General features: G+C 41.6%; 1 protein-coding gene across 6 annotated transcripts; it reads left to right on the top strand.

Annotated features, from left to right (window-relative positions):
- Positions 1–14,880: 14,880 nt before the first annotated feature.
- Neto1 (neuropilin and tolloid like 1) lies at positions 14,881–113,253 on the top strand. Of its 6 annotated transcripts, XM_070028963.1 has the most exons (11): positions 14,883–15,081; positions 17,076–17,129; positions 17,412–17,549; positions 23,829–24,077; positions 84,872–84,913; positions 85,015–85,142; positions 93,166–93,394; positions 105,906–106,019; positions 109,774–110,332; positions 111,404–111,476; positions 112,296–113,253. In XM_070028963.1, exons 1-10 carry the CDS (start codon positions 15,054–15,056, stop codon positions 111,462–111,464), a joined length of 1,602 nt encoding a protein of 533 aa, XP_069885064.1. In that variant the 5' UTR covers positions 14,883–15,053; the 3' UTR covers positions 111,465–111,476; positions 112,296–113,253. The 6 variants fall into 6 exon arrangements, with proteins under 6 accessions (XP_069885066.1, XP_069885068.1, XP_069885067.1 ...); XM_070028965.1 differs by lacking the exons at positions 111,404–111,476; positions 112,296–113,253 and having other exon boundaries at positions 14,881–15,081; positions 109,884–109,987; XM_070028964.1 differs by lacking the exons at positions 14,883–15,081; positions 17,076–17,129; positions 17,412–17,549; positions 84,872–84,913; positions 85,015–85,142 and having other exon boundaries at positions 23,935–24,077.
- Positions 113,254–144,179: the final 30,926 nt, after the last annotated feature.

Below are 144,179 nucleotides of genomic sequence, written 5' to 3' on the forward strand. Positions count from 1 at the left end.
AGCATTATTTACAAAAGCTCTGGGACTTCTAAAATAAATATTGTGTTTGAAGAACGATACGCTTTGCCGCATATTCTGATAACATTTATTATTGTTTTATGCCTATATTGTTTCCATAGTTACAGCTTGAAGTCTGCCTCTGTCTCTTATTTTCAATACACTAAAGGATAAATTCGTAATATACTGACAGTATAATTCTTGCTGAATAGACACTCATATGATGACAATTTTATTTTGCTACCAAACTACCTAAACACAAGCATGTGAGCATGATTTTTTATATCAGGTATGAGCAACAAAGCTTTGGTGTGTTTTTATATAAGAACAAATGAAAGGAGAAATTAGAGTTTTGCTTACAATAAGTATATAATTTTACTTTTGTTTATGTCCTCATAAGGCATCCAACTCTTTATCTAAAACCAATGCTTGAAACTAAGATACACGTACAGTCTCTTACATCATGGAGTCATTATGTTTGAGACGCTTTTCACAAAATCTCTTCGGACATTGGCTCTCTTTCTCCTCTCTCCTACAGCTCAAATCTCTGGCTGTAGTATAAACAGCCTCTAATACAGGGTCCTGGCTAATTCCATCCTCATTGTGATCCAGTGTCTGTCTTTCCTTTCCATGTGGATGGTGTGGGGATGCTGGGGTTAGCTGGCTTTCTCTCCCACCGGGGCAACAAAATGAAAAGCAGAAGTGGAGAGGACCTAAGCTTCCTGTGTGAAGAGTCCTCGTGATTTTTAAAACCATGATCCTAGCACACTGTAGATGATGCTTACTAAGAATTTCTGTAAGTCCCAAGGAAAGCGTATCGATAGCAAACAAAGGTGAGGCTGTATGTGTATCCAAAAGACAGCAGCTAGGAACTTTTCCATTGAACCCTTGGCTCCTATTATACAGGAGCGATTTTGGAATCCAATGGAAGTATTTTCAGCATTGTTGTTTTGTTGAATAATGCAACTGGCCCACTCTTCACTGCCTTCCACCTATGCCTGCCAGAAACCAACTCACAAATTCAGAGGCTAATTACTTAAATACACTGTCATCTGTTGCTTTGAAACTTCTTGTAAACAGACTCAACATGATGGTTATTTTGTGAGGGAAAATATGGTCTGTACATGCCGCTTTCCTTATCCCGGGGTGAAAAGATCTCTTCTTCAATTTTAAAACCAAACTCTATCATCAATTTCCCTTGGAAATTCTACTTCATTACAATGCTCAGGTCAGAAAATCTTCCAGATCAAAACTTGGTTCAGTTTTTCAATTAACTTCATTTAATTAGGGATTATATAATATGGAGTGGAGCTGCTTATGCAGCGCATTCCTCATCGAAGAGATTGTAGCATGGTCAAAATAAAGAGAAGACTAGGAAAAGCAATGGGTAGGCACAGAATGAAGTCTTCCTCTGGCTGGCTCTTAGCAGGAGAAAAGCTCCACATCCTCACTCAGTGTACTGGTGAGGCTCTGGGGACTGCAGGCTTGGGGTTTAGGGCAAGGCTCAGGACACAGAGCAGCGTGGAGTTCTGCATGCATGTCCATCCATCACCAGCCTGGTCTTGGCTTGAAAAGCGAAGACTGAAAACAAAGCAAAGCAGTATTGAACTCAAACCACTTGGCATATTTTGTTTCTGTCTTCAGAAAGCTCGAAACAAGATTTTGTAATATTCAGTAACATGGTAACAAGCCTTCACCCCAATGTTGGGAAGAAAAGAAGACAGGTACAGAAGCAGGATCATGAGATGGCAGAGGGCTGCCGTGGTTTTCTCCATAGGGGGTCCAAGGCCATCCACAGATGTTGGCAGTGGAGATAAAAAAGCACCGCTCCTGGGACCGATTGCTTCTGGCTGTGCAAATCACCTTGAGAAAAAAAAAACACATAGAAATGGCAGGCCAAAGACATTGCACACTCCCAGCCAGAGATTCACATTCACATACTGGCATTAGAACACGCTGAATGCTCATAAAAATCTTGAATGCTATCAGCAAGGAGCATAGAGGTAAGGACAGAACAACACATTTGAACCCGAAGACCTCAGGCCAGCGTTGCTCTCACTGAGATCATGCGGTGAATGAACGGAGGCTTTTGACAGGCAAGTGGAAAATGCCACACACTCAGGCTCATGGCCAGACCCAGGTCAAAGTGTGGACAAGAAATGTGGACAGTGGCAAGCTGAATTTCCATTTCTTTGATTTAGCAAAAGTCAAAGACATCCTGAGCTTTCTAATCTGAAAATGGGAGGCCATAGGCTCACTACTGTGAATAGTACAATAATTGATAGGTTAATAAATATAAAATAATATTAAACTAAATTATATACATATATATATAAATGATGAAGCAGGAAAGATACATGCCCTGAAAGATAGGTATATCTTAAGTCACCTAGCAAGAAAAAAACCGGTTTTGAGAAATCAAGACTAATATTCAACATATCTATGAGAAGAAAAGGAGATCCTATTGACTGAAGGGAAAGAGGCAAAGGAGGAAAAAAAAAGATTGTTTTCTACTAGAAAGTATTCAGGATTACTTAATTTTTAACCATGAGCCTTCATTGTTTTAGGTAAAATTAAATGTATTTTTAAAAGATTATCTTGACATGGCTCTGTTAGTGCCAGGTCAACTCTAGAATCACAAGCTCTCTCAAGCTAAGAGTTATTTGGGGAGACATGAAGTTTTCAATAACTATCTCAAATTATTTGTTTACCCTTTGTTTTATAGAAGAAAATATTGACACAAATGATCTGGAAATGAAAGAGCCACTTTCCTGCTTAACTTCCACTTGTGATGAGCTCTTCTTAACATGGATGCAAATTTTGTGCAGTAGTCCAATTGCTGATGTCATGACCCGGCATTGTGTTTCTGAGGAAATAGAACAGACACAGGAAACATAGCCGACAAACAGACGATGTGGAGCTTCGTTGTTTATGCAGTGCAGGCATGGCTTCAAAAGCCTGCAAAATGAAACAAATATGCAGACCTATCATTCATCTTCTCACCAGATATTAGAAAGTGTCCAACAGTGACAGAAAACAAACATAAAGAAGATCAAAATTAATCTTTCTGCACCTCTTCTTACTCTCTTTGTTTTTGCAGTTTAATGTGTCTTCAATGGACAAAACTAGCAACTTCCAATGTGTGTATAGGAATGCATTATATCACAAAAATGAGCATGCGGCTCGGGAGGGAATATGGAAGGTGGGAGCAGAGGGCAGGCTTGGCAGACTGTCACCCTCCTAACCAGCTTCTCATGAGGGAGTGAATGCATGAAAGACCTCAAGTCTGTTTTAGTCCCGACACAGGCTCCCACTCCTTCTCCTCCACCTGTCTGCCTCCAGGCAGAAAGTCCCCGCAGTGCACCTGCTACAAGGAGTCTATTCCTAACTATCATTTTGCTATTTGATCATTCTTGGACATATTCTTTTAACAAGAGAAGGGATGGGAGATGCTGATGCTTTGGCATTATTTGCTGCAATTAATGCATTTGATACGGTATTTTTCTAAAACATAATCCATCTTGCTACCGGCATGATGGTTCTTCTTCAAGGTTTCCATATTCCTGGTGTTATCATTACTGAATGTTGACTTTTTAAAATACAAGTAAGCATAAACATGACTTTTTAAGCTATAAATGAATTTTGTGTTATGCAGAGAAATAAAACTTGACTTGAACAATAATACAATGCATAATTCTTACTGGAAAGTCTAAGAGTACTGTTTAACTGTATATTAGATTACCCAATAGTCAGTCTTTCCATACTGTCTAGATTGAATTTAGCTTGGCCTTGTATGTCCATAGTAGATATACAACCATATTTGCATACATCCTGAAGAAATATGTCCATGTAAACATTTATATGAGAACACTGTGTTATGTTTTCTGTAGACTTGCCTTTGGACTATTATCATGTTTTAAATTTATTTTTGTTTTTTATTTAGCTTCTAAAAATATATTATTGTGTTTAAGTAGTTGCACAAAAGAGTTAGCATTCAACAAAGCAGTGAATAAATACAGTGCTCAGTTTTTTAAATTTCTAGGTAATATATTGAATTTTTTGCTATTAATGAAGCAGTTTGTGCATACAATGATTTGTGTCACCTCTTGAATATTTTGACCCCACTGACCCACCCCTTGCCTTATTTTCCTAATTCTGTGGTGTAGCTCAGTGGCAAAGCACTTGCCTAGCAAGTGCAATGTCCCCCCAAAAGAGGCAGTAACAATAAATTCTTGACTGTATTCTCCCCCTTTCTACCTACTATTTGTCTTCTCTGCTTCCCTCGGCCCACCTCCCTCTCACAGATACCTCCAGGTGTGTACTTTGATGGGCTTTGACATAGTCTTTCTAAAGAATTGTACTATTGCGCTCTCCATAGAGTCTGCTACACTTCAGTTAATTCGTTTGTAACCTCTGGTGTACCACTTATAGATTTATAGTTACAGATTTTACTTATAGATCTATATATAGACTTACTTATAGATTTATAGATGCATTCTAGCTATTATGAATGAGGGAAACCATGCAACCTTTGTTTCTCTGGGTCTGGCTTACCTGAAATGGGCTCCAACATTTTATGGCTTCATGTATGTCTTTCAAAGCAATTTTTACCAATTAATTACACTTAGAGAAGACCATTTATCTATGCAAATACACATATATAGTAGAATTGCGCTGACATTATTCTAAAGTGTGTTTTGGCTAAATCAGTGTTCCAAAGTTAGCTCTTATTCCCCAAATATGTTTAAAGGACAGTTCTAGTAACAGCCCATTGAGAGACATCATCTGTCATTCCTTCCCATGGGTGCTCGGTTCACAAGTCCATTACATCATGAGCCATCACTACACACTACACACCCACCACTGAGCTAATTAACCAGGGGATGACATTGCAGGGAGCCCCCTTGGCTCCCACAGCAGCACACCTGCTTTCCACCAGCTCCTTTGTCACTTCTCTGTGCCCACCGGAAAACAGATAAATGCACAGATTTAATCAGATTGTCATTTTTATGCATCAATGCAGGTAAATTACTGAGAAGCCACAGGTTCTAATATTTACTTGTATTTAACACAAATGAGCATATAATTCACAAAAGGTATATTGTCTTCATTTCTGTTTAAGTATGGCTGAAAAGCTCAGACAGCAAAAGAAAAAGATGAGACTATATGAAATTAAAACCATCCACCACAAAAGAAGTAATCAGCTGGCTGAAGAGCTAATAAGAGACAATAGCTTCCAGCTGTTCATCTGATAAGGGATTAATACCCAGAATGTATTCAGACTTTCTAGTATCCATAGCCAACTAACAAAAGTAGGCAAAGAACTTGAAAAGACATCTCTTAAAGGAGGATGTGCAAATGGCCAGAAGATTTATGAGCAGGCTTTCAACTTCACTAATTGCCACTGCAGAGATCACTTAGTCAACATGGATATGGATACAGCTGTGAAGAATCTGGAGCCTCTGGTGTTGGAGATGTACTATACCCCCTCTGCTGTAGAAAATAGTGTGGACATTGATTTAAAATACTATAAAGAAAATTATCACAGGGCTTAGGAGTTCACTGTTGACTGTCTCCCATACAATCAAGAAGAAGGTAGAGAGACAATTGCCTTCCATGTTCAGCATTGCTGACAACATCAACTATCTAAAAAATGACCACAAACAAGAGGAAGAATGAGGAAATGATATAAACATTCAACGGAGTAGTAAACAATCTTAAACAGGAACAATACGTCCATATGTCATTAATGGATTTGGAGACATGCTAAGGACATGCTGGGACTGCCCAGAAGAATGTACTACATGGGAAATCTCCAGTAGTCAAGTTCACAGAAGTGGAAGGGACATTATGGTTGCCAGAAACAGAGGTGTTGTGGTGGGGGGGGGAGGTGAGAGGAGGAGACAATGGGTTTCTGCTCAATGGGTGTACAATTTCAGTTGTGCAAAGTTAATTTCTAGAGATTTGCTGTACAACACTATACTTAGGAGTACTTTGTTGCACATTTAAAATTTGTTAATGGGGGCTGGGAAGGTGGCTCAGTGGTAGAGCGCTTGCCTTGCATGCCTGAGGCCCTGGGTTCGATTCCTCAGCACCACATAAGCAAAAAGAAAAAAGCCGGAAGTGGCGTTGTGGCTCAAGTGGTAGAGCACTAGCCTTGAGCTGAAGAGCTGAGGGAGAGCACCCAGGCCCAGAGTTCAGGCCCCACGACAGGACCCCCCAAAAAATTGTTAATGGAATTGACTTAATGATACCTGTTATTTTACCACAGTATATGAATAATCCATTCAATTGATTCAAACCCAGCCAAATTAACTTGGGGTATAGGAGTAGAAATGCAACATAGTTCAACAGTCAGCTGAAAGTAACTGCTGTCTATTTTTAAGTTCTCACAATCTTACTAGGATGCAACTTACAGCTTGAGCTACAAGTTATGATACTCACTGCACAGATTGACTGAACAAGTTTCTGTAAGACAAATATACTTTAATAATGTTCCCTTGCAAATGACAGTAAATCAATGCAAACAAACTTTTGAAAAATTGGGCTTAGTGATTCATAGATATGAAAACTCTTAATAGTACTTTTGGTACAAGTTGATCTAGAAATCAAGTAATATAGAATAAATTACTTCAGTATCTCAAAAAGACTTTGTGTCCATTATTTTTTTAATGTCCAGCAGAGAGACCTCTAGAACCTCTGACAGATCTGTGTTAAATTTACACAACTCCAATCATCCAATCTTGCATCCTGGCTTCATGTTTTGTTTTCATCATAGAGATCTTAATATTGGTAACAGTTGATCTCATTTTGACTTGCGTTTTCCTATTAACTAGTTGTGGAAAGCATGCTGACATGTAGATGTGGCCATTTGTATGTATTATTTGGAGAGCTAACAATTCAAGTAATTTGCCCATTTTGAGTGAGTTATTATTAATTTCTTCTTTCTTCATCATCAACGGTAATAATTCATTGTTTTTGTCAGCTGTTTATAGTTATTAGACATCAACACCTGTCTAGATATATAAACTTTTTCACTCAATTGTCTTTTTGCTACCCCAGAGTGAAAGTATTTTCTTTTATATTGTTTATTTGTTTGGTGTGGCTATATTTGTTCTGCTGTCTATGCATTACATATCAGATATAAGGTATTATGATCAAGAGCAAAGTTAAGAATCTTTTCCACTTTGTTTTCTTCTAGGAGTTCTATAGTTTTAGAACCTTCATTTAGAATTTTAATATTTTTGATATTTTTGAGTTAACTTTGCATATTTTTTAAGATATGGAACTGATTTCATTCTTTAGCATATGTGTCCACCTGGAAAACAGATAAACACACAGATTTGATCGATTGTCAATTTTATGTATCAAAGCAGGCAAATTGCTTAGAAGCCACATGTTCTAATAAATAATGCTAATATTTAACACAAATGAGCACATAATTCACAAAAGGTATATTGTCTTTATTTCTGTTTAAGTATGGCTTAAAAGCTCAGCAAAAGAAAACAAAAAAAGAGACTCTCTGAAATTAAAGCCTGCTTCAACCAATTTTTCTTTTCCCTTGGCCAGAGATTGATTTAGACAGGCACATGTGATTCAGTGATTGCCAAGAAGAGAGGCGGGGCTACCCGCTTCCTCACGGGGGCCCACAGACCCATAGGGCAAAGAGGAAGTCTTTTGAAGCATGAGGCCAGGCTCTCTGGCAGGCACACGATCGAATGGGTTTCTTTCTCCTGTGACTACATACCTGTTTCATCACATCCACTGATACGGGTTTTTTTTTTCTCTATCCAGAACTCAAAGTCAGAATAACTTTTCAGACCTAAGTTAGCTAAGCATTTGCTCTACAAATGAACCTGAGGTACTCACAAAAGCTACCCCGGAGCAGGAAAACACAGCTGGAGCTTCTGGAATCAGAATGGTATACAATGGACAGAATCTGGTTTCTGAGGAGATATCATTACTAATGCAAACGTATATACTTTGGAGACTTTTCAGCTAAAAGTTAATAGATTTTCAGCAGTCACAGTCAACACAAAAAGTACATGTTGAATTGAAACCACTTCGCACAGTGACATATAGGTCATAAAAATAAATCTGTTTATTCAGCTTTCTACTTTTGTCATTTATAAGGGAACCAACATACCAGAATGTTTCCTTTAAAACTAGAGAGTGCACTAGCATTTTTTGTTGCCAAGAATTGTATCCTTCACTTGGGCTATATCATTCAGCCCTTCTGATCACTTGAAATGTCTTTGTTTTATTTTATCAGCCTTAATTAATTGGCCACATATATACATACATATATATGCATATATATGCACATGTGAAGATATACATATTAAATAGTGTGGGTCTTGGGGCTTGAAGTCAGCCCAGTGGTGAGCACTGTCCTTCAGCTTTTTCAGTCAAGGCTATGCTTCATCATTTGAGCCACATCTCCAATTCTGGCTTTTTGCCAATTAATTGCAGATAAGAATCTCATTGACTTGTCTGTCTGGTGTGGCTTTGAACCCCAGTGCTCAGATATCTGCCTTTTGAGTAGCTAGGATTACAGGCTTGAACAGCTAGAGCTAAGCTAAACCTAAATATCTGAAGAAGGAAAAACAACTATCAGAGACTTTGTTCAACTTTGAATGTTATAGAAATACGTAATCACATAATGTGTTTTCTGTAAGGAAGCCTGAACTGAGTTCTCTACTTGGCTCTTTGGAATTAATTGCAATTCATTTGTTTTATTCCAATGTGAATTATGATCAGAAAATGATAAGATCTCCATGTTCTATGTTTTATTTTACTGAGACAATTTCTAAGTGTGTTTTTTTTGCATATGTGGATATTCTAGCTTTCTTTACCAAATAAAATTTTCCTCAACCAAGAACAGTCAAACTCAATTTTGTGTTACATTTTTCTCTGATGTCCTATCAAGTCTTCTTGTGGAAGATTATTTGAGACAATTGCTGACATATTCATATCCCAGAGAGTAATAAAAAATCTGGAAGTGCTCTCTGCAGTTAAGTGTGTATGCCAGTATATAAATTGAGTTCCTTGCAGTAAAATAGATGCTTGGTTAGAGTGAGAATTATAATTTTAGGGAGAATCAATATACTTCATAATTTCTTAGTTTTGCAGTGGACAGCATAAAAACGATTAGTGTTGAGTAATTTCAGGGAGAAGACAAGAGCTGAATGAGTTGCTGTGCTTCTGTTAAAGTAAGGTCTGTTCTTAAGATATGTCAACAATGACCAGAATAAGCACGAGCCCAGTGTACAACGGTGGACTTTAAGAAAACACACATCATATTTCAATAATGCTTTAACAAAAACCCATGTCTTCTCTGTTTCCTCATTTCCCCACATTCTGCTCACAGTGACAGACTTTAATTTTATATTCAGTATTCCAGAAGAGCAGATTTTCTTTCCAAGCATCTCCATCCATATGTATGTAGTTATGAGTCCTTAGTTGTGTGCCTAAAATAAAAGAATATGAGTCAAAGGTATATACTGAGAATACATTATAAAAAATACTTATTGCTAAGGGTAACAAAAACTGTGTTCCATAATGAGAGTTTTCTATGGAGAGAAAAATCATTTTGAAAGGATGGATTAGGATATACTTAAAAGTAATTTCTAGACAAATAAAAATAAGATATTGCATCTTAACTCCTTGTCTTGTTATCATTTATGCATCTCTTGATCTCTTAATCTATCATTTATCTGTTTACCTATTGTAATCTATCATTTGTCATCTATCATCTACCTATCATTTATCAACTGGCATCAGATTTTCATTCTTTCATTTATTGAAAGTTTTTTCCCCCTATTTTTACTAGATCAGATTTTTAGGAAAGTTTTCAAAGTAATTTTTTCAAAGTAGAGTTTGGTGTTGGTATTATTATTGAATGTATATGTCACAATTAATCCACTTTATAAAAGTAATACATGTTAATAAAAGTGAAAACATAACAAAAAAGAGTTGGGACTCTTTTCCACATTAGTGTAAGGGTTCAGATGGATTCAACATACCAACCATCTAACTTTACAAAGAAAATCTCCTCTGAATATGACCTGAAAGTGCCCCAACTCTCTTCACTTGATTGGGGGAGGGGCTGGTAGGGTGGTGGAGGCTGTCCTCAAACCCAGAATCCTCCTGCATTCACCGGCATGAATCAATATGTCCAACTTCCTACCTTCTTATTTCTTAACTTACTCTTTGTTCTAATAACCAGAGGTATCATAAACATTCTTGATTTCCATACCCTTAGTCTTGTCTGTATTTTTATCTTATTGGGGAAGGGGGAAGAACAAAAATGGTGGGACAAAGGATGAACCAATTCAACAGTGAAACCTACTAGACACTCTGTTGGGAATGAGCTATACTGGGTGTGGGGCCGGATCTGCAGGGAAAAACTGGAAGAGAATGAGAGAAATGTACTCACTACCTGACTCATGTAACTGTAACCCCTCTGTATATCACCACAAAAAAAGAATTTAAAATCTAAAAAAATAAAGTACAATTTAGTTGAGACAAAGGACAAAGGGCAAACCAATACAACAGCAATACTTACAAGACAATATGTTGGAAATGATCTGTTCAACTTGAGGAGGTGGGCAGAGAAAAAGAGGGAGAAAAATGAGGGAGGGGGTACAATTTCGACAAATGTAACCACTCTGTACATCACCTTGACAATAAAAGTAAATTAAAAAATAAATTCAATTTAGTTCTTCGCCTCTCTTCATTAATTCTAGAGCAATGTCTAAACTGAAGACTTCAGTTTGCTTAGAAGAGTTTTAAGATTAGGACTCTGTTAATCTTAAAATTAATCTATCTGTTAAATTAACAGTTTGATTAACTGGACCTCAGTATCTGTCATCAAAAAGTATAAAAACAACCTAGGCATTGCATATCAAAAAATACTGGCTAAAATTCATTGAATTAGGAAGTGCTATGAAAATGAATGCTCACTTGAAGCTGATGTTTGGCTAGCTAACTCAGTGTATTAATTCTTCACAATTGTGAGATGACCTGTTTAGTTTAAATGTAAAATTTCAAAAATGTTAACCTATTTCATATTGACTTCTTCTGTTAGGATATATTTACAAGTGGCTGATAAAAATTATTTCATCAGTATTAAGTTTGATCTCTGATTATTTGATTATTGCAGATGATGTTCAAGAACACCATTTGCAAGTGAATTGTTTCTTAACAAATGTTTGATAAAATAATGCTCTGACTGGACTATTGAGGAGTTAATAAAAAGGAAAAGTCAATCATGTACATCTCATCACTACATTAAGATGTTAGCTACTTCACTAACAATAAATATATAGACAATGTATGGAATGTGTTAGCAGTAGTTTTCATTATTTTGTAACAACATCTCTTTTAGTAATAGTCAAACTTTACTGTTGTCAGAACTGCAGATGAAATTAATGGAGAAGCCATAATGGACCTAGAGCTGTATTGTATTGTGTAGAAAATTCCATGCACCTCAACAGCCACATGCATTAGAATTGGAAGAGCAAGAGCTGTCTTACACCAACCAGTTCAGTGAGGGTTTTGTCAAATATTTCTTCCTTCTCGGTATCATGAAGGTAAGGGCTTAACAAACACCGATACTTACTTGGGTCCAAAAACCTGGAATTGTGCGTCATTTTCCATTGAATCACTGTTTTAATTCTAATCATGGGAAACTATTGCACAGCCAACTTGCCTCGAGCAGCCTAGGTGACTCCTACACAAGATCAGCTTATCAGCTGTCCCTTCCAAATTACCCACATCTTGTTATTTGGCCATTTGCGTTCCAATCATCTTGGAGAAGTTGAACGTTTTCAATTTCTTTCTTTGTGTCTCAGAAAGGAGCAATTTTTGTTCCCCTCTTGGTGAGGTACTTACCAGTGCTGAAGCAGTAGGGGGTTCAAGTGTTAGTGTGCACCGGTGTGTGTGTGTGTGTGTGTGTGTGTGTGTGTGTGCAAAGGGAGTGGAATCTCCAAGGAAGAGATGACACCCGCACCCTAAGGGGACCACGGGAAGAGCAATGGCCGCAGGAACCGCCCCGGCTGGGTCTCAGAGGAGCACCCCTCCAGGGAAGGTGGGGTTCAGGAAGTGAACGTTCAGGGTGTGCAAAGAATCCCAGAGATGTCCCCTGGCAAGAGAATTTGACTGTGAACAAAGACACAGACCAAGGTTGGCATTCTTTCTCCTGGAGGTTTTCCTTCCTCAGTTTCCCCTCCCGCACCTCCTGAGACCAGGACCACCGGTCTAGAACAGTTTGTGATGGCCACTTCTTTGGCTGGGGTTCCCAACTCCTGTCTGTGTCTTGGGCAAGAAGAGCTCGTGAAAAGAGGCGGGAAGGACGGAGGGATGGACCCGGGGCTGGAAGGGCGGACAGACAGCTGTCCTGGCGCTGCGTTCCCGATATGGACTCATGCAGGACACCTCTCCAAAACGTCCTCGTTTCCTTGAATAATCGTACTCGTGTCAAGATGGCTCCCGTGGGATGTGACAAATTAATGACCACCACTCATCGGACGGTTCTTCCAGTCGACCATCATCCCTAGTCTTGGGCCATCAGTCAAATGCCCCCCAGCGGCTCCCCTTGGGAGGCGGCCTGGGCCCGCTCCACACTGCTGGGGTTCTCAGAACTCAGATCTGCACCCCGCACGTCCCACTCCGGGACTCCCTGAACCCCGCGCGCCCCCCGCGCGTGCCCCACCCGGGGCCCGGCCACCCCCACGCGCTCCCCACTCCGGGACCCCGCGCGCTCCCCACTCCGGGGCCCGGCGGCCCCCCCTGCGCCCCCCACTCCGGGCCCGGGCGCCCAGCGCGGTCGGTCACGGGGCGCTGCCGAGCGCCGTGGCTAGGACACGCGTGGGCGGACGCGCCCCGTTTCCGCAGATGTCCGCTGGGGACTGGGAGTGGCTTTCTGGTCTTCTGGCTGCGCTGACAGCACAGCTGGGCCGAGATGGCGGGTGGAGTGTGCGCGCAGTGACACACGCACGCACACACTCGCACACTTGGTCACTTTCATTCCTCTGTTACGGACTTCCTCGCTGAGCAGATGCGGCACCAGACTCCGGGCGGCCGCTGCTCCTGCGCCCAGGGCGTCTTGGGGTGATGATGAGATCTTTACCTCCCTATTCCCCCCCCACCTCCCGCTCACCCAGGAGCCAGGCTGGGGGGCCGGGGCGAGGCCGGGCCCTGCCCTCCCCCTGCCTGGGCTGCAGGCTCACGGAGGGGCCCTGGGACCCCGCCCCAGCGCCTTTCCGGGGTTGCATCTGCTGCCCGCCTTGCCCTGGTCTGACCTTTGGGCGCGAGCCTGTCTCCCTCCCGGACTTTCGGGTCCCCCACTCCTCACCGCCTGCTCCCGGGAGCGCGGTGGGGCTGGGCGGCTGGAGGCTCCGGGTCCTGGGCGCAGCGCGGGATGCGGGCCCCGGGCCGCCTGTGCGCGAGAGGCCCCGCGGACGCGCGTGGGGGCGCGGCCACTGACCACAGCGAGAGGCTGGGGGTGTGCACAGTTGGGCACCGAGGGGGAGCGGCTCCCCCACCCGACGCCCCCTTCCCGCGGCGTGGCTCCAGCTTCAGGCTCGTCCCAGCCCTTCTTTCCCCTCGGCGGCCGGCGGTGCTCCGGGCCCCACGCGCGGGGTGGGGCGGCGCGGGACGGGGAGCGGCGCTCGGCCTCCAGGCGCTTTCCTTCCCACACTTGGAGACCTGGGAGCGGTGTAATTGGAGAGCGCGCGAGCCCGGGGCCCCATGCGCCCAGCCCAGCCGCGCGGTGCGCGCGACCCCCGGACAGGGAAACTTTTCAGCCGGTGCCATCCTCTCCGCCCCGTGCGCCAGCAGCCGGGTCCCAGCGAAGCCCTCTCGGTGGACCGGGGGGCTGCCCTCCCCCTCCCTGGCATCCCGCAGACGTAGGGCTGCGGGGGGGGGGGGACCACCATGGGGGAGCTTCAAAAGTAAACAAACCACGCGGGCTGGGGAGCGGACGCGGCGGGTCCCGCTCCAGAGAGGCGCGCGGGCGGAGGGGGTGCGGGCCGTCCTCCCCCCCCCCCCCGGTGCTCCCCACTCCCCGCCCCGAGCCCCGGCTCTGGGGTTGGCCAAGCGGCGGACCTCCCTCCCGCCCGCCCCTGCTCCGGGTTGGCGAAGCTGCTGATCCATTCCCCCCCCTCCCCGCCCCTGCTCCGGCTCGGGAGCGCCCCCCTCCCCGCCTCTGCTCAGGCTCGGGAGCCCACCCCACCCCACCCCCCCCCCCCGTCCCCGGCGCCGCGCCGTCCTTGCCGCCGCCCCATTCCACCGCGCACCAGCGCTAGGGCGCGGGCCGCGCGCCGCCTGCGTCCACCCGGCTTTGGAGGGGGGTCCCGGGCGAGGCCAGCGGCGCCCGCGGGGGGTGACCCCGCCGCCCCCTCCCCGCTCCTCCCCGCCCGCCCTCCTCCATCCCCCGCCCGGACGCCCACCCACCCCGCCGCGCGGAGGCGGCGCGCGGAGCCCGCGAGCCCATGACGGACCCCGCGGTGCCGCCTGCCGAGCCTGCGCGCCCTCGCCCAGGGCTGGCGCCGGGAGGGCGGCTGCGAGCGGCCGCGCGCGGTCGATGAGCCCGGGGACTGGGCGAGCCCGGCCGCCTCCCCCGCCGCCGCCCGGCCGCCCCGTCGCTGCCGTCGGTGGGGCCCGGCCGCCCCCACCCCGCCTCGCCTCGCGCCGCCCCGGCTGCCCCGGCCCCGGGCGCCCGAGCTCGGCCCGCGCCCGCCGCGGGGATGCGGGCAGGAGGCCGCCCGGGCCAGCGCAGCGCGCCGCGGCGTGGACGCCGGCTTCGCGGCGCTGAGGCCCCGCGCCAGCCCGTGGCGTGGACGCCGGCTTCGCGGCGCTGAGGCCCCGCGCTCCCGGGCGGAGCAGCGGCGCGGCGGGGCCGGCCGCGGCGTGCGGGCTCGGGGCTGCCCGCGCCCACCCCGGCTCGCGGATTGCCACGCCTCGGGACCCCCTCGTCTTCCCCCGCGCCACCGACGCACCCCGACTCTAGATGGAATTCGTGCAGCCCGGAGTCTCTGGTGTAACGCACAGACATGGTCTATGGACGCCGTGTGCTTCTCAGTGAGTGTTTCCCGCCCGGCCGCGGGTTCGCGCCCGGCCCGGCGCCGCGGGACCCCCGACCCCGACCCTGCAGCGCCCGCCCCGCAGGCCGGGGAGAACTTTCCGTCCTGCCGCAGCCCGCGGGAGCCGGGCGCCGCGGGGACCCGGAGTCCGCGGGGCGGGGTGCGGCGGGGAGTGGGGGGTTCCCACTTGGGCGAACCCCGAGTCCAGGGTGGGGGACACGAGGACCCCGAGGGCGGGGTCTTCCGGTTCCGTGGGAGTTTGGGGCGCCCCTGAACCCGGGGCTGCCCTTCGCACTCCTGTCTGCCCTGGGGCCGGCGGGCCGAGGGGGCAGCCGCGGGGGGCGGGCGGGCGGAGCCGCCTGGCCAGCCCCGAGGTGCGTGCGTGGCCCCCCAGCTCCTGTGGGGCTCGGTGGGAGCCCAGGGGCAGAGGCCAGGGGGAGCCAGGGCGCGCTGGGGTGTCGGCGGCCACGTGCACGCGTGAGTGTGTGTGAGTGCATGTGTGAGTGTGCATGTGCGAATGAGTGTGTGAGTGAGTGTGCATGTGCGAGTGTGAGTGCATGTGTGAGTGTGAGTGTGCAAGTCGGAGTGATGTGTGTGTGCATGTGTGTGTGTGAGTGTGCATGTGTGAGTGTGCCTGTGTGTGCATGTGTGAGTGTGCATGTGTGAGTGTGCCTGTGTGTGAGCGTGCATGTGTGAGTGTGCATGTGAGTGTGCGTGCGCGTGGGGGGGTAGGATGGCAGGCTGCGATGTTTCCCCTTGTTCTTGTTGTTAGTTAGACGCATAACCACGGCAGCAGCGAGCTGTCTGCCTGTCTGTCTGCCTGCCTGCCTGCCTGCCTGCCTGCCTGCCTGCCTGCCTGCCTGCCTGTCGTCTGTCTGTCTGTCTGTCTGTCTGTCTGTCTGTCTGTCTGTCTGTCTGTCTGTCTGTCTGTCTGTCTGTCTGTCTGTCTGTCTGTCTGGCAGGCAGGCAGGCAGAGGCAGGGAGTGGATGGGATCATCTCTCCCAGTCCCAGTCCGGAGCAGCCTAGGTTGCACCTGCCACCCCGGCGGGCGTCTGGCCCTCGGAAACCATGCTAGACTGTGTCCTGCCCTCTTCTCACATCTGTGTGACCTGCCACAGGGGAGAGTCTTCTTTTTTATGTAATTGAGCAGCACAGTAAACAACAGAACAGGGGGAAGTGCAGGAGTGTTGTAGTTTCAGGCTGTCTGATCACGTTGAGGAAATGAAAGCCCAGGAGTAAAGCAGGCTTTCGGAGCCCAGTGGCCTTTCAGGTTTCTTGGGAAACCACCGACTGGCACTAAGGGTTCGGTGGGTGCTTCTAGAAATCACTTTTCCCAAACCGTCGCCCACTTCCGGATAATCCTGAATAGCAAAACCAGCGTTAAGGTTAGAAAGGGCAAAATTCACAGCCTAGAAAGTTCTCCGGTTGGGGTCTGCTTCCTGGTTGTAAGCAATGTTCTCAGGCTGCTTACCACCCACAGCACCATCATTGGTCCTCTCCCCTCCCCTCCCCCACCGGTAGGCATCTGCTGACATGCTTATGTGGAAAAAATGCAGCCACATGTCAATGTGTTCAGATCTGTCCTGGGGGTCTTTCTCATGGTGTACTCCCTGTTTTGCTCTTTTGTTTCCTCCCCCACTCCCCCCCCCTCTTTCTTGGGAGATCTGGCCAAAGCCATTGCCAAAAGTAGTTAAATACCAGTGAGCATCTTGAAGTCTGGCTGTGGAGTGTTTGGCACTAGCAGAGGACAATGAATGTGGTCTCCATCCGGAGTTTGGGTCTCATCCACTCGGGATGGTGCTTCCTTAAGGGGCACTCAGATTCCCCTTTGGACATTTTGAATTCGTTTGTGCAAGTTCTGAGTCAACAATGACCAAAATAAGCTGCTTTGGTATCATTTTATGTCTGAATTTGGTTGTGCTCATAGTGATGTAGGAGTTGGTCGTTTGGATGTGTATTGCTTCTCTCTAATCTTTCTGTTTCTGTTTCAGTTGTAGCAAGTTTAATCATCCTTCATCTGTCTGGAGCAACGAAGAAAGGAACAGGTGTGTTTCTCTGGAAAAAAAATATAATGTTGGTGGAAGACCTGCAATTACTTTGGCATTTCCTTATATCCATAGTCCTTATTTCCTTATTTCCCATACTCCTAACATGATGTCCACATATTCTGGAATATAGAGAATATAATTCATTGGTTTTGATCAGGAGAGCATTGCAAAATTAATTTACTAATGGATGTTAGAAGAATGTCCTCCCTACTTTTAGTACTATAGAAAATTGGCTTGTGGTTCCTTTTCAATTTTGTTGTGTTTTGTTTGGCTTCACAGAAAAGCAAACCACCTCAGAAACTCAGAAGTCAGTGCAGTGTGGAACATGGACAAAGCATGCAGAGGGAGGAGTCTTCACCTCTCCCAACTACCCTAGCAAGTACCCCCCTGACCGGGAGTGCGTGTACATCATAGAAGGTACGGAGAGCGGAGAGGCTGGGCCAATGCCTGGCCACCTCTGGGCTTTGGATGGGCAGTGAACACAGGGACAATATAAAAATTAGTTTGGGAGACAGTGGACATTACTATGACTGTGTGAAGTAAATGACTATAAAATCTCAGATCAGGGCAATTACTGAAATTATTAGTAATGCGTTGTGAACCAACAAATTCTGGGAAATACAAACAAGCCAACAATTTAAGGGCTTCTTTTTTCATGGCTGATTTAGTTGAATGATAGTTCTACAGTCATAGCATAGATGTGTACTTATTATACTATTGCCAACTGGATATTGGTATAAGAAACCCTTATTTAAATGCATTTAACAGTAATCACCATAACCTTTCCACTTATTCTTGCCTTTGATGGTTCAAAACAGCAAAAACACATGAATGTCCAAGTTGGATCTGTAATATGTTTTCTCAATATTATTCGGAAAGAAAATGCCTTGTTTTGGTTGAAGTGACCTTATTGCATTTGAAAGTCATTGCCAGGGTCCTAATTTATGATGCTTTCTTTCATCATTTTTTTTCTCTGCAACTTGAAGGATAAATAGTGCTGGAAAAGAGATCCCCTCTCTTTGAACATTTGCCATTTCTACTAACCTTGAGAAATGGCTCTGTTAAATATAGCTTTTAAAAATATATGAACATTTGTTCTAGTGACAGAACTGCTCAATATTTTAAGTGTTCGTGCCAGATAACCTAGAACTCTTGTTTCTCTCTTAGTGCACACATACTTTTGCAGACAAAGCTACCTTTCTAGAAGAATCTATGTTTGTACCTATGTTTGCAAGCCCAGAACACCAACACCAGTCAGGTCTCTCATAGAGAAAGGCTCTGCTTGTCTGGTTTTGTGAATCTCCATTTCAGAACAATTCTTTTTCTCATCATAATTTTTGAATCAAGAATCCTTCTCTTCCTCTTACCACACTTAAAGAAGAACATTTAGCAAAGATAAGCCAACTACATAAGCTGCTGTTTGAAAGGATAAAGCAAACAAGTCCCTGGAGCTCTGACAGTTTATATTGATAGAAAAGAAAATTGAAATGTGTCATTTCTAGGCTGAAATCAGTTTTTCTTTTTTTAATCAAGTGAGTAGCAAGTAGCTGACATTTATACATAACAAATAGGATATATTGTAAATTTTGGAAGAATCTAAATATGTTGAGACATTAGATCACAGCAAATGGATTTTTTTTGTTTTATTAATTAGGAAACTGAGGCAGAGTGACCAGTCATCTTATGTTCATAATATCAATCATATTTCAAAACATGATTAAGCAAATGTGGTACATATATATAATAGAGTTTTACTCTCATCTATTGGAAGAAAAATAGATCATTTGCATGGAAATCGTGGAAGCTAGATCTAAAATACAAGCCTGCCTTAGGACATACATAGAGTTATGTGATATATACAAAAATAGATTGACTGAAAGGTGGTATATGTAAGGGAGAAGTCCAGTGGTGTAACTCCTCTTGCCAGCTAATGAACCCTTTAATGAAATGTATGCCAGGAAGTTGAAGTATGTTGGAAGGAGGAAGGGTGAACAAATACGGTCATTGTATTCAACGTACTCTGTAAAACTGAGAGAGTTGTCTTAAAATTCTGAATTGTTCAAAATATAAAATTGTTTATTCAGTTCTTGATTTCAAAGATTAACTCAGAACAAAATTTTGAATGTAGATTATCTTTTTGCATGAATTACTTCAGGGGCATTTGAAAGTATTGATGAACGTTGATGGTTGCAGTTTGCGTATGTCCTCATGATCATGCATATATTCTCATTCACTTGTGCTTAGGTCTAGGATTAAGATAAATGATTGTGAGGAAATAAATAGCACCTCCCCGTTAACCCGTTGCTAAATTCTTTTTAAAAAACCCCATTTACTTGTGTAACAAATACTGAATAACTGTTCTTCTAGGTACAGAGTAGAAGTCCTGGAGCAGTGCTTAAAATATGGCCTGGAAACTCAGGTCCTTTCAGTAAATAATAGAAAGAGAACCCAGATTGGCAAAGGATGGCTGGGATAGGAAGACGAAAGAGAAGACCATGAGGGAGGGATGCTAGCTCTCCTGTTTTGCCTAGGGATAACTGACAGTTATTTATTTTGATTAGGAATACTGAAAGAAAAGAACATAAGCTATAGAAAAAAAAGCCAAGCAAAAAATAGCAACACCCTGAACTAAAGTAAGTGGCTCTGGCCATGGAGCCATTGAAAGAAGTGGAAAGCATTTAAGAAAGTGCATTTTAAGTGACTGGAGGTGAGAGGAGAGACTAGAACAATCTCATGGCAGTTCCAGAAAAGGAGAAAGGTGCTTGGTAAGATGCCTGGCAGACAGATGAGAAGTGACGATGGGGAAAGAGCCTCAGAGAAAAGACAATGTGTTGTTCAATTTGGGCATTATTGGAGATGTCTCCCGGAGAGACAGTGGTAAATCTGTCCTGGCCATGGAGACGGATAGGGCAGAAATGGAGAGGAGGCTATTGAGATGTTGAACTGTGTTTCAGCTCATGAACGTATAGATGCAAGGGTCTATACCTGGAATTGGCACTTAGTTGATCTTAAGTAGACCTTCAGGAGTCATTAGATCTGTTTTTCTTTTTTTCTTGGAAGTGGGTGTTGAATTCAGGACCTCCAGGTTGCTGGCAGGCACTCCACTATTGAACCAAGTCTCCAGCCCTATTTTGCATGGATCAAGAGTCTTACTCTTTATCTGGACTCATGCTTGGACCACAATTCTCCTACTTTAAACTCCCTCCCACAGCTGAGCTGATGGGTGCCTGCTACCAGGCACAGTTTCTTCCATTGAGATGAAATCTTGTGAAAGTTTTTAAGCAGTCTCGCCTCAAACTACAATCCTTCCTACCCCAGCTTTCTGTCTAGACAGTACTATAATCCATCATAATCCATCACCACCAGCTAGAGAACCATTAGGTCTTAATTGTACCACACTGACAAGCCTATGCCAACATATAGGATGTGGGCTAGATTTCTAGAAAGTAATAGGGAGGGACGGGCCACAGAGAAAAGCCACAGACTAGAACCAGAAGCCTGGGAGTTGGGTGGAAGAATGGGGTCAAGGATGTGCCGGCATCTGATGGAGATGGAGTTTAGAGAAGCGAGAGCTGCTCAAGTGTCCACTGTCACAGCAAGGAAAAATAAGGTAAAAATTGGAAGTAGGTGGTGGGGTGAGGCAGTTGAAAGGCGGTTGGCACGGAGATGAGCAGTGTCGCTAAGCAGACAGTGGGCCGCATGCCCTGTGGAGTCTGTGGGGCCAAAGTGGACAGGACGATCTTTCTATCCTTTGCCTTTTTCTTTCTTGCAGTGTTCAGTGTACATGTTTATCTTTAAAAAGAATGGCTTGCTTAGTAGGAGAAAAAGAAGGTAAACTGCAAGTAGAAGAGAGGGAGAAAGAGAGAACGAGGGAGAAAGAGAGGGAGAGGGAGAGAGAGGGAAGTGGTCAACTCGCTGGAGTTCAGGCAGGTTGTGGTAAAGAAGATAACGAAGGGGAGGATTCTTTTATGGATTTCAGGAGGGCCTAAAACTCCCGTGACTTGGGGAAATAAGCCGTAGGTATACACCCTCTCTCTGTAAAAGTGCTCAGGGTGCACAGTGGGGACAAAGGTTTTCAAAGAGACAGAGCTCTAAAGGGAACCTAAGTTGTAGATGAAAGTCAGCGTTGGGGAAACTTCGAAGGAAGGAGGGCAGCTTGAAGCGGGGAGAAGGGGAGGCTCAGATGTCAGAATCAGGACGCTTCCATCTCTGCCACAACTGCCTGATGTTTTATCTACAAGAAGCACATGGAATAGTTAGTTTGAAAAAGTTAATTACTACTCCCTGAAATTCAGCTAGTAGAATTTTCAGAGATGGGTATATGTGTAACACATGTAAACCTAAGTAACAAATGGAAAGGAAAAATAAATGGTCTGCACAGAATGTGACATACCAAAAGTTCAAATGATGATAGGGTCCTAGAATAGGCAAAGAGAGGTTGATGTGCAGAAGTTGGGCTGAAACTGAGTGGTGGGGGATGTGGAAGAGAGGCTAATGGAATCCATGCCGGACAGCCAGGCGTCTTCTGCTCAGGGAAGCTGCAGGGCACAGACACATTGAGGACAGACAGATTTCTAAGTGATGTAGCAGTGGGCTGACTGATCTCCTTGCTTTTCCCTTCCAGACAGATCCATTATCTATACCTGAAAGCGATTCCACGTTCTGAAATAATCTTTCCTGTTTTGTCATAAACATATCATTTTGGCCTAACATAGAGGAGATAACCAAGCAAACACACTGTGTTGGAATAATGCATACAGATGGTTTATTTAGTAATTGATACATACATAGGACTAATTCCTTAACCATTTGCCCTTTGTCTTCTAGACTAATACACTAGGGAAGAAAATGTGATTTTTCGAGGTAAATTTTTGGAATATTTTAAAATTTGCAGATAAGTTAATGGTAAACCCTACAAATTTGTCATCATCTACTATATCAGCCAACCTTTGTGGCACACATTAATTTCAAATAAACTGGGGCTGGGAAGGTGGCTCAGTGATAGAGTGCTTGCCTTACATGCATGAGGCCCCGAGTTTGATTCCTCAGCACCCCATAAGCAAAAAGAAAAAAGCTAGAAGTGGTGCTGTGGCTCAAGTGGTAGAGCGCTAGCCTTGAGCTGAAGAGCTGAGGGACAGTGCCCAGGCCCAGAGTTCAGGCCCCATGACCGTACCCCCCAAAAAATAAAAATTCAAATAAACTGACCTAATCTTCCTTAGAAAGACCTATCAATGTCCCTTTTCAATGTCTAATGAGCATATTTTTACAGAGTAAGATAATTCATAGAATAATCTTTGAATTTTACTTGTACACTTGATGAGCAATAGGATTAAATTTTATTCCAAGACTCTCCAACTTAGAAGCCTCTGTACACTTTAGAAATCCATGCATGTAAAGCCTTAGCTTTGAGTTTATTAAGGGTGATAATCAGTATGTATTTAGGAAGCAGCGGGGCATAGACAGCCTTTGAGAGAAGATGCTGAGCACATAAGCAGCAGGCTGTGCTGTGGTCATCTTAACTATCAATTTTCTGGAAGGGATTGTGCTCTGAAGAGAGGGCCAAGTAGCCTGGAAGCTCTCTGAGGGCTCCTCGTGACAGGGGGTCACTGGGTTGATAAATTTGTACTGAGGTACGATGTTATGGGCGTTTTGGAGTATTGTGGCTGAATATAACAAGATTTGGACTGCCTTTGGAAATGGTGACAGAAGATCATGCACACCCATACTCAGAGTAGATCAAATGTTTTTAGCTCAGAAGGCTTCTCCAATGATATCTTAGCTTTAAAAGGGGTTTTGAAGATACATTGATTCATCATCCTCTCAAAAAGCTTTCTGAAATCCTCAGCAACAAGGCCCATGTTAAGGGCACTGTCCCTGAGCTTCTTTTGCTCAAGGCTAGCGCTCTACCACTTGAACCACAGCACCATTTTTTCCATTTATTGGTACTGAGGAATCGAACCAAGGGCTTCATGCATGCCAGGCAAGCACTCTACCACTGAGTCACCTTCCCAGCCCCGGGAGGAGGTTACTTTAGACAAGACCTTCCTGGATAAAGATGAGCTAAATTGAAGGTACATAGATATTCAAGGAAGCAAGCAAGAGTGGGCATGCCAGCATGGCGGGTGGTCTTAGAGAACACAGCTTGCATCTTTGATGTCTGTGGTATTAGGACCCTCTAGGCTCTTGTATGTCAGGTGCACCCATCACTGGCCAGCAGCTAATAGAGAAATGCTGATGTTCCCATTAGATTGATGTGATCAGATTGGTCATCTGGACAAATTACTCAAGATACCTTTGCATGGATACATACATCTAATCATGACACCTGACTTCAACTCCATGAATGGCTGTGTGCTTCCATTCTGAATAGTTCTCTAGTGCTTTGTGAATACAGTAAAAGAGAACAGTTTCTCTCCACTTTATAATCTGGTATCAATCAGTTCTGTGTTAGATATCAAAACAGTTGTTTTTTAAATCGCAGTAATGTTTTGTGCAATACCACCAGCTTTAAGGATCACCTAACCAGAAGATTTTTTTAATGGTAATATCCCATAGAGTAGTATCATTTCCTTTCTTTGCATCTCCATGTAAACTGACTGCACAGTATGATAAAAAGTACACACATAAAACTTGAAATAGAACCCACCTCAAGATTTAAGAAATGGCCTTCCAGAGACCATCTTTCTCTTTTTACAGCCGCCCCAAGGCAGTGCATTGAACTTTACTTTGATGAAAAATACTCTATTGAGCCATCCTGGGAATGTAAATTTGATCACATTGAAGTTCGGGATGGACCCTTTGGCTTTTCTCCAATAATTGGACGATTCTGTGGACAGCAAAACCCACCTGTCATCAAATCGAGTGGAAGATTCCTGTGGGTTAAATTTTTTGCTGATGGAGAGCTGGAGTCTATGGGATTCTCAGCTAGATACAATTTCACACCTGGTAAGTAGGAGCTGGTTTTCTTTAATTTTTTTCTACCTATCTCTCCTTCTCCCACAGTTTTCTATCTTTGTAATACCAAATCTTTTGTTAAGACATGACAAATTTTCAAGGTATTTTCCAGTTCTATTTAAAGTCACATCTACAGTGTTCTTATCCTTTTTAAATTCTAAAAAGGAAAAGAAATTTTCTTTAAAACATAGCCTGTTTTGAAGTCTAAAATGGTCAACCACACTACAGTTAATTTAGTTGAGTTCTATTATGCTGAATGTATAATTTGAAAACAGACTAATTTCACATGGGGTTTCAAAAAATTTTAGAGTCAGTTGTATTATAAAGGGTATAAAGAAGATTTTTTGAGAACGTGAATAAAAATTTCATTTGCTCTAAAAATGATCATTCTGTATGACTTCTATGACCTCTGTGACCTTCTATAAAGTAGTCTAATTTCTTTTTACAAATGCAAATTCCTTAGAGTTTTGATGAAAAGCAAACCAAGGCCTGTGACAGCCCTCTATTCAGTCGTAAGCCTGGCAGACATTAGGTGCAATTATAAATTTATGAAAATTATGTCAATTTTCCTTTTAATATGCTAATATTAAAAGGGGAGTGTGATGTTGACTGGCTCACTTTATTCATAGTTATCCTTCTTTCCAATAAAAATGCACCATCACATTTTGTTAAAAGCAAGAGCTTTTCTACTCCGTGGCTGAGTTTTGATGAAGTCTGTTTTTAGTTTAGTTTTTTTTTAATGGAAAGTTGATCAAATCACTTTTAGCACTTCATTCATCTATGCTCACCTGCTTATTTAGTTTGTATTTACTGTCTTGCTTAGGTGATAGTAAGCAACAGGATGCTGTAATTCATGTAAAACTTGATGACTTTCCTGTCACATTACAGAAGAGGACTTTGTTAAAAATGAGTAATGTAATATTCATAATGCCTTTCATCATCATATCCTATGTATGTTCTATAAGTGAGGTATAAACAGCATCATTTTAATTAACCCTATGCACTAGCCATATTTTATAATGTCACTGAGGAATTATGGCTCTGCTTGAATGGATCATTCATCAGAAACTTGCAGATTTCATGTACCACAGTCAACAATTTGTTAAGTACCAAAAAGATATGAGGGAGCAAGCATAGTGGCTCATTTCTATAGTCTCCACTTCCAAGGAGGCGAAGATTGGAAGAACTGAAGTTCTGCCATCCTAGGCAAAAAAAAAAAAAAAATGGTAAGACTCCATATCAATCAGTGCCTGATGTGGAAGTCGTGCCCGTGTAGTGAGAAGGAGCAGGGTCCGGGTCAGCCCACACAGAAATGAGAGAGCTCATCCCCAAAATAACTAACACAAAAATGCCTTCCTAGCAAGAGTTCAAAACCAAAACATGAGAATATTTACATTACTTCTGTCAAAATAGTCATGCTGAAATTGTAAATGGTAATGTTTGTGCCACGGACTAATAATTTTTTAAATACAAACTGAACCTATAAACAGTGATGCATGGCATGGAGTAGGTAAGTGGTATTTTATTTCTGGGTCTGGTGATAATGAACCATAATGTCAACTATGGTGTCCTGAGGAATGTTGGATCAAGCAAGCACATCTTGTCCATATTAGCCATGTTATCCATGCGTTGCGCTCCTGTGGACAGATCATAAACAGCCATGTTCACTCTGTCATCATCAGCTTTCAGTAGCTGTTTTGAGGCCCGGAGATTGTGGCTCTGTGCTTTGGATGGCTATGTTTCATGGCTAGCAGAGGTTTCTATTGCTTGGACCAATGGGGGAACCTTGAGGAGATGACACCAAGAAATTAGATTGAAAGAAGAATGGGACAGAGATTCTGTCCTGACTCAGAGTAGAGGAAAGTCCACATGGGAGCCTGTACTTGGCTTAGAAGGGGCAACAGGATCCTAAGACATCTTCCCAGGATGGCTCAAAATGACAATAGATGGCTGAAGGCAGTTGCCTGAGTTGCAGAACGATCTCTAGCTTGTTCCACAAAGCGACAGTGTGGGAAAGCGTTAGCTGCTGAGACAATGTGGCCAGGGTTTTGTGAGTGTTTAGACTGCATTTCAGAACTGAAGCCTGTGAGCTCTAGTTGCCGTGTTACTTCCATGTTTACTCAGTAAAATGATTCACATGGTGATCTGGGAAGCAAAGGTGGGGAGACATCTTCAAGTCCTGTTCATGATTCAAGGTAGACATGTTGCTGACATGACCATGGCATCCACACTACACCCACACAGCCGTCCCACACTGCAGATGAAGCTCAGCCTAGCAGCACAAAGCTGGGCTCTGAGACAGCAGTGGTAGACATGGCTGGGAGCACATCTGTCTTCCAGGCCTGGCCTTTCTACTTCCTTGCATGTGGTAAACCTTGTGAAGAAGCTGCAGCATTCCACCCTTCACAAGTTTTAAACTCAAAACTGTTGACTTGCAGAGTTCTTTGAAGGGCAGATCAACCAAGGCATATTCTTGAGTTTGAATTATTGAATCCTTACAAGATCTCCATTGTCAGTTACCTATTTTTTAAAAGTGAATGTGATTGCCAGGCGCCGGAGGCTCATGCCTGTAATCCTAGCTACTCAGGAGGCTGATATCTGTGGATCATGGTTCAAAGCCAGCTTGGGCAGAAAAGTCCATGAGACTCTTTATCTCCAATAAACCACTAGAAAACTGGAAGTGGAGCTGTGGCTCAAGTGGTAGTGTGCTCAACTTGAGCTGAAGAGCTGAGGGATAACTCCAAAGCCCAGAGTACAAGCCCCACGACCGACCAAAAAAAAACAAAAACAAAAACAACAACAATGTGATCACCTGTTCTTTAAGTACAAGGAGGCTTTGGTGTGGTAATTGGGGACAAGCAAGTATCCTAGATATTTCTTCCAAGTTAACCTGATTCCTTGGGGTCAGTTTGAAAAATGAATATTTGTAGCCCATCATTTTCTTTTCCTCAGATCATTTTAAGTGAGCCCAGATTTCCAGGCAGTGGTTATAGTTATTTCTGATGGCAGATATAAAATATGTCAAAGAAGAAATAGCAGCAGGAAGACCAGGTGGTTTTTATTATTTTTATGAGTTTACCACAATCTGGAGTCTGTATTAAAACTTATAGCCTGAGAAACTTCAAGTCAGCATACTGAGTTGGAAATATACCTCTCTTAGGAACAAATCTCATTCACAAAGCTAATGAGATGAAGACACAGGTGCACATGTATTTATCTACCATGTGTATGTATGTGTATGTGCGACATGTACACAGAAATGCATATTCATGCCTGCATAAATACATATATTCACATGTATAAATTTCTAGTAAACATTCCTTGAATCACATAGCCCAGTTTTCCCTACTTACTAGCCTAGCCATATTCCAACCAGAGGATTGAATCATGAGAATGCACTCCACATTTTGCAACTTAAGTTACAGAACATAGATGTTTAGCAGGCTCTAATGAAGGCACCCAGTGATTTATCATGATCAATATTGATCAGTTTTTTCAGTGGTGCTTTAGCTCCCAAACTCCCATATTTTTTCCCCATTTCTATTCTCCAGTCTCCAGGCTTCTGCGCTCATCTTGTACCGACAAGATAATATGTGTTAAATTTAGTATCTACTCAGCTGTTTGTAAATAACTGATTGACTTGAATTTCTCTTCTGCTGAGCTTGAAAACAATAGCCCTTTGAACCCTGGCTCCTACTGCTCCCCATATCTGTACTTCTGAGTTCCCAGGGATGCCAGGCTCTCTGCCACCAGTGGTCATGCATGGACAGGGACGGTAGGTAGGCCATGGATGCAGTCTTAAAGGGTAGATTTCTGTGTCTCTTGATAGCTTTTGATGCTTCTTTACTTCCGAGTTCACCAAGCTATTTGGGGATTGTATGTTATTTCCCAGATTTGTTGTGTGGGAATGGATTACCTTGCAGTAAAGTCTAGTATGCATGAGGATTGGGAGACTGGGGAAAGAATCGGCTAGTTCAGATCCTCCAGTCTCTAAAAAACAAGCATACAGCTTAAATACTAAAGGCCAAAGGCCCTGACAGGGGGGTTCCAGGCTGCTGAATGTAGCCAGATTCTCTCTTGTTCTGGGTTCTAATGACACCTTCACCACGTGCTCTCAGTCCTAGCAAGAGAAATAACTGCTGAATTCAGGTGACAAAATGGAAAATTTTAATAATGCATATCAAACTCAACAAATCAATACATATAACATTGGAAAGTACTTATTGTCATAGCCCCATATTATTTAACATTTCCCTTAAAATTATTTAAACAAAACTGATTACCAAAAAGAAATTTAACTGAAAATATTTTGTAAGGCTCTGGGTAATCCTGGAGAAATGGACTCTAAGCTCATAGCGTTGGTGATTCATAGGCAAGAGCGTCTGATGAAGATATCAGGTGCTCAGAGGGAGAAAAGAATAGAAATTGACACGTTTCTCAGTAATGCTCAACTTCTGCAAAAAGATACTGTATTTTTGGTGTTACTTGTATAATTGAATTATTCACAATAAAATGGAAATGGAAAATACAGTAGTTGGTTATTATAAATTAATTTTAAAGGTAGAACTTTTTTGTATTTCACATTGAAAAATTCAGCCTAAGAAAGCCTTTCTAGCAGAGACTAGCACATCTCCAGAGCCAGCTGCCTTCTTGCTATAATTTCCATTACCACTAGAAAACAGAAACCAAGGAGGAAACCATAACAACACCTGCCATATCTCCCAGCCCAGGGCAGTACACAGGTTCTTTTCAATCACCTCTAAGACAAACATCTAGGATGCTGTACTTCTGGGGAAATGTAATATCTTCTTCTTTCCTATTTTGCTAGCCTCTTACTTCACTGTATAGAAGAGACTTTTCTATTTATAGACATAGAATGGGACATTTATGGAATCTTCCACTTTGGGTGGTATTTTCCCTTTCTGCACTACTTTTCTGAAATGAAGTCACACACACATCCAACCACAGAAATGCAACTTAAGGACTATGACTCAAAGTACCAGATAGGTTAGTTTGAGTTAGCCATGGGCATTGAAGTGAGTGGAGTTGTTAAATATATTGAAATTATTGTGGTACTTTGTACTTAAATAGCACCTTTCATCTGAGGAGCTCAAAAGTCTTCTAAGGACATTCTGCCCAACTCCTAGCCTCCTCTCACACTGCATGCCGATTGACTTCAAAGAGAGTGAAAGAGTGCTCTGTAATGCAAGGGTTTCAGCTAAGTATTTATAAAGGAATATTTCTATGCATACTAGATGAGATATTTTACTTAGGTAAAATATCATCATAGGTAGAATGCAATTTTAATGATTTTCCTCTTTGCAGCAGAAATATGAATGCATATGTACTCCAGTATTTTTGAGTCTCTAAAGTTTCACAACTAGGTATTAAAGTTATGGTTTCTGTTCTAGTAAGAAAGAAAAAAAAAACTCTCCTCTATTTTTTAATGCCTAAAGGTTAGTTTACATTTTTCTCTACAAGATGAAAGAATAAGGTTAAAAGAAAGACTTTGATTTGTTTTTCAAGAAGAAAAGAAGATGAAATATATTTAGGTTCATATGTGCTGTCTTTCTATTATATTTACACTGTCAAACCAAAATATTCTCATCTCAGTATAGGCTTATCAAATGGAAAATGTAAGAAGTAAAAGCCACATTTCCTTTTAAAGCCATATTTTTCATGAAATGAAACTAAAAAAATTCAGAGCAGTAACTAAACTATAAATGTGTCATCGTTACCAAAAGCATGCATGTGTGAAGGATTTCTCCTGTTCCTTACTATCACTCACTTAGCCCAGGACTTGGTGGATCTGATCTCTGTAACAGTGGGTTCCGGCAGAGAGGGAAGGTCTAAAATCAGAGACAAAACTCTGTGGTCTAGGTGGGTGTCTAGGAGAGACACTGAGGGGTGGGGGGAGCATTTCCAGGATTAGCTCCCATCTGTGCAGAGCATTTTGAAGGCAATAACAGAAGACTGGAAGATTACTGAGAGGTCTCCTGTGCCATAAGAATGTTTTCCCCATCTTGTTCTTGGAGAGGTGGAGCAATGTGATATGTCTAGGCATGTTTGTGGTGGTTTAGAGTAATTGCTAGGCTGAATTTCTGAATATGATCCATTCTCTTTTTTTGCCGCTGGTCCTGGGGTTTGAACTCGGTCTGGGTGCTGTTCCTGACTCTCTGTGCTCAAGGCTAGCACTTTGCCACTTGAGCCACGGCGACACTTCTGGCTTTTTCTGTGTATGTGGTACTGAGAAATGGAGCCTATGCTTTATGCATGCTAGGCCAACACTCTATGGCTGAGCCACCTTCCCCGCCTCCCTGAGTACCCAGACCCATTTCTGTGATAGTGGCACGTTCTCTTTAGATGAGTACCATGCTTCACGCAGCCCCCCAAGCCAGAGGTTTTAAGAATAGATGTTGCCAGAATTCAGAAATTCCATACGGACATCAGGCTGCTGCTGGATGTTGAGCGTACTGCCTCCTGCAGCTCCTTTAGCCACTTTACATTAAGAAAGTCCATGAAGCCATCACACTGTGTCACCCACGCCTCACCAACTGGCTGAATGAATCCCCAGTTGACCACTTCTGCATCTTCAATTCGCAGTGTTCAGAGAGACAAACACTTAGCCCCTTCCGTCTCCTCACAGGTCCTGCCTCCTCAGCCCACCTTGCCTCAAGGATGTGATGCATTGCGTGCTTGTCTCAACTATCTGTTGTTGCCGACAGCTTCTGCCCTGCATAGTGTGCTCCTAATAGTGGAAACTTGGAGCTTAAACACTCAAGGAGAGAGCTGTAGTCTTTTTTCTTCTTTCTACAGCAACCATTTTCTTTGCTGGCCGAAATGCTGGCCTCTTCGGCCTTCTCTTGTGATGTCAGTTGTGTTCAGGAAACTTCACCCAGTGGCCAGTGCTCTGCCTCCAGTGGGGCACCTGAAGAAGGGAGAGAGGGCTTCTGGCAGGCTAGATGTGGAAACATGATTGCTTACTAAGTTACCGTAGCATATCTGATGGGCTGACAGGTGGAGGACATGATTCAAACAGTTGTTTGTACACCAAAACCCATCATTTGATAATGACTGACCTCAACTCTTCGCTCAAGTTGTTCTTAAGAGAAATTGCATGATTTGGGCAAGAAGAATACCCCAGAGCTATGACCAAAATAAAATAGAGAAATAATGCATGTTCTACAGCTCCGTTTTTAATTCTTATATTACTGGGACTATCTAGTTACACTATTTCTTGGAATTACCTTCTTCCAGCAACCTATCTCTGATTAATATTTAAATTCCCATTTCCTATTCAAGGAATATACGTTTTTTAAAAAAAGTGTTGAGTATATTTTACATAAAAATTTGTCAAATATTGTTATTCTTTTAAACATTTGTTTTGCCATATGAATACTTAAAGCTAATTTTTTAATTTGGTTGTGCATAAAATAAGGCACCTTGAGGGTTATTTGTCATGACCAAACATGTTTTCCTGTTTTGAATGTCAGCGTCACTACCTCAGTAGAATTCATAGTGTTGTTTTTAATGTGAGTCCAAGGAATAGCTTGATTTCCACCAGGCTGTGTTGGCCGCTTACATTTGCTCAGTGGTTAATTTCTGGATCCATTGTGTAGTTCACTCAGTAGAAATCTACTATGCCAAGACTCCAGCTTCCTCTTGGCAAGTTCACTTTCTTGTAGAAGAGAAGTCATGGATGGGAATCTGATGATTCAATAATGTGCTTCTGCTTCGAGCTGTTTGTGTCTTAAACCTGGAAAGTGTATGTCCTGTCTCTGAGTACACTAAGTTACATAGCAGTGGGAAGCACCTAGCAGATCATATTAAGTATGCTGATCCTTAATGTAACAATATAAAGATTATCCTAACTTTAATAGAGGGTGCTTATCCTGGACTGTCTGGAGGGCTCCATGAGTGACAAGAGTCTTTCAGGTAGAACAAGGAGGTGGTAGATTCAAGGAGGTGTGATGTGATGTAAGAAGAATCCAGCAGACTTTAAAAGATGGATGAAGCAGCAAGAAGAGAGTCAATGTGGGAAGTTTCTAGAAACTGAGTAAAACAAGGGGTTGATTCCCCTTTGGATCTTCAAAAATAGGAGCACAAATAGCTCTTTCAACTTAAATCAAGGACATTTATTCGAAAATTTTGATATCCAGAACCAGAAGGTATACATTTATGTTGTTTAGAGTCACTACACTTATGGTCCTTTACTATTGGAGCAATATGAAACAAATGAATTAGTGGATGTTGCTATAAAAATACCTTAGGAATGCGGGAGTAGTTTTGGAATTGGGCAGTGTGAATGCTGGGTGAATTATGAGACACAGATTAGAAAAGTAAAGCTTCTATGGGCTTAAAGAGACTGATAAAAGAAACATGAATATTAATTATTGTGAATAGAAACTTTATAAGAAGAGAAGATTGTGGTGGCAAAGATATTTATGCTTTCAACGGGAATTAAAATCAGAGCAAATCGACTGTTGGTAGAAATAATGAAAGCTACACTTCTGATGATGAAGACTAAGTAAGAAATGAAGAATATGAATTTGCATACTGAAAATAAAAAAGAACTTGTCCTATTGTTACTGTAGTTCTAGTCTAAAGTCATGTGAATAATATAGCTTTTAACTAATCAACTTAGATATTGAATTGTAAGAAATTCATCATCAATTAAAAGCTAGAGGATGTTTGGAATTGGACAAGCATATCCTACAAGGGAAAAAATAAGTTCAACAGTATTTTGCTAGTTTCCTAGAAAAGCCAACAGATCAGAGTATTCAGTCTCTTGAAAGGTTCTTTGAAATGATTTAATACATCATAAATGTCTTTTGTCATCTGAGGACATGCCAAAAATCAGAATTGTCATGTCTATGAAGCATCTTTGAAGCACCTCCGCTTTCATTATTTCTACCAACAGTCCAGTGGTTGTGATTTAGGGCCCTTTAAAAGCATAAATACTTTGGCTACCACCATCCTCTCTTCTTGAAAGTCCCTATCCACGGTCATTAATACCCATACTCTTTTATTAGTCTATTTAAGGCAATATAAACTTTATTTGTCATGTATGTGTCTCATAATTTTCTCAGCATTCACACTGCCCAACTCCAAAACAGTTTCCACATTCTTATGGTATTTTTATAGAAACTTTTTGGCTACTGAAGTGTATCTGATGGTGTCAATGGGAGACACCTGTGGTTCTTGAACTAACAGCATCAAAACAAGAATAAAATGAAAGAAAATGGCCAAACCCCCAATTATGGAAAAGCAGAATTATGTGCTGTGTAACTATGCAGATGCAGACATGCGTAGCTTTCATGGAAAAGGAAGGGTAAAAGACTGAGCTCTAAGTCCAGAGGGCAGGGTCAGAAGTACAGAGAACAGAGCTAAGAAGCAGATTCATTTCCCAGGCATTCACATCCAGTAGAGCTCATCAGGGAGGTATCAAAATTTGAGAATGGTGGGATTCTCTTTGTAATTTTTAGTTTTCCCTTTTTAAAGCAACAATAATCTATGCATGTTAAGTCTATTCCTTCTGTTCCATTTTACTTTTTGGACCACATAACACATTTCTTGAGATTTATAGGTGCAGAAATAGAGTGCAGGTGTGTCTCAGTGAATCCTATCCAAAAGCTCACCTTTGCCTGATTTAGCTAGTGTAGTTGCTATGAACTGTAGTTGCTGAACTGAAAGAATTTAGAATGAGTCAGTGCTTGAATGCAGCTCAATTCTGGAGTTTCTTGGATAGGTGATTACATTTTACATGTGGTTTGGATTTGATCTTGGTGAGTCAGATATCTGACAGTAGTAGGGAGATTAATGACTTTCCAGAATCTCTACATGTGTTTCATGGAGAAGGGAAGGGAAGCTGTTGTCAGTGGGATGTTGTTGATCAAATGACGTGTGAAAATGGAGGTTATGTTGGTTTTTGTGGGAGGGCATAGCATGATCACAAGGTTCAATGTAGAATCGAGAGGCCAAAAAGTTACTATGGAATGACCCAGCGTGAGAAAAATCCACATCCTTGCTGTCTTGGAAGACAAAAGCCTGTGTGCCAAGGAGTGTGTGGAGTCTTGAAACTGGAAAAAGCAAGGGATGCATTCTCCAGAAAGTAGGACCCTTGTTTCAGCATCTGGATGTGGGGTATTTACAAGGACTTCGACCCTCTAGCACCAAACAAACAACATTTTTGTATTATTTGAAGTCCCCAGATGTACTGATCTGTTGCAGAAAACAGAAAACGAACGTAACACCCAACTACTAATTAAAGTGAGTGTTAGAATCAGAATTAAAATGTTAAAATAAGAATTAAAATATTGTAGGAAACAAAGTAAACATGTTATAAAAATTTACTCATGAGGTGGAGAACATAATTCAAACATTAAAAATACCATTTTTTAACCAATGTAGTGTGAACACCCTTTTAGCTGTATTTTTTCCTTTTTCTAAATCTTAATTTATTTTTATTTTTTAATTTAATTTAATTTTGTCGTAAGGGTGATGTCAGAGGGATTACAGTTATATCAGTTAGGTAACGAATACATTTCTTGTCAAACATTGTTACCCCTCCCTTGTTTTTGCTCACTTCCCTTCCCCCTTCCCCCCAAGTTGTAAAGTTAATTTCCAACATAGTGTCTTGTGAGTATTGCTGTTTCATTGGTTCACTCTCTGTCATTTGTATCACCATTTTGTGATTTCCCTTTCCTTCCCCAAATCTGATAAACATATATATATATATATATATATATATATATATATATATATATATTACACAGGGTACCAAAATCAAATACAAGATAAACCATAAGGAAAAAAATAAAAGAATAAAAGAAATAACATCACACAGCACATTTAAAAACAAAAACAGAAACAAAGAAACCAACTCCCCTCCTCGTTTCCATATCTTGGAATTCGTTTTAATTATCATCATATTATATGGTCATATGAAAATAGCCATTGAGCTTTTGTGCTCCTCTGCTAGGACTATGCTAGACATATACTAATTATTACAAATGAGGGAAACCATGGAGCCTCTGTTTTTTTGGATCTGGCTTACTTCCTTGATACGATTTTTTTCCCCAAGTATTTCCATTTCCTAACAAATGGGGCGGTGTCATTCTTTCTGATGGAGGCATAGAATTTCCATTGTGTATATATACCACATTTTCTTGATCCATTCATCTACTGAGAGGGCCTTTGGGTTGGTTCCATATCTTAGCTATGGTAAAAAAAAAATGCTGCAATGAATATGGCTGTGTTGGTAGCTTTAGTATGGCCTTGTGTGTGGTTATTTGGGTGAATGCCCAGGAGTGGGATTGCAGGGTCATAGGGAATCTGCATGTTTAGCATTTTGGGTAACCTTCTTAATGCTTTCCAGAGTGGTTTTAGTTTATATTCCCACCAACAGTGAAGTAGAGTTCCCTTTGGGCCACATCTCTGGCACCATCTGTTTTTATTTATTTTCTTGATAATGACCATTCTAACTGGGGTGAGGTGGAATCTCAGTGTGGTTTTGATTTGCATTTCTTTTATGTCCAGCGGATGTTGAACATTTATTCATGTGTTTATTGGCCATTCTTATTTCCTCTGCAGAGAATTTTTAGCTCGCTTCTTAATGGGATAGTTGTTTCTTTGAGGATTTGTGTTTTTTGAGGGGGGTTGATTTTTTGAGCTCTAGATGTATTTTTTATATGAGGTCCTTGTTTGTTGTGTAGCTAGTGAAGATCTTCAAATCGGTGGGCTTTCTGTTTATCTTGCTAGCTATGTCCTTTTCCATGCAAAAGCTCTGCAGTTTAATGTGATTCCATTTTTCCATCCTTCCTTTGTTGTGTTTCTGGATCTTTATTTAGGAAGTTTGACCTGTACCAAGAAGCCCTAGAATATCCCCTATCCCTTCCTGTAATATTTTCAGGGTATCTGCTCTTACCCCGAGGTCTTTGATCCATTTGGAATTGATTCTGGTGCAATGTGATATGTAAGATTTTAACTTCAGTTTTCTACATGTGCATTTAGCTGTAATTTTCTACCCATAATTTAATAGTATCTTCATATTATTTGATTTTATAATTTTGTAATATATCTATCATTTTTATATCATCTGATTACAAGTCAGTTCTACTGTTATCCATAAACATGGCAGAACCCCCCACCAAATTACATGCAGTTTCTTCCAAAGATGTGCATGGGATGGTGGCATTTGTGTTTGTGGCAAACAATTGCTATTTGTAGAACTTGGCTCTGCCTCCTCATGGCTGGTCTTCCTGATGCACTTGCTTCAAAAGAGCTGTGTTGTCTGTTCTTGCATTCTCCGCTGGCTCTCTTCCCACCAGTCCCCAGCTATGCTGACTTCCTTGAAATTCTGCTTCAGTAGGTCCTTATAGCACTCTCCTTTCCTGGCTGCTTTCACACACATCATTCCAACTGGCCTGCCCGAGCAATTGCAGAGCAGTTATAATACAGTACGACTTCACCAGCATAGGCCCACAAAAGAACCATAGTTGGTTTTCGAAGCTATGTATGAGTCATAGCTATGTCACTTCTGTTCTGTGCCAACTGATCAGAAGACACATCATTGAGTTCTTCTGTTCCCTGGGAATTTTACTTTAGAAATCTGCTTTCAAAACTCCAATGAGTTTTATGTAAGTGGTTCCAAGAGAAACGCAGGGACCTATGGAAATTATAACAGGGAAATTATGGAAATCAGTACTATGTGGCAGTCTCCCCAGACCTTCTGATGTAGTCTGAGGGGGGAGGGTGTTTCCCCCCTAGCAGATTTGGAATCCGTGTGGAATGGAGCCGGAGACCTCGCCGGCGGTGGCTGTGCAGGGAAGGTAGCAGGTGACACGTGTGTAAGAGAGCTGCCCTGAGCATGAGCAGGAATCAGCCTTGCAGAGGTTTGCTGTTGTGAATAATCAGGCAGCTCCTGGGAACATTATTACTAGCATATATTTTGCATCACATGTGGCTTTTAATCATCATTTTCTACTAGTAATTGCATCTTAATTTTAAGGGAGAAGAAAACGATTATTTTACAAGACAGTACAATCATGGTTTGTTTTGGTTGACAGCTTTAACAATGTGAGAGTCATTTCTGTTCTGCCCATGTCCTGCTTTCACACCTCTTTACAACTCTGTGCATCTTTACAGCCTCTGACCTACCCATGATCTAAGCTTTGACTTTATATCCTGTCCTTTGACTCCGCCAGCTACCTTTGATGTTTCTAGTGTGCCCTCATGCTCGCTATAAGATGTATGTCTTCGTATGTATTTACATCTAACTTATATTTGAACTGTTTATGAGCCCTCAGTATGGGATTAGATGCACAAGTAGGGCATTTCGTTTCCTATTCTAAATGCCAGCGTTGGCATTTATATTTATTGTGATAGACTTTTTTCCTGTCTAGTTAGATTGGAAATAGTTTCTTTTTTTTTTTTGGAAAGCAACTCATATCCTTTTCTAGATCACAGAGCAATACACCACAAAGCCCAAGTTTCTGTTAAGGTAAAATGGTTATAGAAATGCAACTGGGAAAGCTGATTTCAGTGTCTGTAGATATTCTTTCAGACCCAATACTTGGCATGTTCTCACTGTGACATGTGTCACCACATCAAAAGATACTGATGACAATAATAAACTATTACTCTGTTAGTGTAATAACTTAAAATTATTAAGGTGTATGACCACAGTATGATTTTGAGGCTTTTTCTTGAAACCACACTGAATGATGCTTATTTTCTAAAAGACATTGGGCTTGTGATGGATCATTGCTGTGGTCCATTGTATAGGGCTTTAGTGTCTCATCTCCACGTAAATTCATAGTTTATTCGTATGCCTTGGTCCCATGAAATGTAAAGAAACATGAACTATACATTCTAGCTCAGATGCTTTCTGGTTTGGGATGACTTGGGCAGCAATCTCTCATGCTGTCAGATCTCCATGCTTCTCATGAGAGGAGCACCTCACAGGCATCATTACTGATTTTTGCTACCTAACACTATAGCTAGATTTTGGTATTACTTCACACGTGGTCACGTGAGATCATATCTAAGCCTCCGGTACATTAATTCATGGATTTATTCAACTAGGAAAGAAGGTGCTGGTGCTGGATAAAGTGTGTTGAAAGGAATGATGTGTAGTTGAATGAGTCCATATGGATATGTGTGGTACACTCATCAGATAAGGTAGAATGAGCAAGACAGCAGACCTAGAAAGGATTGCCAGCAAGACAAAATGACTTGGTAGTCGAGAAACTTCGCAAGTAGTTGTGTGACGTGAAAAAGGAGAAGTTCGGATGGAAGTAAAAATAGGATTCAGGTGATTCTAAGCTCTGTAAGGAAGACCAGCGGGGCCTGCATAATTTCAGAAGTAGGAAACACACTAATATTTTAGATGGAATAGTTGTATTTGAGACTACAGGAATGTGATTTATCAGAACATGAGGGGTGAATTGAATGTATGAGAATAAGGTCACAGGAAACAAAAATTCAGCACCAAATAAACCCAGTGAGGCATGATTAAAATTACAAGACAAAGAAGTACTGGCAAGAGACATTGAGAAATGGATTCACAATAGTGTTAGTGGCACTGGAAATATTGCCACAGCAAATTTGGCATCAGTAAAAATTTAGTGATAAATTGACTATGCACATTGACAAAAGAGATGCCAAAATGACTCTTGGTTGGGTGATTAGGTTATATCCAGACTTACTTGTTGTGGAATGAAAGGTGAGAAGGTGTTACTTTTACTTCTAGAGATGCTGCAAGAGACTCACCAGTGAGATATCTCTGTGCAAGTGTTTGGATTCACAGCTGAAGCAACGAGGAGTGTCCAGTGAGAAAGGGAATTTATTAATCCCACTGATAATGATGCCCACTTCTTAAACTAGAACGTTGCAGGAGTTACAGCCAATCATCATGCCTCTGCTAGGTCCCCAGAAAAATCTGTATTAGGGGATTTTACGTTTGGTTCAGTCTTCTTTACCTCATTATTTGCACACAGTTTTGGCTGGTAACCAATTGGCACTTCTTTTGGGGGTTCTCACAATGAATTTGTTTTTCAGATTAAGGGAAGAGCTTTTCTTCTGTCTGATGCTTGAAGTATTCTTGAAATTAGAGAGACTTTGTTACTTGATAAGGGGAACAACTTTCACTAGATTGCCTATAAAGCACCAGCAATAACAACAGAACAACCACAGAAAAACTCCACAGAGCAGCCATACAACACACACACACACACACACACACACACACACACACACACACACACACACACACACACACTCATACATACAAACATATGCTTACTTAGAAAGTTCTAGCAGCAGTAAGGGTGGACATGAAATGCAATGCATATAAAAACAGCATGTTAGGGAATATACTGTTTACTGGTTTTATTTTTATTTTCTGTGTAACTTTGTCATGTGTCCTTTCAGAAATTACCTCTTTTATTTCTACCTGTTGTTGAGTATACCACAGCCACTACTATCAGGATCATTTTTCAGATGACATACAAGTTTTGGAGTGATATATTTTTTCTGGGTTTAAAGAATGCTTTCTTTGTTTCTTGATACCTTTAGGATTTGTACCATTAACAATTGTGAGTTATGACTCTGCAAATAACAACTCTTGCTACTGGCTCAAATTTAAATGGCTGGGCTAAGAACAAGTGACATATTTTGGAAAATATTCTGATACATACCTTATACATATTCATAAAATACCTTCTTTCCTATCAAAGGTATTTTTTTTTCATTAGGCCAAACAGCCCTTTCATGTTTTATGATAAAACTGTCCTGAGAAAGAATGTGATAAATGTAGTCATTCAAAATTAATTCAAATGAAATATGGCATAATTAGGCAAAGATACCTGCTTTCTAAAAGCCCCATTATAAGACATTCATCTCAATAAAATGACGAATGATTGAATTCTTATTATATTGCAGGTATAGGTCTTAGCACTTAGCATGCATTATCTTATACCTGTGAGGTATTGTACTGTTTCCATCTCAGACTGGGATTTAGTAAAAAGAAAACAAAACAGAAGACTTAAAATGTTTGAATAATTTACACAAGTTCATCACCCTACCAAACCTGAGGCTTGATCACAGGAAATTACAACTTCTGATATTTGTCCTATACTCTGTAATATTGGTTGCTGGTATATCATCTCCAAGACGCTGGTATTTCTCATGTTTTGTGATTCTGTTCGGGAAATTTGTGATGTTTCCAGTAAGCTTAGTCTTTATCTTTTCTTTATGTGGTAATATTTTCCCTACTGGGATCAAAAAGTTTAATTTATCATTTATCATTGACATCCTCAGGTATGTCATCAATATTAAGAATACAATCGCATATACTTTTGGTTTTATTCATGTTTCATCTCATGTTGGTAGCATACGTATTTGCCAAGTTATCGTTTGCCACAGGAGAGTTACTAATTCAGTCACTGTTTTCATCTGGAGAGATACATGAAATGATAACGACTCCAGCCTTCTGCATTCCCAGTATTTCCATCCGCAGTCACTACTGCACATTTCTGTTGTATTCAAATACAAACTTTGAGACTATACACACTCCTGGAAAACTGGCAGGTACAATGAAAGTACTGTGACGCGTTGTCTGTCAGCCTTATCTTTGTGTTGAATTCCAGACGAAGCCAGACATATTTTCTCCTGGCTATGGTTGCTTGGGCATAATGCTCAAATGTCACAACTCCACAACTCTCAGGCTGACCGGTAGTGGCCTTGGTGATCCCATGAGATGCAGTAAATCTCAGGCTCCAAAGACCAGGCTGAAACTTGGATTGGTTGCAGGAATACAGATGTGTGAAGCAAGGATTACACAGGTACAGGTCACTCAGGATACTGTGCAGCTATTCATTAGAATGAAACCACCTTCTTAACCTCTGTGTTCCTCATCTTAACAATATGTAGGCCAATAGTGCAATGATTAATTAGGTACAGTGATAGCTGTATCATGTTGGAGAGGATTTTTTTGGACCTCCTCTTTCACCTTGGGCCTGTGTACAGCCTGTGTCTCAGAAGATATTTCTACCCACGACATAAAAATGCAAGTATGGCAAGGTCACTGTACAAATTATGCTAATGGCAGTCTCCAATGATAATGCTTATCTCTAATGACAGAGCTATCATTTGGGTTAGGTAATTATTTTATAGGTCCAAAACAGTTTTTTAAGAAGCACTTTAAGCCTTCCTCTCCATCTCCTGACAACGAAAGCAACAAGCTAGAAGAGTCCTTGTCACTGAATTCTGAGTTTGTAGGCTTTGCTCAACCACTCATGTTCCCTGCTCCTTAGGCTCCTTTGGGAATTGCTTGGTGAAGGTTTGGCACTGTGTCATTTGGGAGGAAAGTCCTAGAAAGGGAGCTGTGAACATCATCAGCTCAAGAAGCAGCTTTGGCTCTACCCAGTATCTCCTCTGATTTCCTTTACTGTACCGTCAAGACTTCACATAGCCTCCATCATCATTGGAACCCGTGAATTAACCCTGGTCCCACTGGGAAGTTCAACTTAAAGTTAGCTGCAATCCACTACCTTATTTCTGTATTGAAGAACTTGCCTTCCAGGGAGCTCTTTCCTTCTCTTTATTTTTCTCTCACTTAGACCTTGCTATCGGGACTGTCTTGGATTTCCTGTGAGGTTGGAGGATACCTAATTGGTGGAAATTCTCTTGGGCCACTAAGGGACTATCCCAAATCATCATAAATCATTATCAGCCATTTCCCATTTATTACCTATGTTAATCGAAGAATCTTGAAATATGAAGCCCTGGACTTGAACTCAAAGATGCGGTAGGAGGGAGCTTGCTGGTCATCATTAGCATTCTTACAAACACTTCCAGCTTTCAAACAAACACTTGCCAACCCTTGCCAAACACCTGCAATAGAAAGTTCATAGACTAAGCAGAGTGCTTCATAGATGCTTGGGTTTCTGGGAGAATGGAAGGCAAACTAAACCAAGCTAAAAGTGGGACAGGAGAATTGTGACCAGCCCATTCTTATCTTCAGTCTTTGCATTTTCAGATTCCCATCTGCCATGCTGCCTTGCCATCCGTCCTCCGTGGTCAGGGCAGTCAGCTGTGCAGTCTCAGTCTGCAGAGATGCACCGTGGGCTAGAGTCCTCGGTAGACAGGGTGTGGTCCCAGCAGAGGAAGATACATGTACTCACCTCAACTAGAGCAAACCACAGCTGAAGTCATACTTCTCAGGACTAAGAACCATGCTGGTTTCAAAGGATTGAAACATGGAGGGTATACTGTTAGGCAAGGGACGAACCATTCAGAGGTGCAAACAATTGGAAAGGTGAGAGACAGTTGCAAAGCTTTTACCCCACACTCTATGCAGCTGCATCAATGAGGTGTTAATGGAGTACGGACACTGTGTCCGATACTGGAAGGAGTATGCACAAAGTGCTCTTCAGGAGGAAGAGAGGAATAGATCAACCGTGACAAGATACAGCAGGGCACAGCTGAATTTAAAACCAAAATATGTTCGGACATTTGAACCATGTGGAAAAGTCAGCCTGTTCTTCTATTTTTTCCTGTTCCTCCCCACCCCCCATTTCTTTCAGGTGGATAACATCAATCTATTTACAATCTGTACCTTAGGGAGAATTTGTACCTTTGTAGTGACAAGAACTAAAATAATTAGGCCTTTTCAAGGCATCTGCAGCATTCGACTGAAAAAAGAGAAAGTCCTCTCCCCTTCCTGGTGCTTGTGTAACAGCACCGTCCCCTGGGCCCTGGCTGAGAACCTAGCCATGTGACCGTGGAAAAGTCCTTTACCCTCTGGGGCTTCTGTTTGTAGAAGAGCTGTGTGGAACCCAAGGTCATCAGACATCATTGTGGCTCCAGCTTTGTAAAATGGTGGAATCATTAAAAAAAAAAAAAAACACCTCATACAAACACTATAAACACTTTTTTGCTGTGCCCTGTTTTATGCATGAGTCATTTAAAGTCAGGGCACTGGAATGCTTAGGCCCACCCCCACCTGCAGATCTTGTAATAGGTGGGGCCAGCATTCAGATCCCCTCCCAGTGATGTGCCAATTCTACCATGTAAAGGTCTTTTACTCAAATGGGCAGACCACAGATTTGGACTCTATTGCCGGTAGTCAGATCATCTCTGTTCTTAATAGGAGCTCTACTGTAAGAAAATATCCACTGGGCATTCTAGTTCCTCTCCTTTGACATTCTAGTTTGAACTTTCTAAAGGCGATGGGGTTGTGAATTCTTAATAGGACATGGTAACCACAGGCAAGAATCTATTTATGTGTCTACCCTTTAATCTTCTTCAATTCCCCCAAACAACCCTGAGCATTTACGTATTGGTACAGGTATTACAGATGCAACTTTCCACATTGCTTTGAAATTTCAGAGGAGACTGTGCAGTTTGTAAAAGATGGAATAAGAGTAGTCACAAAACTGTAATGACAACTCTTAGATCCACACAACCCTGAAGTGTTGTCCACCCTTGGTGCTTCGTGTTTCATTCTCAACTTCCCAGACTTCATTAAAGGATAGTTAAAATTCAGAACACCTTTGAGTTAGTGAACCTTTTCCTGGCCAGGACTCCGCTGGGAACAAGTTTGGAGATTGTCTGCTCCTGCATAGTGGTATTAGAAATTGCCAGCATTGAGTTGCTCTGTAGCTGGGCACTGGCGGCTCATGCTTGAAACCCTAGCTACTCAGGAGGCTGAGATCCGAGGATCGAGGTTCAAAGCCAACTAGGGCAGGACAGTCCGTGAGACTCTTATCTCCAATAAACTACCCAGAAAAAGCCAAAAGTGTTGTGGCTGAAGTGGTAGAGCGCTAGCCTTTTGCACAGAGGCTTAGGGACAGTGCCCAGGCCCAGAGTTCAAGCCCCAGGACTGACCAAAAAAAAAAAAAGAAAAGAAAAGAAAAACAAATAGATGGGTGAGGGAGAAGGACTCCGAGCATTTATTGCCTCTGTGTGAGAAGCATTATGCAAATGCTTGCTATCAGCAGTTGTGCATCAAAACTTCCAGAGGGAACTGCATGTGCAATCCAGTAAAACCCCACACATTTTCCCCTTAAGAAACTCATTTAATGTAATTGTAAAGGTGATATCCAGAGATATTACAGCTAACATGGGTAAGGGAGTGCATTTCTTGATCCCCTCACTCACCTCCCATTTCCCTCCCCACCCCCCCAGCTAAATTTAGGGTTTGGTATCTTCACAGGAAGGAAGAACAATACTCTGACTCAGTTTTTACTTTGCTGACTAATGCAATGGTTATTTATTCTTAAATCTAGACTATTTTTATTAACTTGAATAGTTGTACAAAGGGTTTCATTTGTGCTGCTTCATATATGCCTGTGCTGTACTGGAGTCCAGACCATCCCCTGACTCCCCATTGTCCCCCCTCTACATTTTTATTGTTTTTTAAAAAATTATTCTTATGTAGTTATACAAAAGCAATTTAATTCAGCCTGTCCAAACATTTGGGAGTACAGTGCTTCTTGAACTATTGGTCATTCTCCACCACCATTTATCTTACTGAACACCCTATGAACATCTAGTTCCTTTGATATACCCACATACTAGATTGATGGTATACAGACTTGAATTCATGAAGGTAATACCATTTCCTCAACACCCCAAACTGGAAATATCAAAGCCCAACTAGCTCCCTGTGTTGTGTTAGGTACTGATCATTACAGCCTGGTCTGTCTAGAAATTCAAGTTCAAATTACACGAGACATACTTGACTTTTTGTTTTGTTTTGTTTTTCCAACTGAGTTCCATCAGTCACTAAGTCCTAGAGAATCTGCTTCCTGATCTTGTATACATTACCTATTCTCCATTCTTTTCCTTTTAAATTACCTATGTTAGTTATGGAGTGGGATTTCAGTATTCCATTTTTCTCTATTCATAGTGGCACGCCATTTGGTCTAGCTGCATATATCTCAATTGTCCAAATACCACTGCCGCTGCTTTCATTTAAATACATGTCTCCCCATTTATGCAAGAGCGTAACTGCATTAGACGGAGTGAAGCTGTCATTGTGGCTATCTTAAATGTACAAGATGACCTCTTAGACATTTTCCAATAGCACACAAAGTGTTCTCTGCACACATGGTCTTCCTTCTCCAAAGTCCTTCAAGCACAAACCTTCCATTCATGCAAAACTATCTGCAGTTTAAATCTTCTGTGGCATAAAGTATTTCTTAACTTATTCATGTCTATTCACTAACGCAATACATGTTGTTGCAGTATACATCGGTCTTAATTACGATGCACTGGGAACTCAGTGGTAACCAACAGAAACTGAAATGTCGAGTTAGATGCATCGCATAGGACAGAGTATTTCCATCATGAATTACGCCCAGTTATAGTTGAAGAAGAGAATGCTACGGGGGGGGGGGGGGGGAGTGGTGGTGGTGGTGGAATTAGAACAAAAGGAGAGAGGCTAGTTAATAAGATAAAGGCACGTGTTTTCTGAATAGCAGACTTGAGTTGGCTTGGCAGGTTGACAGAAGTTGAGCATCAAGAGGGGTGATGGGTGGGTCGTGGGTGGATAGAGAGGGAGTGGCATTGTGGGACTGAGAGACAGCCGGGAACCTCCAAGGTGAAACACCTTGGGTTGGGGATGGGGGGAGAGGGTGGCACGTTTAGGGTCCAGAGGAAGGCAGGCACAGCTACTCATGGGCAGTGCTTAAACAGGAATAGCAAACGGTGCTCCGCATTAGAAATCTTTGCTTATTTTTGACGTGTTCTCCCCCAACTCCCCCTCCCTAAGTTGTTCCCTTCCTGCTGGCCTTTCCCTCCCTGTCCTTAGAGCTCTCGTGGTGACATGCTCATTTCTCCCTTGTTGATCTCACGTTGCACTGTAATTATCGGTGGATGTATTTTTCTGCTGCTGAGCTGTGAGATTTCTAAGGAAGTGAGTCATATTTGTGTTCCACACATTACCCGGAGTGTCAGCCTATGGAAGGATGCATTACCTCCTTCTCCCCCCTTATTTATCAGCTCTTGTTGTTTTTACTTGCGGGTCTCATTTCCTCCTCAAATTCAAAAATGTAATTTCCTTGCCAGGAAATTGCGGGTTCCTGCTTCATTTCATGTATGGGGTGGTGGGAACCCAACCCAATCACCCATCATCCTTCCTTCTTGAGCCAACTCCCGGGCCTCTTCGTGCTTCCTAAGTGTGTCTTGAGTCTCCGCCTTTCTCTTCTCTGCCAGCAATCTGCCCCCATTTGGGCCCTTCCCCCTGCCTCATTGCTGCCTTTTCTAACTTGTGTCCCTATTTGAGACTTGCTCCTCCCATATCACCCAGACATCCTCTAGAGCTCACATACTGGTTTACTGAAACTTCCTCATTGCCCATCTGTGCCTCCAGAGTAAATATGAATGCACTGGTAGGATGAGAGTCCATGTCACGATCTCCCTGCTTTCTCACCATCTTGGGTTTGGAGGTGGCTGGGCCTGGAACTTAGACTCAAGGCATCCTTGATCCTTATTCAGCATGACAATCTGTCTGATTGGGCATCATTTCTTCATTCAATGAGAAAGTTGTACATGATGAAATCCTAGAATGATGATAATGCACATACTTGTCTGTAGCTCTAACATCATCCTGATATGAGCAGACACAACCGTTGTGGGACTGATGTTATTGTCATTATGGCAATATCGTTCATAAAGTGATTAATATTCAGAACAGTAGACTAAATTTTTTATGTCTTTCAGTTGACTAAATTTTAACAGCATGATATGACTTAGAATGACGTAGCATTTTGGCACAAACACGTTTTGTTGACTCTCTCTATTTTAATGAGATGTTATTTCTTCCCTTTACTAAACCTTGTGTTCTGATTTCAGAGCCCCCTCCTATTTCATGACATATATTACTGTGGGTGTAGTTAAAACTTATTAACAGCAATAATAAATATTCCCAAATATGTACACATATATGTATTTAATTAAAGTATCCTATGCACAAAACATTTAGAAGTTCTAAACATCATAGTATTTGTTTAAACTCTCTGCCAAAACAACAATACAAGTGATAGAACTTTTTCAAAATAATAACTATTGAAATGGAGATACATGGATAAAAAAATTCAAATGTTAGAAATGATATCGTGGGCCCGTTTAGTGTCCGGTAAGAGGGCTGTAGAGGTTGTCGTGCAGACATGTTTACAGTGGAGGGCCTGGGCTGTGGGTGAGGAATACAGTGATGCTTTCTGTACTGAAGCTGAAGCATCTATTTCTGTCCAGGGACATTGTGAGCCCTTGATTTTTCCCAGTTTTATTTTGAAATGGAGACCATTTTAGGAAGCACCCAAACAAGCCATTAATCTTGCAGTTTTTAAAAGCCAGAAGATGGGTGTGTGGCAGACATCTCATGCCATACATTCGTCCTCACCCCTGCCTAGTGCTCAGCCCAGCCAGAGTCCCTGAGGCGGTAGAGACAGAGCAGCAGCAGTGAAATTGGCTTTGCTTGGGCGCAGGAGGTTGTAAGAGTCAGAACTGTGTTGGGATCAGGCGCCGATGGTGACACTGACAGTAAAAGGATTCACTCATCACATCAGTTTTTCTTGAGAACTAAAGTTGTGCAAGCACGCTCCTAAGTAGTGATGAAGGAAACAGAGCCTGAAGGTTCCTAGCACACTTAAACAAGTCATCCAAGTAACACTTGAATGCCACAGTGGAAGAAATAGAGCCCCATAGGAGAATATTACAGATGAAACCAGCATTGTAGAGGTCAGAAGGCCTCCTTCATAAAATCAGATGAGGGAGGGAGGAACTTCTGAGAATGCTGAAGGGGTGCGCTCATCGAGATGGATTGTGGTGGCAAGCTGCTTTGTTCCATTGCATCTCCTTTTTACTACTTCAAGATGATGAAAAGTGAAAACAACTAATATGCAGATGCCAGCATGTCAAATCTAAGTGGAACTGTGCAAAACGGCCACAGCTCCAGCAGCGTGACTGAAAAAACAATAAATGCGTATTTTGTATAGCTGTTTGGGTATGAATATACCTGTATTCACCGGTGTCAAAGTTTATTGGTAACAACCAATGTAGATTGTTTGTTGATGTATGTAGTCTTTAAGTTCCCAAAAGCAGGAGTTGTGTAGTGCTGTCTGAAAATTCCATTCATGTCTGCATCCATTTGTTAGTGGGGAAAGCATGAGGAGATGTGCTTCAAGAGTGTTTGGAAGATCTCAAGGATTTGTAAAACTATCATATGATAGTGTTACACGTGTTACACGTGGTTATGGGTAAGCGATCTCTGATGGCGTCTAGCTAACTGTGTTTATGTGGATGTGGTCAGAGTTGGTTAGTGTGGGTGTGGCATGAACAGGCGCACATCCCTATCCTCATAACTGCTGACCTAAAGATTTAGACACACCAAAATGTGACACATGGCTCACGATGGAGTATCGCTCCTCGGGAAGTCTGGTCAAAAATTCATCTCTTGCTGGGTATATTCCTCGCTACTCCGGAAGCTGAGATCTGAGGATCACAGTTCGAAGCCAGCCCAGGTAGAAAAGTCCCTATGAAACTATTATCTCCAGTTAACTACTCAAAGTCCAAAGTGTACTGTGGCTCAGTTGCTAGAGGTCTTGAAGCACAAGCAGCTCAGAGACAGCCCCCAGGCCGAATTCAAGCCCCACACTGACCAAAAAACATCCATCCCTCTACTTCATGTGCACTTCAGGTCTCCCACCTGTGAGAGGAAGGGAAGGGGGAGGGGGTAAGGGGGAGGGGCAAGGGGAGAGGTGGAAGGGGAGGACCATAGACACAACTTTCCAAGGCACTGAGACAATTTAGAACACAGTGCATGTGGCCACACTGGCCTGCTTGTCCCACGGACTGCTTGTTAGTATTCTTTGGATTCAAAGCATGTTTATGGTTGTCTAGAGTCTTTAAACCAGAAGCATAGTTAGACACCCCCTCCCCCAGGTCAGGATAGATCATTCCAGTAGGCATTTTTCGTCATTAGTTATTCAGTGAAATGAACAGCTTGCGGTGTGTCCCTACTTCTGAGTTTGTTTGTTGGAATTGATTGGTACAGCCCTCAAGAGGACAGCGGTCCACTAGAAGGGAAACGCCGAGGCCGCAGCTCGCTGTGCTTGGCAAGGAGCCCTCTGCCACATTTGCCACAGATTGGTTTCAAAGTCCTTGTTATAGACCTTGCATGGCCCCTGCCTGGTGCCTGTTGGGAAGCAATCCTGCTTCTCTTTCAGAGTATTTCGTTTTCAAATGTTGTACTTGTGATGATTGGCCCTCCCTCCCGTCCATCCGTCCTTCCTCCCGTCCATCCGTCCTTCCTTCTGTCCTTCCTTCCTTCCTTCCTTCCTTCCTTCCTTCCTTCCTTCCTTCCTTCCTTCCTTCCTTCCTTCCTTTGTTCCTTCCTTTCTCTTTCCCGCTTAGTTCCCCTCTTGATTCATCTTCTTCCTCTTCCTCTTCCTCTTCACCACCACCACCACCTACCTCCTCCTCCTCCTCCTCCTTTTCCTCCTCCTCCTCCTCTTTCTTCTTCATCTTTTGTATTCTTTGTCTTATACCTCTTCCTCCTCTTTTTTTTTTTCTTGTCAGTCATGGGGCTTGAACTCTGGGCCTGGATGCTATCCCTCATCTCTTCAGCTCAAGGCTGGCGCCCTACCACTTGAGCCACAGTGCCACTTCTGGTTTTCTGGTGGTTCATTGGAGAAAAGAGTCTCACGGACTTTCTTGCTGGGGCTGGCTTTGAACTGAGATCCTCAGATCTTAGCCTCCTGAGTAGCTAGAGTTACAGGCGTGAGCCACTGGTGTGTGGCTTCCACCTCTTTCTTCTTCCTTTTACTCCTCCTTCTTTCATTTTTTGGTACTCCTCTATAGATGATTGTGTCAAATTCATCAGTAGTTGTTACTATATATTATTTCATGTTGTTATTACAGTTTTCCACTGATGCTTACATTCCCTTAATGTGTTTTACACAGTCACTGTCATTATTAGTGTTTTGTAATTAATACATACTTGATGATTATAGATTTATTTTGAGAGAAAAATGAAGCAGAATAAACACTTTAAAAAAACAAGTTGATAGTAATCGTTTCTGTTGAAGAGGTTCAAATACCGCTGTGCTCTGTGTAATGACATTCAGGCTGGCCATGGAAGAGGCACGCTCGCTGGTACTGCAGCTCCCCGAGTCTGCACAGGTACATCCACAGCCCCTGAGTCTGTACAGGTACATCTCACAGCCCCCAGAGTCTGCACAGGTACATCTCACAGCCCCTGAGTCTGCACAGGTACATCCACAGCCCCTGAGTCTGCACAGGTACATCTCACAGCCCCCCTGAGTCTGCACAGGTACATCTCACAGCCCCCGAGTCTGCACAGGTACATCCACAGCCCCCCTGAGTCTGCACAGGTACATCCATAGCCCCCCGAGTCTGCACAGGTACATCCACAGCCCCTGAGTCTGCACAGGTATATCTCACAGCCCCCCGAGTCTGCACAGGTACATCCACAGCCCCCGAGTCTGCACAGGTACATCCACAGCCCCCCGAGTCTGCACAGGTACCTCCACAGCCCCTGAGTCTGCACAGGTACATCTCACAGCCCCCAGAGTCTGCACAGGTACATCCCACAGCCCCCCCCGAGTCTGCACAGGTACATTCACAGCCCCCGAGTCTGCACAGGTACATCCCACAGCCCCCTGAGTCTGCACAGGTACATCTCACAGCCCCCCGAGTCTGCACAGGTACATCCACAGCCCCCAAGTCTGCACAGGTACATCCACAGCCCCTGAGTCTGCACAGGTACATCTCACAGCCCCCGAGTCTGCACAGGTACATCCACAGCCCCCCGAGTCTGCACAGGTACCTCCACAGCCCCTGAGTCTGCACAGGTACATCTCACAGCCCCCAGAGTCTGCACAGGTACATCCACAGCCCCCGAGTCTGCACAGGTACATCCACAGCCCCTGAGTCTGCACAGGTACATCTCACAGCCCCCGAGTCTGCACAGGTACATCCACAGCCCCCCGAGTCTGCACAGGTACCTCCACAGCCCCTGAGTCTGCACAGGTACATCTCACAGCCCCCAGAGTCTGCACAGGTACATCCCACAGCCCCCCCCCGAGTCTGCACAGGTACATCCACAGCCCCCGAGTCTGCACAGGTACATCCCACAGCCCCCCGAGTCTGCACAGGTACATCTCACAGCCCCCCGAGTCTGCACAGGTACATCCACAGCCCCCGAGTCTGCACAGGTACATCCACAGCCCCCGAGTCTGCATAGGTACATCCACAGCCCCTGAGTCTGCACAGGTACATCTCACAGCCCCCCGAGTCTGCACAGGTACATCCACAGCCCCCGAGTCTGCACAGGTACATCCACAGCCCCCGAGTCTGCACAGGTACATCTCACAGCCCCCGAGTCTGCATAGGTACATCCCACAGCCCCCTGAGTCTGCACAGGTACATCCCACAGCCCCTGAGTCTGTACAGGTACATCCCACAGCCCCCTGAGTCTGCACAGGTACATCCCAGAGCCCCACAGAGACCAATGTCCCTATGATGCCTTTCTAAGACTTTCCTTGTTGTTAAGTGACATGACTATTTTCAAGAACATTTCTTTTTTTTATTGTGAAAATACAGAGGGGTTACAATTACATGAGCAAGATAATGAGTACATTTCTTATCAAGCATTGTAGCCTCCTCCTTTGTTTCCCCTTCCCACCCTCCCCCGACCCCCACCCAATCCTCCCCACCCCCCCCCCCGCAACAAAGTTGTAAAGTTTGTTTTTGACATAACGACTTGTACATCTCATTGTTGCAATGAGTCCACCTGTATCCCTATTTAAATGATTTGTTTTTTCCCTTCCCCTCCACAAATTATACCGACATGAAATACAGTGAAAGCAGGGGTTATACTGTGGGGGAAGGACATACAAAGCAACAAAGAAATAATCTTATAAATGTGTTGGAAACAATCGCATGAAAGAAAAAAAAAACATTTGAATACATTTTCAACACACCAGCATTTTCAATCACATATCAAAAAAACCCAACATATCTTCTGCTAGGAAAAAATATAGCAACATTAAAGACAGCTTTTTTGTTGACTACTGTGCCTAGGACAATCTGTATATAAACCCCAACCCTATAAGGTTTCATGTGAAAAAGTGAAGTAGAATGAGCCATACATACTTCAACCTGTTACTGACAGTCTATACACAATGGTGGCAGACATGATCACTGGAGAGCCTGGTCACACTCCAGCTCCTTGGGTGAGGCCAGGGAGCCGGAAGAGGCTCATCACAGGCCTCAGAAGCATTGAGCACCAAATGTCACCCAGGAACTCGGGGGACATCGCTGTATAAGGACTGCAGAGTGTGGGTTAATAAAATTCTGAAGAAGACCGCTGAGCTCTTCCTTAACTCTTTGGCTATGGGATTTAGCTCGGCTCTTCTTGAATGCTAAATATAAGTAAATAAAATCTGGATGGTGTATACTGCCCCCAAATAAATGTGTTCCTGTAACTTATAGCTGGGATGAAATCTACTTTCATTACACATCTGAGACTTACTAACTTTTGTCAACAATGATGCTATTTTCCCTCCAAAAGATATTTTGAGTCACCTTTAAATGTACAGAGTGCTGTGAGAGAATGGCTTACAAATTTTAGAGGCTGATTGTTACTAAGATGTATAGTGTATTTTGTACTTTGTCAAACGCTAAGAGTTAGGAAATGGAAGAGCTACCAGAGATTTAAAAGATACAGTCCAGTTTATCTCGTACTTATTCATCTCCTCACGTGCCAGGTACTGGATAAGTAAATCTCCACGAGTTCATATCCTACTTGGGGATATACAAAGAACACTATGATATATGTCATAATGAAGGAAAGCCTGTTATTTGCAGAGGTAATAGCCCTTTAACTAAGACTAGATTAGGTAGTTGAGGAACGCTTTCAAGAGTTAGTACAAAGCTGGTCTTAAGACCTCAGTGGGACAGAAGCAAGGCAGGTTCCAGACCACAAAGCTCAGAGGCAGAAGTAATGCTGCTTGCTTTCTCATTGGAGAAATTCGGGAGTGATTTACTGGGCTGAAATTAAGGCTGTCTGCAAAGCCATGAAGACTTTTATGTGTCTGGGAATGTTATCCAGGTAATCCAAGATGAGTGTCAAGGCCTGGGATGCTGCTAAATTGAATTTGATCTTGAAATAAAGACAAAGATTTTATGTTTGAAAATGATTGCTTTTGAAACATACACGTACCTGTGGATCATGAGAAGGAGGGTAAATTGGGACAAGATGGACTGACTGATCAGTTGGAAAGCACTCAGGGGGTTAATACAAGTACCATCAGCCGCATTGGTTATAATCAGTGGCACAGAGCTCTGGGTTATCTAGATGTTGAAATCTGTAGCATCAACTGTGATTGTGTATGTGGAGAAGAGACAGTGAATTACGCTGGAAAGTCTTTGATTTGAAGTACCTCGGTGTCTTTTATTACCTGACAGATCACTGGGTAATTCTAAGAAGAAATAGATCACTTGAATTAATTGTCCCAACTCCACATGATGAGCAGAACTTTGAATGATATGATAAGATAGATCTGGTCTGTGGAATGAAGGGTGTTAGTCACTCACGGAGGTGGTGGTAGCAATCATGGGTGTGGATCCTCAGCAAAGAAATATCAAGAAAGATAAAGACGGAACATTTGAGTAGGCGTGTTGGCAAGGGAAGAGGCTGCTGTTTAAAGAACCAAAAAAGAAAACCAACTACCCACTAAAATGGATGGGTAGCTGCCCAAAATAAGATTAAAGCATTGGGTGAGGGGGACTAGCCACTTTGGGAAGAGATAGATTTAAGTCAGATTAGTATATAATATGCAGAGTGGAACCAATTAAATTCATCCATTAGATTATCACCTAACTGGTGTCCATATGATTTTGCAATTGGAAAGAACAATCGATGAGTGATCAGGTACAGTTTTCCTCTTTTGGGAATAGAATTCAAAATGTAAAGGACAAAAGAATGAATGAGAAACCACCAGGTGCATCCTGAGTATTCAGGTAGAAGATTCTTTGCAGGACCTTGTTTGTGATAGGATTCTTGAGGAAAAAAAGGAAAAGAACAAAATATAGGTGGTGAGCTGGCAGAGGCACTGTAGACAACCATGTTGGGGCTTGTGAACGTGACCGGATATCATTTGTGCATACATGACTTGGTCCTTGCACAGATTGCCCTTTAGACAGGTCTTTTTCTGCCTTCCCTGTTCCTGGTTACAACCATTCCCTCTCCACCCCATGCTTACCAAGCAAAAGCTAATCGTGTATAATCTGTCATGCAGCTGCCCTTTGAGGAATCAAAGCCACCCCTTAACCCTTATGATCTTGTTATTTTTGCCACATTGTACCTCATGCTGGGCTTCCTTGTTAGGTGTCCCAGTTTCTCCGAATGCACAACAAAGGTGACGCTACAACAGTACTCAGAAAACACAGGTGGTGCTAATGGTGCGGAAACCCACGGCTCCCCGCCAGGCTCCCAGGCCAAATGGGATGCTGTCCCTGGTGCTGAGCGCACACACACAGGTACCACAGCCCCTTTGCAGGCCCAGCAGCGGGACCCCACTCCCAGGCCCTCACTGATAGATGGGCTCCTGCCTTACCTTGAGACTGATGGCTGCAGCCTCACCTCCGTGATTCCCTCCAGTTCTTGAACTTAGAGCGTTATTCAATGATAGGTAGTTCTGGTGGGGGGAGGGGCATTTGTAATATTTTAGCCACATACGTAGACCTGTGAACTGAATGGAGATCCTCCTCAGACTCATGCACAATGATTTCTCCCAGATTGCTTTCTCTTGACTGTTTTATTGGTACAACTAAGGCTCTCTCTTCTTGGGTGAACTTTATTATTCATCCCCCTATCCCAGTCTCTGTCCCCCTCCCCCACCAGCCCCTGCTGTATACTCTGAAGTATACTCTGAAGTATTGCAGCCTGGCTGGGCCAATGCTAGGGTAATGCCGTTTTACCTCACATTCAAACTGGATGATAGTCTTACTTTCCTAGTGGTATGTAGCCTAAATTTAGAGCAGTGTGAATTCACCACCTAAACAAGATCTGGGTTGTGGCGAGAGCACGAGAAGGGACATGGCGTCTCCCTTGCTCAGTTTGAGAGCTTGTCACGTGTGACCGAGGAAGCTCTCAAAATGTTTTCCCAAAGTTGACACGTAAGTTGAAAATGGAACATGTACAACAAAGTTGCAGAGTTGATCCTGGATTTTTAAAGCCTTTATTGATAATATTCAGTGTTTTATTTGGCTCAATCTTTTTTTAAATCATCATATTTAGGTTTATTGTCTGTTAAAAATTATGCAAAGAAAATATCTCCAGGAAGGATAAGGGTACTTTGAAAATATCTCCAGGAAGGATAAGTGTACTTTGCTGTTGGTTTTTGTTCATTTAATTTTATTGTCAAGGTGATGTACAGAGGAGTTACAGTTGCATTCGTAAGTAGTGAGTACATTTCTTGTCCAGCATTGTTAAACCTTCCCTTGTATTTTTCTTCCACTTTTCCTCTCCCCACCCCAGCTCTCCAAGTTACAAAGTTCATTTCCAGCATATAGTGGTTATGGTTTTGAGAGTCTTGCAAACATATGCTTAGTTTTGGTACTGACTAACCTACCTGGAAGTATGATCAGAACAATTCAGGCTTTTTATTTCCTCTTTACTTGATCACTAGTCCTTCTCACACTTGGACTACTTTTGCATCCTTCTTATTCTTCTTGAGCTACGTACTTAAGATTTTCCTTCAGAACAAGTCTTGTGGAGATAAAATCCCTCTTTGTTTACTTAATCTCAGAATGTCTTTTTTCCCTCTTCATCCTTGAAGGCTCATTTTGCTGACTGACAACTTCAAGTTGACAGGTGTTTTCTCTCAGTTTTAGTAGATGTGGTTTGACTGTCTGCTGTCTTGTGTTTTGCTATTGAAATGTCTACAATCAGTGATTAGTTTTGTTTCATTGATATGGCCTTCTGTGCTTTTAAGATGGCATTTTCATCTTCTGTGCTTAGTATTTTAATGTGCCTAGGCTTGAGTGTACTCTGTGTGTGGGGGGAGGGGTTGAGACAGAGACAGGTAATAATATAGATTGTTGGTGACTGTTTCATAGATTTTTTAATCAGTTTTGAAAAATCAGATTATCATTACAAATTTTAATTTTAAGTAAATATATGGGAATTCCATATTTCATCTCTTTTTACAGTTTCTTACATACTAATGTTTGAACACATTTCTTTCCATCACATAGCATCTCTCTCAGCAGTTTGATCACTGGGAAATCTGGGATCTGTTTTATGTTAGTGTTCAGATGCTTCTGTGGATGGGTTCCTATTTTTTTCTTGGAGGAGGAAAGATAGTACTGTTATTTCTTATCAATTCTGGACACTCTTCTGAAGACATCTTGTTCTGATTCTTCTTTGTTTCTTTTGAGAGCAAAGCATAACTTTCCACCAGAACCTCCTCACTATCCCCTCAAGATTCGCAGGGAAGCCCACTTTGGGACTCCTTTCCCAAGTTCAGAAGTCTCCACAGAACTATTTCTGTAAGAGTCCTGCATTAGAACAGACGTTTCTTTCTGCATGCCTAAGCATTCAGGTCAACTTCCGGCCCTCCAGCTCCCAAACTTTCCCAGTTCTGGGCCTGATCTCTGTCCTGGTGTGCATGGTCAGATGCCCGGCTCAGGGTTACAGGGCTGTTTGGGCCTGGATCCTCTTTGTGCTGTCAGTGAGTTCGAGAACGCTCCATACCTGTAGCTTTCCAGGCACAACAGATGGGGAAGGGGTGTGTGTGTGTGTGTGTGTGTGTGTGTGTGTGTGTGTGTGTGTGCGCACGTGTGTGTGCACGTGTGTGTGTGTGTGTGCACGTGCATGAACATTCTCATAGCAATGTAAATACGTCTATAGCTTCCCAGAACTCCTAATCATTCACGTTAACGTAAGTTCTTACTTGCTTTCAAAGAATCTGTTTACTTCACATATAGTTATCATACAGAAAAATAGAGGAAACAGTTTTAAAGATCTGAAAACTTACTACTGATCCTTTTTAAAATTTAAATAATATCATTGAATCACTAGTTAAAATTTGAATCAACTCCCCCCCCCCCCGTAGGAAAGGTGGCCATTTCCGGGAGCTGACCATCCGGGCTTTGAGCTGCCCTCTTCCCTTCTCTCACAAGAACGACTTCGTCTCCCCCAGGACTGGCTTTGCCCTTCTCCTCTGGCCTCATCATATTCTTCTTTGTTGCAGCAAATCTCCTGCCATCTATAATCGGTTTCCATGTCTAGATGGACTTGAGTGTCCATGGCTAAAGATGTCTTCGTGTACTGGAGCTTTCCCAAGAACATTTAATTTTTCTTACTCTATGGTGCAAAATTAGGAGGAATTTTTCAGTTTAACTCCAGATTATTTTCATAGTGAATGAATGTTTCCTAGTCTCAACATAAAACAAATGCTCAGTATGGGAAGGGCGGGGAAGGGGAAGCAAAGAGGAGGCAACAATGCTTGATAAGAAATGTACTCATTATTTTCCCATGTAATTGTAACCCGTCTGTATGGTATTCTCACAATAAAAATAAATAAAATAAAATAAAATAAAACAAATGCTCATGAACTATTGCTATTTGACACAATCCCCAGCAGTGAATAAGAACTTCTCAGAACATTTTGGATTGTTCAGTAGGGACTTGGAGCTCCTGTCCACCACACAGACAGAGCCAGATCATTATAAATTCAATTTGAAGTCATAATCTTACAACAGAGGCCCACAGAACATGTACAAGAGGTGAACTACACTAACAGCAGAATGGCATGGAACAATAAACAGAAATGAAATGACCAGAATCCAATTTCCGTGCATTAATTTGAGCATGTTAGCATTTCAACCATTATTTATTGAAAACTCACTATAAAGGAGGAATTCTGCAAGCCAGATTTACTGAGATTCAAATAAACTAACAAATCTCTTCTCAAGGTAGACATCTCATTCATTGGGAGTTTAGGATGAGCAAACATCTTTATTTTAAAGTAAAAGAGGATATACATACACAAAAAAACTGTACAGTAAGTCAAGCCCTTGTTTCTAAAAGGAAAATTCTCTTATGGCATCCAGCACTTATTAAGCTTATATTTTTATTATATATGTATATATATATGTATATACATACATATGTGCGTATGTGTATATATATATGTATGTATATACATACATATATATATATATATATATATATATATATATATATTTCCTTCCATTATCTGTGACGGTGTCCACTAGGAATTGGTGAGGTTCACGTCACTAAAGGCAAGATAATCACTCTCTTTGCTTTTGGAGGGACATACCACATCCCTAGCCGACACTCAGCTTTGACATGGTGGCTGACAAGCAGGAAAGGGAAGGTAAGATAGCTTCCGATCACACTTGTTAATGGACAGTAGCATTTTAATTCCACACTTTTCATCACAGCACAAAAGAGTCATTCCTTGAGTTGCTATGAAAATCTACCTTAAAATGGCAACCGTGTTTACTGCAGGAATTTCAGAGGCTCAGCTGGAGGACTGAATATGTGGACCCCTGCTCCCATGATCCTCTCTGCCCATAGCCCTGTCTTCTGGACTCCTCCTTTTCACACTCCCCGGCCACTCCACTCTTCCCAGATGGAGCTCCCTGGCCTTGGGACCACCTGCAGATATTTCAACCTCCCGCTCCCCTCAGGCTGACAGTCCTGCAGCTCTTGGGGACGCTCTGTCCCTTCTCTCCACAAGCATCATTAATCTCGGTATCCTCCACTCTCTCCCGCCCTTCCTCCATGTCAGCAACCAACTCTGTACAAAGGTCTTCCTCCACCAACGAATATCACTCCTTCTAGACTGTGTCATTTTAGATGATCTTATACCATCTTTTATCCTCAGAATATTAATGCTCTGAGATTTGAAGCTCTTTAATATTGAAAAGCATTCAATGAAGACTGATTAAGCAATAATGATGGGACACAGAAGCAGAGGCTGCCTCTGTCTCATCCATCAGAGCAGGCTCTCTGTGTGCTTGGCTGTCTAAAAGGGAGTGCAATGCTTTTGAGGAGTCTGAAAATACAGAGATACATGAAGAAAAATATTTAAATCCTTCACCACTCCTTGAATTCCCACTCTTTGAAGCACTGATAACTGCTTGGTAAATATTCATGCTTTTATGATGCTCACTATATGGGTAATAAATACAACATTATATTTTCTATACTAATGGTTGTCCCCTCTCTCTTCTGTTTATCTTTCTTGGGGGGGGGAAGATGGAGAATCTACTACTATCACTGCTGTTGCATTCTTGTTCTTACAGGAATGTGATTATGTATGCAAATGTAATAATTTATATCAATAAGCCTACAAAACCGTGCTCATCAGAGCTGTGTGTTCAGCTTTTATTCCTATGACAATCCATGTTGTTAGGATAAAAGCAGCACAGTCAGGTTACATCTTACAGGAACAAGATACACACAACTCGGGGACAGAAAAATGTCATTCCCTTTGCTGTCTAAAATAATTTTATTGCCTCTGAGCTCATGGTTTTTTCTTGGCAATAGAAACCTTAATCTTACCTGGTGAATTGTCTGTTTTTAAAGGTTGGATTTAAGATTCAGTGAGCTTTCCTTTGTACTCCTCATCTCTGCACATGCTTCTGCTTGCCAATCCAAGGCCCCCCATTCCAGGTGCTCCAGGCCAGCGGTCCTCCTGGCTGCATGCCCCTGGTCCCTGTGGTCTGACCTCTAGCACGGTGATGCCCAGGGGCTCAGCATCTGGGAGTCGGGTTGTCTGGCCTCATGTTTACCTGTGCCCACATCATTGTCAGCTGTCCATCTCGTACCCTCTAGTTTCTGAGACTAGAGCCCTGCCAAAGCTCCTGGTTCATTTCTAACCCACCCCCTCATACTGAAATTCAGATTCAGGAACTTGTGCTTTCTGGGTGGAATCTATCATTTGAACCATGCCTCCAATGCCTTTTTGTAAACAAAAGGGATTTTTTTCAAATAGAGAGTCTAATGTTTGTCCCAGAGCCCAGCCAAGGACTTCCATCCTCCTATTTATACTTCCCACATTGCTAGGATGACAGGCATGAAACATCATACTTGGCTTACTCATTGCAATCACATCTAACTAACTTTCTCTAGCTAGTCTTAAATCAAGATCCTCCAGCATACCACCTCCTAAGCATCTGGATTGCACATGTGAGCCGCCATGATGAATCCATCCTCGGTCTTCTCTCAGTGTGTCACACAGGAAGTCCCCCCTTGCTATGAGGACATCAGTTATGATTACAAGACCTTTGTGTCTCTTTGTTCATGAAGGCTTCTCTGGCCTATTTTAGTCTCAAGAACTGTGAGAAATCCTCTCCCTCATCAGACCTCAGTAGCCTCCATCCCCACCAGGAACTGAATAGGAAGAAAGATTAATGTGTAACCCAAGGGAACAGTGAGCAATATTTCCCTTGCTTATTACCCTATCTGTTATGCCTTTATGTTAAGTGCTACAGAACTGTACAAACATAGCATTTAGGTGTGTGGGTTCAAGTATATGAGATTATCTGCAATCAAACTCCAGCTTTTTTACATTGTTTTGTATGTGATGACACAATTTCCCAGTCACTCAAAGTCTTTCTTTACCTTTAAAAATGGAAATGGTAGGGAAGGTGGCTCAGTGGTGGAGTGCTTGCCTCACATGCATGATGTCCTGGGTTCGATTCCTCAGTACCACATACACAGAAAAAGCCAGGTGTGGCACTGTGGCTCAAGTGGTAGAATGCTAGCCTTGAACAAAAGCAGCTCAGGGACAATGCCAAGGTCCCAAGTACAAGCCCCAGGACTGGCAAAAAAATGCAAATGGTAGCAGCGTATGTAGTAGGTTTAATATTTTGAGTTATTTGAGACTATCTGTGTTAAATTTTCCAGCATGTTACAGATCATATAGTAACAACTTGGTAAATATTCCATGAATCTTCTGGCCATAATTTCCATACTTTTATCCATTTATATGAAGATGTGGACATTTGGGGTAAATGATGCCAGGGGCCTGGCTACAGAGGATGTAAGGTAGAGGGCAAGGAAAACACAGGAAGTAATGTGCCAGCTGGAGGAAGTGGATTCCACTCACACACCAGGAGGCTGAAGGGCTGTCAGGCTGTTTCAGAGGCAACAGATGTGCAGAATAAATACATAGTGGTGGATCCCAAAGGCCCTGGTGCCATCTGTGTCAGCCGAGATTCACATTAAGTGGGAGATTATCCGTCCATCTACAGGAAACTGCATCACAAGGAACTGATTCACAAAATTGTACTGCCCAGTTCGAGAAGCTCAGAGGCCCCACGGCCTGCAGGCAAACCACAGGCTGGGTAGCAAGAGCCAATAGTGCCTTTCAGTTCCTGAGGTGCCAGACTCCTTTGCATACAAAGGCAGAGGACTCCAGTCCTGCCTTGAGCCATCCATCCAACCCAGCCATTTCCTCCTCTCAGGTCTCTCACGTAGGGAGAAGCAGTCATCTGTGCATGGTCTACTGATTCTGGGGTGAATCTTATCCCTGTTACACCTGCAGTAGTGTTAGCCCAGAACTTCAGATGTTCCCAGTGGCCTGGTCAAGGCACCACATAAAATCATCCAACATGCACTGCTACCTGTTCCCCAACCTGGGCCAGCAGTCTGGCTGTCTGAGAAGAACATAGCTGTATGGTGGGATTGTGAAAAGGCTGAGGAGAGGAAGATTTAATTATTTAGTTAGGTAAATATGGCAAAGGAGAAGACAGGCATACATATTCTGGGGCTTATTTTACTTCTCAGGTTGAGAGATTTCCAATATGCTGATCTCCCTGTTTAATTGCTCTCAATTGGGGTGCATGATAAGGGAATGTTAAAAATGCTTATGTTTACATCTACATACATTTATTGTTGGTCTTTTCCTAAAACTGAACAGTAAGAATCATTTATTCTCTTTTTAATGTCTATGTAAATTAAATGAATATTAAAATTCAATATCCATTTGTCAAGGGCCTCTTTTATTTTTTCTGATTAAATTATCTCATTTGTTACAAATTATACTGATCTATATCAGATGAGAACCTCAGAACTGTAGTAAGCATAACTTCTAAATGAATTCTTTTTCCTATTATTATTATTGTTACCTTTAAGTAGTTGTACTTAAGGAGTTGCCTTTAACAAGGCAGGTTATGTCTACAATATATCTTCATCAACACTCTCACCCATCCTTCCCCTACCTACTTCTTCCCTCACTCTTCTTAATTTTGTAGGATATACATTGGATTCTTAACTGCATTTTTCCCCCTCTTCTCTTCATTTGTTGACCCTGTTTGGCTAACCCTTGACCCCACCTCTTTTGAGTAGCTGCTTCCTAGTGTTTTATTTTGCTGGACATTGATTTTGGCTTTCTGAAGAATTTAAGATCTCCTTTATTTCAGTTAGCATGTTTATATGCTTGCATACCACCCAACTTATTTCCTTATGACTTTGTAAACTGAATCTAGTTTCTACCTTAAGGGAAAACATGCATCCTTTGTCTCTGTAGACTTTTACTCATGTAACATAACTTTTCCAAGTCTTTCCATTTCTTTACAAATGGTACAGTATCATTCTTTCTAATAAATGAGTAAATCCAATCTATCTGTCTGCCTGTCTATCTATCTAACTTTTTATCCATTCATCCATTGAAGAGCATCTAGACTGATTCCATACCATTGCTTTAGTAAATAATGCTGCAGTGAATATGGTATTACTTTATCCTGGTTTATGATTGAATAAACACAAAAATTTAAAATCATAGGGATTTAATATAAAACATGGTCTTCACTAATTCTTTGATAGAAAAATCAAATCTTGGCTCCTTGTCTTTTGAATAGTCTGTCCTTTGAAAGAAAGGTAGTATGAGAATCTTGCAAGGTGCAGTTTTGAGTCACAGGACTAGGTGCATTTCATTCTGAGCCTCCTTCAGGCCTCGCTGAGCAGAACTGTGCGGCCTCCTCCATAGGCGTCGGAGCCACGTTAATCTCAGTTCTGATTCAAAAGCCTTCTTAGGCTAGGTTCTATCTGCACCTTTTCACAGTCCCTTAAGGGAAACACTGGACACTGAGCACGTGGCCTGTGCATTTCCTTAATAGACATGTGCATCAAGTATTTTTCACATGGTCCTACCAGCTCCTTGGAGAGGTTTCTCAGGGGCTTCTGGTCTCCAAACCCTATCCCACAGCCAGTGTCAAAATTCTTCTGCACTGAGCAACACTGAGCAGCACCAAGCATCCGTCTGTCACAACAGACAGACAGCAGAGGATGAGGGTCTCATTGTTCCACATTTGCACAAAAGCTTAGGGCTATCAGCCGGACATTTTTTTCCCTTGCTCTCTTGGCTGCTTAAGATCAGAGATGGTTTTATTAAGAAGATAAAATGGCTTGTATTGCATGTCCTGGGGAAATTCTTAAGGTTCATTTGCTCAGGGTTTAGGCTGCTCTCACCAGGCTGCATCTGCTCTGTCCTGTGAGTTAACTTTGAATGTGTGTGTTCTAGCCGTTGGTGGTCTATGGTGTCTCAGTGTTGATCAAACCTTCTTACAATGCAGAGTTTATCTTTTCCCTCTCTTCATGCTTTCTCTGAAGATTAGGACGTTCTCATTTTAACAGGGTGCACTTCATTTGTTTTTGTCTTTATTATGTAGTTTTTACAGTTTTTGTTATATTAGTGTCTTTAAGTAGTTGTACAGCTCTTTACCAAAGCTGTTTATTTTAATACACAATATCCTTGAACAGTGTCACCTCTTTGTTTTGTGTTTGAGCAAATCTGCCCTGACCCAAATTATATTCACTTGCTGTCATATGCTAACCACCATCTTCACTTACATTTTGATTTTTAGGGTATCTGTGAAGCAGGAACTCAGTTTATGTTTTTACTCCAGAGACGGATCCAAGTTATCCCAACATGAATACCTAAAAAAAGTAAACCAACAAAGGAGATGCTGCCGAGGGAGGCTGAGTGTTTCCCCCTCTCAGCACACGGGTTGAAGACTAAACCATTCCTTGTACGTCCTGCGTTCGCATCAGCACATCAAAATCATTTCTGTAATCATTGTTTTATTAATTAATAGCCATTTTTAGTTTGGTTAGTGATGAAATCTATTTTATGATTATAGGATTATTTCCTCCAATATTCCAAAAGTCATTTATTGATTCAAAAACAACGTTTTCCACATTTAAAAATCTTATATCATCTCCTCAGTGAATTGGCTTTTGCACAGATTTGAAATACCTCAGTTTATATATAATATTTTTTTCTTAAGGATTTTTTTAAAGCTTATAGGGATTGCCACATCGTTTCTCTTTTGAGTTTGGACTTTTATGATGATTGTGAAATCTACTTCCAACATTTCCATGTCATGTTTTCCAGTTAGGTATTAAGAACACTGTCTAGTAGATTTTTGTTGCTCTAGTCCCATCTTTTGGTCATTGCTTCTCAGTGGTGTGCTCAACGGATTTGCATTCATGCCCTTGCGTTGGGATCAATCATGGTATTTAATCCTTTGTATTTGTTTCTACTTTGTATTATGTCTGTTTTTTTCTACTTTTCCCTCACTTTTGATCTATTTCTCCTACATCTATCTATATCCATTTCTATGTCTATAGCTATATATCTATATTGTTAATTTTTACCTTCTTTCCCTGCTTTACTAGTGTTGATCCAGGAAATTATAGACTTTGCATTTTTAATTACCTTGTCTATATTTTATGCAGTTTTGTTTGCCTGTCATTATTTTATTCAGACTGTGTTCATTTTGGGCTTACTTACGTATGTGTCCCTCATTCCTTTTCTGCATCTGTAATTGGGCTCCTGATGTCACTTGTCTCTGCCTGAGCTGCATCCTGAAAAACTTTCCAGAGCAGAAAAAGACTTTGACAAATTAATCTTAGCTTTTGAATCAAATTGTCTTCACATTGCTACCATTTATGAAAAAGATGGAAGCCCAGGTTGGTATCTGCTTTCTTTCAGATTCACAATGTTCATTTACAATGTCTTTTGAGTCCAATGAACTTGGGATCTGTCTAATTACTGGTTCCTGGAGTAAATTGCCTTTTCTTTCCTCTAAAAGTTTTAAAGATTTTCCCTTTTCTCATAGTTTTGAAAGCTCTCAGTCATTATCACTTTAAACTCTGTGGACTCTCCATTGTTTTTTCTCTTTTGGGAAATATGGTAATATGACCATTTTACCATCTCATCTAACCTGTCTTTTAACTTTTATACCTCTCTCTCTCTCTCTCTCTCTCTCTCTCTCTCTCTCTCTCTCTCTCTCTCTCTCTCTCTCTCTCCCTCGCCCCCTTGCCCCCTCTCTCAGCACTGGATGAATACTTCTGACACATTTCACACATTTAATTCTAATCTGTTGCTAGATCTATACATGGAGTTTCTAATTTAAGATTTTGTGACTTTTATTTGTAAACCCACCTGATTTTTTTCAGAAACCTAAGTTTCTGTTCGACAATTGTGTTTCCTGCAGATATTTTCAATTTTGTTTGTAAGTTTTTAAATCTGTTAAGATAAGCAAAGCCGTTATTTTGAAGTATGCTTAGTTAGTTGCTCTATCATACAATCTTTGATGTTCTACTTCTGCTGTGTTTAAAAAATATTTTCATTATCTTTCATTAGTTGCCATTCACCAAAGCAGTTTACAAATATAGTGCATCTTGATCAATGTCACCCCTTTCAGTATTCTCACCCACCGTTCCCAACTTACCCCTTCCCTAGTTTTAGGTTATATATTAAATTTTTGCCATATGACAAAGCAGTTTATGTGCACAATACATGTTTATCCGTGTCGTCACCTCAACATCGTCACTGGCTTCTGCCCACCCCATCCCTTATAGTTCTCAATTCTGTGGCATAGACAATGAATTGCTACTGGCATTCTCCCCCTCCCTCCCCTTTGTTCTTCTACTCCTCTCCTTTGGCCCTCCCCTTCCCTCTTATAAGTACCTATTTCCTGGTACTTATTTTCTTAGGCTTTGACTTAGTCTTTTTAAAGAATTACTCAATTTGTACTCTCCATAGAGTCTATTGCGTTTTCATTATTCATTTGTAACCCATTGCTTACCACTTACTGTGTTTACTTGTATATTTATAGGCACATTCTAGCTACCACAAATGAGTAAAGTCATGAAACCTCTGTTTCTCTGGTCTGGCTTGCTTACATCATTTTTTCAAGGCTTTCCATTTCCTTACAAATGGTACAATATCAGTCTTCCTGATAGAGTAGAATTCCATTGTGTGTATATATATATATCACTCATTATATATCACTCTTTCTTGCTCTGTTCATCCAGTGAGGGCCATTTGGGCTGATCTTAACTATGGTAAATAAGACTGCAATGAACATGGTTGTGCTGGTGGTTTTAGCGTGGCCTTATTGTGAAAGACTTCTCAGAAGAAGAAGTAAAAAAAAATGTCCCATAGACACATAAAGAAATGTTCAACATCTCTGTCCATAAAGAAAATGCAAATCAAACAACATTGATATTCTACCTCACCGCAGTTAGAGTGACCAGTATAAAGAAAACTAACAATAACAGATGCTGGTGAGAATGTGGCCAAAAGGGAACTCTACTACATTGTTGTAGTAGAGTTGTACTTGTACAGCCACTCTGGAAAGCAGTAGGGAGGTTCCTCAAAACACTCAACATACAGCTTCTTTATGACCCAGCAATTCCACTCTTGGGCGTTTATCCAATACAACACAAACAAGTCCGCAGTAAAGTTACCAGCACAACCACATTTTGTTCCTCCTTTTTTCCATGTTTGTTTTGTGATTCCATGGTCCTATGGTTAACTTTTTATTATATATGTCAAGTGTTTTTGAAAAATTATTTATGGCAGTTGTTAGGAAACCTCAAGAGAAGTTACATTCATGTGAAAAGCAATTATATTTTCTATAGTCTGATATTTTACTCACTGACAACCCTTGTCACTGAAATATGTGGTTGAAGATATTTTGATAATCTATGTAATTAATGCAGGAGCTGCAAATCTGAGAGTAAGACATGAAGACATGTTTTGGTCATAAGCTCTGATCCACATTTTTATCCTTCATGGATTTGCAGTAAGGTATAGCACCTCCTTCATTTTATGTTTTTGTTTTTCTTCTGAAATTAAAGTGGAAAGTAAGACTGGCCCAACATTCCTGAAGTTCTTCCCCACCGGAGTGAGGGTTATATCTAGTTCTAGATTCTCAGACCATGGGTTTCTCCTCAGAACCTCAACCTGGGTTGACTCTAGACTTTTCTTTTCCTATACACATGTGAAGTTCTAAACGTATTACAAAAACAGTCCATAAATTGACTGTGTGTCAGCTGTTTCATTACCATAAAATACAGCTCAGAAAATGAATTGGCAGAGCACGGTTGTGTGCATGTTTTCATTGTTGACAGTTAATTTGCAGCATAAATACCAATTCTTACCTAGACCACCTTTAAAGAGTAGCATTTTCCTAGGTCTAATTACTCACTTTTTATCAATTGCTACTTTGAGATACACGTTTTATTGAATTATTTTATCGATGCATATTGAACCAATTCCACTATTCTCACGTAGAATGTGTATTTTGGATTTCTGGAAACTTGTTTACTTTTCATACCCTTGGCTATTTACTCTATGATAGTTTTTTATTTGTAAAAACACATACTCTATATATTGAAAACTCTAATTCTTTACTTGGTACATATATTTAGAATTTTCTCTTTTTTGCACACTTCTTTTGAATTAGAAATTTGAACCATTTTATTTCATATTTTGATTTTCCTACTGAAAAGGCTAGTTTGCTTTTAAATGTTTTCATTGGGAAAGTGGCTTGTGAACTTTTTCTCATCTTGTCTTCCTCAGGTAGAATATTTTTTCAAGTTACAAGTTTACCTAGGTGCAAGTTGTTGCACAAGTTTTTTATATAGGTTTTTTTCTTGCCTTTGGCCACAAACACATACACATCTAGGGAAATGAATATTACATTCTTTTAAAACTTGTTATTAAATAGTTGTACAAAGAGGTCACAATTCCATAAGTCAGGCTATGAACACAATGCTTCTTGCATATATGACAAACAAAAATGACTGGGGAAAAATTAACATCAAGTTTTAATAGCAAAGAACATGTAATGAAAGTGTATCAGAGGAAAAACATTACAGTAGAATATCTCAAGTTTCAATCATCACATTTCAAAATATCCTTCTCAATACATACTCAAAGTTAATGCATTTGGGATGTTATGGTATATTTTAGGGGTTTACCACCTTTCATAGGATTTGCAAGCAAATTTTAAATGCAGAAAAGCATGAGTTGAGTTATAAAATAGTGAAATGGATGAGTGACATATACACATGTGCATATTTTTTGGCAGTACTAGGGTTTGAACTCATAGCTTAATGCTTGCTAAGCAAGTGCTTTCGTACATGGACCACTCCTCCAGACCCTGTTGCTGGTAGTAGTTTTTCACATAAGTTCCCATACCTTTTACTGACAAGCCTCAGACTAGTATCTTATGTCTCCTTCACAAGTAGCTGTGATTACAAATGTGTGTCTTCATGTCCAGCTCAAATGTAAGTATATTTTCATGATTTTCCCTACACATTTCTTGAATTTCTTGTTCAGCAGCTTTCTCTCTTCCTTTTACATTACAAAGTCATGTTCTATTCACATCTGAACGGTTATTACTTAAGGTCTTAGTGTCATCTTTTATCATTTGTCATTTCATATGAGTGTTGGTGATTCTCCCATAAGCCCTCTACCCCTTGAACCATGCTTCTAGTTCTTCTTGGTTTAGAGCGTTTTTGAGATATGGTCATCTGGATTTTGTCCAGAGCACCGGTATGTGTTCATCCTATCTGTGCCTTTTTTTCTTTATTATATATATATATATATATATATATATATATATATATATATATATATATATATATATACATATATATACACACACATATATATGTATATATACAGTAATATCTACGTAGTTGTTACTTTTATTTGCATTTTAAGATGTATTAACAAAACATTTTAATGATAATCTGAAACTTGGCACAGTGGCTCATATCTATAATCCCAGCTGTGGAAAAATTGGAAAACTGAGATCAGGTAAATTGAACTTTGGGGCCAACCTAGACCAAAATAAATTGTGAGACATAGCACCAACTAACAACAAGGTGAGTGTGGTGATAATATACCTGTCATCTCAGCCATCTAAGAAGTGACTCTGATAAGGCTTTCACGATCAGTGAATTATCTTTCAGGCTCTATGGCACTGGTGCCTCAGTTTACATTTTTATTATTGCTGGGTTTTGAGACAGACTCTCACTACATGGCCAAGGTGACCTGGAATTTGTGATCTTCCTCCCTCCATCTTCTAAGAGCTGGAACTACAGATATGTACCACCAGGTCCAGTGGACCTTTGTGAATAGTCAGGATTGTGGTGTGCTACTGGGGATTGAAACAGGCCTAATTCAGTATGAATGTTGGGATTATCTCATAAGTTTATGTAGATTTTAGCTGAGTTGTCACCTGGACAATTCCATTTTTTTATTTGTAAACTTTGCAAGAATTGTTCTAACACATTGCCTGTAGACGCTAGTTCACGTATTCCCAAAGCAATGATACAGAGGCAGGGTGCTCATCAGCCTACAGAATTCTGTGGTGTAGACAGTGCTACTGAAGGCTCAAGCTTCTTTGCCAGGGTCTTGTGGGCTGCTAAAATCGGGGGCCCAGCCCTAGAAGCCTGTCTTAGAAGTAAGCTCCTAACCATGATCACAGACTGCCTCCTGAGAGAACAGGGCAGGAATCCTCGGCACTACCTCAACTTACCCCAAAGACAAATGCATGAGCGCTGGTGGACCCTGAGATACAGGAAGTCAAGGCCCTCCCAGTGGTGGGGCGTTTGCAGCTCCCCTCCCCCCATGGCCCGGGAAGCTGTCATCTCCATGTTTCCTTGAAGCTGTCTGAGTCGTTGGGAAGACGTGCTCATGACTGCAAGGTGACTGTGTTCATCAGTTTTTGTCATCACTACACAGTGATGACATTACACACTGGCAAAAAACTTTGGAACGGATTTATTTTGCCTCAGTTCACAGAGGATTATCCACTTGGCTCTGTTGCTTTGGGGTTAGCATGGGTGAAGCAGAAAGACATGGTGCCAAGCCTCTGGAAGAGCAAAGTTCACTCGCTTGAGAGGAGAGAAGAGAGGACATGTCCTTTACCATCAACCCGCAGTGACCTACTTCCTCCAGCTGGGCCTCCAGCCCAGTCCTCACAGTCCGGGCAAGTGTAAGCTGATCACTGGGCACATCCATTGATGACCCCAGTGCCCTTGTTACCCAGGCAGCTCTCTGTAGTGCCCCACAGAACACAGAGCTTTGGCCCCTGAGCCTTTAAGGGTACACTTCCTATCCAGCTACCTCAGTGTCTTGCTCTATTGTAGCTCTCAGAACTGTGTGTTAATGTATCACCTGACTCCAATCCTATTCCTAATTTTTGTCATTTCAAATCACATGATGGATTTTTTTGTCAGTTGTGGAGCTTGAACTCAGAGCCTGGGAGCTGTCCCTGAGCTCTTTTGCTCAAGGCCAGTGCTCTACTACTTGGAGCCACAGCTCCACTTCTAGTTTGGGAGTGGTTGCTTGTAGATAACAGTCTCATGGGGACTTTTCTGCCCAGGTTGGCTTCAAACCATGATCCTCAGACCTAAGCCTCCTGTGTAGCTAGGTTTAGAGGGTTGAGCCACCAGTACCTTGCCACAAGATGAACCTTAAACATGCTCATCTGGGATTGTAGTCCTACTGGAGTTTGAGAATTAACCTGTCAACTAATTGGATCCATTAAGTACTACATTTCAAATCCTTTCTTATGAGTGAGATAAGTAAGAATTCTAGAATTCTCACCAATGTGTAATTCCTACTTTGGCTACTATGAAAATACATGGCTAGAGTATAGGTAGAACTGGAGAAAATGAAGCAAGTTCCACTTGGTAGAGGGGCATTTGAGTTCTTTAAAGAGATGAAACAGCATACCATGTAACAAAAGAAGCAAAGTGGTTCCCTGTTAACATTTCAGGTGAATTTTGGAGCAAGGGCTGGAAATGGCCACCGAACGCTGGGAGTGGGCAGTCCTCAGACAGCATGTTCTCATGGGCCAGCTCGCCTTGGAAGAGGCCTTGAGTTAGGACACAAAGAGGTGAAACTCAGGGGCCTGGAGAGCACGGCTGGGGGTGGGGGCGGAGGAGAACACCTCCTCATGACAGGAGGACTTGAGTTCAAGTCTCACTCCTGCCCTAAAACATTTTAAAAAGTGAAAAACCGTAGGGAAGTGCGTGTGTATCTGAGGGATGAGTCATCAAGCCCTCAGGACTTAACCTGATTGTTTTGTGCAGTACAAGATCAGCTGTGGGGATGAGATGACCAATTTATGATTTGGTTTTTGTATCCAAGAGAAAAGTGAAGGCAGAAATCATCTATCATTGGTAGGGACACACATCTGAGAACTTGAGGCTTTGCCCTGCACGTTTAGGAACAAGTGATGTTTATGAAATTGTCTGCATCCCAGGCAGACACTGGAGAGACTGGAATCTGACGTGCTGGGAGGAACGAAGGATTTACCCCCCAGAAACCCAAGAAAGACAATAGAAGCTCATTTCAGAAGTGACGCATGGCAGGGACAGGCCTTGTTAAGGGAAGCACTTGCACTAGCACGCTGGCTGGAGGAGATGCCCAGCACAAGGGCAAGCATGGAGGAGAACCCCGACCCATGCAATGGAAAGCCAGGGTCGCTCGAAACCTACTGATCAGCCTGGTCTACGTGGGAGCCGAGGGGAAAGGGAACAGAAGTAATAACGGAAAGCTTGTACTTTTTGATGCTGACGTGGTCAACACATGCTCAGCGATGTCAGGCTGGACAGCCATGAAGCCGCTGCCAGCGTGGAGGCCCTGGAGGAGGACAGGGTCACATCTGGGCACTGGGTTCAGGTATTCCTGGCCTGTTTTCTTTGTGCGAGTTGCCGCATCTCTTGTTCTTCCCTTCCGTGTAGCCTGTGTGTTTCTCATAGTGAGTTTTCTGTGTAAACAGTGTGGAAGTCGTCAGCCAGGTTGTGCTTAGTGACTCCAGAAGGTGTGAGGGTGACCGAGTTCTAGTTGTAAAGCTGAGTCATGTTGGGAGTGCCTTCTGGCTCTGCCATGCCTGTGTGCTCAGGTCTCAGGGCTGAGTTTCCACACTTGGACCCGTGAGTGATCTGCAAAATGCCCAACTCCTTGGAGAAAATGACAGCCAAGGTCATCATTACTACTACTACTAATGACTTCTTCTAACAATAATAACTATCAGGACCTCTGATAAATTGCTTTTCTATTTACCCATCATTTTTTAATCAGTTATTTCATACCAGTTTCACTACCTGAAGTTACAGATGAATGGAACACAAAGCATGAAGAATGAATTTCAAGAAAGAAGGCAAAGGTTTGAGTAGTCCAACCTGACAGGTGAAAACATCAGCTGGAGTAAGAGAGCACATGGTGGGGGGGGTGGAGCTTGCCCTTGAAAAGCATGAAGGACAGCCCTGAGCACACGGAGCCATTAGCAGAATGGCTTCTTCGAGACGACTCATGGGTATTGGATCACTGGAGCTTGAGTGGGCTGAGAGCTAGCAGCTCAGGCCTGCAGAACACAGGTGTGTTCCAAGCACCGGAGGAGAGAGGGCTGCGGACAGGGAGACTGGATTCCCAGGGCCTAGGATGGGGCTGGGAGAGGGAGGATCTAAGCTTTCACAGAGAGACAGGAAGTTCTTGGGTGTTTTTCTGTTCAAAGTGTAAGGAAGTAGTTAATTTGTGGAGTTGGTTTCTTTTTATGTTTTGTTTCTTCTGTTTTCAGCTCAGGTAATCAGGAGAGGGCTCATAATTGACCACAAAAAAAGGAAAGAAAAATCTCAGGGCATATAGGTGAAGACATCTCATCAATTTTGCTGGTGGGCTAAACAAGAGAGACCTGTTCTTTCCTCTGATCGCAGCAGAGCCTGGAATGGTGGTATTGATTTCTATTTGGAGCCCACAGCTCTGCGAGAGCCTGGGATATTTTCACACCTCTTAATGAAATCACCTTCGGTGCTTCTGTGTTTGAGTGACAGAAAAAGGAGCAAAGGGACCACAGATTTCACAGTAAACAGCTGGGTCTTACGCAGCAATCCCAGGGCTAATGAACCACTGCAGCCCCTTTACCATGCAACGTCATTTTCAAAATTGTACGTGTTTAAGGATGCCAACGGGAAGGTGTGCCACGCGAGTAACACTTCCAAGGCTTCTCTTACGCTGCTTATGTATGGTTGCACTTGGATATAGGTGAGGGATGTTCTTCTGTCTACCAGCCCTGTGAATGAGAGGTGCGGAGACCACAACACCCCTGCACCCCGGCTGTCGAGCCCAGGACTTGTCATGCTGCCCAGTCTCCTGCACTGAGATAGCAGCTGGACTTGTTAGAAACACTCTTTTCTCTGAGGCAAAAAGTGTCTGAAGTCCATCTTAATTCATCACAGCTACATCTCTAGCTAACCGACACAGACCCCATCTGTTTTCCAACAGATTATCATTAAAAATACTGGCTTCATACAGTTAAACTTTCTGAATTATAATCATAAATGAGAAAAATAACAGAAAAAGGAATGAAATTTCTGATTAAACCTTTCTGTTCTCTCTGCTTGACATGAACCAAGATTAGTTCCCGTGGGGAAAGAGGAAGAAGGCATTGAAGTTATCTGTTAGTCACAATCTACAAAAGACATTTGAAGTTGCAAATGTGACATTAAACATATGCTTCTTCAAATCCCTTCTCACCTATTTAGTCTGCTTAGAGTTACCTACAGTAAAACTGTTGTAACCTTTGTGCTGAGTGGCTGTGATCTCTTTATAAGCTAGCATATTGATGCTAAATATTGTAGTGGATGTGCTAAGTGACTATCTGAGCAATTGACAAGCATTATTGGTCTGTCTGAGAACAACACGTCAGGATTATGCTACCGTTTTTCCTGAAGTGCTATTCCAGCCAATCTCAGGTGTTTGAAGAACTCATGAATGACCAAAGTTAAATGTCATCAATGAAAGTACAACGAGTTGCCAATGAGGCTATGATAACACAAATTGGTGTGTAAATGATGCTCATAAAGAAGCAATCATTTTTCAGGTAATTTTATCAAAGAATATTTATTCCCTTTATCAACTGTGAGTTAAAATTCTGAATTATATAACCTCAGGATAATTTACATAATATTTTATATTGTAGCAAATCTATATACCACTGATTAACTAGAGGATAGTTGTTAAGTACTTTATATCAAGGCAAACTAATGTTTTTTAATAGAAGAAGAACAACTGAAGATTTACAAGATGAAATTCTGTCAAGTTATACACACACACACACACACACGCATACACACACACACATATACACATACACACGCACACATATACACATACACATGCACACACATCCACACTACTAAATGTTTTGGATGAATTCTTCTCTGAGAAATTAATTATCTGACCTACTTTATGATTGCATATTTTGGTTTTCCTTTTAAGTCTATTTTGGTTAACATAATCTAGTTACATGTTTTAGAATTGTTTTCATTGCTTGATAGGCATGTCATTTCAATCCTCCATCACTAAGCATAGTGTTGAGCTTCTATAGAAGAGGGCTGGCATCTGTAGGCAAGAACACAGTGATTCTTAGTCAGCACCCCTACCTGAGAGGTCTGTGTAGGGGTGGGGTGCTGGGGGACCAGGCTCAGGTGCAGGGCATGTGTTGGGTATGTGTGGGCCTTAATCTCTGATACCAAAGCAAAACAAAACAAAAATGCCATGATTATGAACTGTGAAGGCAAGTTCCCAATGGCAGAAATGAGTGCTGGGCCAAGAACTCCTTGAGTTCCTCTGGATTTTCCCAGAAGCCCCTTGGGCACACTGCATGCCAGTCTGTTAGCAGTGGCGGTGGTCGCATTCTGGGCTTATTCTTCTCATCTAGTTCATGGTGGCTCCACCTGCCGTGTGTGCGGCTGGTGCCTGGCATGGAGCCCTGTGCCCTTGCCAGGGGAGCCAAGAGAGAACCCCAGCATTTCCAACGAGAGCTGGTTCCAACTCTATTTAGGAGGAAGTCAAGCTCGTCAAATTCTCCGGAAGCTGACAGGCCTTGTCACGGAGCCACACTTCGTGTTGTGCACAGCTCCATTGGGTACTTAGCGTATTTACTGCGTGACGCGTGGAAGACGGCCTCGTGATGCTCGCACTTGGGAAGAATTCTGAGAATGATCTAACACTTTCCTATATATGTTTGGCTTCTTGATTTCCATTGACATAGTTTATTGAGCTTACAGTGACCCAAGTAAGCTGGAAGAGGATAGTGAGAGAATAATTCCTTCCCACAGCACACAAGACACACAGAAATGCTCTGTCCTGTGCACACAAGCACACTCACACATGGTGTTATACATGCATGTGCATAAATACACACGCACATGCACACACACTAGCACACACCACCACCACCCATACTTCTCGATGTGGCACCGCCAGGTCATTCTACCCTGTGGCTCTTCCATAACCACCTGCTAGCTTGGCACCCAGGCATCTGGGTTCCTGCTCCTGGACTCTCATGTTGTACTCATTCACAGCCGATTCCTGCCCTGCTCTTCGGGGCACAGAGCTTAGGTGTAGCCTCACGCACATCTACACCATCAGCTGTAGTGACTTCACGCTCCAGCAGTTCCCCTCCCTAATCCCCTCAGCGCATGATTTGTGCGAATCAGTGAAGAACTGTGGGTCTTGGGCAAGGGGAGAGCAGTGTGGAATGATGGGTAGAAAGGGAACAGAGCAGGTGTGTCAGTCACCAACCAGGTGAGCAAGCCTTAAAATGATATCTAATGTGTATAATTAACCTACTTAAAAGCACACGAATTAACATCACACAACTATGCCGTGTTATATAAATACATTTAAACTTCTGTTATTTTCATTTATGTAGAATTATTTGACCACCTCTTGTGCTTACTAAAAAATACGATGCATGTAGTTTCTACCTTGGGAAAGGTCTAGAAGGTGGTGGTTACAAACAAAACTGAAGAATGTTAAAACAAAAAAAAAAAAGCATAAATTGCATCTTCTTTGGTAATATGCATACTAATTTTTGCCCAAATATTTGGATCTTTTTTCTTATGATCAAGATGGTTTTCCATTGCATGTTATTTCATAATATTTTGAAGAGAATTTCAAGAAACACACCAATACATTTTCTTTTTGCTCGCATTGGACTTGTGATACATTCAGTGAAAGATGTAACATATCTGAGATCATTCAAAAGTCTCTGACCAGCTATCTGAACCCTAATACATGGTAGAGGTTGTACAGTAGCTCGGGAAATAACAGGCTGTGGTCTGGCGTTGCTTTCAGCTGTCAGTGAGACAGTTAGGTGGGGAAGGCAGGATTATGGATGTCACAGACTACGGGACTTGTTGATAAGATTTACCATCCATTCTGTACGACATCTTGTCAGTTGGTTGACTTTTGCATTGCAGTCATAGCAAAGTGCCAAAGCTGGTTTTTATGACATTGGTGTTTAGAGATGTAGTTTTGTGGCAGTAGTTGTATTTGCTTGTTAAATGTTGTACCATAGGAGGCATTCGGTGTTCTGTGATTAGACAAAAAGATTCTTTGGTTAACCAAATTAAGAAAAACCACTGCTAGAAGGATTTCATGATTTGTTCAAAGATGCTTTGTTTTAGGTAAAGGCAAGTTGAGATTTTTTTAGAAAGTTGTTACCCATCCAGGCTTTTTGTTGATAAAATGAAGATGCTTTGAAGTAGCCAGTCATAGTTGATTGGTTTAACAGTAATTTCCAGAAAGTTCTTCTACCGCATGGCATGTGGTATATTCCTGGCACTAAGGAATAAAAGCATTAATTGCACATTCCTGAGTTAGTAAATTTCAGCTTTGACTTCTGTGAGAAAGGGCAATGATGTAAAGAGATACTCAGTCAGGGTAGGAATTCTGAAGCTCTTTCGACTTAAAATTCTGTTCTCTGTGAAAATATGTGGACAGCATTCTTCCATGTGCTGTTGTTAACTGACTGTACCATTCAATACTTGCGATATTAACCTTCCAAAATGAGGACATGTAAAATATTTATTTAAAATCATGCAACAGTTATACCAGTAATCCAATTGTATATGTGTTTAAAATGCATGCTTTACTATTCTAACATTCATATATGTTAAAACATTGATGTAAAGAATGGCATTATTTTATACTTCTGCAAATGTAACACCTGATTTATTAGAAAATTATTCCTTGCTTCATTGTTACAGTAGAAGATGAAGGGCTCCAGCTTTGTAGAGGTAAATAGGCAGTGAAAGGAAGAGAATAGCCTCTGCACAAAATAGTGGTTAATTTGTCAAAGCTCATCAAAGCCCAGTTAACCTTAATTCTTCTAAAGTTAATGGAGAGGAGAAATTGTTCTGAGGCTCCAAGTATACTGTGTGCATATGAGGAAACTTCACAATTAAACCCCTTCCATAAAGAATTAGAGGCTCAATTCTACTCAAATTTCTTTAGGAAATCCTGAGATTTTGTTCCTAACTTTCCCTTGAATCACAAGCCCTCAGGAATATATGTTCATATATTATGTTATATATAGCTATAGATATGTGTTTATAATGTTATATTGGCACAACACTGTGTATATATTTTCTCTTGATGCATTCAGCACATTTCTAATGATCACTGTGAGGACCTCTGGAAGATCTTCAGAAAAGCCAAGCTATTAAATATATGGAAAGTTGTTTTCCATAAAGGATATAAACTTTCAAAAACATCACTTATCATTTTAGAAATCCTGGAGCTAGACTGCTTTGCTAAGATTTGCCAGCTTGGTTTACTGGCCTATGCAACTAAAGTCCTATGTACTTTGAAAAAAAAGAAAAGGCAAAAATATATCCATAATTATTTTGTATTTTGTTACATTAAAATAAGTTAGTGCATTTTCTTCTTCAAGTAGCCCTTTTATCTGTGGGTAGTTATTTAAATCCACACATTATTTGGCAATTTGGGGATTACTGTTTTACACAACTTCTAAATGTTGACACACATCTTTGTGAATCGCCAAAATCATATTTGCTTATGTCAACAGCAATCTCATTTAAATATTTTTAAGTATTGGGAAGTTGTCAAGCACATTACATTGTGACAAACAAATTCCCTTCAATTGAAATTTGGATTTTCTCATTGGCAGTATGGTCGGTTGTTTTCCTTAAAGTCAGCACATTAGTTTTGTTCATTTTCAAGAAAATGTCTGCCAAATATCCAAATCTGAATAATTGCAATTTTATCTTTCAAACAAAAATGATGCTCCATGCAATAAACCCGGCAGTTCAGCTACTTGGAAAGAGCTCATTCTGAAGAAAACCAGCCTACCATATGCGTTCATCTGCAGCAGTGGTGCCTTTTGTAGCTGGGTACAGTGTTGCATGCCTTCAATTCCAGCAACTAAGCAGGTCGAAATCATGAGAATCATAGCTAAATGTCAACTGGCCAAAAAGTAAGCAAGACCTTGTTTCCATAAACAAGTTGGGTATGATGGCTCATGTCCTATAATCCTAGATATTCAGGATTGGATAGCAGAATCACTGCTCAGGGTCATGCCTGGGCAAAACCTTATGATTCTATCTCGAAAAAAGAATAATCAAAGCAAAAATGACTGAGCTACAGGTTTTCAGGGTAGAGTCCTTGCCTAGCAAGCACAAGAATCTGGCATCAAACCCTAGTAACACAAAAAATACATAATTAATATTTCTTCCTATCTGAGTAGACATTTCTTCTTAAGGTACTGAAAATCGTTTTTCCTGCTTCATCAAGGAGATTTTAAGTAAACTTACCTTGACCACCGGTGACAGTGGAATATACCACAGGCACAAGACGCTAAGATTTTATGCTGCTCTTCCGACTCCTTGCCAGGCAGCGTCAGTTTTAACCACCTCTGCCTTTGCACCAGCGCTGCAAATGTCAACCCAGCGTAGGTTCTAGTCTCAGCATAAGATGTGAAAACTGTCCAGCAATTTAAATATTTCAGCACAGCCTGTCTGCATGAATTACCCAATCTGCTCATAAAAGATGCTTCTTGATGATTAACTCGTGCTGATGCGAGTCCAACTCCAGAAAACACTGAGGCATCCAATCACGTCTCTATATCCGTCCATGAGGTTTCAGAAAACATCTGACTCAGATGACGCTTTCAGTTCAGCGGGACAGGGTGCTTGGACAGGCCTGGCTCGTCTCATGCCTCTGTCCAGCATGCGCTCAGCTCCAGTCTTCCTGGGCAGCAGAAGAGCCTGCTCCAGTAGCTTCACTATCTTTTGTCCAAAAGTGATATTTGCCCTTAAGAAAAAGGAAGGATGTCTACATGTAACATATCCAGGGCTTGGTGGTTGTTGTTGTTTTGCAGAACTTAGTTTCCTGTCTCAAAATAATGCTGCGAACCTACTGCCCAAGTAAAACTTTTACAAGATACTTTCTCCATGTAAATCCTAATGGAATTATGACTGTCTTCCATAGTGTTGGTAGGTCAATGGATTTTTCTCGTGTTTTCATTTTCCTCCCCATCCCTGTCATCTATCAACAAGAAGCCCACTCAAAATCTCATTTTCATCTTCTTTCTGCCCTTAAGAAAACACAGGGTAACCATGGGGGTGGGGAACTCCCCTAAAACAAATGTCCGTTCTTAACCAGAAAAGAAATGTGGCAGGAGTCTGTTTATTTAAGTGTAAATATATAAAATTATATTTTTATAACGGTTATAATTTAAACTTAATCTAAATGCACTTAAAGGTATGAATTACATAGATAAATATGAGACTAGGTGCATGGATGGACTGACTTACAAAACAGGACAAATGTACACCTAGTACTTACTAGGATATGAGGTAAATTCCAAATTTTTTTTTGGAAGCCAGGCAGTTGGCTTACGCCTGTAATTGTAACTACTCAGGAGGCTGAGATCTGAGAATCATGGTTTGAAGCCAGCTGAGGCAGAAAAGTCTCCATGAGACTTTTATCTACAATAAACTACTCAAAAAGAAAAAAAGAAGGAAAGAAAGGAGGGAAGAAAACAAAGAAGGAAGGAAGGAAAGAAGGAAGGAAGGAAGGAGTGAAGGAAGGAACGAAGGAAGGAGCGAAGGAAGGAAAGAAGGAAGGAAAAAAGAAAAGAAAGTTGGAAGTGGTGCTGAGGCTCAAGTGGTGCTAGCCTTTAGCACCAAGAGACTTGGGGACAGTGCCCAGGCCCTGAATTCAAGCAGCAAGACCTGAAAAAAAAGTATTTTAGAAGTTTCCAAATAACAGTATATTGGGCTACAGTGGCATTATAGGGATTATTCTAAGAACTGGGAATATCCTCAGAGTTTCCAATAAAATCACTGGGAGCAAGCTGAGGTCATGCCTGAAAGTCCGTGCATGTGTATTTCAAAGCCCTCTAAACTTGAAGCACAGCCTTGCAAACACAAGCAGACCATCCATTAACTAGAATTAGTGCTCTTGTGCTGACAGCAGCAGTAGGAATGCTGGTTTGTGTTTCTGAGCAAACATGGGTGCACACACACAAACTGCCATGCGCCAGTGAGAGTTTGACCTTTAGGTCTATGAAAGGGTCGCCTTTAAGGAGAATAACAGTTTTGATATGATTTAAAAATTTCTAAAACCCAGTAATCGCATATCATTGAAGATGACTGTGTATTGGTATATGTAAACATGGACCAGAGACAAGATTCACAGAGTGAGTCAATGGAACTCATCTTTCTCTATACACACAAAATAATTAAATAAAAAAAAAATAAATAATCTGAGTCTGGGGCCAGAATCATGGCTTAAGGTCCTAAGTGAAATCTTCAAGGAGAGAGAGGAGAGAGAGGAGAGAGAGAGAGAGAGAGAGAGAGAGAGAGAGAGAGAGAGAGAGAGAGAGAGAGAGAGAGAGAGAGAGAGAGAGAGAGAGAGAGAGAGAGAGAGAGAGAGAGAGAGAGAGAGAATGTGGAGAATTTAGAAGCCCTTCTACACTGCAGGTTACCCTTTCATCCCTACCCTGGCAAGAGCTGTGTGGTGACCACGTGGTCCTAGTAGAATGCTGAAATCTCCCTGCTTCCCGGGAAGCAACGGGAAGGCAGTGGTGGTCCTCGGTATGTTGTCTACAGTGACATATTTGCTGTGAAGAGCTTTGGATTGGACAAATTTAAGTACAGTCCAGAAACTGATTTGGATATGGAGGCATAGGAAATCATCTTGGAACAAAGTAACTATGTTGAGTAGGTAGAAAAAAAAAACAGGTTTAATTCAGTGACAATTATTGTGCAAGTACCATTGCTGTAAGTCCTGAATAGACAGACAAGGCCTCTCGTTGGGCAGATCTGACAGCTTTATGGGACTCTGGGAGTGGTTGGCCAGTCTTTACTACTAAGAAAGGAAATAGCAAAATGAGTGGAAATTGCAGTAAGAACCGTGAGGAAGAAAAGAAAGGGGGAAGTAGGGAAGATTTTCAAGAAGAGCGTATAACATTTGAGGATATATTTGAGAATACAACATTGGAGCGCACCACTGAAGAATGGAAAGGACCAAGCTATGCGACTACCTGCAGGCCGGGGGCAAGCACTGCAGAGTTCAAGGTGATGCTGATGGATGAGTCTTGATGGTCTGAAACAGACGTGGCTGAGTGTGAAGGGAAGGAGAAAGCGGGGCCCTGTGCCTGGAGGTCAGAGCACAGAGACAATTGTGGTCTCATTCCAGGCACCATGCAAAGACAGGCCAATGATGTGATTTCATTTATACAGATATATATACAGTTTATTGGTGTTGCTTTGTAGAAAGCAGATGTGGGGAGATATTTAGAAAATAGAGAACTTGATGAAGTTCATGGAATGCTTCACAAATTTGGTGTTATCTTTGTCCTGAGCTATGATGATCTTCTCTGTATCTTTGCAGTTTTACTCTATGGGCCTCCCAAGAAAGAACATTTGTTATTAGGCATGTTGTTATTGTCTGTCTGCCTGCTTATTTATATCATTGACCCCAAATGACCTTGAGCAATTAATCAAACTTTATACTCAAATTCAATTTAGACTGTTTCAAAAATGTTTGTGAGTCACATGATCAGTCTATTTGTGGTAACGCTGGAGATGGATGTAAATGGAATAGAGAAGAGAAATTTTTCCTACAGTATTTTTTTAAACCATTAGAACTATCACTACTAATACAAAAACAAAAATAAATTTTCATTTCCCAGAACTGGCATTTATCTCAATCTTGTCTGGCATGCATTATAAAAATGACAAATGTTAGCCTTCAGCCTAGCAAATAGAATACCAACTACATTTCCACAAAAATTCCAGGGACAGCCATATACAGCTGAAACATTCTAATATAAAAAGGTAGTAGTGTCTTGATTATAGCTATAATTACACAGAAGATCAAATAGCAAAAGGAATATACTATACTGAGTAACAAATCTATATTCCTAGGACCAAAAGATTAATACAAAAATAAAGAAGAAGGTCTGAACTCAGTTTTTCAATAACAATGAGATGATTAATGGTAACAAATATATGAGTAGTCCTATAAGAAACAGAACTCTTTTTCTCACATAGTGGATATTAAATTCATATTTACTGAAGGAATGACCAATTGTTTACCTATTCATATGAAGGGAAAAATATTTCCACTGTGAAATATCTTGATCTAAATGATCCTCATTTCTGTGATCTTATAGAAGTTGCTTGCAGGATTTTTAAAAAATTTTCTTCCCCCTTTTCCCCATAAAAACAAAAGAACCACTTTAAGAAGAGTCATGAGAGTAATTTTGTTTCATAATTCAAATTTTATGAATGAATTTCTAGGTGTCATATAATTAACTAAACAGAAATAGCTGATATAACTAAGAGGCAGCATGCCAGTCAACAGATTAGTTTGCACCAGTATTTGAAGAAGAAGCAAAACCCAACCATATTTTCTTTAGTGGAAATAACTTAGTGAACACAACACATTCTCCATTTCCAAGGCTGGTACATCCCTTGCACAGATGCAAAGACAGACATCCTTAGACCCACAGACACACTCACACAGAAGTCAGGTCTAGAACTACTTCTCCTGGAAACATATCCTTCCACCCTGCAATCCTATTACTTTTTACAGTGGCTTAACATCTCTCTAACTCCACAAAATTCGTCACTCATAGCTAATTACACAATAGGAATTGCACACTGAGTTCACCATTCCCTTTTCGTTGCAGTGAAACCTCAGGACTAGGATTATCCTTGTGTCTTCTTACACTGTCTGCATCAAAAGTAGACCACTGCAACTGATTTCAAAGGGTCCAAATTCACATGACTCACAACAGGAGTCTGGAAAGCTGTGTGGGGTTGGTCTCTCCATGCAGGAAGTTCCTGCTCAGGCCCACATAGGCCTGACATTGGCTGCTAGTCTTTCAAGGTCATGTGTATATTGTGTTTGTTCATAGCTAGCTTAACATCAATTCTAGGAGGTGGGATGAGGTGACTGTTTTTGGCTTAAATCAAGTTAGATACTTGTGAGGCTCATGATGCAATGAGCAGAAAATGACAGCTAACTGAGCCTTGGTCCGTTGAGAAGAAATTTAGGTTAAAAACAGATTCTGAGTTTGCAAAGTAGAAATGTACAGACTTCTTGGAAGCCAGCATGGGGTGAAGAAGTGACAAAAACAGAGCAGTTCATTCAAGCACAGGAGGAGGGGACTGCGCTTTTGTGTCTCCAGGATTTCAGGTGAAAATGGTTTCAGTAATGTACCAAGAGCCTTTTGGAAAAGAATCGAAATAGAATACATGGACAATATAGACACTAAATTGATTTACCTATGGGTACCTCTTATAGAAAGAGCTATTTTGGGGCTGGGAAGGTGGCTCAGTGGTAGAGCGCTTGCCTTGCATGCCTGAGGCCCTGGGTTCGATTCCTCAGCACCACATAAGCAAAAAGAAAAAAGCCAGAAGTGGTGCTGTGGCTCAAGTGGTAGAGCACTAGCCTTGAGCTGAAGAGCTGAGGGACAGCGCCCAGGCCCAGAGTTCAGGCCCCACGACTAGACCCCCCAAAAAATAAGAGCTATTTTGTGGCTGGGGGCTGGGGGCTCACGCCTGTCATCCTAGCTACTCAGGAGGCTGAGATCTGAGGATCATGGTTAGAAGGCAGCCAAGCAGACAAGTCCATGAGACTCTTACCTCTAATGAACCACCAGAAAACTGGAATTGGTGCTGTGGTTCGAGGTGGGTAGAGCATTAGCCTTGAGCAAAAGAGCTCAGGAACAGAGGTTATACCTGGTTCAAGCCCCATAACAGATAAATAAAAATCTATTTGTGGACACAAGCAATCTGTACATGCTAATATATTGGATGATTAGATACATAAATTACATTGAAGTTCTTCAACGCTATCTCTTTTGTACTGAGAAAGACTCAGTAGTAAAGCACTGGCATATGTTTACTCTTTCTGCTCCAGTACTACCATGCATTTTATCCCTTATCATTTAACTTGCCCTAAAGTGTTTTCCTAACATGTATTCCTGGATAATTTGATGATGTAATCTTCAGCATCATTTTAAGAGAGAAATGCAGACTAGGACTAATCATTGTCTTTTTTTCAATTTTTAAGATCCTGACTTTAAGGACCTTGGAGTTTTGAAACCATTACCAGGTTGGTAAAAATCGGAGGTCTTTGTGTTCTTCTGTGAAGCATACCTTTGGCTGATTATTCAAGCTCCATCTTTGTGTGTTTGTTTGGCATCTTATATTTAGTGTGTGAGTTTGAGATGGGCGGCTCTGAAGGCATTGTGGAGTCCGTACAAATTCTCAAAGAAGGCAAAGCTACTGCCAGCGAGGCCGTGGACTGCAAGTGGTACATCAGAGCTCCTCCACGATCCAAGGTCAGTCTTGACGCACAGATGCCAGCGGCCTGGACGCGCATGGAAATGAGCCCTGTTTGTGAAGCAGCCGGGCATGCTCTGACTGTGTGTGCTCACGTCTGTCATGGCTGTGCTTTCCTTTGGGCCTTGAGATGCATCTTGTCCTCCCTGGTTCATCCTAACTCTGTGCCACGATCTACAGTGTGCTAAGAATCGCTTGACAATCCGAATGGAGTCTCTAAAGTAAGCCTACCTCTGAAAAGTAGATGGGAATGGGTTATGCTCAGCTGTGGGTGAGGCAGATGTGTCCTCCTCTCCCCTTTCTCCCCTGGTCAGATCTGCAGCTTGTTTGCTAACCTCAACACCCATCTGTGGAAGAAATGGGCAGGAGTGACATCGAGTCTAAAACATAGGTGTGATAATGCAGGAGAGTGAGGTAACAGGGCAAGGGAGCCAGTCCCCCTAGGAAGGGGACCCTGGCTCTGTAACCGCCTCCTGTCCCTGTGGGATTGGGTGGCCGCCATTACCATTCAACTATATTTCATAACATAAATCCAGCTTTTATGTTGATCATCTTGATTTTAAGCACTATAAACATGCTGCGTTTATACCACACTGAATAGAATCTGGGTCTGAATCAGAGGCAGGCCAATGCATTGAAAATGTTATTTTAGAACTCCTATCCTTCCTTCCTTCCTTCCTTCCTTCCTTCCTTCCTTCCTTCCTTCCTTCCTTCCTTCATTCCTTCCTTCCTTCCTTCCTTCCTTCCTTCCTTCTTTCCTTCCTTCTTTCCTTCCTTCCCTCCCTCCCTCCCTCTCTTCTTCCTTCCTTCCTTCCTCCCTCCCTCCCTTCCCTCCTTCTCTTCCACCTACTCCCTCTTTCCCTCTTTTTTCTTCCTTCCTTTTTTCCTCCCTTTCTTCATCTCCCCTTTATTCCCTCCCTTCCTTTACATTTTTCTTTTCTTTTCCTTTCTTTACGTTCTTTCCTCCCTTTCCTCCTTCCTTGCTTACCCTTCTCTTCCCTTTCCTTCTTCCCTTTCTCTTCTCTCCTTTCCTTTTAAAAGTTATTTGTAACATGCATGAGACCATGAGTATATGCACAGATGATGAGAGCTATATTTTATTTGATTATGCTTTCATGCAGAGTGTGTGCATTCACACAGAAGTGCCTTCCATTTTTCTTTACCTCTAAGAATAACTGCGAGACTTTTTATAGATGGGAAGTGTGTGTGCAGCCTCCTGTCACCGCTGTGTTAAAGGGAAGGTTGCTCTGCCAGTGTAAACACACACCTCTTCTTGCCAGCTGGTAAATAGCTAGCTGTCTTTTGTCTAGTCCTGGAGCAACAATGCAAGTGTACCTGTCTGTTTCAGAGTTTGGCATTCTGTGACTCAAAGGGGAAGTCTCCTGCAGAGTTGTACCAAGATGGTTCCATTGTGACAGGCTTTCTCTGTTCAGTTAAAGGTTAGAGGACAGGAAGTGCTTGGCATGCTGTAGAGAAGGCAGGGACCGGGGATTGCTGCCTCCGTAGGCTTCTATTTTTACAGAGTTCCTAGCAGTTTATGAGAAGCGCCTATCAAAGCATCAGTTAAACTTCCAGCGGCTCCTCTGAGCATCTGCAAGGAACCCGGTGACTGCACAACGGATGCGCTAAACAGCTGCCTTGAGTTCTGTGCAAATTTAACGTTGCTCTGTGCTGCCTCTCAGCTTTAGCTAAGCAGAAAGAATGATGTCCACTGACTCCTTTTCACATCAGTACCATGTGAGCAGTCTCGACTTCTTAGAATCTGCAAAACCAGAGAAAGGGCATGTGGAAATTAGATCAATAAGTGGAGGCCTGGAGTGTAGAAACACACTTCTGTGAGCAAACCTTTAATGTTTACATAGATGCTAGAGAGAAGGTGGAGGGAGAGCGTTGGTGTGTCTGGTTAGGGACCTGGCCCAGAGAAGAAGGCCCAGGCTGGAATAATGCAGATGCAAATCACGGTTACCATTGGAACCTGGATTCCAGGAGGGCCAGGCCTTATGCATCTCAGCCCACCTAACAGAAGGTCTGTCATTCAGCTACAGCTCACAAAAAAGTAAACTGATGGGCATCTTAAACAAAACTCATAGTAACAATCTTCAGACACTTGAAGAAGTGTCATTTGAGGTGGGATAAAACTAAACCTGCATGGTGTTAAGTATTTCAATTTGGTTGAATATTTGAAATGAGGATAGAGTTTTCGATATAACGTCTTGTACATTTCATTGTTGCAATGGGTCCACCTGTATCCTTCTTTAAACAATTTGTTTTTTCCCTTTCCCTCCACAAATTATGCCAACATCAAATACAGTGAAAACAGGGGTTATACCATGGGGGAGGGACATACAAAGCAACAAAGAAATATCTTATAAATGTGTTAGAATTTTCAATTTTATATATAGAAGGCTTTTGGTTTAATAAAGATTAATGGGATTCAAGAAGGAGAATGTAAGCAGAGTTTGGCAGGGATTATGTATAATAATTAAAATCAAAGTAATTTTTGGCAGAGAGGCTATAAGAATCCTTGTAATAGCAAAATTCCATGATTCTGTGATAAGTATTGGTTCTGATATTTGGCTAGTTAGTAACAGAGTTTAAGCAAGAGCCATACCAGCACTGAATTCTGGTTCCATTTGATATTACAAAAAAGAAATGGAAGTAAAATTGGATAAACTGGTTCCACTCTGTAAATCATTTGGTAATGTCAGATTAGAAGGCAACTTGGATGGCTTTTAAATATTTTTCTCCATGTCTATATAATCATCTCTTTCCTGCCTTACCATTATTTATTTGTAGTTGGTGTGTGCATTTTAACATCAAGGAAACAATGAGGTTTTCTGGTTCTTTTCCAAATAAAGGAGATATTGCTAGCCCCCAAATTCATGTGACATCCTGCTAAGATGATAAATGTGTCATGGCCATTGACACACTTGACAGCCACCACAGGATTTGGGTGATACATGCTGTCCAGAATACCTATTAGTTATAAAAGTACCCAGTAGCATTGAAAACATGCATAGCGTCTCTCAGACGACAGCACATTCCATTTTCATTTGTTGTGGGGAAAAACACAATAATTGCCTTAGTATCTGTTTTCTTTTTTCTTTCATTGTGACATAAAGGAAAGATCACTTGGTTAAACAATTGGTATTAAATTTTATTTGTAAATCTATTCCTTAGGGCTGGGAAGGTGGCTTAGTGGTAGAGTGCTTGCCTTGCATGCATGAGGCCCTGGGTTCGATTCCTCAGCACCACATACTCAAAAAGAAAAAAGCCAGAAGTGGCACTGTGGGCTCAAGTGTTAGAGCTCTAGCCTTGAGCTGAAGAGCTGAGGGTCAGTGCCCAGGCCCAGAGTTCAGGCCCCACGACCAGACCCCCCCCCCCAAAATCTGTTCCTTAATAAATTGTTAATTAAATTTATTTGCTTTGCATCTAAAGCCAAAGGTTTTGCCTTCCATATTAGCGTGACTTGGCAAACAGCTATGACTAGAAATGGTGTGTGTGTTGGGAAGTTTCCACGTCCCGTTCTATAAATCATCGTGTCAGCTCCAGCTCTTTGTGATTGATTAAAAAGAGAATGCGTCGGAATGACTCGCTGAGGAGAGATGATAATCTGACCATTTTACTAGGTTATATATTATTCTGTTTATCATTTCCTCTTTGCTTTAGCGGAGGGGCCGACATGTTTTTGTCATTGGCAACGTAAACACTTCTTGGTATTGTTACTGCACAAGGCTTGTGGTGATGGGACAGCCATTTGTAGCACAGTATTACAGTCCATCAGGACTTTAAAGCATGTACTCGGGAGCTGGTGGCCGAAGACTAGCCGCTTCTTCTGTTTTTTCCTGGCTGGATTTTCCTTAGCTTTGGCAGAGGTCTGGGTGCAATGAAATGAAAACCCTAACATAGTTTACTACTTTTGTAATATAATGCAAGAATGGGAGTTAAAAAGAATTATAAGATGTGTTAGAAGAGATTAACAAAATCTACTTCCTTTTGGGGAATGGACATGGTTATTTATTTATTTCATTTGCATCATTTCCTTGGGTTGTTAAAGTTGTTGGCTTTCTAGTGGCATCTTTTTTCCTGTGGAGCATTTTTTGAAAGTTTTCTGAGCCTGTGTGGTATGAGAATCGGGATATTGGGTAAATTACATGTCATACAGACTTGTTTCCCTGTGAAGAAGTTACTTAATTTTTCTAAACCATAGTCTCCTTATCTTCAAATGAGTGTAACAAGTGTCTTGTATCAAAATGTGGTGAGCAGAACCATAGCCAGGGATCTTGCAGGCTTTCTTTTCCTAATGATAAATTAGTGTTTCAACTTGTGTTCAGACACGAGAATAGTGAAAACCTCAGATGCACTATTTTTCCTCCTTGATTCAGTCAAGTAGCTACTTTAATTAAGTAATTTTCCCTCTGTGGGAAAAGCATTTGGTTTTGATAACCTCACAGGGAGAGGAGGGGTTGCTTTGTATTCCACTTAAAATAGAAATGGAGCCCACTGTGTGTTTCTCTTACTGGTAAATTTGCATGTTTCTACTGAAATTGCACATCCTTATCAGAGGTAATAAGCTACATTGAATTGGCTACATTGTGTTTTAAAACTGAAACATATATTTGACTTTATTGCATTTAATAAGCTTTTTTTTTCTTTACAAGAATACCTAGATTTTTGTTTTCAGTTTGTTTACTTTAGCTCATAGAGGACAAAATGACTTGGTGAAGAGAATCCTAAAAACAAAGTCGAAGGTCTTAAACCATTTAAGGTATCCAAATTATTTGCTTATTTTTTCAAGCAAAAGTATTGTATTTTTCCCTGTAGCTTTCCTGTAATAGTCATCTTTAAAAATTATCCCTTCTTTTATAAAATAATCTGTGTGAATAGTCAGGAAACAAAGGACAGAATTTGGCAAAACTCGCAAGGTTTCACATATTTGAGATGTACATCTTCTCAAATAGGACATTTCTGGGATTTCCTGGATAATTTGAGGAATGTGGTGTCATATTGTAAAGAGGAGGTCACACATGCCTTAAGTGAGAATTCTTTGAACTACTGGTAGAATAGAATTAAGCAATGGCTTGAGCTTGGATACAGCGAAGCCTTTCCTGAGGTGCTTGCTTCACAGAAATGAGGTGGGAACACCTGATTTGAAATCACTCTCAGAGTAGGTGGATATGTTAGGATCGTTTTCCAACTGAGATGAGCAGATTGCCTCTATATGAAAACTTCATTAGCTGGCAAAGCATAATGAAACCCTATTGGGTTCCACTCATTTTTATTCATTTTTTCACATTTCTATTTGTGTTTTTCCTTCTCAGAATTATTTTCAAGTATCTTCACCTGGGCCATCCCTTTTTATCTTTAAGCTGCTATAAATTTGCAAAATTATTTTTATCATTCTGTCATATTTAGAACTATATGATACAGTGTTTTGAGAGTTATCCTTAGTAAATTCCTACTGTAAATAATAAGATGACTATTTCATGTAATTTTCATTATCTGTAGCACACATCATCTGGCATATAGATACTTAATAAATAATGAATGCTGAAGAAACAGGGTCAATAAAGAAATAGCACTTCCAATTTAGTTATTAGTTTGCAGCTCCATCCATTTCTAAAATTTTATGGAGTGCTTAATATGTGCAAAATGTGGTTTAATGCTCAGCAATTGAAAATAGGGAGCTCTGCCCAGAGCATTGAGTAGAGAAGGAGTTTGTCATCTTCACAGATAACAATATGGTCAGTTAGCCCATTTTAGCATCGTAGTGAGAGACTTGGCTATGGTTGAAGACTAGAGCAAGTGAACAGTTCTTCCCTGGAGATGTCAAAATGAAATATACCTTGACACATCAGGAAGAAGTTGCCAGGAGAAGACAGAATAAATACTTCCTGTGAAAGTCATGCCATGTGTATGAATGATGGTATATTTGGAAATAAATGTGCAATGTTGGAAGCTAAGGAGGGTGTGTTTGTCAGTTTAGAGTTTTGCAGTGTTTTTTATAAGTATGTGTCAGAGATTTTGACTCAAAGATAAATTATTCACTTCCTGTCTTAGAAGTATAGCCATTTGTATGATGATGGCTTACTTGAAAATATATTAGATGCTAAGGAATGCATGTTGGTCAGTTTATAGTTTTCAGTATCTTCTTTTATCCTATATTAGTTAAAGATTTGTGTCTCAAGGTTTATAATTCATTAGATTTGTTACTGAGAAGTTTAGCTTGCTGGGTGGGGCTTTGATGCGGATGCGGATTCTGAAGTCTGGCCAGGAGACCAAAGTATTAGATTTGGCAGATGAAATCAAGCAGGGCTAATGTCTTATTCAGTAAGATCACAGAGAGTCAAAGACAAATTTCTACTATTTGAAATACTGAAATTTTAAATTCAGCTTACACATGTCGGATCTGGGGAGATGCTGTCTCATGGAATCTATAGTTTATGGAATAAGGAAAAACTCAAGGGGAAGGGCAGCAGAGAAAGGGTGAGAGAAAGGGTGGGACAAAGCGTGAACCAATTCAGCAGTGGAACTTGCTGGATACTCTGCTGGAAATGAACTATACAGCTGTGGAGGGAGAACAGAGTCAGAGGGGGAAAACTGAGAGAAAACGAGGGAGGGGTAACTGTTCAAAAGGAGCAGGTAAGTTACGTGACTCATGTAACTGTAACCCTCTGCACATCACCTTTACAATAAAATTTAAAAATCTTTAAAAAGAAAGAACTCATATAGAGGAATGAAAAAGATGACTTACTAACTGAGGGCCTAGCTTCCATGAGTGGACCCTTGTGACATAAGAGAAGCACATTGACAGAAGGACCCAATAGGTTTACATGTGAGACAATACGATGTAAAATGCTTAGGAGAAACTTCCGTGAAGAAAACCTGTATTATTCCAGAACTGTCCAGACAGCCCTCTCAGGATCTCTGTCCAGGCTTGTTTTTGTGCTTCTGTATTTCCCCAGTAGATGAGGTTATATATTGGTGTCATGATTTCAGAGACCCATATTTTCAGCACTGGTCTTTATTTGGTTGTCTATTATTGCATCTTCCATACCTTGAATTGTGTCTGGGTCCACCTAGCAGCCCAGAGTGGACGTAGCTGAGCTGATGGATGGATGAACAATGTCTTCACAGTCTTCTCTTGGGTTGAGGTAGTCACTTGAGGTTCTGAATATACCAGAACCATCAGTTGATCAAGAACAGGGCATGAGGCACTGAACTCTGTGGAGGTTTCCATCCTGATGGAAACATCTGAGCTCGAATTGCCTCCTCTGAACGGGACAGGAGGTAGACCATTTTAGAGTTTCCAGGAGCTTAAGACAAATGCAAACAATGTAGATTGCACATTACTTTTTTGCTCATTCATTTTAAATTTAATTTTTATTTATGCAGAGTTAGCTAAATAGGACCATAAACTAGCTTAGCTTTTGAAATTTCTTTTTCATATTCCCCACTTTAAAACTGCAGCACTGTGGTTAAATAATTTAACAGACTGAAGCCAAACATCGTCTTTGATGGCCTGTCATTTTTGGTTTTTGAGGTTTCTCTTTTTTGTATTAACATTAATTATTTCTTTGGGAGAAAAAAAGGAAGCTGTGGAACTTTGACAAGAATGTGTCAGGGATATTTAAAACATTTATTTAACCAAATTAAAACAACAATGGATAACTTTGGATGGATAACTGATTCCAAATAAGTTATGGGAAGACTTAGGCACACATGTGGGGAGGAAATACCTCAAAAATAAAATAAAGAAACACAACTAAGCTAATGGAAATGGGGAATTGAAGTAAAAAAAAAAACCCATACAAATACCAGCATTTGGGAAAAAAATACTGAACACAATTTGTGTTTTCCTTGTGCGTCTTCCTGTTCTCCACAGGGGGACAATAATGCGTCTGATTGCAATCAAGAGCATCTTGTGAGATTGCAAGCCAGCCAAGGAAGTTCTGGTACTTTCTGGGCTGGGCTCTCTGTGCTCTCTCGACCCGGGGGACTTATGGTCTGGTTGTTTTACAGATTTACTTACGGTTCTTGGACTATGAGATGCAGAATTCAAACGAGTGCAAGAGGAATTTCGTGGCAGTGTACGATGGCAGCAGCTCGGTGGAGGATCTGAGGGCCAAGTTCTGCAGCACAGTGGCCAACGACGTGATGCTGCGCACGGGGCTGGGCGTGGTGCGCATGTGGGCCGACGAGGGCAGCCGCAACAGCCGCTTCCAGATGCTCTTCACCTCCTTCCAAGAACGTAAGCCCCCCGCCACCGTGCCCCCTCCGACGCCCGCGGGCTGCTGCTGCTCCCAGCCGCTCCTGGGGCTTGCTTCCTGCGGGCCAGGCCTGGCCAGGCGTCCAGAAGGAAGGCGCTCCCCTCTCCGAGAGCTCCCTTCCTGCCTTGTGGTCCCAGACCAGGAGCGAGTCCTGTATCCCTGGCCCCCCCGGGAGGTGCGCCAGCCCCCTCATCCTGGTTGAGCTCCTAAGACAGACACATGACCAACAGTCTGCTTCGGACCAAGTCTGAGATCAAACCTTTAGAAAGCTGGTTAAAAGCCTGTTGGGCGTTGGGCTGGGTGGAGTGTTTACCTAGCATGCATGAAGCCCTGGGTCCGATTCCTCAGGACCACATCAACAGAAAAAGCTGGAAGTGGTGCTGTGGCTCAGGTGGTAGAGTGGCTAGCCTTGAGCAAAAGAAGCTTGGGGACCGTGCCCCAGGCCCTGAGTTCGAGCCCCACGACTGGCAAAAAACAAACAAACCAAAAAACCTTGTTGGCCCATTACAGTAAGCTCCAGTCAGAGTCCTATATGTCTCAAGGTCACTTCTGACCATTTTGGAGGTCAGTGAACTGAACGTAGTGGTTCAGGACATGTCTGAAGGACACATGCATGGTGCTCAAAGCCATGCAGCTGTCTTAGCAAGTTATATGTATTGTTATATTCTGTAACAATAATGGCATCAGTATATACTGATGCATTCTCAAAAGCCTGGGTCTGTCCTATTGTAACAATTTCTGCAAATGGAAAATAATGCTGAGTAGTAAAGGCTTTTATTTTTGCTATTCCTGCTTTTGTTGAAAAGGTTGAAACTTGCTCAGACATAGATTAATGCCTCAAAGATAAGAGCCACGTTTACAGACTGTAGGGAATTCCTGAATTCCATGGATCGGGAGGCGCCCAGGCCAGAGGACTTGGAAGGGATGGGGTAGGGCCAACAGGAGACAGGGAGACAAATGAAGAGAAGAGGAGCGGAGGGACATGCAGTCAAGAACACAGTGTACATCCTATAAAATTAAGAAGAGAGAAAGAAGGGATGGGTAGGAGAGAGATTGGGTAATCATGATGAAAGGTGACACTGATCAAGATATATTGTGTCCATAAACTGCTTTGTTAAATGGCAACTCTCCTTTGTACAGCGACTTAAAGATCATAAAAAGAAGAAAAGAACATCAGAAAGGATGTCTGTGAAGGGGGTATGACCACAGACAGTGGTTCAGCCAGAAAAATGTATTTTCACTCAACCAGGTTGGGAGAAAGGAAGCATGTATGTTGGTCAGTGTGGAAAGCATCTAGAAGCCAAGGTTCCTTTGAGCTCTAAAATCGATCATCTGATTTTGAGTCATTAGAGCTCAGAAGTGGCAGACCATACCATGCTGTGTGCCAGCTATGACACATAAGAGACAAGAGTGGGTTTTAATACCTTTTCATTTCTGGGCATCTGTCAGGGGCTGGACTTACCCACGAGCCATGCAGGGGGCCAGAGCCCTGTTCCTACATAGGAAAGGGCGGTTTCTGGACCTTTAGTAAGTTTTTGGCTGGGAGATGATGATGGTTACAATGCATCCCCTGTGATCCCCTCAGTGCTCAGTAAACATCCACGGAGGCCTCAGAAAACCTGGCTGATCGCGCCTCATCTGAAAACTCACACACGGAAAAATCCAATCCCTCATGTGAGCGTGTCACGGGTGGGGGACAGTGTGCTGATGAGGTCACACTTGTGTGCTGATGAGGTCACACCAGCAGAGCCTTCGGTGGGATCAGAGGCCCTGGAGGAAGGCCTCCGAGAGTTGCTTGTGTCCTACAAGACACAGTCGGAAGACCCCCTGTGAACTACGCCCCTGTGAGTCAGGCCTGCACACCACAGGTGCCCTGCAGGTGCCCTGATCCTGGACGACCCAGACTCCAGAGCTAGGAGAAACAAATTTCTCTTCCTTTTTAACTTCCTGGCTTATAGCATTTTGTGATAGCATCTTAAATTGGCCAAGACATTTCCAAAGGCTTTTTTTTTAAATTTGTACAACGTTGACTTTGTTTCTGCTGCACATTCTGGCCATCTTAAAGTGAGAAGAAGCATTTTCCACTTACGTTGTGACAGTAGCACAGCTTAATACATGCAGTACCAAGCTATAGATGATCAGAGCACCTGCACCTGCACGTGGGGTGTGGGAAATTGGGTCGTCCTGGAGCTCTGGCCTCTGGCATCCATGGCCTTTGAGACCCTTGGTCAGAGGTGTCTGCTCTGAATCATGTACCCACGCTTGTCAAGAGATAATTGTATTTATATAATTTTTTTGTGCCAGTCTTAGGGCTTGAACTCAGGGCTTGTTTGCTGATCCTTGAGCTTCTTTTGCTCAAGGCAAGCACTCTATCGCTTTGGCCACAGTGCCACCTCTGCCCTTTTAATGGTTAATTAGAGATAAGAACATCCTAAACTCTCTTGGTATAGAAGACCCTCCCTTTGGGAAAAGTAGCAGCTGGGGGGAACACACATTTTCATTTGGTGACTAATTTACAAATGATTGGAAATGTTCTCAAAATGTCCTTTGACCACAAATTGATCAGAAAAGGAAAATGTTGGGGGGCGGCCCTGGCTAAACTGGGTGGCTGTGAACATGGAAGCTTCTGGCAACATGACAGTCCTTGAGGAAGAGAGCAAGGCCAGCGTGCTGCCTGCTCAGGCATCCTCAGCCTCTGGCGCTTAGAGAGCACCTGCCCAGCAGCTCAGCTGGCAGCTGAATGAAGACCTTGGTGAGGACCTTGGTTATACAACCCCAAAGAACCAAACTTGGACTGTGAAGTCGAAATCTAGTAAGAGCCTCTCAGCACATCCAGTGTGAACAGCCTAGACCAGCCAGCACCCCATCACTGTGTGGAGGACCTAGCACCCAAGCTGCTCACCAGCAGAAGTCGGGAGCAAGGAAATAAAGGCGGAGTCATCATAATCTGATGACCTGTTACACGGCAGTAGAAAACTACTCAGGGTCCCAAGTAGTTAAACCCTTGTGAGTCTCCAAAGCAGAACCCACTTGAATCCTTACCCAGATTTCTGACATGCAGAAATGTGCAATCATAAATGGGTATCATTTGGAGATGGAAGGTAAATGTAACAAAGTATTAAATGATTACCACTTCTAAGTTGGTAACTCAGAAGATATAGCAAGATATTGTATGTCAGCACCATCTGGAACCCGAAAGCTGAGGGACCGCTATTCATTTCTCAGCCTAATGATAACCTTTTATTTGATAACTGTTCATGGTGACATTTCCATTCTGCTGTGGAGGAAGCAAGTCCAGTCCTCCTGTGTTTACCCAGATCAATCCACTGGGGCCACTTGCTTCCGAACATGCGAGTCCATACCTTGATTTCTGCTCCTACTCCCACCAAAGACTGCATTCATTCGTTTGGTGCTGTGAAGCCTCGTTCTGTCCTTGGGTTGTTGATTTTCTCCTGCTTTCATCTGCTATTTGCTTCTAACAGGTGATAGCTGATGACTTCAGGGTCTGATCCTACCTAGAACATGGTATCATCTTCCTTTGTTTCTTGTTCTATCAGCATTCTGAGCCAGGCACCAGTGGCTCACACCTGTAATCCTAGCTAAGTAGGAGGCTGAAATCTGAGGATCACAGTTCAAAGCCAGCCTGGGCAAGAAAGTCAGTGAGACTCTTCTCCAGTAAACCACTTAGAAAAGCCAGAAGAGGCACTGTGACCCAGATGGTCAAGCCCTAGTCTTTAGCACAGAGAAATTTCGGGACAGAGCCCAGTCCCTGAGGTCAAGCCCCAGAAAAATACACCATCAGTACATGCATGCATGCATGCATACATACATATATACATACATACATACATGCAGCATTCTGTGCTGAACAGTGCAAATACCTGATTTTGTAATAGCTAAGTATAGTGGTCAAGTTTTTTAATGTCCTCAATTTCATGGATTCTGAAGAGAAAAATTAAAGACCATAATTTAAATCTTACTTTGCAAGTGCAGTGTTCAGTGGAACTATGAGAAAAAGTATGAAGTGCAATGATGGTCAGTTCATACTTACCTTTCCCATTAATTTTCACATGAAAAACAGGATGACTTTAAGTACTTTTTGTTACAGAAAAAGGAATTACAATATTTTTCTAATTCACTACCCTGTCTATATAAAGAATCAGAAGGACAGAATAAACATTATATATCTCATTAAATGTTTTACAGTGTTGTTCATTCAACAACAATATTTTTTCCTCTGGAAAAATGAGGCCCCAGCATCATTAATTACAAGTCTGGGGTAAAAGTAAGATCAAAAGCAGTGTAGGAATTCTGTATTCCACCAACTGGAGAATGCCGTGTTATCAATAATAACAGTCTAGACTGTAAGCTGATGTCTCACCACTGTGAATTGATGTGTTTTTAAAAGATTAGAAACACTTTATTAATATAAGAAGTATTTACTTATGTATGTTGTAGAGCAACATAAATATCAGTCGGCATAGATTTAAATATCAACAGTACATAAACTAAGCTCAGAAAATATCTGACAATATGTCATATTTTGGCATAAAATAGAATAAAACATGATATGGATAAGAAAAATACCACTCTATTCAAGTCCACAACATGAAATAGGTATTAAGATAAAAAATTCATAGTGAACATACATAGAGAAAATGAACTTTAGAACAAATGACAGATACATATACAAAGTACATATTTATTTTTCCCTAGAAAGCATAAGAAGTTTATATGGCAGTAAGAAAAGGTTCGGTTTGGAAACTGAAGCAAATTAAAATTAATAATTTATAAAAGGAGTAAAAATGGCCAGCTTGTGGCCAGCTCGAAATGAAGGCGTGAGTGCTGTGGCAGGAAAATAGCCAGAAAGAGGAAGCTGGGCACTGGTGGCTCACGCCTGTAATCCTAGGATCACAACTATGAGCCATTCTGGCCAGAAAGGTCCTTAAGAAACTTATCTCCGGTTGAGTAGCAAAAAGCTGGAAGCAGAGCTATGCTCAATGAACAGAGTGTAGGCCTGCGGGCTGGGCTGGGCAGGGGTGGGGCGGAGGAAACACTGAGAGAAAGGGACCTTGGCTCTGAATTTAAGGTTCATTCCTACCCGCTCCCCCCAAAAATCCAAAATAGTGAAGACAGAGTGGAGGTTTCAATTTGTTGTTTTTTTTAGTCTAAAACGCTCACTGCTATAAATACGCATTTGTGATATTTAGAACAACTGAGGCAAACCGGAAAAGTGCTAACTTGAGGACCTGGGTAGACGGTTCTAGGAGCATACCTGCCTTCTTTATTTGTGCACATTACTCATTTGCTTTGGCAGAAGGTACACAATGCAAACCCATAATGGTATATCGAAACCTGTCTTCCTCCCTAATTAATGATGGAGGAAGTATTCTACTACTTAAAGAACTTTTTTTTTATTTACCATTTTTCTTGTTTAAAAAAAAACAAAGTCAAAATGGGAATTACATACAGATATATCTATAATTTTGGCAAATGTTGATGTGTTTGGAATTTTAGAACTTTTAAAACATTTGCAGAAATAGATTCACAAAGTATCCATTTGTAAAAAGCATTTTCTTGTTCAAACGAATGTCATAATGGAATGGTGAACATTTACCTACATACATATACATTCTTGTGTGCAATGCCTGGACTATGGTGTCCAATCTCTTTTCCAGAAAATGGGAGACATTATGAGAAGGTAGGTGACATTTTTAAATATTTGTATCTAGAACTGAGGAAATGGTCAGTACAAGACAAGGTTGTAGCTGATAGAAAAATAGCATTTTGAAATTATGTTACCTAATACTTTCTTATACAATAGTACAATTTGACCCTAGAGAAAAGGGAAAATAGGCAAAACTTTTGTTACCTGCCAGGATCCAACCCTAACTTTCTTTTCTCTCCCTTCTCTCTCTTCGTCCTTTCCCTATTTCCTCTCTTCAACTCTTTTTAAAATTTTATTCATTTAAATTATTTATTTATTTTTCTTTAAGTAGTTGTCTAAAGGTATTTCAATTCAGCAAGTCAGTTTCTGAATCCACATCACTTTTCCTCAGTATTCTGTGTATATTTTTACATTTGTTCTGCATTATTCCTACTGTTATTATCTTTAAATAGTTGTACAAAGGAGCTTCAACTCAACATGGCGGTTTATAACACTGCCTTTCTTTCTTCTTTTAAAACTTTTCTCTGGGTCCATTTGAACTATCAAGAAAAACCTCTAGACATTGATGAAAGGTTTTAGGTACATAGATGCAGATCTTTACAAAATAGTAAAGTCGATATAATATTTAACGTTAAATCTCTTCATTCATAGACACACACAATTGTCCTCATTTTAATAAGTTTCGTATCTACTCGTGTGCTAACAGGAAATAGTGTAGAAGGTTTTAGGGCAGTGTTGCCTTGGCAGAATGCAGCTCAGGAAGGGACCCTGTGGCCAAGAGTAAGAGCAGCGAAGCTCCTGTGATCTTTGACATGGTCCTTGGGGATAATCTGTATCCGTCACTCTGATGCTGAATTTATAGCCACAGTAGTTGAACAGCTATTACCACAAATATGTGCTATACAATGATAGCTAATTGTTATCTTGAATCATTAGCAGTTGAAGAATCAGAAACTTGAGGCAACATGATGTGTTCGTGGTTGGCTCTCATCATTATTTACTGCAGGTTTGCTTTCTGGAGGTTGGCACATTCGACACGAGGCCAATATTGTACCTTGATATGAACAATGTGTCTAAGCTAACCAACTGTTTCAGATTTATATAGATAAATCAGTCACAAAAACAAACACAGGACCACATGTCCAGTGCCTAAAAATAATCCGCATGCAGAAGCAGTTCAGTATCAACCTGTTGTAATTTAATGTCTAATGGCTCATGAGGCAAAGCTGTTGGGCAGCTGATTCAAGGCAGATGTAATGATAGCACAACATGGATAATAAATTCTTGGACTGAAAAGAGAATAAATATTTCGTGGTGAGGTCAACACCAAAGAAGAGGAAAAAAATCGTCTCTATCTGTGGAATATGGTTTTCAGATGAAAATATTTTTCTCTTTCTGTATCTATTATTATTTAGGGCAGTGTGAATAGGCAATTTTGGTCCAACATCGAGGAAGAATCTTTTATTTGTGTGAAATTCAGTTGAAGTTTTGTGAGCAGAATCCCTTACATTAGAACAAAGATTAAGATAGATCTTTCTTTGATGATGTTAGGGTGTTTTTTTTTTGACTGAAAACTTAGTCACTTTGGAACAGAAAGTTTTGGAGACAATCATTGATTTTTCTAAACAAATATGAAGATGATAAAGGATAGGAAGAGAAGATGTACAAAAAAATCTATCCTTGACTTCTATTTGCTCATCATTTTTCAAGTAAGATGTCATTTCTTCTGATTGCATAGTCTTGGGGCCGTTTTTAGCTTAAAATATGGTGGTAGGGAAGTTTTTCCATTTATTTTGGAAAAAAAATATTTCTTGTGCGTGGCTCACTATGTATTTGCGTATGTGCAATCCTGGGCCTGCACCTAAGGGCCAGGCTCTGTCCCTGAGCTTTTGTGCTCAAAATTAGGACTCTACCACTTGAGCCACAGCCCCACTTTGGGCATTTTGTATTTGGCGTTTAGTTGGAGATAAGAATCTCATTGACTTTCCTGCCTGGGCACTGAGATCTTCAGATCTCAGCTTCCAAGTAGCTACGATATACAGGTGCAAGACACTAGCACCTGACTGTATTTTAAATTTGTATTTTCTATTCGTAACATTCCTTGATCTGTCATTAGAATATCACAAGGATAATGACAGTCAGCAGCAAGCTATACATTTTTAAATCCACTTTCTTCATCACTCAGGGGTCAGGACAGGAAGGGGGAACTGGAGAATGAAGGGATGGCATGGCCCAGGAATCACTGTACTTCAATCCTGACTTACAGCGCTGATAGAACTACGTAGTATCAATTAACTAATTTTTAATCCAGTTTCTCAAGTAAAACAAAATCCATCTTCAATTGATTGTCCAGGATAAAGGGTCAAATCATAAGAAGTACTGTGGGAAAGAAAATCAAAGCCAGAATGAGGCGCGCAGTGGAGAGGGTTGGGACAGGCCCCTGTGGAGAGGGCCGGAGGGCGGGCTCCCGGTGAGCGCCACATTGCTCTGTAGCAGTTGGAAACCCTGTGTCCTGAGTGGACTGTGGAGTGGGAAGGATGTGAAGTGTTTGCAGAGGGAAACAAGGCCTGATTGCTACTTTCTGACCTCCACACTTCTGGTGGCAGCAGCCATTGCCAGCGGTCTCTCCGTGGACCCCGTGAAATCATGGCTTGCACGCGGGTGCAGGTGTGGAGGGAAGAAAGGCACCTGAGTGGCAGAGGGTGCCTCATCCACCAGGCACATCACCAGGAGAAGCCAATTCTAATGTTCTCTGATACCTCAATCCCACGTGCAGAGGCTAATAGGAATTTGAATGCTCATGGAATGTCCAGTTATCAGCAAACAGAACAGAGGATGAGCCCAAGAGAAAGGCTAGGGTCAGTGTCCAGCAGAGGTCACCCACGAAACAAGATGAAAGAACAAGAAAGAAGTGTGATGACAGAACCAGACTGGAGCCAACTGTGGTATTCTGAGAAGAATTACCACAGACACCTAAGTAGATATAAATTACTATTGAACAGTAGTGCTAGCGAGGTCCAGAATGCAGTGTGAAGCCATGACTTACTTGTGGGATGTGGATATGTGTTACATCTGCATGTACATCAATGTGAAACCTCGTTTTCATTTCTCAAACCAAAGACGGCCACAGAGTAGGCCCCAGAACATCTTGAAGATCAGAAAGCTGTAATAAATTACTCTCTGCAGGCTGATCAAGGTAAACTCAAGAAATAAAGGAGGAAGATGCAAAAGCAACCTGAGCAGTTTCCTCACACTCTGGATGTTCTTCCCAGGTCCCTGGCCTTACAATCAAAGCAGAAGTAGAGGAAACGAAGAGGATTACAAAGCAGAAGCAGGAGACACACAGGAGTGTAGCCCTGTGGAGGGTGGGACTCGGGGGAGGAGTTATGTGAGGGTGAGCTATTAAGAATTTAAAATCTCTTAATTAGAGAATCAAAACTGTTTTTTCAATATATGAAACAAACATTGAAAAACACAGTAAATCCATAGGCAACATCTTTAACATTATGATACTTTGGCTTGTGACTATCAGTCTTCCTTTTGCCCTTCCTTACCTAAATAAAATAAACTCAAAATTACTTTGTTGTCTTCTAGCAATTAATGTGTTTAAAAAGTCGGTAAAATGTAGGTATGTTTTAATAAGTGCATTTAATCAAACCTTGATGTATTTCCGTGAAAATAGTAGATGCCTGCCACCTTCTGATCAGAGTGAGAATAACTGAGTACTCAAAAACAAAAGTTCAGGAAAAACAGATTTTAAGTTCATTAGCTGCTTTTAATATGACAAAGTACAGGTGTTATACAAAAATTACCACTTGGTTTAAAAACCATGAAATAGAACATTGAATTTTTAAATTAACATTTTGTTTTCTTTTCACAAAAATTTCTGATATCTCCCTGATTAAGGACCTCTATTTTTGTGGCTGTATATATACATATACCTATGCCCAGAATATGCACCGAAAATTATCAAAAGTAGATATAACCCTGTAACTTGAGTAAATCCCAGCAATGCTGGTTGCCTACATTTTGGCTTATATATTTTCTGTAAAATTTTCCATACTGTTATGTTTTTAATAATTCTAATTTTCAATGATGTATATCCTCATTTTGCACCAAAATTTTCATCATAAACTCCTCAAATATTTTATATTACATTAAGGATGGAGATATTTTTATCTCTGATTTTTTTAATTCTAGGACAATACTTTCCAGATTTTTAAAAATTTATTTTACCTGTCTACAAGGTGATACACAAATGGAATTAAACTTATTTGAATTACAAATGGGTAGAAAGGGGTTTCTTTGCTGCACAATATCTCTGAACTTTTCATTCTGCACAAAACACAGAGTTTCCAGAAAGCAAATAATATAAATTCCCATCTCACAAAGCATTGGTGGTACTCATTACCTGACTTGTGTAACTGTAATCCCTCTCTATAGTATCTTTACAATTATATATATGTATATATACATATATGTGTGTATATATATGTTTTAAATTATATATATGTATATATATATATATATATATATGTACACACATTGGTGGTTTTGCTAGGCTTCTCTGTGCTGGGTAAGTTCAGAGTATGACTGGGATCCCCGGAAAAGTTCTAAGAATGCTGGCTTAATTTGGTGGACAGACGGTATCATTTTGTTCTTCAGCAAGAAGGAAATGAGTTTCACTGATGGCCTGTTGCATATTTGAATTTATGAGAGAAATGATCAGAGAGAAACGATATCAGGAATCTTCAGAACACAGTAGTAGTGTCTCTAAGACAGAATTTCTTCTGTTCAAGCTGTATGGCATGTTGTAGATCTGTGATTAGCCACAAAAGTTTGCTTTCTTTCACTGAAGTCTTTCTCTCTCTCTCTCTCTCTCTCTCTCTCTCTCTCTCTCTCTCTCTCTCTCTCTCTCTCTCTCTCCCTCTCCCTCTCTCTCTCTCTCTCTCTCTCTCTCTCTCTCTCTCTCTCTCTCTCTCTCTCTCTCTCTCTCTCTCTCTCTCTCTCTCTCTCTCTCTCTCTCTCTGTGTGTGTGTGTGTGTGTGTGTGTGGTTTGCCACTTGCCCAAATATCCAAGAATCAGGTAAAATAGAGGAGAAAAGTTTGGAAACATAACTTAGAATAATTAAAGTTAGTACAAAGATGCACGTAACAATTTAACCTATGAGAAGCAAATCACGGATCAATGCCAATTTATTGGCATTCCAGTGTTACCCATTATATTCACATAAACTGCTAATAAGCAATAAGTGGTACCAACTGATAGTCTGAGGGCTTATAATTAGTAAGCGATGGAACCAAAACCACAGTACTGAATTTAACTCCCAGTTTTCTTTATATGTTTAACTTTTTAAAACTAAACCTTACTATTCAATCATTATTTTTGAAACATCATAGATGGCCAAGAAATATTTGTGCCTTTTAAGACATTCTTTTCTCGATGCATAACTATATTTTCACAACTGCAGCAATTTATTAAGTAAAGTTTCCTACCAAAGTGTTTTGCAGCCAATGCAGTCTATTTGTTGAAAACTCCTTGAAACTGCACAAATTTGACAGTGTTTATTATCTGCTTACCCGACCATGTCAGTGCTAGCAAAGCCATTATGGTTGGCTACAGAAGTTCAAATTTAGTTCCATACTGAAAAGCAGATTTTCACAATAATAGATCATTACATTTTACAGGGCAACAGTTTGCTCTGAACAAATCATTAGGTCAGTAAAGTGTTAAGTGCGACGCTTTTCAAAATGACTAAATCATAGTCCCTGTAGTTTTTCCAATAGACTTCATGGTGTGTTACTGCTGGAGAAGAAGCAACTGTGTTGAGTGAGAGAGGCTGGGGAGAGGGGCAACATTCTGCTGGGGTGAGCTCTACCATCATCTTGTTTAGATGATCAGGAACCTCCTGTGTATCCTGAACGGCCAAGTTGCCTGTGGAAAGTACAGTGCTGAACATCTTGAATAACAGCAAAGGCAGTGAACAAACTAATGTTCTCAAATACAGCACATGGTTTTAAAATATGAAAAAGGTGTTGTTGTGATGGCAGGTGTTGGACAATATTGACCGACTGATCATCATTATGGATTAACCAACATGACTGTCTTTTATAATATACATTTTCTAGCATATAGATCTGTAAAAATGATTTCAGAGCTATTACTGAAATACCTAAATACCTAAAAATTACATTTTATGTCTTCTGTGCAGTGATTGGGATGGTATAAACAAGTGTAGCTTTAAAACATTTCTGTGCAATGCAGTGCACAATATCTCCATCAAGACAAGTGTGTGTGTGTGTGTGTGTGTGTGTGTGTGTGTGAGAGAGAGAGAGAGAGAGAGAGAGAGAGAGAGAGATTGCATGAGGTTATAGGGGTCAGTGTTTGTGTTATATTTCCAGTAATACTTGGCATCTTGTCATACTTCAGAATTATTCTGTTGTTCCAGTGAAGTGTTTTGACACAGCAAAATGAAATGTATACCATCCAGGTTTTGGTGTGAGGCATACTTTCTGTCTGTGGTATGAATGTCCATCAGCACATGAGTTGTCATTAAGTGCACATTGCAACTGGAAACAAGATGCAGCGGCTCTGCGGCGGAGGCCCAGGCCGAGGATAGCGAGGGTTCTCCCCCCACGGAGCCCAGCAAGACCAGCCAGTGCTGGGAGCCAGCGGGAAGTCGGGCATCCCCACAGGCCAGGCCTGGGGCTCAGGGTTCAACCTGATGAAGGGCAAATGCTCCCTTTAGTCTTGGTGCCTTTACTTCCCGTGTTTTCCTGCCGAGCCCAAGACCCAACCCTGTCTGTCTTGTTCTGGATTTCAGCTCCTTGCGAGGGCAATACCTTCTTCTGCCACAGCAACATGTGCATCAACAACACGCTGGTGTGCAACGGGCTCCAGAACTGTGTGTATCCGTGGGATGAAAACCACTGTAAAGGTAATGACTCGCCCGCCCTGACCTTTGTGTAAAGCACAGGCCCCTGCGTGTGCGAGGAAGTCTCTAGGCCGTAGTGTGAGACCGTGTTCAGGACTGTCTCCATGCACATCCACCACCAGCTCACGAGCAGTTCCCTGCGTCCTCCGTGCTCCTCCGAGGACCTAGGGTTGCTCTGATCCTTGCAATCTCACAGGAATCCACCTTGGCCGGGGGGACAGGGAGCTCTTGGGGGCCGTCTCCCCAGTCATAGCTGGCTGCACCCCACCCAAGGCTGCACCTGTCACCCCCTCCAGCTCCTCCTCACTGCCCTTGGTGAACACATGCGGTGTTGAAGGGTGCTTGTGCTTTCCAGCACTTGCGCCCGCGTGCCTGCACGGCAGTTCTGCTCTCTTCCTCTCCGATGGAAGAAGGCCCCTGTGCCCCTGTGCCCTTGCCCCTTCCAGTAGTTGAAGCTCGAAGCTCCTTGGAGAGCTCCTTGCATGGATTCTGCTGCATGTTGTCAAGCTCAGAGTAGGGCATGGGGTTCAGTGTTGAACAGTCTGGACAGGCCGGTGGGCGGGAAAGCCATTGTTTGCCAATTGACCTGCAACATGAGGTGACAAAATGCCTTCTGTGGAGAGGAGCAGCGTGGCTGCCCGGACTTGAGTACCAGGCAGGAGACAGGGGTCAGGGGTCACCGAATGGGCATGGGGGTCCCCATCACTGCTTCCAGAGCTAGGAAGTTCTTCTGCCTTCTTACTCATTCTCTTGTGAGGAGCAAACAGACTCCTCGGGATTCCAGTCGCTTTTCGCTTAGGGAGGTTAGTGGCGCAGCTCAGCACAGACCCCGGCGTGCGAGAAGGACTTGCGTGTGTGCTGTTCCTCACACTGGGTGTGCCCTGAAGCCATGTGCGTCTCCTCACTCCGGCGGATGGCTGGAGGACAGGGCTAGTGGGCCTCTAGAATCATCTATAAGTCTTGTACTTATTCTATTCCTGAAATATTTTATACATTACTGAAAAGAGGATGTTACGCTCTCAAATACTTGGTTTCGTTTCCTACTTCTCTCTTCAACGTATAAAACTTCTACGGCATGTCTCTTGAAACTTGGTTTCCGGCTCCATGTTTATAATCGTTCTATCTTCCCGATGGATTAAGGCTTTTCTCATTATAAGAGGATTTGGACTTTGGTAATACCAATTTGGATTCTTAAAGTACTTGGTCAGAAATTAGTCACTCAGATGTCGATATCAAAGTCTGCACCCTGTTCCTGTCGCCCTTCTGTCCTGCAGCTATCACCTCTTTGTCTGCAGACAGTGTATATTTAGAATGCATTTCTTATCTGTTCTAATAACCATCTAGCTGTTTGTCCAAATTTAATACTCTTATTGATACAGCTGAGCTACTCTCCACCATTATTTTTATGTCTCATTTTTTTCTTGTCATCCTTTATTCCATTTTTCAGTGGATGAATATATTCTGCTCTAACATCTTAAATCTTCAATAGTTTTTCCACATTTTTTACTTGCTTTAAGGCTAGCAACATTCACCTTAACTTCCCAGGACATATTTTATATTTATACTAACAATTCTAGAGAGGTATAGAAATATTATTCTTATAGAGCTGCATTCTCTCTTCCATGTTCTTGTTCTATCTCAATATGACACCTATAACATGCTCCACCTTCACGTTATATGATTTTGAGTTGTTTAGAGATGTGGGGAGATAGGACAGCAGGTCCACATTGCATACTGGGTCACACGGCTGTGTTTTCATGCTGTTTCTGGTACCCTTTGTTGGGGTTCGGCTCCCATGAGCCTTATGTGCATATTGCCCAGGCATCACGTTTCTGTAAGTCATACCCCAATAGTCAATTCTGTAATAAAACACTTCAACAATAATTGAAGAAGGCAGATAAAATTTGCATCTGTACTATCTTTCAGGTGTATTTACACTTGCCTTCGTGGGCTGTAGTTATTTTGGTTAAATTCTGTTTATTTTTTGTGTAGAGATGCAACTGTCTCAGGCTACTCATTTCCAAGCTCGGGGACTCTTTCAATGTTTTATTAAAGATAGCCATTTGGCACTGGCTTCTTCATTTGTGTTTATTGGGCTGTGTCATGATTTCAGTTTCAGTAGGGATTTAGTTTCAATGTGGGCTTTGGCCACACATTTGTTTGTTGCTGGGTGAGGATTTCTGTTTCACAGGAATTTGGGGATTTGGGCCCACAGTGATTCCTGGGCCCACAGGTTACCTGGCCGTCTCCCGCCTCTCCTGACAGTTCCTCAGGTGGCTCTCTGGCGAGGGGGCCTTCCTGTGTCATGTGTCACTCTACCCCGTGTTGATTTTAAGATTTATGTCTGCTTTCTGAACGTTGTTTCTTTTTAATTAGCATCTAGTAGTTGTGTGAGGGATTTTACTGTGACAGTTCTCGATCCGCAGCCATCTCGCTCCCTCATTCCTTTTCCTCTCTTCTTAAAACCATTCCCACAGGTTTCCTTGTTCTCCCCTCACACCTGCATTTAAAGTTCCTCAGCCGCGCTTCTCTTCATTCTCTTCTCCCTTGGGCCTCCCCACTGCTCCCCGTGCCTGTGCCTGCCCCGATCGATCGGCGGGGTCTGCTTCCTGAGGCTCTTGTATCAGTGTTTTTGTATGTTTGTTGTACAAGGAGGTTTCGCCGTGGCAACTCCCACAAGCACGTGTTAGAATTCAGTCGTATGATGAACCTCCTTTAGAATCTCTTTTGTAACATTTTCATGGAGGCCTGGGTGTGGGCCTTGCACACTCCTGCACATGAGGTTTGCTGACCTCGGCAGCTGAGTTTTCTCACTGACTTCTGGAAGTTTTCAGATTTGCTCTTCAAAATATTTCCGCTGCCACTCCCCTCCTCCTCCTCTTCCTGCACTGCCGTCTTTGGTTATTTGCTGAGTCTACACTCATTCCATGCAGGATTTTTCCTGTTCTTCTTTAGACAGAGTAATAGTTGTCTCTCCGCACCTGTGCAAGGAGTCCGTAAGGTCTTTTTTGGCCTTTCTGCAGAGCGCTGGAGGGGGGAACGGGATGCAGTCTGTTCTTCAAGGAGTCTACCAGCTATTCTTACCTCAGTACATCTCCACTGTATCCCGCCTCACATGTACCAGACTGTCATCAGACTTCTATTTTTGGCGGCTTAATTTGGGAAAGAGTCCATGCAGACCCTCCACTCCCATCCCAGAGTGACCATCTTGAATTCCTATTGAAAGAGCTTTCTGGTTTCAGGATCTTGTTGGTACAATATAACATTCTGTGGGGTTATTACATCATCCTGCAACATGCTGCCACATCATTGTTATCAAATCATGCATAGGTAGAGCACAATACAGTCCTGTCCTAAAGAATGGATAGTCTATATTTTCTTATAACTGAGAGAAGAAAATAATTTACCACTTCCAACGTGGCCAGTGCGTTCCTAATTGTCACACTACAGATCTTCACAAACCTTTGTATCACATATACGCACACACACATGCATATGTTTACACATACAAACTATGCGCACACATGTATTTATTTCTAGCATGGGCTTCAGGCAATGGGACAACGATTTTAAAAGTGGAAGAGAGGGCCCTTGGGACACTGGAGCACTGTTTGCATATGTTCCCTTAAACCTGCGAACCTTCTGTTCTCAGCCTAGTTAAAGTTTTCTGCGTGCCTTGTGACCATGATATTAATGCGTGGTGGGTTGTTTCTCGTTTTGTTTTGTCTGTCTGTTGTCTGCACTCTCCTACCTACAGAAAAGAGGAAAACCAGCCTGCTGGACCAGCTCACCAACACCAGTGGGACTGTCATTGGCGTGACTTCCTGCATTGTGATCATCCTTATTATCATTTCTGTCATTGTCCAGATCAAACAGCCTCGTAAAAAGTACGTCCCAAGGAAGTCAGACTTTGAGCAGACCGTTTTCCAGGAGGTGTTTGAGCCTCCTCACTATGAGCTATGCACTCTCAGAGGGACAGGAGCGACAGCGGACTTTGCAGATGGAGCGGATGACTTTGACAGTTACCACAAGCTGCGGAGGTCATCGTCCAAATGCATTCACGACCATCACTGTGGATCCCAGCTGTCCAGCGCTAAAGGCAGCCGCAGCAACCTCAGCACAAGAGACGCTCCCATCTTGACGGAGATGCCCACCCAGCCCGCCAAGCCCCTCCTCCCACCCGTGAACAGGAGAAACATCCTTGTCATGAAACACAACTACTCCCAGGACCCCGCAGATGCCTGCGACGTGGACGAGATCGAGGAGGTGCCCACCACCAGCCACAGGCTGTCCAGGCACGACAAAGCCGTGCAGCGGTCAGTACCCACAGATGGTTTGGGATTTGCTTTGAGTTTCTGGGTGACAGCCATCTCTTAAAGACTCAAAGCCTTGCAAAACATGGATCACTCGCGTGTGCTTTTCTCCCCCTGCTCCTCCTCTTCCTCCTCTTTTTCCTCCTCCTTCCCCCACTTCTTCCTTCTCCTTCTTGTCACTTCCCTTGTGATGGTTGGGCCCAGGGTCACAGAATCTTTCCTTTTCTTTTTCCGTCTCCAGTGACTTCCTTAATCTTCTGAAACGACCCCACCCCTCCCTGTAATTCACACATAAAGAAACCTCATACCACACCAAAGAACTTGGTTTCCATGCCCACACGCATAGTGACGCTCATGAAAATGGCGGCAATTTATACTACAGGTGATAGTGCCAACTTGCTCCCTTCCACATGGCCATATGAGATCCCATCATCTATGTTTACATATTTTAAGATAAAAAAAAATGACATTTGGAAACAACTACCTTCTCCAGATGGATATTTCATCTTGTTGAGTAATTTTAAGGCAGCAATCACAGATTTTGCAATATATCACATCCATTTTTGGCCTGGAAATGCAAACAATTTCCTTCCACATACCACATAATTACACATAATAGTACAGTATACTGAAATCCTGCACACTTATATTTAAATACAGGTACTATTGTAGAAGTACATATTTTATTTGCTTATTTAAAAAATATCTTCTTTTTATGTTTATTTTTATGTACATATGAGATAATTTGTGCTGTGTTATCAACCATAAAATGAGTAACGGTTGGGCACTGAAAAGTTAAATTTAAAAATATAATTCCAGCATCCAATCTTTATGCTATGTGTGGCATGCTTGCTTATATTAAGTTTACTTTCTGAATTAGCAGGTTTATTTGCCATACATTCTAAAAATCTACAATATTTTGATTGATCTTACTGATTTTTGCATGCAGATGGCAAGCACTATTTCCACACTTTTATGGATTTCAGTATGGGTACTTTTAGGTAAACGTGTTGGTGTATATGTCTGTTTTGTACAAATATTACTTTGTTGAATGAAATAGCTGTAACATTCCAGGTTCTGCCTCATTGGGTCTCTAAGCAAACACGAGTCTGAATACAACACCACGCGGGTCTAAAAAGAAAACAAGGTAAGCGAAAGCCCTCGCTCCTCCCCCTCCCTGTCTTCCTCCATTCTGCGTGGTTCTGTTGAGGTTGTCTTGTGGTTTTATAGGGACTGTGAGATGTTTCATTATTTCTTGAGATACCTGTGCATTGCACTTCATCACTACAAATGCAGTGTATCCAGTAGTGGTGGGGAATGGTTTTAGGAGAAATGCAGTTCGTGTTCTTCAGTGTCATGAATACTGACTTCATCAGCTAAATGCTACCTATTTGAAGGTCAAGACACTGAACCTAATGAATTGTCTCCAAATAAGCGTCATAAGAAACTCAGTGTTTACCTAGTAGAAAAAAGAAATAGAGCATTCATCCTTAACATAACCAAGATGGATCTCCTAAACTAGCAATTACTTATATAATTTGGCAAGATCCCTTTCAAAAGTCAAACACGAACTGTCTGGAGGTATTTATGAAACTTATGTAGCCTCTTTGTTTGCATGAGTAAGTAGCCTAAATGCAGCATGCGGTGTCCAATGTTATCAGATAAAGTGTGAAAGCTTGTGAATGAGCGAGGAGCCCTTGCCTGTGGTCTGTGTACCCCACTCTGTCTCTGCATCGTGCAATGGCTTCATTTTCCCAGCTGAGTCCATTATTTGCGTTAGCCTAATGGATCTCCACTTAAATTTTCTAGACGGTTAATCTTTTCCCAACCCTTGGAGCCTATCACTCCTACTCTTGAATTAGATTGAGCGAACTGTCGTGTTCTAAAGCACCTTGATAAACTGGTGTCTTTGTGTGCATTTTTTTTTCCATTGGGAGAAAATGTTTTAACTGTGCTTTACTTTCAGAAAGAACTCTTTGTACAAACATGGGGACTGTGAAAAGAAAATTCTATAGTGAATTGTGAAAAGTGGACACATTTCTAAATTCATTCCACTGCCTTTATTCAAACTTAAGAATTACAGACCTTTGTTAATCCTCCGGCGAGACATCCCCGTTGAAAATGACATGTCATTTCGTAATTTGGTTGCTGGCCACCAAGTGCTCCTTAGTTTTTAAATACATTGGGAGGTTTACTGGAAACTTGAAGAAGAAATGAATTCCTGATTAAGACTATCTCGAGTTTATTTTCTATTGTCAGTTTTACTTTTGTTTCTATGTTGTTTATGTCTTTGTTACATAATTGTACATCATGTGATCTGTGAGAGAAAAAAAACACACCACAAAATTTCTGATGAACCTTGTGTTACCTGTTTTCACTCTGGACTGCTTGAGAATAGTGGGTGTTCTTGGGTGATTTTGAATGTGCAACCATGAAAAGTGACCATGTGGATCACGGAGACACCAGCCAGAGGTTTTATGGACTATACCCATGTAATGCTATGTGATTAAACAGAGTGGAAAGCAATGAGTAAAATCACTAGATTGCAATAAGAAAAAAAAATCTCATTCTTTTGGTCTTTCTTATAGACCCCATTCCTTTTTTTTTTTTCATCAAAGGAAGATATTGAGTTTCAGAATAGGTTCTTTTTTCTTTTCTTTCTTCTTTTTGAAATTAGGTATTTTACCATTCCTCCTCTACAATAGAAATGTCTTTGATTAAGCACTTAGCAATATGACAGTTTGAGAAAATACCCTGCATGTCAATACTGGATAATTGAGTTGGGGAAATATCCTCTTTGTCAGACACATTGTAAAAAAGCATGCATTCTCAAAATACCACTGTTACTCTCCCATTTCTTTGTGCCATATGCTTGCTACTTGTAAATTTTATATAAATATATAAAATGTACAATAATTTCTTAATTTGAGTTAAGAGAAATGTTTTCTTCTATTGGAGTGATTAAAAAATGCCTGGCTTACTTACATACACACATGATTTCTGCCAACCTTCCCACCCATGCAAGTGCAGGGTGGCCTTGACCATGGAGGTCACTTCCCCTAAACACTTCTAAAATTTACAGCGTGTTCTGCTTTAGAATGCAAAGTCTTTTCTTCAAAATCATGGTCCCATTCGGTCTGAATTATAGAACTCTTTTCCTTACACTCAGGCACTTAGAGACCCAGGCTTAGAGACTATGGTGTGTTTGATGAGATAAATTAAAGGCCTCTATAATCTCTGCTGAATTGTACACACACTATAAAATTTAATTTAGCAAGTGGATCCACTTTTCAGATGTTAAATGTATATTATTAGACAATGACTTTCCAGCGCTAGGAGGATCACAAATCTGTTTACCCAACATTTTCAAAATGACTGCATTCTAGGCTTTTGAAAGAATTCTGGAGTTTAACTAGAAAAGAAACCCAGTCTATTATAATTCATAGTTTGCAATTCAATCAGGTCGTACAAACCAGATGGATAAATCATTGTCATATATCCCTGTTAGAAAGTCATTTTCTCATGTGTTAACATAAACAAATAACATTTTCACATGTGTTAACCTAAACAAGTAAATAGAAAATCATTTAATTTGTAGGAGAAAGAGCGAAGAATTTTGGAGATTCTAAATACTCTGTGGCTTACAAAAATAACTCAAAATACAACTTAATATTATGAATTGATTTGGTAAACTGATGAGTAGATAATGTGTTGGACACGATAAAGTTCATTTTTCATTATTGAGTTGCATATTTCTATACATACTATTTGTGATAAAAACGTACCCTTGTTAATTTGACATGGTTGATTTCTTCATTCCCATGCTTTTATGACCTTTAATTCAATGTTGATGCATCAAAGATTATTTTTAAATGATTAGCTAGATATACCTGGTTTTATCACTAGGAATTTTCATAGGCACTTATTCCTTCTTAACTAATAATGTATCAGATAGGATATAAGTGCCAAGTTATAACGGGAGTGAAGACTAGAAGAAAAATTAAAATTACAAGCTGTCATTTCTATGTCCTAAAGTTATTCACAGGATGTTCAGCTCCCCCACCCCGAGTCTTCCCAGATATACAGAGTGATGTTGATCATATCCTCTTCTTAAAAATATTTGCACCGAAATCCATGAAATGATCTTTCAATGATTGAACATCAAACTAAACTGAGTATAGTCATAAGGAGGAGATCATAGAGGCTTCCTTGGTGGTAACAAAATGATTCAGGAAAGGAAAGTTGATCTAGTGTGGCACTGTCCTAGAGACATGCAGATGTCCACGGGAATTATTTTCGGTACTGAACCTTGGAGTGTAGTACTCTGGAAAAAACTTGGGAGTGCTCTTTAGACCCCTGAGATGCCTATTAAAAAGCCTGTATTGAAATCTATCAATAAAAGCGATTTGCTATTCTCTGAAGGACACTTGATCTGTGTTCAAAAGTTGGTGACATCTCTAAGTGAAGAAAGGAGAGGTTTCAAACTTTTAAATCAGGTTATTTTTAATAAATGTTTAATCTTTTGTTTATGAAGTGAATTAAAATAGGCTGTTAAAGTGTTCTATTCCAAAAGATGTTTTAAAATAAGGTATTAAGGTAGGGACACCATCTTAGTTGGATAACAGTAGTCATTTTATTTTTCAGTGCTTGAATTTATTTTTCAAAATCTTAATGGTATAACTACATGCAATTTCTATGAGTCCCCACATTGAGTTTGGTACTGAAATCCAAGTGTGTTTCACTTGTTTAACTCAAGGTTGAGGTGCTGACATGGAAATCTGACTTTCCATACCTATTTTTACATACTTGCCAATTTTATGAGATGTCTTGAAAAAGTAGACATTATACTTGATTTGTCGTAATTAATTTTGATTTCATGAGGTAATTGAAATGTAACTATAGACATAGTAGGAGACCAAATTATTAGACCTATGAAGATCAGCCTCCATTGCAAAGATGCTGTTTTACCTTAGTTTTTCCTACTAAAAATATTTCATTGGGCTGAAATCACTCCAAAAGCTGTAGTTCTTACTGTTTAAAACGTCAAATGATTGACAATCTGTGAATATTCATTCAAACTTCCACATCTGCTTTTTCTGTAGTTTCCCCTTACGAAGTAAGGTTTTCTTCATAAGTTACAGTGTTTTGTTTTTGTTTTCAATCCGTGAATAGATTCTTCATGGTCTCAGAGTATCAAAATAAATTGCATCATCATTCCCATCATCATTGCTAAAGTAGCAAAAATGCACTGATGTTTTGGTAATAAAAGATGTCTTACATCAAGTTTATCCATGATGAAAATTAATGGTATGTTTCCAATTCTAGAGGAAAGTTAAATAAAATGCTTAGAATACTGACTTCTTAGACACATGATTTGAAAATGGGTTTGGGTGTGTTTAATACATGAAGGATAGTTTGTGTGCATGCTTTGTCCAGGGGCCGGTTTCTGACTATCACTATATGGTACAAAAGACCAGCCAAAAGTCATTAAACAGATGAAAAAAATAATACATGAGACTTGAGTTAATTACTAATTCCTTATGTGTTTAGTTAACTTTTCACCTGACCCTTCTAAAGATTCAGTAAGTAGAAATAAATATATCAGTTGGATTGCCAGAGAGGTGTTTGTCATCAGAATTCCAGTTTAATAATTCCAAGGCTCCTCCTTAATTCAGAAGTCTCCTGATTCAGTTTGTTCATGATTTTGAGTTCTATGAAATTTTTCTTTAGCCTAACTATATTGTTCAAATAATTCAAACAAGGCTATGAAAATAGGAGACATAGCTGTTTCAGATCAGCTAGCCATAAAACACCATTATTTCCATTCTTCTCCTTTTAGCTATGGGTTCTGAACTTTCTCCTGTTTTCAAAAAGAAGTAAATTATCTCTTAACATTCCTTTCATTCCTCAGAAGTAAGTAATGTCCACACAACCTGTTCAGATTCTGGTCATTTGCTTAGGTGATTTCCAGAAGTTCCCTGATCCTATACCAGTGTTCTGGGATTCTTAGTCCCTCCCTGGTCTCCACCATACCATAACTACAGTCAACACGGTCTTTGATCACACCTCATTTCTCCCACCAGGGAGATGGGCTCCTTTACTGCAGTTCACTCTTTGAAAATGTGTTTTAGGGTCTTCCGTTAATAGCCATAGGTTATTGAAACAAAACTTAAAAGCCACCAGAAGATAAATGTATGAATTTCAGTACAAAATAAAGTATACTTTTAGATCACATTATAAAATTTGTAATCTTTATTCGCGTTCCCGAGTAAAATTTCGTTCACCATGGCAGATCATTTCTGGATTCTGTGCAGTCTGTGCACAAATGTCTCCCTTAGTGCTCCGAACATGAGAGAGAGGAGGCCATGTAGCGGGAATGTCGTAACAATGACGGCTGGAGAGAGGGCTGTGCCCACAGCAGGGACGGAGGAGGAGGATGAGCAAGTGTCTCCCTGGGTTCCCTGCCTGGGTTCCTATTCCATCATCTACAAAACATATGTTCTTTGAATACAGTCCAGGTGAAATTGCTATCAAGAAACAGTAGCGGGAACATTGCAATGGCATTTCCGAAGGATCAGAGGAAGCTTTGTGATAATTTGACCTTCTGAGCAGGTCTTCAAGAAGAAAAGCAGGGCTGGCACCATTTCCACCTGGAGTAAGAGCAGGTACAACAGAGGAGATGGAGTTGAGGACATCACGGTGACCAAAGTTGGAAGAATGAGTTCAGGCATGTATGTCATGAGTTCTGAGTGCATTGCTTATCCAGAAGAGTTATCTTTGGATCAGAGGAGATACATGTCTCTTGAAAAAGTGTGCCCTAAGAAGGCTTTGAAGACTGCGCACTTACATCATTGAAGGACAAGTAGAGAGAGGGAAATTGAAACACTACATGAGACATCTGAAAGTAAATGATGAATTGGTAGAAAAGTAGGGACCTTTGTGTTGGCTTATTGGGTTTTTTGACTACTTTTACTGCTTCAAGATTGTGGTAGATTAGCAAATATGCAGTGACACCTGGCAGCCATCATTGTGATTGTTAATAAGCTTTTCATTGGTCATCTTAGTGACTATGGATATTACAACTAGTAATACTGTTTGGAGTTGTTATCCATTGTACAGATGAGGAGACTGACTAGGGATTTTGATAAAATGCGTCTAAAAGAGAATAATAAGGTGGATGAAGTCAACTTTGAAACCAAGCTGACTATCACCCAGACACCCTGCATCCTTCACCCACACATAGGCTGTCCTGGTACTCTACACCTTAACACATTTCCTTGGAAGAGGAGCCTTGCCTGGGACAGCCCCATAGTTTCCTCACCTGTATACTATGGATTAAGGCACCTTCTTTCCACCTTACAATACGTATAGGAAGACCAACTGGCCATGTACTAGAAGATACTTTTATACCTTGTGAGGCATTGTAAAGAATAAGTCATTTCCCCCCTAAACTATGTGTAAACATTTTATAATCAATCTGGAGCAAATGTATCTTCTAAAAAGAGCAGCAAAGAAGAAACGCTTCTCTTGTCCCAAGTGAAACTCCCGATCTCTGGAATCTGCCAATGCTGACTTCCTTGGATGCTGTCCTCATAAGAAAGTATAACATCATGTTAATGGCAAGGTGTGCATTACCATCTATGAACAACAACCCAGCATGCAGACCCCTAGCGTCACCCTCACACTCAGTGGTTATACAGTGCATATGGACAGAGAAATACTTGAAATCCCATTTCTCCATCACAGACAATTGTCTGAGATACACACACACACAGACACACACACACACAGACACACACACACACAGACACACACACACACACACACACACATAAATGTTCACAAATACATAGATAGGAAGAAAAGTGCAATCATATACCATTGAGATGTGAAACTATGTCACCGTGTAAATACCTTTCCAACAGTTCAAATTTAGTTGCCTTCTTACAATTGTGTATATTCATAAAATTTGTGTTTTGTCTTCTCGGAGTTTCAGCTTTAACTGGAAAAGAGAGAGACGACAGCCACCACAGGAGGTACTGGGAGGTTTAGGAGTGAAACAATGGAAAATCAGGGTGCCCACCATCACAAAGATGGCATTTACTGTGTTTAGCAACTCGTACTTGTGGGAAAACATCTCCCATCCACCAGGCCATTATATAACTCAGAACAAGGCCAAAAAAAGCAGGTATATTCTCTCTGTGTGATTTCAGTGAGTTGAGTTGAGACAATCCAAGGAAAGACCTCATTTTTTGGAGACAGGGCAGCTTTTACAGCAGCTTCTGAGGGATGACTAAGAGAATAGGAAAAGAAGAAATTTACAGGTCAATTAGGTGGGAAGAAAGGCCAGAAGTACCTAATAACTTGTGATGTTTTACCACATGAGATAGAAATGAGGGTAATTATTCTGGAAGTCATGTTAACACAGAGACTCTGGTGATGGTGTATAACACAAAATTAATGACTTCTAGAATATGGTCATCTGAAGACAGGCATCTGGGCTGAACAATCTATCCCCCAAAATAACTGCTAAATGGGCTATACATAATTGGTAATAAAAATGTGTCAAGTGAATAGAGAAATTACATTTAAATATTGAACTTTCTCTGTCACAGAGGCTCTACCCTGATACCTGGCTTACTCTGACTACTTGATATTACTTGATTTATGAAGTCGCACCTTATCTAAACATACTGACTTATGTAGCCGTCTAGTTGGCGGTATCTATATATGCATATATAACATTTGTTGATGAAAAAGGAAGATCGAATAAGATTGTTATTCAAAGTCTAGTTTAAATGCTACACATATAATGTACATTGACTTGATCAATACATGCATGCATTGATTAATTCATGTATTGAAATATCATGTCCCCTACAAAATTATCCAATTATTATGCATTAACTACTTTTAATTAAGGAGCTAGAAATGCTAACCATGCTAATTTGGTCATTACAAATTGTATATGCAAATGGTTAAACTGTAGCCTATAATACATACAATTAAAATAATGACATTTAAAAAAATTAAAAATGAACTAGCAAATTATACCTCAAAACAAAATCATATTCAAAATGCAAAAATTGAGAAGCTGTAAAACTTTTTCAATTTAGAGTGATATTTCCACAGCATTTTGAAGTGCATATCAGTTCCATAGAATCATATTCTGGGCTCATTCTATATTTTGGTTTCTCATACATGTTAACTTTATTCATTAAATTTCTTTCAGAGACAATGGTCATTATTAATTCCTGTGAGAACATTTTTGACCCAATATATTTGCTTACTGAAAGGATAGTATTTATGTGTTGAAAGATGAACAATGAGAGATGATATTAAATGTAGTTTATTTTTAAAAATAATGTACTAGAGCTTAGCTCTAGTGACTCATTTTTATAAGCTAGCTTTTCAGGAGGCTCTGACTTAAATGATTACAATTTGAAGCCAGCCCAAGCTGTAAAGTTTAGGATTCATTAACCAGCAAAAAGTGGGGCTAGAGGCCTAACCCAAGTTTCACAGCACCAGCCATGAGTAAGAAAGATGAGAAAGAATAAATGTGTTACCTTTATGCTCCTTTTCTAGAGTTAATCATTTTCGCCTCTCTATTTCCTCTTTTCTCAAGAGAAGAGGAGGTAGGCCATTTATAGTTAATTGTATCTGTGCATCCACCATATTCCTTTCTTGTTCTAGTTCTCCAGCCTGTGTAATAGATTCTACTATCAACTAACTACTTCCCACATATCTAATGTACCTTCTGCTAAGCTGACCAGAGGCCGAGTCTGAATTCAAAATGGACATTATTTTTAATAAGTTTTTATTGTAAAAATACTGTACAGAGGGGTTACAATTACATGATCAAGGTAATGAGTACATTTCCTATCAAGCATTGTTGCCTCCTCCTTTGATTTTCCCCTACAATTCCTTCCCTCCCACCTCCACAACTACATTCCCCCCACCCCCATCCCCGGCCTAAATAGTGAAGTTCATTTTTCAACATAGTGTCTTGTACATCTCATTGTTACAATGGGTCAACCTGTATCCCTATTTAAACATTTTGTTTTTTTCCTTTCCCTTCCCCAAATTAGATCCACATCAAATACAGTGTAAACAGGGGTTATACTGTGGAGGAGGTAATCATTTATTGAGATACTTTTCTTTAAGTTAGACAACCTTCCTTGCCTAATTAAAGTTCTCATTAGAAAAAAATTCAAATAAGATTGTTTCAGGAATACAAATTTTAGAACCTGAGGAATTCACTCTGATATTATACAATTCAAGCATTTCTAAAGTGCATGCAGTCCCTTTTCGTAGGTAGACTATCAGGTCTCGTGAAGAGTTTTTTTCAGAGGCAAATCATGGAACTTAGTTTCAAGAGGGTCATTTCCTAACTGAAATTCCTTATCTCTCCTGCTTTAAGTGCCTTACCCATTCATGCATTTGGATTACCATGAATTCTTCTGTGCCCCTAAATATTACTTTATTTTCTACAAAAAAAATTTATTCAAGTTTTGTATCCAGTGACAGCCTAATCATCTCTTCATGGAGAGCCTAGAGACTCTGTTCTGGTCTCTTAGAAATTTCAAAGCATTTCCTGGGAGCATTAATAACTTAAATTCTAACTAATCAGCCACAGTGCTTGGAAAGTTAAAAATATATAACCTCAATTTTCACTGGGAATGGCTTTAAATCTCATCGCCTGGTGATAAGAATTTTAATCTATTTGGAGTCAACTACCATCAAATTTTTATCTTAAGCAGACAGACAACCAGATCTCACCAGTAGAATGGACTGAATTTGACTCAGTCTGAGGTCTATTTAAACTGATTTCCTACAGTCTGGGATTGTACTTGGGGAAGATTAATTCTTCCAGTTTAATCATGTGAACCATAGCTTGTAATGAAACTTATGTTCCACAAAAATATTCCTGACATTTTTCCAATCTGGATTTTTATAAAGCACTGACTTCTGAGCACTATTTCTTTGTTTGTTTTAGCAAATATAGCTCATTTCACTAATTCTGGAGGACAGAAAAATGAGAAAGTCTTGCTCTTACTGTATAGACAACCAGAGAAACATTCAATCTAGCATTAATTTATTATGAATATCCATTATTGAATGTTATTCACATGAAATACCATTCTAAATACTTTGTAGCTATTTATCTCTTCAATTCTCTTGAAATCATTATAGTTGGAATCAACTAGATTTCACAAATGGGAAAGCAAAATACAGGGAGTTAAATCATGCTCTCACAGTAAAGTATCTAGTAAATTCGAATACTCTATTAAAATTAGGAAGTTCAGACATAGGAGATACAACCTTAATCACAGCCCTACTGCTTCTCACTGTCTCTTCACAAATCAACAAATGGATAATAAGTCACATGTAAGCCCACCCTCTCTTCTCAGATAAGGCAAGAAAAAGAAGATAGACCCAAATACCAAAAACCTATAAGAATTTCTCCTGCCAAATGAGGTATTAAGAATTCTGGAAAATCTTTATCCACAGGGTACTTTTAGCATGATAAACCTGGCTTGTCTAGGTTATTTATGGTAAATGCATTTATAGGTCATAGAGTTATGGTATGTGATGTGCTATAAAGAAGTCCAAGTCAATGGCAACTGTCTGGAGTAGAAATAGTAGCATTTCATAACTGGTATTGGTTTGTCTTAAGTAATACCCTACATACGTCACATTGAAAGTATCTTTCTAAATTTTGGGTCCCAGGTGGCACTAAAGGGACAAGAAGGGATGTCACATGATGCTTGCAGTGCCATTCACCCAGAGGTTGACCTCAAAGATCTCAAAACTACTTCACACTTTGATTTACTGGCCACTATAGCCTGCTTAACATTTGTGGTTCATAGATGTCAGATTTCAGAGTCTTATCTTCATTGTTTTATGGAAGCTTTCCACAGCTAAGCTCTCTTGGAATTCTAAGAAGTTCCACAATGAAGATCTATGTTCTTTTTGATTTTCTTGGAGGTTATTTGGGTCATTTTTAAAAATTTACTCAAGCAATAAATTACCAAAACACTGATTCATTCAATAAATATGTATTACATGCATGCTATCTGCAGGAGCTATTGAGTCATGACAGGAAAGAAGTTGCTTTTGGGGATTATGGAATCCAGATGAATGAAAAACAATAAAGAACAATGACAATAATAATAAAATGTTTTTGAATCATGACATGACTTTTCAAAAGGAGCTTTCAACTACCTGGTGTTGAGGTACGGAGTTAGAAAACACAGTGGCCACACGTCTGTGTGTAAGAATGGGAACAGAATGAATGAAGCCACACGATGGGAAAGGTCGGGGTGTGAAGAGATTTCTGTACAGAGGGAGCAAGCGTCACACCTCAGAGCACTGAGGACAGATGGCCTGAGCGAAGAGGACAGACGGCAGGGACAGTGGCAGAGTGGGGATAGTAAGGGAAGGTGGGAGATGCTGATGGGAGATGAAGAAGTGGAATGGTCAGGTGTGCTTTAGTAGTCGATACTCTTCTGTCTGAAGCAGGAATCCACGTGGGGCTTTGGCAAGGCAGCCAATGGCAGGGCCATACTCCAGCTGGATATGTTGTCAGTCCACCCTGCTGAGAATAGGCTGGAGCGGAGTCAGTGAGGTCAGGGAGAACATAGCTGAAGGAATAAAGATGGAGAGACCATTCCTCCTAAGATCCGACAGGAGGAGGAACAATGCTGGGGACACTGGAGATGTTGACATCATACCTAGGAAGTAAGAGCCCACCAAGCATTTGCCTAAGCATCAAGAAACCTGAAGGGGCACAAACAGAGAAAGGGCACCACAGGTTTCAGCCTTATGTGCCAAAGCAAGACCTGGGCAGGAAAGAGTCTCAAGTCTCAGCCTTATGTGCCAAAGCAAGACCTGGGCAGGAAAGAGTCTCAAGTTGACTCACCAGCTGAGGCTGTGGACCTATAGGTTGACAAGGGTTGAGATGAAGAGCAGGTCTCTACAACATGGCTGTCATGTTTAGATGGCTAGATCAGAGGTCTGCGTGTGTGCGCGTGCACGTACACGTGTGTGCATACGTGCATGCTTGTGTGTGTGTGTGTTTGATAAATGTTCTATCTCTTCACCTGCCAAATCTTACCTGATGCTTTTCATCATTAGTTCATACCTTCTGAAGCTATTTGGGTAAGAATCATTATCTGTATTCCAGCATTGCTTTTTTTTTTTAAGGAACTTGTTGGTATTGTAAAGGTGATGTACAGAGGGGTTACAGTTACCTAAGTCAGACCATATCACCTCTTACCTCACTCTTTCCCAGGTTTTTTCCCCTGTCCCCACCAACAAGTTGTATAGTTCATTTCAACATAGCATCTAGTGAACACTGCTGTGTTCACCCAGCATTACTTTTAATGTGATTTTTTTAATGCCATCCATCAGAGAATAGCTAAATAGGGAATGCAGATAAAAATAAGGTCTTAGTCTTCTGGAAGAATTCAACTACAAGTTACTAAATTGATTGTATTCGTGTCTATTTCTCCTATTAGACTCTTTCTGTCTAGTTTGGAAAGTAGAAAACCTTTTCATTTCTGTATCCGCAGAATAGAGCACTATTCCTGTAACATATTGGATGTACAATAAATGTGTTTTGATTGAAAGAAAGTCTATGTCATACTCAGGGTAACTGTTATGGAGCAGATTGAAATCTAAGGTACTGAGTCAAGGTAGGCAGGTAAAGAGGGGTGTACAAAAATGTTCTATACCCAGCACAGCGACCCACATTAAATGACCAACGGAATGTGGTAACTTAGTGAAGGAGGTGTCGAGCAGAGCAGACAGGATGTGAAAATCATGGAGGTGGGAATTTAAAATATTTTATATGGAGCAGCCAGGATTGAGACAGCAGCAAAAACATTTGGCATGTATCAAGTATTTTATCTATCAGTTGTGTTTAACCAGAAGAATCTGTCATCAATCTGTGATACACTTAAACAGGGGAAAAAAAGACTGAAGATTTATAATCTCCTCACGGTTTACCAAGTTTAATTAAATCAACACACTTGCATCTTTTTCGATGGCATTGTATTTCCTGGGTATAATTCTTTATGAATTGTACAGTGGCAGCTTAATCTTCTTGTCTGGCTCTGGAAGAAATTCCTAAGAACTGTTCAAGAAAATACTTTGGGAGTTCATTACAAAATAGTAGTGTAATCATGACAAGGGCTTTCTCCAAGAGTTTACACTGGCACAGAAAGAAAGAATCTGTTGTAGCTCAGAGACAGAGGTCACGTGTTTTCCCTCATGGGTGGGAGCTAGAATGCCCCTATAAATCTATAAGTGAGCACTCTGGGTGGTATGCGAGCAGCTACACAGGAATTAACTGAATAGCAGACTCAGGAGAGCTCAGATAGTATGATTCTTTAGAAGGACTTAACTGAAAGCCCAACAATGTAAGTATTAGGAAATGGGTACTTTCAGGGATGGGAGGGTGCAGAGGAGAGGGGTAGACGAACGGTGAGGGGAAGGAGGTGAATGCAGGCAAGGAGTCCTTGTATAAACCACAAAATTGAGATAAACGAGGGCAGGGGTGGGCTAAGGGCGTGAAAACGTTGAAGGGCTGACACAGATCAAGGCGCATTGTGTACCCAGCCTGCTTTGTTAAATGGCGAATCTAATCACAGTACATATCCTAAAACAATGAAGAACAGTGATGGAAGGGGAGGCAGGGGGAGGGGTGATCATGACGAACGGGATGGCATTGATCGATGCACTGTATTCATAAACTGCTTTGTTCTTGAATGGCAACACCTTTGTACAACAACTTCACCATAATAATAATATTCAAAATTAAAAAAAAAACATGGAGTCAGATGGTACAAACAGAGCCAATTGAGTCAATGGATTTGTGGCTGGATATGATGGACAGAGGAGAATTATTATTAATGGTATTGCCTCATGTAAATGTAAAGGGTGAAAGCTTCCATTGCAGACTGTCTGAGATCTAGAGACTTGACGGTTGATATCATGGATATCATTGTTCCACAGAAGCCTGAAAGCCTGGGATCGTGGGTGGCTATGAACAGAAGTCTTGGAGTCCAAGATTGGAGATGTTGATGTGCTGATGGCTGTGGGCTGTGTACTGGAGCTCCTAACCAGGCAGAGATAACTCAGCATTCCCAGGCTCTCGGCCAAGTTCCAGGTCCATAGTGCCCTCTCATACTGGACGCAGGGAGCATTCCTTACTCACCAACATGTTCACAAGTTCACTTAAACGCCATCAGAAAACTATTTTTAAATTAATGTGGCTATTTATATTTTTTACTGCACTTTAGCCTACTACTTTTTAAACATTTCTTGGTAGGTGATTTGTTTTAAGAAAAAGTTAAACATGTTCTGATAAATATATAGCTTAAAGCATATATTTTTGGTCATATGTCATAAACCTAAGGTCTTACTAGGCACCAAATGGCAGTATGTAAAATACACATGGAGAAATAAACAGCTTCTTTTGTGCAAGTTATATAACCTAAGCATATAAAGATGCAAAGGAAATCTTTTCAAAAAACAAGATCTGCTTTTAAATGCTCAGGGAAATTATGAATATAAGATTCAGTGTCACTAAATAAAGATTCTTAGCCTTTGGAATAAATGAAATTTTGTGTGTGGATTTTGCTGCTGAGTTGAATTATGGTCATTCTATACACAAATACATTGTTTTGACTTGTGCTAGGGGATAAAGGCTCTATGTTATGCTACCTGTCTGTGAAAATAGGTTATAAACAATGATTTGTTAGACATGAATGAAGACTGCTTTGTGAGTTTACAATAAAATTTGTTCAGTGTAATGTTTTAATGTGAGCACTGAAAGCACTAGGACTTTGTAGGTAATTAGTGAACCTGTCTTGTGCAGTGCCACAGATGACAATAATATAAGCCAGAGGAAGAAACACAATGCTCCAGAGAATAATTACTGGAAGCCAGAATCCCAGCTCAATTTTTCTCTTAAAGAAGGGCCTCTGTTCTCTCCTAACCACCTTCTTCCAAAATGTCTTGAGAACAATGTGGTTCATACCGTCTTTTGACTTTGGACTTTTTGACTTGAAGTGATTTAACAGACTGCTCTTGATATGAGTCTAAATTTAAACATTAGACTTTAAAATTCAGTATCGGTTATACTGTGCACTGAAATCTTTTCTTCATGACAACTTTCCATTTTGTTATATTTCTTCTTAGGCTCTTATTGAAAATCAAAAGTATTTATTAGCTTCACTTTTAACTGACAGTAAAAAGTAAGTATTGCATACTTATGGTAAATATTTAAAGTGGCCTAGTCCATTATATATATATATATATATATATATATGTATTATATGCATAATAATGTTTGTGATACAGTAATTTGTGATACAGTAAAAATATTTCTCAATTTTGTATTTCAAAAATCACTTACACTTAATCTTCCAAGCACAGGTTTATGTAGTAAATAAATATTTGTGAAGTACTGTCTGTATCAGAAAGATCCATTGGGATCAAGGAATGTAAATATTCCCATTTGTGGTCCTGCAAGGGATGTAACACATTAACAATTATTGTAGGCTCAATGTGTAAAGAAAGATAAATATATCTGTACTCACTCTGTATGCTCTATTGAGAATCATTAAAGCTGCTAACTTTCTACAGGAAGATTAAGAAGCTATTTCCATGTATGCCTGATTGAAGTGTTTTTAACTTCCTCAGGATTGGACCCAAGGCCTACAATCACAAATGTTACACACACATACACACACATCTCAACTTTAAAGATAAGATTCTACCTACATTGGTAGATAGAATTCTATCATTGGTTTGTGTAACAACATATTACCCATGAAGTTAACCCAAAATTACTCCAAACAGTTTAAAGCCTAGCCCTGGGAAGAGAGCTCTGTGTGTGTGTGTGTGTGTGTGTGTGTGTGTGTGTGTGTGTGTGTGTGTGTGTGTGCTGATAATAAAGGAGTGTGAGTTCACACTCGGGTACACACTGCATATTTAATCAAGCCATCATCATAGTGTCATAGGGGTAGGGGTTAAGTGAGTTTCCTGAGTCTCAAAATAGAATGCTGGAAGTCCTGTCCCCACATACACACGAGGACTCCAGACAGACTACAGAACACCATTATTAGGGTGCGAGGAAACTAGCATAAATTACTCTACCCGCAAGCCCAAGAGAGTGGGAGTCAATTGCTTCTGAGGGATCGAGTGAATGCATAGATACAAGGCTCCAAACTACACAGAAGCTTGTGGCTGGAATTTATGATGTGAAATCTTCTAAGAGATATTAGCAGAAAAAACTGTCCCAAACAAAGACTATAAAAAGACTATAAACAGCAAGGCCCAAGGCCTAGGATGACAATTCAAAAGGAATTAGAAAATAATCATACATGATAACAAACAGGTATAGATAGAACAAAAGCAATCGTTTTAAATAAATACTTCGAAGGCTGTGTGTTTGTGTGTCTGTTGGTTTAAGGTTTGTGCTCCAGGAGAGTGAATCCATGTACTGAAACCAGATATAGAAAAAATGTAGCCATCGAGAATGTGTAATATGAAATCTATACTATCTATACTATCATTGAGGTCTACATATTTAGTCATATCGATTTGGAATTACAATGTTTTCTCTGGGAGGATTGCTATTTTTCTACTGAAATACTGCTATGTGTGTCTAACTGCTTCTTGCCTTGAAAGTTCCTTTCTCATGTATTATTATTAATAATCTTTCTTGCCTTTTAATTAAAATTCTTAAATAAAGCTTACCAGTATTGCAAACATGTCTTTTGTGTGCATAATTGTGAGTTTGGCGTAAGTCCTCTCTGTGTAAACTCACACACCTCCCTGATGACCACCGTGAACCATGGGATCAAGTTTTCCTGGTCTGAAATTTCAGGGAAATGATGTCATGCCACTTGTGCTTTATGGTTTTCTTTTCCTCAGTATGATGTTTTTCCAAATTTTTCTTGACTGTTCATGTTTATAGCTGTTACAACAATGTTCCATTGTATAAATTCGTACCCATTTGTTTATTCATTCTCTTGATGACAATTTCATACATTTCCTCTATATATTGGCTAATAAGAATAATAAAGTTGCAATAAAATTTATACCCAAGTGTTTCTGTGAACAAATGTTTTCCTTTCTCTTGAGTAAATGCCTACATTCTTGATCATAATTTTGGCATAACTTAATATTTTATGAAGCTGCCAGTCTTCTTGCATTTCTATGTTTTGATCTGGTATAATTTCCTTCTGTTTTAAAATCCTCTTCATTATTTATTTTCTATGTATCTACTCACATTTTCTCAGCTTTCCTTTGCCAGGAACATCTTTGTTTCATATTGATTTCTGTTTAACAGTTTCTTTCAGTGGAATAAGACTTCTTCATGTCATCTCCTAGTTTTAATCACTTATATTTAAATGATACTATTAATTTTATCCTTCTTCCTTTGAAGATAACATATCTTTCCTCTGCTACTTCTACAAATTTTTTGTTTTTCATTTTCAGTACTTATCATGATGTTCTAGGCACAATTTTCCTTGTGTTAATTTACATTACTTTTGGTTTCCTTGACCAGTTTTGTTAATGATTTTAGCCATTCTCTTCTTCATATTTCTGCCCTATTTTCTCTCCTTTGCATTCCTTTATCCTTTTTATCTCCTTTCTCTTTCTATTTTCTTCTTTGCTTATATCCTGGTTGACTAATTATTTTTTTGGTAAAATCTAATCTATTAAATCTCTACTGAGCAATCAATATCAATTATTAGAACTTCTATTTTGGAGTTTAGTAGAGAGAAAGTCAATGATTAGTCTCTTAATTAGTTTCTATTACTGGGGCATAGTGTACTCATGAATAAGTATCACTTTTTCACGGTGGTTTACTTCCATTATATGGAAGAGCACTTAGCACAACACGAAGACACCCGTGCACACTCATCTGTATGCACACGCATGCACACCAGTGAAGGCAGACGCAGAGAATGCAAGTCCTACACGCCTGCCTTCTTCAGTTACATGTCTGTTGTTACATATATATAATGTAGACATGTAAGTGTGTGTATATAAATGTCACATAAAATTCATTCCTATGCACTCCTGTCCCTTGCCAGATTGCACATGTAATTGCATTTTACGTAACCGGGGGCCTTACTGCTGATACGGGACCATGGCCCTTGAGTGGCCTTAGCTCAGCTGCATGCTCACCGCCCTCGGGTTGGCATTTGCACGCGGGCTGGGTCCCCCGTGCTGAGTTGGGGGTTGTATTACACTGTCGTCCTCGCTCAGCCTCCGCACGTCCCCGGCTGCACTGGGTGGAGAAGCTGCTGCCCCCGCTGGCCTGGGCCGCTGCTCCCCAGCCAGCCAAGGCGCCAGGCCCCAGCCCTCGAGCCCATCCCGGGCCAGCAAGGCTCAGCCAGGCCCCAAGACCAGAGCATCTGCAAACCAGGCCTCAGCCCAGCCCTGCATCTCACACACCACCGACCAAACCTATGGCTTCCCTTACTCCAAGACGACCGGAGTCTGGGTCGTGATGTCTGGGTGCAGGCCAGGAGGAACTCAATGCCTGGGTAGCTCACCAGCTCATGTGTCCAGCTCTTGTGGTGTCACAGAAGCTGGAATGCGGTTGGTTAGTTCCGTCCTAGTTTACTGGTCTCCATGGCTATGTGTGGCAACAGGTGAGCTCATTGCAATGGAAATTCAGGTGAAAAACATGTGGTCCTTTATAGCCAACTGCAGCTAACATTTTGAGTAAATAGACCACGGAGTGAATTACCGAAGAGTTTTGTATAATTGAACCCGGACACATATGAAAACGCACCTCCCAAAGGGTTGTAGTTTTTCTTTTCTTCTTTGACCGCCCCCGCCCCAAATCTGGACTTTATGACTTCCATAAAATGACAGGGTCTTATCCACCAGCATCTATTCTCAGCCCCACAAAACTCATTTGTGTTGGTAGGAAACTACTCTTTGAAAGCTGGGAAACAATCCCTATCTTGTCTCATGAGGAGTGATTTTTTTTTAAAGCCAGCAGGCTTTCTAGCTCCACTGTAGTCTGAGGTTTTGTTTGCTCCTTTCTATTTTATGTCATGTTGCCTTGCTAAAGAAGAAGGTTGACTAATTACTAAGACCTAGGACTGCTTTCACATTGGCGTAAGTAAAGAAATAATTCATGCATATTTATGAATATGGATTTATACCTGCAAATGTGGGCTTTTGTAATTAAATTTCTACTCTCAAGGCCCAAACAGTTCTTGGAACAAAAATGGCTCCTAAAACTCTAAGAGAATCTGAGATTTTAAAGGCTCAGTTAAGTGTGTGGTGTGCAGTGGGCAGACCAATCACCCTGGAGGCCCCTGGCAGTGTAATATCTTGGAACCTCCCTGATTTTTTTCCTTCTGGACAGAGGTCATAAAACTCTGAGCAATATCTGACTTGCGAGATTAATCAGACTATAAGCAGATGCTTCTGAGATGACAAGGAAAGGGATACATTGCAGAGTTCATGGTGATAGTGAGTTTCCTTTGAGAAAGACAACAAATCTGACAAATTAAGATTTGAGGTGTGTGTGAGGGGGGTTTATGTGCACCCACCAGTCCTGGAACTTGAATTCAGAGCCTGGGCACTGTCTCTGAGCTTCTTTTCTTCAATGCTAGCACCCTATCACTGGAGCCAATAGCTCTACTTCTGGCTTTTTTAGTACTTTATTGGAGATAAGTGTCTCACTGACTTCCTGCCTGGGCTGGCTTTGAACTGTGATTCTCAGATCTCAGCCTCCTGAGCAGTTAGGATGACAGGCATCAACCAGTGGCACCCAGCTTGTAAGCCATATTTTTAACTATTAATAACCAGACCTTCACCTTGATTCTGTCATCACATGCTCTTTTCAATTCATCTTTAAGCTCTATGGTCTGAGTATTCGTTCAGGCAATGTACTTGCTGCTGCCGGTGTTGCTGAGAGCCCCCTTGGATGAATAGGATTAGGCAGAGATGGCTGCTAGTGCCTCACAGAGAGAGAAGGGGCTTACTCCCAGACACACAAGCTGAAGACACAACTTTCTCAGAGGGTCAGCTCAGGCCCCTGCCCTCCAAAGTTCTGCCGGCAATGACAGCAGCTTCATGATGATTCTGGCTTGCTGTGCCTCTTCCCCTCAAGTGAAGTGAGCTGAGCATGGTTGAAGTGCGGGAGCCGAAGTGGGAAGGTAATTTCAAGAGGAAGCTGAGATGGTAACGGACCATCATGAGCCTCCACCAGCCCTCAGCAGCCCACAGGGACAGGGGAGAGGGAAGACAGCAGGCTTCCTGCCTGGATTTCGAAGCTGCAAGACAACCTGCGTGCACATCTAGCACTGGTCTCTGGAGGGCTGTATTCTCACAGCTTAGAACTGGTATTATTATCATCCTGATGGAAACACGTGCCTATTTTGATTGTTTCCAGAAACAATAGGTAATCGCTTAAGTATATGTGTGTGGTGTGTTTTTCATGTTTACGTTTAGAAAAAGAAAATTATTTCAACTTGAAATTCTTCTACATTCCTCTGAATAGGTAAGTTAATTATCTTCCTTTTCTTCTGGTTTTGTTGCCATGTAATATATATAGTATATCTATTTAAAAGATATATAATGTTTCTACTAATCGATTTTGGATTGGAGTTGCCCTTAATAACACATGTCTGTTTATTGGGACAAAATTTGTAAGCATGAAGAATGTGTACTCATTCCAGCAACTCAGGTTGAAATGATGGAATAAAAACAAGTAGCAAAAGAAAACTAGTCACTACTTCATGACTTAATTTGTAAAAGGTGAATTTCTTTGGCTTGAAAGGCTATTTATTCAGAGACAGGTATTTCAATATTGTGTAGTCATTCTCAACATTATATAAAAGTGAAAATTGCTCGTGAGAGAAGTTTCATTAAAACAGTTTCAGCAACAGATCTTCAAAATAACCACATTTTAAAGAGGATTGAGAAACAATCTGATGAGTTTGAGCGGTTCAAGGCGCAGACAGAGTCATTAAGACATATTTTCGTCAGAGATGTGTTTATCTAATGCTCACGATATGTCAGGGTTTGCACTGAACACATTCCAGGCCTTATTTCTTCTATTTCCCATAGCAACCCTAAGAAAGAAATCCTGCTTTGTTTTTTGAAGATAAGAGCTCTGGGGCTTAGAATTGCCAACGATTATTCACGGGACAAAGATCTGTGGGTGTCCAACTCCACAGCGTGTCTTCTGAACAGCATGGACGCTCTGTGTTATGGTGCCAATGCTGACTTCCTGTTTTCCAAACATAAGGCTTTTTATCTGGATGCTTCTATCAAATAATCTTCTGCATGCTTCCTCAAACGATTCCTGACATTTATCTGATAAGAGTGTGACATTTTACAGGATGTCGGTGTCACTCAACTCACCTAAGTGTGACATAGGCACAACACCGAAGGTGTGTTCACAAGTGACACGCTCGCCAGGGTGCAGCCGAGCTGTTCTCAAGGGGAGGAGGATTCCGGTGCACTTGAAAGTGGGCACATGCTCCCCATTGTGCAGAACTCCCCCTCCTACGCCCCCAGGGAGTGCCAGCTTCTGACCACGGTTCCCCCTGACTCACCCAGCTGCTCTACGCCTTTGTGTGTGAAGAAACAGAAACAGTGGCGTTCAGATTTATTCCCATCAGGAAGCTGGGCTTTTCCAGTCCATTGACATGGCACAGGTCAGTCAGCAAGCCTGAAAATGTAGGTAGACTCAGAGACAGCTTCCTAGGGAGGGATCATGGTTTTATAGACTCAGGTTCTCCATCTGGACTAAGGAAATGCTCTTATTAAATACGCCTTGGGAGTCATTTGTTATGGAGATGTTGATCATTAGTACCCTGTACCATGTTTCACATCAGCAATCCAAGCTACTGGAAAGGTAGATAGCAGGTGGCTACTTGAAGCCAACTCCATTCCAAACACTATCCAGATCCCATCTCCATAGAACCAGCAGGTTCCTAGCTACACTGGGGGCAGAGGCAGGAGTATTATGGTCTGAGGCTAGTCTGCACACGAAAATAGGGACCTTGTGTGAAAATCATTGGAACATAAAGGCTTTGGCATGGCAGGAGTGGTAGACTGTTTGCTGAACAAATTCAAGGCCCTGCATTTGAACATCAGATGCCCCCACAAAAAGAGATTTAGATGATTCCAGTTATAGGTGACTGCTAAGGGACTTTCTAACCTCTTCTGATCCTCATCAGATGGATGGAGATGTGGGGTTGGTGTGTCTCTTCATTCCAGTACATGGCCTTTAAAGAGCTAGAATATCTGCATGCTAGCAGATGCCTGCTGGTACAACTCAAGGAAAGAAAAAGATGCAGCAGCATTTTAAAGGGCTATTGACTATTGAGTATCTGTCATTTAATCTGGTATTGTTATCCTTCTAACAGGTCCTATACCAATGGTCCCCATTTCCTGACACCTCTTCTCCAATCAGAAGGGGCCTCTTGCTGTTACTTGAAGTGCAAAACAAAATGTATTCTGTCTGGTCAGCTCTTCCTTGAGCTATCAAGCCTGTGCTCTGTATCATCAAGATATTGAGAGAGAAAGAGTGGGGGGGGGGAGAGAGAGAGAGAGAGAGAGAGAGAGAGAGAGAGAGAGAGAGAGAGAGAGAGAGAGAGAGAGAGAGAGTCTCCATGCTCCTCTTTCTGGAAGAGCTTCCTTCTGTCCTTCTCCATGCCTATTGTTGTCAGTTAGCCCTCAGCCCTCAACTTCAGTTTTGTTCTCTTACTGATCCTCAGCCTTCATCTGGTTATATTTGAAGGACGGCTGCATATGATTACATTCAACAAGGGCCAGCTTTTTGAATGTGTTTTATCTTAGTAACATATGCTAAGTACTGAGTGGGTGGTTCCCACATTGTAAGTATTCACTCAACACACCCTGACTAAATGGGTAAGTGGGTGGAAAGAACTTCTTTCATACATCTTTCCATCTTTCCTGCTGTGCCCAGTAATCACTGAAAGTAATTTACAGTTGACACATACTAACACGAAGGAAAAGCTCATCTCCAAAAATGCTCGACAAAAGACTCACAATGCAAGGAAATCAAAGATGGATCTAGTCTGTTATACCTAAAGAGAAGACAATAAATATGTGCATGCTTGCTCTAGGGTCCATCTGACCTCATTATCAACCCTCTGAGATAAGATGGTGTCGTGTGTAGAAGATGTGAGGCCAGACCTAGGTTAAATATAAACAAGCAATCTGAAAACTAAAGCATAAGCAAGCATGTAGTAATACCTGTGATGTGTTCTAAAATTGATTTATTAAAGATCAAATTCACACACATTACAAAATTAAAGGTGTATGTTGGGTCTCAGACCTATGTTAATTTTCATTCATTGCCAAGAAAAACATATATTTTAACTTATTTAATAAGTAAAAAAGTACTTTTTACTGACTTTTTTTTACTTATTTTACCATAAGTATAAATTTAGAGACGTCTCCTGGGTCTCTAAATTGCCCTTATGACATTTTGGAGATGCACTGACAGTTGGTCCAGCTCTGACATTTTCTTTAACACCCATCGATTCCTTACTCTTGTGGCTCTTTATGAAGCTTTCCATGAATGATTCCATTGCTCTTGCACATTCCTCCTGCGGCCCTGCAATGTTCACGGTTCTCAGCTCTCTTCTTGTCTCCTCACTGTCTTTACACCCCAGATATGAATCCAGTGATGACACGGGCGTAGATGAGCCATAGGCTGGGTCCCCCCACACCCATGTTGCCCTCTGGCGGGTTCCTGGGTCTCTGGAGACCCAGGGTCAGTATGGGAAGCCAGAGATGAGGAATAAATCAACATGGGAATAATATAGATGTTTTCCCACTATTTCCCCACTGGATGTGGGCTTGAGACAGAAATGAGAGGACACTGTTCTTTTAGCTAACAGTTGAAATTGTCTATTATGACAATTCAATTTTTTAATAACTGAAAAGATAATTCTAAAGTGTCAGTTAGCTGACACTGTTCATGCATCTCCCTTTAGGAGGGAAGAGAACGCGAGTTTGAAAGCAGTAGGGCCAGGTTTTGCTGAGGGACAGTGCACACCGCCATCCCAACCCTCAGACACGGAAGTCACAGAGGATCTAGAGCTGGAGAGCGCAGAGAAACCCTCTCTCATGAAACAAAACTGGAAGTTTTCCTCCTTCAAAGGCTCAAATCCAACTCAATTAATAAACCCATGTACTGAAATATCACAGCATGGAAAATTATGGAATATCACATCACGGAAATGCATATTTCATTATGTTTATATGAGAAATATTATTTTAGAAATGAAAACGATTAATAATAAAAAAGATAACATCTTGATAATATATTTTATCAAATACAATGTTTTATTAAAGATAATATAGAAATAATATGAAGATAACATGTTAATATCAAGATAATGTAAAGATGAGTGTACTTAATTTATATGGTATGGTTAAATATATAGATTTATGTGCATGTATGTATGCTTGTGTATGTGTGTGTGTGTGTGGTACTGGAGTTGAACACTCACAGACTCCCGCAACATCTCTACCATTTGAGCCATACCCTCAGACTGTGTGTGAGCTTAATTACTAAGATAAAGAAAGAACTTATCTAACCAAATGTTAAGACTTGACATCTCCTGGTGATATGCTTCACAGTAATGGAATAGTTATATTTTCACAGTGTATGTTTTTTGTTTTGTTTTACACAGGCAGTTTTTACTTACCTGTCATGACTTTATGTGGAAAAGAAAGAGTAAACACAATGAACACTGTTATGAAGGATACATGTATTATTATAACATATAATATAAAAACATATAACGTGTAATAGATATTTCAATATTTTATGTATTGCCCATATTTTTGAAAGGTTTATTTAGTCTTAAACAACAAGCTAATAGCCATAAAAATAGCTGCTTTCAGGCCATATTTTTCCATGCTTCTTTTGTGTCTCAACTATGTTCTTTTGATATCTTGTGTCATCAGTTGTCATACTAAATACGAAATAAGAACTGAACCGCTGCCACCACTATGCCTCCATCAGAAAGAATGACATTGCCCCATTTGTTAGGAAATGGAAAGACTTAGAAAAAATTATATTAAGTGAAGTAAGCCAGGTCCAAAGAAACATAGGTCCCATGGTTTCCCTTCTTTGCAATAACTAGTATATGCCTGAGACAAGCAGAAAGGCTCAGATAAGTTGATGTTAGGCAAAATGAACCCCAAGATAAGGACACAAGTGGTTTTTCTTTCTTGCTATTATTTCTAACATATTTATAATATGATTTCTTTGTTGCTTTGTATGTCCCTCCCCCACGGTATAACCCCTGTTTTCACTGTACTTGATGTTGGTATAATTTGTGGAGGAGAAGGGGAAAAAATGTTTAAATAGGGATACAGGTGGACCCATTGCAACAATGAGATGTACAAGATGCTATGTTGAAAAACGAACTTTACAACTTTGGTGTGGGGGTAGGAGGGGGATCAGGGAGGTATGGGAAGGGATGGGAAGGGGAAACAAAGGAGGAAGCAACAATGCTTGATAAGAAATGTACTTATTACCTTGCTCATGTAATTGTAACCCCTCTGTATGGTATTTTCACAATAAAAAATTATTAATAGAAAAAAAGAATTGAACAGTTTATTTACTAGCAACTGAGACTGAGCTGGAAAAGGAATGGATTTCATGCTGACAATGGCCAGTGTGCCCGCAGGTGCCCAGACCAGCCCTCAGGGGGCAGTAACATCTGCCTCCCATGCGTCAGAAATCACCTCCCTGCAGGGCCTGGCTTACGGAGAGGAGGAGGACTGCTCGTCCCCCACAGTCCACTCCACACTCATTCATCCTCAAGGCATAAATTGTGCCCAGCAAACACTCGCTCCGGAAACTGGCCTGAGATCCTGCTCCGCATTCTCTCTCTCTCTCTCTCTCTCTCTCTCTCTCTCTCTCTCTCTCTCTCTCTCTCTCTCTCTCTCTCTCTCTCTCTCTCTCTCTCTCTCTCTCTCTCTCTCTCTCTCTCTCTCTCTCTCTCCCCCCTCCCTCCCTCCCTCCCCCCTCTCTCCCTCCCCCCTCTCCCTCTCCCTCTCTCTCCCTCCCTCTCTCCCTCCCTTCTTCTCTCTCTCTCCCTCCCTCCCTCCCTCCCCCCTCTCTCTCTCCCTCCCTCCCTCCCTCCCCGCTCTCTCCCTCCCTCACTCCCTCCCCCTCTCTCTCCCTCCCTCTCTCCCTCCCTTCCTCCTCTCTCTCCCTCTCTCTCTGTCTCCCTTCCTCTCTCCCTCTCCCTCCCTCCCTCCCTCCCTCCCTCCCTCCCTCCCTCCCTCCCTCCCTCTCTCTCTCTCCCCCTCCTTCCCTCCCTCCCTCCCTTCTTCTCTCTCTCTGTCCCTCTCCCCCTCCTTCCCTCCCTTCTTCTCTCTCTCTGTCCCTCTCTCCCTCCCTCCCCCCTCTCTCTCTCCCTCCCTCCCTCCCTCCCTCCCCCCCTCTCTCCCCCTCCCTCCCTCCTTCCCTCCCATCTCTCTCCCTCCCTCCCTCCCTCCCTCCCTCCCCCCTCCCTCCCTCCCTCCCCCCCTCTCTCCCCCTCCCTCCCTCCCTCCCTCCCTCCCTCCCTCCCCCCTCCCTCCCTCCCTCCCCCCTCTCTCCCCTCCCTCCCTCCTTCCCTCCCTTCTCTCTCTCTCTCTCTCCCTCCCTCCCTCCCTCCCCCCCCTCATATTTTCAGCAGGCCCTCCTCTTCACAGGTTTGTTCATGATGCATCCCCTCCTCTGTGGAGGTGGCACCGTCAGCTCCTGCCGATGTGTCAGCCTGGTACTGGAGGTAGCTGGGAAATTCTAATAGATGGTATTGAGGAAAGCTGTATGGGGGGTGGATAGTAACTTAATAAATGAATAAATCCAGGGTGCTGTTACCACTGGAATCACATGCCGATTGGCTGGTCCATGTTCTGCTGCTGTTATACAGTAGGCATGGAGAAAATGGAGAAAGGCTACCTCAATGCCAGTTAACATTGACTTATAGCCAATAATGGTGTGTTTGCATGTAGGAGGTGGTAGATTTTATCATCTGTCAAATGTGTCACAAAAGAAATACTGTGCAGTTAAGACACTGGGACTTCTCTATATTTATATATCTATCTTTCTATCTACCTGCCTATTTGTCTTCTTTACATTGAAGTAAAGATTTTTATTGCCCCCAGGTTTTCTTTTTTACCAATTATTTGTTACCAATAAAAGCAAATCTAAGAAATTAGACTCTTACTAGACTCTTACCAATGAAAACTTGAAGTATAAATTTCCTTTATTCTCAGGTGTACCTACTAGTTCTTATTTTTAATATTTTTATAAACATAAATAGAAGAGTGACGAGGTTATCTCGTTAATTTAGTTGAACTAGTCTCAAAGCCAACATCTAAGACCCTATGTGAAAGCAAAACCTCTGTCAGATTTGGGGAAAGGCAAATTATCCCTGCAGTCACTATCAATCTATTACTTCTCATCTAGATTTTTAAAAAAATGAATTCCTTTGTGCCAGCTGAAAAACTGAACTTATTTCTCCAAAACATTAACTCAACAATCTGCACTTTTCTCAATGCAATGTCATATCCCTGAAACTTGCCATTCACATCGGTGAGATTTTAAAGGCAGTCAGAAAAAAAATCTCTTTTCAAGGAGCCAATGATGAGTTCTTTTCATGTGCCTTTGTGATATCCTCATATAGACTTAGATGTTGTTAAATCCAGGGTTTCTTATGAGAATAACTCTAAATAGGTTATTATTATCTCCTAAATAATAGCTTATTATGGAGGCTGCTGGACAATTGTATTACTCGGAGTGACATGGAGCTGTCTTGAAAACCTGCTCTGCAGATGGGGACGAGCCAGGGAGTAAAATGCATTTCATGGCAAGACCTCTTGGCCCAGCGTGATGCTACAGGATGCTCCTGATGCCACGTTCAGGGGAGCAAAAGCAGAAAGGAGGCAGAGGTCCCCCACGGGGGAGTGGTTCACAGAAGGGTCCAGTTAACAAGATGACGGCTGTGCGCAGGCCATTGCTCAAAGGTTGAAAAGCATCTTGATAGTTGTAATGGAGTGTACAATACACTATGTTAAAAACGAACTTTACAACTTGGGGATGAGGAGTTGGGGAGGTGGGAAGGGAAGGGATGGTAGGGGAAAAACAAAGGAGGAGATAACAACACTAGATAGGAAATGGACTCATTACCTTACTCAGCTAACTGTAACCCTTCTGTACAGTATTTTTACAATAAAATCATAAAGAATTGAAAGAGAAAAGAAGTTTAGATTTTATTTATAAATATTTAGATGACATATTGGTCCAGGAAAAGAAGGAGAAGAAGACATGAGAGGGTAGGCTATGGCTTGAGAACATCCCGAGACATACTTTCAATGTAGCTAAGGACTAGAGGAGTGGAACACATTAAAAGAGTAACAGCTGCTCCATGCTTTCCTGTTTGGTGGTCTAAGCTATTTCACCATGTATTACAAAGTTTCTTCCTCGTTCCATTGGACCACTAGTAAAAGAGAGCCCAGAGATGTCTTAAAAAGATGCAAGAGGCCACTTGCATCATTGTTACTAAATAGCTCTGTTGGGATTCAAATACAGGTCTAGAAGCCTGTGGCCAGTGCCCATGCCCCAATCTTAGCCACTCATGAGCAGGAAATCTGAAAGATTGCTACAAAGCCAGCTCAGGCAGAAAAAGTTCAAGAAACTCCATCTCCAAACTGACCACCAAAACTCTGGTGAAGAGGGGGTCAAATCATCAGTCGGCCAAGCGAGGAAAGCCAAAGAAAAGAAGACAGACAGAGATGGATGGATGGATGGATAGATGGATGGATGGATGGATGGATGGATGGATGGATGGGTGGGTGGATGGGTGGATGGGTGGGTGGATGGGTGGGGTAGATGGATGGGTGGGTGAGTGGGTGGGTGGGTGGATGGATACTTGGTTGGATGGATGGGTGGGTGGGTGCATGATTGGAAAGAGACTGAGTTAGAGAGACAGAGAGATAAAGACAGAGATAGAAAATGCAAGTCTAACCATCAGAACACCATATTTTCCCCAGTACTTGATTTTTGGAAGATTAGGACTGGTTCAAAGGAAATAGTGTTAAGTCCTTCCTAACTATTCCACTTGATTCGGCAGCAGGACCTGAATATGGACCAAAACTGTGAGGTTTCACATATACACTTCATCCTAAGCTACCTCTTTCTGCAGAACTCACTCTTCAGCCAGAATTTCATCTTGGGTAAATCATGACTGGAAAGATCCCACAGGTGTGCGCACACACCGGCATGCACACAGGTGCACACACACACCGGCATGCATACATGTGCGCACACACCGGCATGCAGACAGGTGTGCACACACACCGGCATGCACACAGGTGTGCACACACACCGGCATGCACACAGGTGCGCACACACACCGGCATGCACACAGGTGCGCACACACCGGCATGCACACAGGTGCGCACACACACCGGCATGCACACAGGTGCGCACACACCGGCATGTACACATGTGCGCACACACTGGCATGCACACAGGTGCGCACACACACCGGCATGCACACAGGTGCGCACACACACCGGCATGCACACATGTGCGCACACACCGGCATGCACACAGGTGCGCACACACCGGCATGCACACAGGTGCTCACACACTGGCATGCACACAGGTGTGCACACACACCGGCATGCACACATGTGCACACACACCGGCATGCACACAGGTGCGCACACACCGGCATGTACACATGTGCGCACACACCGGCATGCACACAGGTGCGCACACACCGGCATGCACACAGGTGCGCACACACCGGCATGCACACAGGCTCCGTGGAAGCCCAGGTTATCATCTCTCAGCTCTGTGTCCTCTCCCCTCCCACCTGTTCTAATGAGGACATGGATTTTAGAAACAAATCTGCTGCCCACAAGGGCCACCCCTCCTCCTCCCTTTCCTGAACACATCCCCACAATCCTCTCACCATGCCTTTATTTTTTTTGGCTACTGTTCTGATTTATTACCACTGGTATAAAAAATCAAATTGTGAGGAGGTTGATTGTGTGTGTGTGTGTGTGTGTGTGTGTGTGTGTGTGTGATGCATACTGAATTAGCTTGCTGGCAGAGAATGCTGAAAGTGATGCCATTGATAAAGATATATTGTATTCATAAACTTTTTTAAAATGGCAACTCCTTTACACTATTTAAGATGATACTAAAAAGAAAAGAAAAAAGAAAGCCTGTCTCCCTGTAGGGCCATTGTGAGGTCTGACAGTGAGAACTTCAGCACATCAGTTTGGGGTGATGTACCCCTGTACCCTTGTGTTGCTACCACACTGCACAAACCAACATGGAGGAGTTTCACATTCAATACTGGAAAGAGAATTATTCTATCAACACAACTACTTTTGACCTGTATAGTCTTCCTGCCTGGAAATGTCTTTCTGTGGGTCTTTTGTCTTTCAGATCTCAGCTCACATAGTTCTTCGGTAGAGGAAAGGCTCTTCACCAAACTTCCCCATGTCCATCTCCTGTGCTTTCTGCCGTCGGCGCCCATGTTGCTGGGAATTGCGGCGGGGCGTCCCTCCTCCGCAGCCAGGTCCTGGCTTCTCAAAAGTAACTTAATGAACACCGCCTCCAACGTGTCACACTTTGCCTCTGACAGGGCACGTGGGCCACACTCCCTACTGCTGGCTGCCACCACCAGGCAGGTCACAGGGGACTTGTCAGCCCGTGGAGACTGGCTTGCTCTCTTACCACCTGTCCTTCCGGTATTTTATTCACCTAGTTTCTGTGTACTATTTCCTGTGTGCAGTCTTTATAAAGATAAATGATATCCTGGTTTTGTAGATTTAAGGATGAGAAGCACGCATCATAGAGGCCAGAAGATGAAAAGTTTCTAAATGGCGAAATAGGTTGCCCTTAAAGGAGCAGGATATTACATCTACAACTCAGTTCTCATGAGATTCGTGGTGGGAACCCGGGGTCTTCGGTTCTTGTGTCAGTGCTCACCTACTCTCTAGGCAGCCCTCATCTTCTTGCCAAATTCGTGGATGGGAAGACAAAGGCTCCCTGAGCATTCATCGAACACGTTTCTCCACAGACACACCGCTCTGGGGTCCTCACGGTGAAATTCACAGCACCCCTCTCTTCAATCCTGGCTGGCGTCCACTTCTCGGTGTATCACAGCCTGGCTGTCATCTGCCCAGGGATATGTAGCCCTGCACCATAGAACCTGCAAGAGTCCTACTGGAAGTATGGATGGCTTCTATTACTGGGGTGGGTTGCCTACTTACCTGCTGTGGCTTTGAGGAAATCATTCAATTCTGTGATTTAGCCATGTGTGAAATAAGGAGTTAAATGATTGCCTGGACCCCCCTCGCTCTGAGATGCAGTTTGAATTCCAAATTCAAAGTGTCTGCCCAAAGGCATTAGCATGTGGTTAGGTGTTCCAATAAACTACTTTCCAGTAAATAACTAAACTGCCTCAGGGAACTAAATGGTCTTCCTCCACTACCACCATTTTCTTCTCTCTCCCTCCTCTTTTCCTTCTCCTCCTCCTTTTCCTCTTCTACTTTCCTCCTCTCTCTTCCTCCATCTTTTCCTCCTCCTCTTCCCTCCTCCTCTTTCTCTTCTTTCACTTCCTCCTCCTTCTCCTTCCCTTTCTCCTGCTCCTCTGTCCCTCCTTCTACTCTTCCTCCACCATCTTTCTACCCTTCCTTGCCCAGGCCTCTAGAGCAGGGCTTTTTGTCATCTTGGCTCTGGCTGAGACTGAGCAGCTGGCCAGCCCTGTCCCTCATTGTGCTGATTGACCGTAGACATCTTTTAAGCATGTTTCGAACCCAACCAAGAAGCTGTTTTATAACACTTCTCTTATATTTTGAGTGAACAGCATTCACTAGAACTCAAAGTACATATTTTTCCTTACAAAGAGTAGATGAGTTTTATTTTACTTTTGCTTTTAGCCTTAAGGATTCTAATTTTTAACTTTATTGAAATCACTTTGTTGTACATGGGGGTTTCACTTTTTTTTGTTGTTGTTGGTCGTGGGGTCTGAACTCTGGGCCTGGGCGCTGTCCTTCAGCTCTCCAGTTCAAGGCTAGCACTCTACCACTTGAGCCACAGCGCCACTCCTGGCTTTTTCTGCTTATGTGGTGCTGAGGAATTGAACCCAGGGCCTCATGCATGCGAGGCAAGCACTCTACCATGGAGCTGCCTTCCCAGCCCAGGGGGTTTCACTTTAACAACTCCATTTAGGTACACAATACTTGCATGTTACTTTTTCTCACATGTATCAACTTAATTTTAAGGAAGTCATCGCATGAATAAGCTGCAAAGGGTCAGGATAATATGTCCGAGCATACTGAACCACCCAGGAATGAAACAACTTTTTGATTCTCAGGTATTGTATCATACCTTCTCAGCATCCATGGTAAAGAGCCTTTCTCTAAATCTTTCTCCCACATGTTCTATGTGTGAGAAGGTTTTGTTACATTTCTTGTTCCTTTCTTCTGTGAAGTAACATTTGCCTTCCTAGCAAGGATACAGACTGAAATCTCTGTGCCTGTGGTGAATCACAAGTCACATGCACTGCCCAACCAGGACTTAGCAGTCCACTGACTTCATTTACTCTGGGAAGCTGCTCATTCAGCTTTCTTATGCCAATAGTAATAAAATACTTAAATCACCTGAGACCCAGTGCCCAGTGGAAATTCGCCACTTACTTCTGGAAGATGGTCATTGACATACTGCAAAATCACACCGTGCTTTGAAGGAAACTTATTCTGAAGCAGATACTGGTTCGTCTTAGCTTGCTGC

This window comes from Dipodomys merriami, unplaced genomic scaffold (assembly GCF_024711535.1).
Source record: "Dipodomys merriami isolate MVZ:Mamm:240054 unplaced genomic scaffold, mDipMer1.0.p SCAF_2, whole genome shotgun sequence".
Classification (NCBI taxonomy): domain Eukaryota; kingdom Metazoa; phylum Chordata; class Mammalia; order Rodentia; family Heteromyidae; genus Dipodomys; species Dipodomys merriami.

Excerpts from the sequence above, each read along its gene's own strand:
- Neto1 (XM_070028963.1), top strand. The coding sequence starts at position 15,054 with ATGGTCTATGGACGCCGTGTGCTTCTCA. Across the intron at positions 17,550-23,828 it reads GTGCGTGTACATCATAGAAG|CCGCCCCAAGGCAGTGCATT; the intron begins GTACGGAGAGCG and ends CTCTTTTTACAG. Across the intron at positions 106,020-109,773 it reads GGATGAAAACCACTGTAAAG|AAAAGAGGAAAACCAGCCTG; the intron begins GTAATGACTCGC and ends TCCTACCTACAG.